Genomic DNA, 103,451 nt, shown 5'->3' on the forward strand with positions numbered 1-103,451 from the left:
GTAAATGCTCGGTTTTTTTTTATCAATAAAATGTTTAACAGCCTTTTTTTTTTTTTTTTTTTTTTTTTAGAAACATCAAAGTAGTTTTCTGTGTGGCGTGTCTGAGTCTTCTGGAGTTAACTATTCCTCAACTTTTAGATGCTTGCCTAAATGAAAATTAAAATGTTTGGAGGTGAATGTATTTTAAAGCATTTTTTTTTTATCTGTTTTGACATCCAGGTGGTGAGCAACAGAGACACTCTGGAGACCTTGCTGTGCATGGCGTGTGTGTTTGAGGTGTCGAACAACGACCACGGAGCACAGCACCACATCTATCGACTTGTCAAGGAATAACACACTCCACCTCGTTAACAAATGCACATCTATGGCCTTTTGCTTGGTGATTATTCATGGTGACACTGAAGGGAGAGATATAGATCCCTTAAAAAAATAATAATAATAAAAAAAAAAACTACCAAAATTTCAGTTCACCAAAAAAAAAAGAAGAAAAATTTAATCAGTCAAGGATAAAAATGGCTACATTTTCACTCCCACTTTATAAACTAGCCATCAACGAAGGCGGTGACCGTGTAGCCATGACACCCTGTGAGAATCAACATGGTTGGTTTTTCCCAAGATCTCCCTGGGATGAGGAGCAGTCGTCATCTCTCCCACTAATTAAGTTTTCTGAGCACATCAGAACTTTACGGCTGTGAACATGGGAATATAAGTGGGATTCGTGTTCAGAGCCTTTGGGAAAAGCTAGAGAAAGAAGAAGGAAAAGAAAAAAAAATTTTTTCGCCCCCTGGTGGAGAAAAATCCCTCCTCAGCCAAGACGTACCGAAGGTCAGACCCTGTGTATCATCAATAACCTGCTGGAGAAAAGGACATTTCTGCATTATGGTATAGTAGACTATAGATCTGGATGTGTACAGATAGACTCTGTGGGTTGTTCCAGTTGAGCTCTTGCACAAATGAAGAGGTTTGTCCCAAAGAGAAAGAATGAAGTTTTTACCTTTTTGTATGTTTTCCTTAAAAAGACACACACACACACACCCACACACACACACACACACACACACACAAAACATTTAAAATTTTGGGATCTTGTTTATTGATTGTAGCATATAGATTATATTTCAATTCCTTGATTGTTATCTAAAATTTATAAAAGCATAATGGAAGGGGGGAAACAAGAAGAAATTCAGGTACCTTTTTGTGCAGCAGGTGACTCTTCATCAAGCCCTTTAGATTTTAATCCAGGTCTAACTGAATCCAGCACAGAAAGACCGAGACGAAGGATTATTAACGTGATCCAACTCACCAAGATCATAGTTTTAAACATATTGTTCGGATTTCTTGGAAAATCACTGTGATTATTTTTTTTTTCTTTCTTTTTACTACATAATTTGTCCAGCTGTTAGATAGGCTTTAGTTTAACTCTCACTTTAACATTTGCTCCTTATTTCAGTATTTGTACCAGCAAAGTAGAGCCTTAATGTCCATACCGCCAAAACCTGAGACACTGCTCCACCCACAACCGACCGCCCTGACTCGAAGCCTTAGAACCTCCTGTGTCAGGATTACAGATCGCACCCTTTCCCTCTTTTATGAATCCGAAACCAAAAAACGCTGATGATGATGATGATGGAGTATACTGTAGCAGGTGTGGTCCGACGGCTCGTCTGCGTCATGCTCAGCAGCGTGAAGTGCCTTTGGCTGGAGACGGCAGTAGACTTTTCTGTTCTGATTCACTGATGGTTCCACGTTTCAGAGGAAGCTCTGTAGACGTAAATAAATAAACTGTAAGTTTGGACCTTTGCTTTTCTGGTGGCTGCGTAGCCAACAGAAAAACGAATATCTGAAGTTCGATATTTAAGGTATTTCTTTTTTTTTTTTTTAATGACAGTCAGCATCAGGATCCTCCTGGATGATCTGTTTAATTTCACAACGATATCAGTGGAATACAGTCTTATTCTTTTGGTATTTAATGGCAGTGTTTGCTTGTATTTGTTTTTGTGCTTCACATGTGACTGCTTCATGGAAGAAGAGGTTGCACACTCAGTGTAGTCTGGTGCCTCATTTGAATGAAATCTTTTTTTTTGGAAGACAAATAGTTAAACAGAGACCAATTTGAACATAAATCTTTACTGCTGGATTGTTTGTTCAGTTATCTACAGCGGTCTATTCAGGCATTGGGCCGGTGTGATAACCTCTAAGAAAAATACCAGTTTCACTATATTAAATTTAATTTTTTGTATTTATTTTTTTTTTAATTCAAAACTAAAGAGCATCAATTATTCCGTCTGCAGCTAGAATACAATAATATGCAGTGGATCTCAAATGTGTACACATCCCTATTAAAAAAAATAAATAAATTATGATACATATTTTTTATAGCAATTTCTTTAGATAATCTAACACCTACCTTTACAACTCAACTGAAAATATAACTGATCTGTTAGACAAAGTATAAAAATGCATTGACCTTGCTGCATACGTTTGCACACCCTAAACTAACATTGTTAGGGTGAATTAAACTTCAGCATTTGGTTTTCCTTGGTAGGATTCCCACATAATGACTTAAGAATATCTGCCCACTCCACTCTGCATAACACTGGTTTATCTTTTAACTCTAGTTAGGCATTTCCAAAACTTAAATTTTCTTAAGGTGAAAAATGACAGTCATTTTCATTTAGCAAATGTTGCGCATAAACTGATGGGTTTGCAAAAACCCAAGTCCAATCTGAAGACGACCAATCCCTTATCATTTTATTGCCAACACCATATTTCATTATAAGTAATGTGCGATTTGGTAATTGTTGTTATTTTTGTGATGCTTAGATTTGTTTGATCATTCTCCTTTTAATTGGACTTGGACTACTTTGGACTGCAGATCTTCTGCCCAGCATCCTGCTTTGCAGTACAAACCTTGATGTCTAATACAGATGAGCATTTATGTCTTGTTATGCTTCTGTTTTCCCATGGTGTTCATTGAATTTTTCCACCCTTCTCCTGACTCATACCTTCATACAATGACAGAATGGTGATCAGTTGTAGCCTTTCTACAAACTATAGCTTTAGCTAAAGAATAGAGATGCCAGAAACTCCCAAAGTGAAGAAAGGCGTAAAGTTAAACACGCTGAATACTGGAACTGAATCAAAAAGGTCATTTAAGTCTGCAAAGCATAATTATATAACCATTTGTTTTTGCGTTTTTCTCACATCTTTTCGGCGATCTCTGTTTTTCAGTTTAACTGTGCAGAGTAAACGTCAGATTAGATCTGAAAAAGGTTTTGAAAGGATTTATCAATTTCTTTAACATGTCAAAATGTCTTGCATTATATCCCGGGTGTGTACACTTTTGAAAACATCAGCATCTGATCACCTTCACTCTCTTTCTGGCATCTCAGTAACAATTTAAAATCTAGCAACAGTATAATGGGACATTTTAGCGTTTTTAAAACTAACAATTTAAAATAGTTGTATATTGTTACACAGGAAAACAACCCATACCCACTCAGTTCAGGGCACTTTTGAAGGTTTAAAGTCTAAAAGACAGCAGAGTTGGGCACAAACACAAAACTACAGTACAGTGCATGTATCATAAAAATGCCAGATTATTGCCAGATTCTTTAAACTGCGCAACAAAATTTTGTTTGGATCGGAAAGAGAACGTAGTTCAAATTAAAACATGAGGATCTCAGAAGTAAAGCTAAAAAGATAATGAAATAAATAATACATCCAGTGGCAACAGAGTAAATTATGTCCCATCAAAATGAAAAACTGCTCAGAGAACCAAAACCTTTTTATACAGCATAAAAGAAACACTTTTTTAAAAAATGCAAAGTATAAAATAAAGATTTGATAAACCAAATTATTTTATAGACTATAGTAAAAAAATGAAATAAATATAATAGAGCATAAACTTTGGGCCCAATCCCTTGGTGAGCCATTGCCAAATTTGTCCATAACAGTAAAAGTTGGAGTTTTTCCATTCATGCTGCTTTGGATAAAAGAAAGTTTGTTCAAAAGCGCAGGAAACCTAGGCTTTAATCTCCCCCGTGCACTTATAACACACTTTAACTATAATGTAGCTAAATTTCCATCCACAAACATCCTGCAAGGAAATAATTATATACATTTAATAAATTATTTGCTTATTATATAGGAACCAACTCCTATCAAAGCTGCATATGATCTAATAGAGACATTCATCTGATACCATGAGTTAGCTCAAGTCATGCAAGCAGTAAACATTTTCCTGAGGTGTCTGAATAGTTTCATTGGAAGCTGCTTCAGACGCTCACGAGTGTTAAAATTCCTCACAGACTTAGCAAATGTGTATTTTTATTTTTTTTTTTACCAATTTGAAAACATTTCCACCAAGCAAATGCTGAACTACCAAAATTTGAAGACGACAATAGATGCAATGTAAAAACAAGGACCAGAAGAGTGTAAATGTTTTTTTAAAAAAAAGAAAACTTTACAGGAGTTACATGGTTGCTTCCAGCTGCGATGGTCAGAAGTGTCCAGGAGATGCAGTGCTATGCAGCACAGGCCTCAAAGCTGAAATAATTATTTGCAATGACATCTGAAAGCCAGCCAGTCTGACCTTTCTTTCTATTTTTTTTTTGTTTTGTTTTGTTTTTAAATTTGTCTCTGTTAACCCTAAGACCTCTGTGGTTTCGACCCTCACTGAGTTTCGTCCCACGCTGCAGTAATTTGTTTGCAGACGGGCTAAAAGAGTCTTTCTGTTCCGGAGTCGACATGCAACACGTGAGCGCTAACCCTAGCAGGCGGCCTCGAAGCCGCTGATGCTGTTTGGACATAGCCTACCGCCTGCTTACCAAAGACGGTCGCGACGTGGGACAAAACACAGCAGACTAGCGGATGTCGCGGGAGGCCGCATGAGGCTAGAAGCTGCTTTATCTCGAAAGAAATGAACCTGGACCCATCCTAACATCTCAGTTGTGGAGGAAGTGCAGGAAGCAGGCCTCTCTAAACTGTGACTTCTTAAAAGAGGCCCGTTAGCAGTCGCTCAGCTGTTCACTGTGGAATACCTACTAATCATAACGGCACTAGAGGCTGACTCGGTGTGTGTATACTCCACGCCAGAAGGTCTCTGTGGAGTTTCTCAGTCATCGTTGTCCGTGTGCTTAATGTCGTCTCGTGTGTGTGTGTATGCGTGTGTGTGTGTGTGTGTGTGTGTGTAAGTGGGGCATTTATCTCCTATCCCGAACCACGTGTGGCACAGAAATCCCTGTCTGTAAATCAGCTCCAAAATGGCCTTGAAACTTTTCGCTCCGGTGCCCGTGCAGCGAGTCTGTCTGTTCACCGAGGGTTTCCAGAAGGTGCTTTGTATGAAAGTGACAATAACCTTTATTACAGATGTTGTGTATATCTTTGATATTCTGATGTTTATCCTATTTTGTGAAGAAGAGAGAACATTTAGAGAAAAAAAAAGGAAAAAAAAAATCCAGAAACTAGTTATATGTGTGTATGTATTGGTATTGCACAGGGTCTGATCTTTGCTTTGTAACTTTTATCCCCTTCATATGGCTAAAAGTATGTTAGATATTTTCTAGCTTTGTAGAGACTTTGTACGCATATGCTATTCAGTTTAAATAAATTGTCAGTTCTAAACTGTGACTTTGCTTTATTTATTCGTTGCTTTTTTAATATTTTCTAAAATTAAGGGAAAATTAGCAACATTGATCTCTAGAAGGGAAATCCACTCTCTTTCAACTCAAACACTGGTGTTCCAAAAGACTTAAATGTGACTCAAAGCATTTCTTTAAGTTGAAGCCCACGTAGATTTCATAGAATAAGAAACAAGTGTTAATTCAACCGACCTTTCTATATTTCCTCTCTCCATCGACGACAGACGGACTTTGACTGAGGCTTTGCTGAAGATTTCCTTTCCAGCTAATCTGTTGTGGAGTAGCTGTTGTGTTAATGACCAGTTTGGACCAGGCAGGCTCCAGCTCTCTCACGTCTGACTCTTTAGTTTACAGAGGAGTTTTACAGTGGACTTAATGACTGCAAGGTGGCCCAGGTCCTGCGGCTGTCAACAAGCCCTTATCATCAGCAAAACTGATGACGTTGTGTTTGACTCTAATGAATTTTCATTTTTATCCCGCTAACCGATGCCTGCAGAGTCTTGGATGGGGCCTGTGGGTATTTGTGTCCTTTCTCTGAGTGTTGCACGGTCTGACATTGGGATGAATCTGAGGAGACATCCACCCCTGGGAAGACTGGCAGCTGTCATAAATGTTTTCCACTTGTACATAATCTCACTGAAACGCAGAATGATGGACCTCAAATAGCTTGAAATAGCCACGACCTTATAACTTTTCCCAGATTAATGAACTTAATCAGACTTGATCAAGTGTGTGTGTGTGTGTTTTTTATTTTGTATGCTTAAGATCAGTTATACACAATTTAAGAACCTGGTAAGGACTAGATACCATTTTTGTAAGTTAATGTATTTTTACGTGCTTTCTTCTTGGAACTACTGTATATTTACAGAATTGTGTTTTAGGTTTAAATTTAGAAGGAATAAAGGAGGTCAATATTTTACTTCACTACATTTATTCACACCCGTTTATTTATTCACGGTGTTTCTTTAGAGATACTCTGCATCTCTAATTGAACTGTCCTGATCTTTAACAAAACGGCAAAAAAAAAAAAAATCAAAGTACAATCATCAAAAAAACTTAAACAGGCATCATTTGCACTAAACTGAAATGCTTCAGGATGTGTTTAAAAAACCTGGGGTTCCTTTTAGAGCAACAAAAATTTAATTATAAAATTTAAAACTAAGATTCTAATATTGAAAAAAGAGAGAGAAAAGCAGTCAACATGCAACGTTTATACACGGAACCAGTGAAAAGTTTGAACACACCTTCTCATTCAATTCAACTGGAAATTGGGACCAAACTTTTCACTGGAAGCACACGTTCATTATTTAGAGAAAAAAACAACAACAACAACAAAAAAAAAAAAACATTTGAATGGTTCTCAACTACTTTAAATTTACTTATCCAAACCCTTGTCCAAACTTGTCTCCAACATCTGGAGCCAGGCATCCTGTAGAAACCAGACTGAGACTCAATAAACAAATTAGAAAAACACCAAAACAAACTCTGGAGTTGGTTAGAGTGGAAGGAAACGGATTCGTGGAAAGAATCTCTTCTGACATGCAATGCCCTGTTCTGACAGCAGAGTGCGCTACAGCGAAAGAATTAGAACTCCATTGTTTTCATGACGTGAGATTTAAAACACCAACTTCTTTGCAGACTTTCACTGTAACAAGTGTAAGCAAATTTCTGACAAATATGTTATGCAACTGAGTGTATGTTTTTATATTAGCTTTGATTGATTGATTTTTTTTTTAAAATCGGAACTTTTTTTAAATTAAGCATTTATAACAAAACAACAAAATAACAACTTTAGAACATTTTTAACCAACTAAGCTTCGACAGCCTGATAGTAGTCTTCATGAAGTCTGCTTCCTTGGTCTTGTTTATTCTATTGACATTTCAGGCTCCAAACCTGACAGCTAATAATAGATGCACAGGTCATACATGGTGTGACCTCACAGGAAATGAGATCAAAGACAGGAAAAACGTTCTGCTCTCTCTCTCACTCTCTCTCTCACACACACGCACGCACACACACACCTACACGCGCACACACACACACACACACACACACACCCACACACACACCCCCCCCCACACACACACACACACACACACACACACACACACACACACACACATCCCAGACGCAGCAACGACAATCCTCTTAATCCAAATCTACTGTTTGTAATGCATGCCTGCTCCACACGCGCCGCTCTGGGTAATACTGTCTGCCCGTGTCTGATATGTGAATGCGTCCTCCCCTCTCTGCATGTGTGTTCACATTCCCAGGTGGTTTTCTAAGCACTTTATTTACCAACAAACCCAGCCTGAGCAGAGGCTCCAGAACACAAACATTAATGCTGCGTGTTGGGGATAGATGCACACAGACACCAGAGCCGGATCACTTAACGCAGAACATATTCTGCTCTTAAACAGCGGATTACCGTTTCAGATATTATGCGAGAGCTCTGCAGGGAGTAAAAGATGGACTTCCTTTGGCTTCTCAGTCGGCTCAGTTGAGCTGATAAACATTCAGAGATAAGATTATAAAGATGAAGCTGCGTAACAATGCACGCTGCAGATTTAAGGTTTTCCCATCAATCCAATGTTACTTTATTTGCTTCTAACCCAGAATCATCAGGTTAGTCATTTAAAATTGAAGTCGGCTAAAGCTCTTACAAAACATGTATATGAAAGAACACTCCAAATCTTGTACTACTGACTAATTTAGCAACTAATTTCAATAAATCTATACCAGTGAGAACATGAAGACATTACTTGAGAAAACAGTTTTGAAAGCATAACTGTACATTTATCCAAAAGAGATTAAACAACCTTCGAACTGTGCAAAAAAAAAAAAAAAAAAGTAGATCATCTCAGGCAAATGTGGCTCCACAAATCATCACTGACTGTGAAAACTTTACACTGGACACTTTGCTTCTTGAATTCTGCATCTCTGCTCTCTTCAGTCAGACTCTGGGGTCTTGATTTCCAAATGAAATGCACAATTTACTTTCAGCTGAAAATAAAAGGACTTTGAAGCACTGAAGAACAGGCCTGTAGCCCTTATACCAAATGACATTACTCTGGCATTGTTTTGTGCTCATGAATGAATGAATACAAGGAATGTGACAATTATAGCCCGTGCCCTGCATACATCTGTGTGTTGAATCTTGAGGCTATGACTAGAGCTGCAGTTCACGCCTTGTGAATCTCACCGAAATCCTTCAATCGACTCACAATTCCTTCAAGACTGTGGTTCTCAACATTGGTTGTGACTCCCCCCCTCCCCCTTATTTTTTTCCAATTAAGTTTTTCTTTCCACTAAACTTTCCACGGACTGACTGATTGGTTAGCAGCTTTTCCAATAACTGTGAAGCTAAAACACATATCTGTATGAAAATATTTTATTAATCTTCTTCGATATTAAAATATATTTTCAGTTGTTATTAGTTGTGAGAAATAATCATCGGTTAAATGAAATACCTCAACCAGATCATTTTGTGAGTAATAAACCTGTATGAGATTAACGTTTCAATTGTATTACTTAAGTATTTTATTTTATTTTATTTTTATTTTTTTTGTGAAGCTACAGTTTATTTACTTAACTTTAACAGTTGTCACACAGGATGTTTTTTTTTTATTTTTTATGTGCACCACTAATGTGCATGGAATCCCGTTATTATTTATTTATTATTTTTAAACCAGAGTGGCGGAGACGGGGTTCCGTAAATACGCATTAAAAGAAACGATAAAAACACCGCAGTAAGATATGATGAACTCTGTGTTGAGCCTGAAACAGGCCAGCTTTTATTTATTCAGTTAAAAACAAACGGAAACAAAAGGCACCTCTGATAATCTGAGGTTTCTGTAGGATGATCAGTGGGCAGAGAGCGAGGAGGAGGGGGGAGGCGTGTCCCGGCAGCTCCAGCAGCCTCCTGCTTCTGTCCCGCACATCAGAGCCGCCTGTCCCGACGCAAGGACGCTGTTCTCCTCCTCTCCTCTCCGGAGCAACAGCAATCTGCCCCTGGGGAGAGGAACGAGGACCCGGCATGCAGACACACCGCTGAAAGGACCGGGACGGGATATGATTTTTATTTATTTATTTTTTTATTTTTTGCTGAGAACTTTTAATGATTCTTTAAGAAGATGCAGGTTTTCCTCAATGATCAGTTAAAATCAGCAGAGGAGGCGCTTCAGCAACCCATCAACTGGAATTACTAATATAAACACAGAAACTTCTGTAGCAGAAATTCACTGGGAAACTTTCTTGTCTGTGTTTTTTGGAGATGGAGCCCGAGGAGGGGAAAGTCTCGGTATGGGTCTGCCGAGAGGAGAAGCTGATCTCCGGGCTGACTAAACGAACCACCTGTGCCGACGTTGTGAGGGTTCTGCTGGAGGACCAGAACCTGCAGCAGGGCGCCGCAGCCGCGATGCTGTCCGGCTCTCCGCAGTCCTACTGCGTGGTGGAGAAGTGGAGGGGCTTCGAGAGGATTTTGCCCAACAAGACCAAGATCCTGCGGCTGTGGAGCGCCTGGGGAGACGAGCAGGAGAATGTCCGGTTCGTCCTTGTGAAGAGCGAAGCTTCGCTGCCCAACAACGGGCCCCGCAGCGCCGAGGCGCGGGTCGTCCCGAGCCGGGAGAGCGGCGGCCCGGGTGGGCTGCTCAAGGGCACCGCTAAGAGCTGCTGGGTCGCCGCGGCGGCTGCTGCCAACATGTCCCAAGAGAAGCAGAGGCGCATCGTCCGGAAGGCCTTCAGGAAGTTGGACAAAATGAACAGAAAGAAGGAACAGACAGTACCTAAGGATAAAAGTTCAGTGGAGAAGATGGAGACCCTGGTCCACTTGGTGATCTCGCAGGATCACACCATCCGGCAGCAGATCCAGAGAATCAAGGAGCTGGACCGGGAGATCGAGCGGTACGAGGCCAAAGTGCACTTCGACCGCATCAAGAGACACGGGGTGAACTACGTGCAGGACACGTACATGGTGGAGTCCTCCGCGGAGAGCCCGGCTCCATCCGCGGACGGGAAGCGCAAAGCGGAGCGCCAGGACGTGCGCTGCACGGCGGAGGCGCTGGCGCAGTTCGAGGAGTACGCGCGCCGCTGCGAGGAGGTGGTGCGGCTGCAGGAGGAAGTGACGGAGCGGGAGGCGCTGGTGGAGAGCATCACCGGGGAGATCCAGGAGGAGCTGAACCGGCGCTGGATGAGGCGGCGGCGGGACGAGGGAGCGTCGGAAGATGCGCAGGACACTGACAGCGCCGCGGAGGAGATGAGCCTCTGCGAGCCCTCGGATCCAGCCGTGGAGCCAGATGTGGAGAGCCTGTCAGAGAACGAGCTCCTGCTGGAGGAGGAGAGGATAAAAACCCAGCTGGACACGAGTCTGTACATCGGCCTGAGGCTCAAGACGGACCTGGACGCCATCAGAGGGGACCTGGACCTGAGTCTGGCACTCTGGGAAACCAAAGAGAGCGAACTGTTGGACCTGCTTGCCAAAGTTGAGACCATGGAGCTGGAGCAGGCGAACAAACAATTGACTGACGATGAAAAGGAAGAACTGCCTGTGAGCCGTGCAGAGGCTGACCCGGGGTCAGTGGAACAGAGCACGGGTTGGGTGGAGCAGGCTAGAGGTCTGTCAAAAGCCTGCAGCATCAATGATGAGGATTCGGACACGGGCCTGAGCTCAATGCACAGCCAGGACTCCGACAACCCTCCCGTGTGTGAATCACTGGTGTAATGCATCTTTGTGTCGCAGCATCTTAGGTTTTTATGCAGTTCAGTGAGACAAACTCAGTGGCATCGAGAGAAATCAGCCTTGGCTTCCTGAAATATATATAAAAAACACATCTCTGTGTGACACTGCAACTCTACAGCAATAATCTCTGTAAGCTTAGACAGGAAAGCATGTGTAGTAGAGGCTTGGTAAGATGTGCTGCTCCATAAGCTGATCTCTGGCCTCCATCTTGGGTCAAAATAGCATAATTTATTAGAAGAAGTAGCCTGGAGGAGTGTTATAACTATTAGCTTAGAATCCATTGTCCTGTAACAAGTGCTGAGATGAACATGATCACAGTTCACAGTGTGCTATAATGGCGATGGACAGCAGCTTTGATGTAAGAGTCAAAATCGGCTGTGATGTTTATTTCAAGATATATTGGCATGTCAGCTGCAAAGGTGATAAAAACAGATCCAAAGAAAACAGTCATTTCAAAATAACAGTAAACAAATCACCACTTGCTGTTTCATATTCTGAATGGTGGAAACTTTGGAAAGACAAACTTGTAAGTTTCACAAATTTGAATAAAAACACCATTGTTTACATATCCTGCTAAGCAAAACTGAAGGTTCACGTAATTATTATTTTTTTTTTGTGTCTATTTTTCTTTGGGTAACAGATTATTATGGGATAGATATGAGGTTCTCTTAGAATGCTCACCTGACTTAAATTATTTTACTTAAAGCAGAAAGTTTACCCTACTGCTGTTCAAACAAGGTATTTAAGTACCTTACTTCTACATATTTTGACTCCAAAGCGTAGATTCAGTAAAAATAGAAAAATAAAACAACCTAATAACCACCTTTTGGACTTAAAGTTAGTTTTTGTGTGCAGAAATACTAACAAACTACCAAATTTTACATTCTTATTAGCATTGAGAAAGCTGAGAGCCTTTCTTTTAGCCAGCTGACTGGTTTTGGGCAGTAACAGGTGTTGGGAGAGAAAACTCCAGTGGTTCTGGCACTTTCTCTGGTCTCTTAATAAAAGGACTTTGAATCAGTTTTAGAGGTTTTGAAACATTTTACAACCTTGACAATGGCCCATGTTTAATCATAAATTTATTTTTCTTTATTTATTAATGTGCCTCTTTTACTGGTCAACTGTCTAAAAATTAAACACTTATTTTTTGACACAGTATGCCAAAGAACCTTTCACTCTTAAAAAAAAAGAAAAGCAAGAATTAAATTCTGCATATTTTATAGCTAAATTTATATCTCAAATCATCTTAATCCAAAAAAGAAGGTGTCTCCTTGCTTTTATTTCCATCATTAAAGTTATGCAGGAAACAAAAGGAATAGAATTTCATCAAAAGGTAAAAGGAAAAAAAAAAGTTATAAACTAGTGATGATCAATATTTTGAACATATATTTTAATGATGTTATATGGGATGATAAAAAAGTGTAAAAAAATACAAATTCAAGTCCAATCACAGTTTGCAATTGGGACATTTTTCTTTAGTGAGCTCTGATCGGTGACTGGCAGGTCAATTAACAAGTCAGATTATATTCCCTGGTCATTAAATGCATCCAAAACTCAATAAAAACTAAACACTTATTAGATGAAGACATGAAACTAGACAGGTAAACAGTGCCTGGGTTTGATCATATTCTGAATCACAGCCTTTATCAGAGACCAACAGAGATTAAAGTAGAAAAACAGACAAAACAGCAAAAGCATGCAACAATCGTAACAATTGCTTTCATTAATTTATTACCATCACAAAATAAATATTTTTTGTAAATTCTTAACTTCCTCCCCACATTTCTCCCATCACTATAGTGAATAATTATCTCATATATAAGTTCACCGTGGTTAAGAGTTGATCTAGTTGGTCATTTTTATATTAATTGTAAAAAGTTAGCATATTCAACCTAGTTCAGTTCAACTATATTGTAAATTGTCTCTAACCATTCGTGACTAGCAAAGGAAAAGGTTTAAAATGAAACAGATTGCTAGTGATTGAAGCAGAGATCTCATATCTACCCCCCATTAAGATCCATAAACTGTGGATCCTACATTTCACGATTTTGAGACCTTCGATCAGAAGACCCTCTGCCTAACTTTTTAAATCCCACGTCACGGTTTGTCGGATCAACTTTAGATCCCTCCGATGACGTCATCGGGCCGATGGAGACGGAACACATCATACACCTATTTTATTTTATTTATTTATTTATTTTTTTCCAGACTGGTTTTAGCTCTCCCGACGTTGAACACTAGTGGGTGAAACTGGCGCAGCGCTCCTTTAAATCCGTTTTTGGATTATTGTTGTAACATCAGTTCGGTTGCTCTAAAGGGCTTTGTTTCCATGTAAAGCTTCTTAGTCCACCATAATCAATGTGGGCCAAGAAGGCAAGGCTTTTTTTTTTTTTATATATATATATATATATCAAGGTTCAGGTCAAAGAATTGTTGCTCCTTTTGTCACAGAAATGTTGTGTAGCGCGCAGTGAGACGGCACGTCTCCGCGCTCGTTATCTAGTGTGTCGTAAGCAGACCCACGTGAACATTTTGGGACGTTAGTTTAGAGCAGACTGACACGACGGAAACTGTTACACTGACTTACAGGAGCAACGCTGCGTCTGAATCCTTACGCCGCTGCACGTGCAAGTCCTTCTGCGAGTTCAAACACCTGTAAGAGAATTGGACTTTCGAGATGCTTTCTAGAACAGACCCATTTAGTAATCCTGCAGTTGCTGCATGTCTGAACGCTGTGACATTAAGGAGAACTATTTTCAGCTATGGTTCACTTTTTTTTTAACCCTGAGAATAGATGCTGCAGAAAAGTGTTCGCTGTGATTTCCAGCCGAGCTGGCTCCTCTGAGACCTGCACAGACAACAAGCATCGCAGCAGAAGTGATTCATCACTTTAAGGTCTTACTTCAGTAAAAAAACAAACAAAAAAAAAAAAACATAATTTACTTTGTATGTCGTCAGGATGTTGTGTTGTCAAACTTATATGTCTGACTGTTCAACTGTAAATGTGAGCAATATTATTTTTGTGACGATTAGATTTAAAAAAAAAAAAAGATGATACTGTTCCTGTGGAGTTACCAAAAATGAGCTAATTTATGTCTCTTGATCAGGGACTCTTTTGGCATCTCACTGACATTCATATTTCTTTTTCTATATATTTGCCACCTAGTTTAGTAACTCTGAAGTAAAAAAAAACAAACACATTCACTGTGGAGGAAGGATATCACCACTCAGCTGTTAGAGTTGAAATAAACGGCAACATCTGAATTTGTGTCTCATTTTATTCATTATGACCTCAGGGATCCGACGCGTTCATATGAAAACACTCCCCCCCTTTGCAAGAACCAACTTTCTGGAATTCCCAGGTTTTTGTGTTCAGCTTAAAATGTAAAATGCTTCAGCTCATTCAAAGTTTATGAAAAATATTTATATGGCATGCAGGGTTTACATATGTAATCTGCAAAAAAACAACAAAAAAAAACAAGTGAAAAGGAGGCAAGGAAGGAAGGAGGATGCTATGAGAAAGGAAGGACATATGAATAAACAAAAGAAGGGCACCAGGGAAGAAGCAAAAAAAAAAGACAAGGAAGGAGCAAAGGTAAGAAAAGAAGGATGGACACAACAAAGTAAGGGGGAAGATACAATGAAGGAAGGTTATGAGAAAGCAAGGAACCAAGGTCATAAGGAAGGGAGGAATGAAAGAAGGAAATGAAGCACAAGGAGGTTAGAAAATTGTATCAAGAAGGACGGAGGGAAGGAAGAACACAAGGAAATCAGCACAAAGGAGGAGGGGCATAGTCTTTAGACAAATTCTGATAATGAAAACATTTTCTCATCCTCTATACGTTTCCAGAGCTAAAAAACAGTGAACTCAAATTCCATGCTCTTGCAGACTGCGTCGGATCTCTGTGACGCAGAGCTTCACGGACAACCCCCTGATTTTTTTTAAATGGTTTGCTTGTGTGTGTTTTTAAATGGAAAAATGATTTGCATACATCATGGCTGCAGGGGCTGACGTTTACAAGGTGTGCATCTCTGGCTTGTTTGTGTGACATACTGTATTGTGCCACTCCTTTCCTGCCGTGTCGTCTCACTCATTATGCCTGCTTGTGTTGAATCGCTGCTCGGTGATTGCTCTTGCATAATCCTCTTGCATTAATTATGAGAAGTTGAAACAGAGACGTAAATGTACAGAACTGAACTGTACGGCTCATGTTACAACTCAGTAACGCATCCCCTTCGTCTGTTCCTCAGGGGTCAGTTGTTCCACTTTAGAAGTATGCTCTCCTGTTGTCCAATTTGTTGCTATGGTGTCAGGTTTTCTTCATACATGTATTGCATCAACAGAGTTGGACGGAGCAAGGTTTTGGCTAGTTGCAGAGCAATAGGTGTTAGTAATTTTGGTCATTCCCCCTTTCGCATTTGTGCAGTCACTCAAAAATAAATAAAATTAATTATTTAATTGAACTTACTTTCCACAAGATGATTCACAGTGACTATTGATCAATTCATATACTTCTCATCTGTGTTTTTGTTAATAAATCCTTTCAAATGGTTGTTTTGGTTAAACTCACCCACATCCTAGAATAGATTTTTCGTAAAAAAATAACAGGAAATCGTCATTATATTAGCAACTCTTTTGCATGTTCTTTTGTATCTAGATTCAAAAAGGGCACAACGTTGGCTACAAATTTCCAATCTTTAAGAAATGTATATTCATTAGTCACATTTTTAAGTCTGTCTTGTCAATACAACGTCGGTACTTGTTTTGACTTCAGACCTTCCTTGATTCATCATGACACAAACTCAACAAGGCCTTGGAAACATTCCTCAGAGGTTTTGGTCAACATTGACATGTTAGCATTACACTATAATTGTGTATCGCAAATCCTTGATGTGAATCTCCAGTTCTACCACATTCCAGAGGAGCTCCAATGGAGTGAGAACTGGTGACCGTAGAGGAGTAGTAGAGTACAGTGAACTCGTCATCACGTTCAGGAAGTTAATTTGAGATTATATGAGCTTTGTGACATGCTGCATCTCCCAATTAGAGGTAGCCAACAGAAGATGGGAGCACTTCCTGAAGGGATGCACAGAGACGGTCAGCAACTAGTGTGGTGAGAAAATATGCTTCACTTGAACTATTATACCACCACTACCACCAGCAGCCTTAACTTTTAACAAATGGTTAGATATATTCATGTCATGTCGTTTCCTCCAAACTCTGATTCTACCATCTAAATGTCACAGTTGAAATCAAGACTCATCTTAAAATTTCTTTTTTTTAATATCTCAACGTCCAGTCTTGGCGAGTCAGTGTAAACTTATACCTCAGTTTTTTATTCCTTGCAGTGTGTTTTTCTGCTCGTGTAGTCCATCTGCTCCAAGTTTCAATGGTTAGTGTCCAGAGAGGTTGAATTTTTGCCTCCTTGGCAATGTTAAGCCACAAGTTTTCATTTAAAACTCCGATCTGGTCTACTCCTGGAAAACTACTCAAATTCTTGAAATTCTTGCCTGAATAAAGCCCCGTGCAGACCTCACAGCTCTAATTTGAGACTGGAGTTGTTTTAGGTGGCTGAAACCTATTTTGGTGTTGGCCCCTGGTTGACTGGCTGTTACTGGGTGGCCAGGTTTTGTTGGCAATTAACCCAAGGCTCATATTAAAAACCCTGAAATATCCCTTTAAGTGCTCATGGGAAGCTCAAAGATGTTAAAATGACAACTAAATTAAAAGCTCTGCAGGAGGATTTGGCTTCCAGCATAAACTCTGAGCTATGTCAGAGTCAGCGCAACTAGATGTTTAGTTACACTGTAATGACTGAAAGGAGCTCGGCTCTTTGAAGTATTTAAAGTGGATGAACTGCAAATACCGTAGGAGTCTTGAAAGGGGCTGAAGTGTCATTCAGAAAGAGTGCTACTTAAGCATCGACTTTTAATGAAAGGAAAACCCGAACAACTGAATGATGAAAGAAGGTCAAACGTCAATTGTCAACTAAAAGACGAAAGCAGGTACATTTGTTTATCTAGCAGAACCTGGGAATTACCTCGATTAGTGGAGATATTTATGGAACTGTGTGGTTGAAGGGGGAACGGCTCAACATTTAACAAAAATGCACAAACTGAACACCTTAAATCTTCTAAATCCAAAAACAAAGAGCTTCATAAACCCGCTGAAACAGAGTTTGACTCTTGTGATGAAGATGCCAAAACAAAACTTACTTTTGTCCCCCAAAGGGACTATACCTCAGAGTTCAGTCTACTGACATCCCACTGATCGCTCTTGTCTGAATAATGTCACTCGGTACACTTGCTGCTGTCCAATACTTATTATAACTCCATTATTAAACCCTTCCAGGTTCTCACTCTTGTACTAATCAGTTCTATAGATAGTTCTATTGTTAATCTACCTGTTTCAGACTGAAAAACATTGAGTGCGATCCAAGCTGGGAACTGATAGCTACTTTCTCCTGCGACATCAGTAACAGCTCCTGGTTCAGTTACATAGTCAGGTTCATTTAATATGAGGTCATTCTTCTTCACTTCCTGATCTCACGACAGAACTCCTCTTCACTTACAGTGACTGGCAAAGTATTCCTCCCCCCCTTAAATCTTTCCAGATTTTGTCGTAATACAATTGCAAACTCAACTGTAAGAGGACGTAAAAGTATCCACGGCGTTCATGTTTTATAAAATCTAAGTCAATACTGAAGAAACCTTTTGGTGAAATTACAGCTGCAAGTCTTTTAGGGTTCGTCTGATCAAGCTTTTATCACCGTCTCTCGGTTTGCTGTGTCATCTACACGAGTTGTGCAACTTGTGGCAAACTGCAAATAGGATTTCTTAAAATGACGATCTTTTCAACTTTCAGATTGGCAGCTTTCGTCCTGCCAATCTTCTCGGGAGGCCAGACAAAGGGAATGCACAACTCAGTCGCTCTGTGGACAGAGACATCTTGGCTGCTTTTCTGATCAAAACTTTTCTTTGAATAGTTTCTCAGTTTAGGTGGTCAAGTCTTGCCAGGTTTTTCACTTTGTGTTTGTTCCCTTATGTTCTCTAACATTAGCAAACTTCTGACAAACCTCCAATGCATTCACAGAACATCTAGATTTATACTGAGATTAAGTTACACACAGAAGCAATTGGCTAAGTTCTCTCTAAAAGCAAATGGTTGCTCTAGATTTTATTTAAGAGTATAAAAGTAAAGAAACTAAGTCCAAATTTGCTCCACAGTTTTCAGATTTTTAACAATTTTAAACTGTTCTGTACCTTGTGCTGGTTATGTAAAAATACCTAACATGCATGAATCATTTGTGAGAGGAACTTTGTTTCTGCTCTACCGCAGAATAAGTCACCCACCCTCGAAAGAGTTCAGTGTTATTTTACACCGTGGCTAAAACACAAACAGTGTCCCTGTCTGCAGCGACTCTTTTTCCAACCCATTCTCCAAACAAGCTATTGTGTTTCTAACCTCTTTGGTGCCATGCTTGGCACTCGCACTGGGAGACCATTCATTTCAGTCAAAACACTGGAAATGATGCAAGTTAACATTTAGACTGGAAGAAATCCGTTCTATGCATGTGTGAGCAAAATTAAAAGGAGCAAAGATAAAGAAAGAGCGATGCAGATAGATTATGCAACCTTGTTTGATGATTTTTATGTGTGTGCGAGAGTGTCAGACCCCCTGGTGTTTTGTTTGGCAGAAACAGTGATGGGTGGTGTGAGGCTAGTTAGCAGCAGCTGCTCACACCAAATAACACCACGGTTTATATAATCAGACTCGTAAACACAAGCTGCTGGGAAGTTAGGGTCATTGTGTGTATCTTGGTCCAGTCTCAGCCAACCGCTTATGGTCACATGGACAGTATACATGCACTGTACGGCCAAAAGGATTCCCTAAGCCAAATCATTGGATCCAGGTGTCCTAATCGTGTTAATGGCCACAGGGCAGCTTGACATGCAGACTGCTTCTACAAACAGTTTTGAAACTATGGGTCGCCCTCAGGAGCTCAGTGAATTCCAGTGTGGTTCCATCATAGCAATAAGTCCAGTAAAAAATTCCCTCACTGGTTATTCCCAGATCAGCACTTAGTGCTACTAGAACCACAAAAGAAGCTATTGGGAATGGCAGCAACTCAGCCACAAAGCAGTAGGCCATGTAAACTCAGAGAAAGCCCAGAGTGCATGTACAGGTCATGAACTTTCTGCCAAGTCAAATGTGACAGATTTACAAACGTCATATGATCTTCAGAACTGGTTCATAAAAGGGTTTCCACGATTGAGCAGCTATACCCAATCCCTACATCCAGTGCAATGCAAAGCGTCAAATTGGACTCTAGAGGAGTGGAGACGTATCCTCTGTAGTGACAAATCTCACCTTCTTCTCTTCTTCTACAACGGGAAACTCTGTACACGAATGATGCATTTGTATCAGTGAAATCAAGCTTAGACTGCTTGGACATCGTTGCCCCATATCCGTTTAATTCATAGGGATTTTTTAAACCGCTCCTGGGAATAGGCCGCACCTCCCAGGAATTATTCCTTGGTGACTTGTTTTGTTGAAGCATGTGATGTTTGGAGGCACTTTGTGAGTTAGATTTCTTAGCCATCATAAAACACATCTTTCCACGATCATAAAACGGATCCCAGGGCAGAAATTACATTTGACATATACATTTGTTCCTTTTATCTCTTCGAGACAAACAATGTCACCTGTTGTGGCACTTAAATCAAATTGGCCTGCATTCAACAACTGGTACCATCAGAAGAATCTACAGAGTTACAACTCAGTCTACGTTGTCTGAAACTCTTCCTGTGTGGCAAGCTCCACTCTTGCTTTTTCAAAAGTAGGGATGTGTACAACAAGGCAAAACATCAGAACCCCCCAATCATATCAGGAGCTTCTGTCAATAGAATTTGTTTGCAAGATCAGAAGTGGTTGGTAAAAACCAGGTTCTAGAGCAGAGCGAGGCACTGATGTTTTCGTCCAACATCAGTGCTCGACCTTACAAATACGGTTGTATAATCTCGAAAATACAAAATCTTAAGTCTCATTGACAGAAAGGTTGGGTCACTGTTACGTTAAAGCCCTTGTATTAAGAATGTGTGCGCAAAAAGAGGGTAATTAATAGTATGAACGACACATTAATTATAATTGACAGATATTTTACATTTTGCATTTCAAAATGGAAGACGTTATCTTTGTGATTTGTGATTGACTTCACTTAGTAAATTATGCATTTCATACGCATATTTTAATCACGTATTTGTCGTCAGGCTTATTGTTTTTTTTTATTATAATATGCAGGAGTGCTTATGAAAGCAAGAGAGCAGAGCTGTGATGCAACATTGTTATGTGGAGTGAACTGAAAATCTCATCAGAAACAAAAACAAAACAAAACTGCAACTCAAAAAACACGACACAACAAAGAAAGGCTTTCAACTACACAGCAAACTAAATAAGTGTTTCCCCCCTGGGCTGATGACATGAATACACAAACAGCTGTCCAGACTGGACAAAAGAGGATAGCGTTCTGAAGCGTGTGTGTGAGTGCACGTGAGATTTAGTTAATCCCCAATGACAGCTTGCAGACAGACAGGACTGTGTGTGTGTGTGTTTTGTGTTTGTGATCTAGCATAGGGCCACACTGAGCTTTGTCTGCCTTCTAAATCAAAGTCATGTCATATTAAAACAGATCCAATGGGAGGTTTGGGAAAGAAGGAAACGTAATCTAAATGCTGGCCGAACTTTCAGCCTGCAATTTGGATTCAAGAGCATAAATCTAGAAAAAGAAAATTGGGGGATTTTGCAACCAATCAGCATTCATTTACCCTCTGCCTTTGTGAGTGTCGGGGACACCATCGGTCACACAGCTGCTGACAGATGCGGCTTAATTTTTGTTGCTGGTTATTTAAAACACCTTGTCAGCAGCTTATCCCTGTTCAAATTAAGTCCTGAATAAATCTCTAACAGAATTATGTTGGCAGTATCAGGCAGATGGGAAACTCTGATAGTCTGATATTATGTGTTTGACCTTACCAAGATTTCGTGTTGCTGTACTGTTGTGCTAGTGTGAGTCAGTTTCCACGATGAGTGATATGTCCACTATTCACTCCTCTGTACAGGCATCAAGCATGCTTTGAGCAGACTTTAAAATGTTCAGTGAGGAAATCCTGCTGTGGATCTGGGAAGATTTCCCAGCGCTTCACTTTTTCCACATTTGATTATTCCAAATTCTATTAAATCCATCGTTCCTCTTTTTTTTTTTTTTTTTTACACAAATACACCTTTAAAGCAATGTGGAAAAAAGAAAAAAAAAAGATGCCTCACAGCATCTTGCTCTGTATGAAGTTTGCATGTTCTCCAAGCAAATACAGGTCCTCTCTCAGCTTCAAACACAACTATCAAGTTTATCGGCTTTTTAAAATAATTTAATAAGGATATAAATCATTTGGCGCAGTATTTAAAAAAAAAAATTAAATCAATTAATAATAAATCCTTTTAAATTGACAATCATTTTATGTTTTATTACATTTTCTTTAGAGAAATCTCAAATCCAATCAGAAATAAACTTCTGATTGTAAACTAAAAACTTTCATTTTAATCATTAACAGGAAACAAGAAATTTGAGAAACATCAAAATATTTTATTGTGGAAAAACAGCAAAATAACTAAATTTAGCGTTCATGGAGGTTCAGTGGTGTTTCATGGACGAGAACAGAGCAGCAACTGCCCTCCCCCCCAATCCCTCCTCCGTCATTAACCTTTCCTTGAAGCTTATGCAGAGCATTGACCCCTGAGTAACAAAACCACTGGGCTTGTGATTTATTGTGCTTGTCAGCAATATTATTTATTTAGACAGGTTCTAACACCCAAACTCAATGCATCTAAATCTACATCTACAATAGAGCCAACCTCTGACAAGTGAGTGTGCGACTATGATCATAAATCATGAGAGAGCAACAGCTTGTAGATCCTGGGCTGTTCAGCTGATGTCAGACTGCATTAACTCACAAGCTGATGAGGCAAACATTAATTTGTTTTGAAGAGCAATATGCACTGGAAATACTGAGCCAGTCAACTCATATCAGTGGAACTGGCAGTTTTTACAATTAAGAGTACGGACAGCAAAGACAAAAACAAACGGATAGCAAAAACAAATACATTTGTTTTTTTAACAAAACAAATGTATTAATGTAGCTTACAGCTACTTGTGTGTTTGCTTTCTGTTGTTTTCAATAACCTCCCTTTGTCCATCATAAGATATTAAATCTTGTACGTTGGCAGCATTATTGCTCAGAAACCTGTTTAACCTTTGCCACAGGGATAAGTGCAACAAGATTCGGATGATTTAATTTTTCTAAAACTTTCCACGGCGCAGTGGATGTTATTGCAGGATGACGGATGCTCCGTCCCGTCTAGTAAAAGTGTTGCGTTTACTTTAGGCGCTTTTCCACTTGCAAGTCTCGTTACATAATGTTTTCTTCCACCCTAGTGGTGAGCATCTCCATTACACTTCGTTCCTTATGAGTGTGCAGCGGCTGTGGTCAACGCGCAGCTTGTTCTCAGTGGCACTTAGCAATGGAGAACCTCGAGATTGTGGTTCTGATTGATTCAAGCGAACCCAGACATTTCATTTCATTTCAAAGAAATCAATTGGTGGCCCTGAAAATAATGATAAAAACTCAAATCAGCTTTAGTTGGATTCTAGTTCTGATCTTGTTAAATGAAAACAGACTTGTTAAATTCAATCCCTGCTGCCAACTTGTTTGAAAGGTATGTTTACAGCACTCTTGCACACTTTGCATTTTTAGCTTCATTTGTCATTACAGCACTTGTAAAAAGAGAAACACCTCAATTAGGAACCAGCTCTTTGAGTCATAAAAAGTGGGCTGGTTCACACAGAATTTTCCTTTCTGCGTGAGAAAGGAGGATTTCATAACTCATCAATATACTGTATGTCGTTTAGCAATGCACATAATATTTTGTTTTGTTTTTCTATTAGTTATTTTGCATCTATCTAAAAAGAAAAAATCCCTTGTCAGGTATTCTATGTCTAAAGCATTTCAAAGAGAAAAAAAGAACAAAAAAGAGAAAAGCCCCAAAACCTAAATTTAATCTGGTTTATTTTAAAGAATGCTGTCCTACTATATAAGCAAGGTCAAAAACTAATGATCAAAATGTCTCCTTCAAACGTTTTGGTTTAGAGCAGAATTTATGAATTCCCATGGTTGTCTTTCCAATGCTTGATATTAACTCTGACTAACTACAGCTAACGTTGGATGAGTGGTTGATGCCCTCTGAGTAATTTTGGCAGGACTGCCACTCCTTGGGGAATTCACAACTGTTTCACATTTTACCCATTTTTACATAAATGCTCTCACGAAAGTTGGCCAGAGTCCCTAAAGCCTTAGGGACTCTGGGTTACAAAAGCCTCTCCAGACTGATCGACGTCAATGACTTGGTTTCTCATCAGCTTTTGAACGTCTTTAGATTGAGCTCTGAAATGTTGCTTTTTGATATGTTTTAGTCTACTATATGTTGTAAGGACAGGCCGAAGTTTGGCTTGTGAATGTACATAATACTTGATGTGCAAAGCAGTGAACCCCAACAAAAGGAAGGTTAGTTGTGGTTTGATGCCCTCAGGAACTCTTGTTTCACAAAAATGTATCAATAATGATGAGAAAATCCCAATTATCAGGATAAAGAGGCATGTAAGAGTTATGGGACAAAAAAGGTGCGAAACAAATTCTGTGTAATAAGCACCTGGTGCTATTAATCCTGTGAGGCATGACAAAGGAATCTGTAATTAATAAGGTGCAGTTGTGGTTTTTGTGTCCATTGAAGGTAGAATATAATAGCAATGAACTTTATTGTTCTGCACAGGGAACATTAAGGAGATGCTAAAATGATGATGATGGAAAGTACACTTATTGATTCATCCGTCCGTTGTTAATCTTTTTTGATGCGGTATAATAACCAGCTGTAGCTCAAGTTAAGAGAGTTAAGATTTTTGATGATAAAAACCTACTCTGCTGTGACACGCCGCTAGCCGAAAAACTAATTTCTGTTGCATCAAAACAAAAACAGAAACACTTCAGAAAATATAAACCATCCGTTTAATGCTCTCCGACCTGAGGGAGCTGCTGTCATTCTGTTGTGCTGCACATAATTTTTATTTTTTATTTTTCTGGGTTTCAGCGTGCCAGGTGCCTGCCAGGACTGCAGACATGTCATCTCGTCCTCCAGCTCTTAACATACAAGACAAAATGTGCATTTTCAAGTCTAACTTTTCTTTTCAAAAATCAAGCAAATATTAATTATTAATGTTTTTAAGGACATTTTACTGTAACAGCAATCCTGCATTTGTAACCCAGTTCTGACCATTGGCCCAAAAAGTGTTCTTAGTCACAGAATGTCTCATTACTTGCAAAGTAAATAAAGTTTAAAAACAACAGAAGGAAAGATAAAAGCACTGAGTCTAGCGTGAGAGCAGATGACAAACACGCAGTATGAGCCACCGTGATTGATATAGGAATGGGGGAGGGAGCCAGGCCCTGACTTTTATGAACCCGACGAGCCGGTTCTGTTCTTTTCCGTTTTATTCTGCGACCTCAGTCATCTCAGTGTCGGGGCCTCTGCACTCGCCTGCCTGTCAATTAACGTAAACGCCAGCAGGGAGGGAGGGAGATGATCAATATTTCATGAGGATTGCTTCGTCACCCAGACAGACAGACAGACTGCAGCTGGTGACGTCGGAAAAACAAACACCAACAGACTTCAACACAGAACGTGCGTTACCAACAGGATTTCATTTAATCTGTTCCAATGAAAACAAGAAGCTTTGAACGGAGTAGTTGTAACTGGATTAGATGACAGTCGTTACTTATTTCACATGATCTGGGGGATTTACTTTGAAAGCTGCCGACTTAGTTATGAGCCAACTGCTGTTACTGTACAGGACTGAATTTGACTAATTATCATTTAAATTAACATTTACCTTTGGAAGTGACCATTAGAACCATGAGCAGTCTAGTGAGAGTTCAGTACAACACACGGTTTGCTCGTACATCAGGTGTGAATGTGAGGTGAGGACTCGACGTTTCTGAACGGTGCGGACTTTGGTGCGGGTCAGGTAGCGAGAACAGGCCAACGCGGCCTCAGTGCATCACCTGCTGGGAAAACAAAAGATAAAAGTACTTTGGAAAACTGGCATAAACTGGTTTTGTCCTCACATCACTCTAGGAGCACAGGAAGGACATCCGCCTATCTATTTTAGTAATTAGTTTTCCAGTTGGGCTGGGCAGGTCAAGCAGAGTGGAACAAAATGCATCACCTTCAAGCTGGTAAAAAAAAAAAAAAAAAAAAAAAAAAAAACCTGTACAGCTGGTGATCAAATATTTTTTTCCAGAATCAGTATTAATTATTGAATAATTATGTTCAGCCTTAATTGTAAGCGATTCGCTTCATGCAAACCTACAACAAAAACCCTGCATCCTGATGCATCCTTTATGTTTCCTGACGTCCATCCATCTTCATAACAGTTGAAAACTGCAGTAATTTTCTGATAACAATCCTCCACTTATGAAGCCGTCACTCACACCTTCAGGTGCCTGATCCCAATATACTACCTCCTTGAAAATGTAATACTTTTCCTGCATGCACACCAAATTAATTCAAAATTCAATTCCAATGTTAAAACTTTTTAGTATGAGTAACCAGAATCTCACATATTTGCCTCTCTACATTGCAAATTCTCCTATCCACAGCCTTCTTCAAGTGAACCCACAAATGTTCTTTGATTTAGTTCTGGACTATAGCAACTTTATTTTTCAGTTATTATTTTGTTAAATTGGACCTTTTTTTTTTCCCTTCATATTTAGCATCCTAACAGACACCTGGACCTCAGGAAGGGTAGTCACGGTCACAACAACGGCTACTGGGGATCTTAAACAAAACTGATATTATGGGATCAAAACATCAGGTGCACCGATCCCTTAAGAGTTGATTTCGTCTACCGCAGGGGCGTCACACTCCAGTCCTCAAGGGCCAACTGTCCTGCAGATTTTGTATGTGCCACAGGTACAAAACACTGGAATGAAATGGCTTAATTGCCTCCTTCTTGTGTAGATAATTTCTACAGAGGTTTGCTAATGACCTAATTATTCTACTCAGGTGTGGTGGAGCAGAGTTGCATCTAAAAGTTGCAGGGCGGTGGCCATCCAGGACCAGAGTTTGACACCTTGAACAGTCTAGTTCCCTTTGAGTAAACCCAAATCCTGAAGATGCAACCACCATGTTTCTGTGTTAAACATATCTTTCACAATTGAGGCCATAAAAACATCAAGTGTGGTTTCATCAAAGCAAAAAGAAAAACAAAACAAAACAAAAAAAGGACATTGACATGGTTTTGGTAAATTTTAACCAGGCCTGGATGTATTCTTTGACAGAAAAGGCTTTTGTCTCACACCACTTATCACATATAGAAATCCTTGCAGATTTCAATTTATTGATTTATTTTTTGTGAATTTTGAAAAAATATAAATTTTTAGTGAAGTCCCTTTATTTTCTACTGACTGTCTTCATTGTTTCAGTGCTGTACAGTTTGCGGTACCTTCTCATGACATAGCTTAACATTTTCCTGCTCCAACTTTTCTGCAGACTTTAACTAAAGAAAGCAGAGTAAAAACCCTCAGGCTAGATTAATTTTATATACGGTTAAGTAGATTTTCAGCGCTGAAACTGAACAAAAAGCTACAGCAGCTTTTTAAATGCATGTTTTAGATCTTTCACAGATTTGTGTTTCTGTTGAATTGTACAGGATTAAAGGCAAGTATAATCAAAAATCTGAGATTTTAACAATCTGAGATTTTAACGCTTGTGAGCTCCACAGTGTTAGTATTAACACATATATTATTTTTGACTTGTAAAGATTGTCCAAGGTTGATCGAGTCAAGAGAATGGAGACCGACTGCGCTCCACCCGAGACAACATGTAAACTCTGAGTTAAACAGCAACCAGGAGTCAGTACACAAACACACACACACACACACACTACCTAGTACTACCTTGACCTCACATTCCTCGTTCCTGTCAAAGGCAAACAAACCTGTGTTTTCTGGAGTGGTACCAGATTAGATTGTTTGATCAATCTCCGTTTCTTTGTATGAATGCCTTTGCCAGTGTGAGAATGATTGGAACGCATTCTGGGAACATTCCGCTGACAATTTGTCACTGGAACATTTAATGTTCCTAGAAGGAAGGAAGAAAATAGAAGAGTTGACAGGCTGCAGCATTGTGCAAATGTGTGTGAACTCTCAAATGTGTTCCCAGAGGTGGGTGCTATTGGATACGTGTGCAGACAAGTTATCAATCATTCTTTACAAGGATTCGAGATGGGTAACAATATTCCAACATTTTCTCACGCGGTGCAGCATTTGTACAGCATTCGATCATTCTTTCTGTCGGATGGTTATTTCGTTGTTTCTCTGCAGTTGCTACAGTCGTACTTATCCATCTAAAAGTAAAGGCTCACTTTAAACAATTGACTTGACCTTAGCTCACTCAACAAGGGTGAGTCTCTCTACTCTCCTATGAGTGGAGAGACTCAAGCTCCACTTGAAGCTTTAGACATACACGATTTATACTTTTTATTTTAAATAAAGTTGTCTAGCGAAGTCTTCTGCATTCTGTTTGATGTGATTGGCTGCTGTCACAATTTTTATTTCAACTTCTGGGATTAATGAAGTACACCAATACACAGTACCGTAAAGGTATTATGTGACTTTTTTTTCTCCTAAAACCAAGTTGAGTTTTTAGAATACTCCAGTAAACTTCTAATACATTAATAATTATGATAAAGAGAGAGAAAGGTATTTAGGGTGATTGAGCAGCTTTAGTAACTGAATGGGTGATGCTAATTAGAGCAACAGAAGGGCAGCACATCTGGCCAGAAATGCTGAGTGTATGAGAAAGAGGCACCGCACATGGCAGGATATCCAAACCTTATCGTTATCCCAACCAACAGATGAATAGAGGGAAACAGATGTAGACTTTCCCCCCATCCTGTCCGCCACTTCCTACTACAATACACCTACAGCGTGTGTGTGCATATGCTGAAAGATAGCCGTTCTCTTTTTGCTTTCACTATCACAGCCGAAAATGGTGCTTTGGCCATCCATAAAACATGAACCAAAATGTCTTTCCCCTTCATAGAGTTCATCTGCTTCTGTTCGGGATGAAAGAACGCGACTGTAGATTCGCTCAACAACAAGGCAGATGATGGGAACGGGTGGAAATCATTAACCTGCAGTTTCTGTCCGACTGTTGATTTCAAACTTTCACTGAATTTCTTTTTCATGTCTGTTGCGGTTCAACAAAACTGCATGTCTAGTTTAAACAAGACATACATGAGCTTTTGTAATATCTACATTCTGTAACGTTTAGCAATTAGCAAGCAGCTCAGGGGCATTTCAGTGAGTCAAATACAAAAATTTAACTCTTACTGAACTATTGTAGTTGTCCATGGGACATTTAAAAGGTGTCAACCTGACCATCCCATTCAGCTGATGAAGTTTTTTTTTTTTTGCTACTGAAGTTTTCTTAATGTGTGTCTTTTATTTGCATCTGAAAATTGTAGTTTCCTGGGTCACCCTTTGGGTTTAAGATTTATTTTCTTTTAATAAACTGATTAATCACAGTCCAAATGTAAAAACTAAAATAAGTATTTCCTGTCGAAAGGTTTTGCTCCCATTTCTGAAAACATTTTCTGAATTATTGAAACCACAAGCAAAACAAATCCAACAGCTTTTCCTCCCCTGTGGACGCAGTAATAACACGTTACCAGCCCTAAATCCTTCATCTCTCTGCTCATCCCAAACAGCAATTTTCAGGCCGCTCTTCATGTGAAACTTCACAGAGGCCTGCCATTTTGCCCTACAACAAAGCTCCCTGCAAAACAATGTAAAACGGTAAGAATGCAGCCATGGTAATTATGTTTTGTTTTTAAAATAAGCGAGTGTGCTGGATGTGTTTGTTTTGATTTTGGCATTTTAGAGGACTACCGGAAAACGTGAGCAAAGCCGAGCATTAATGTTCGCCTGAAGTCTTAACTGCTTTGCTGTGTGCAAAAGTTGACATTAAAAATAGATTCTCTTTCCCGGAAATTCAGGTACAAAATCCCCACTCGTGAATTTGCATGTCTGAGTAGAAGTTTAATGTTTCTCCCAGACTGAACACTGATTACACAACGGCATACTGAAACTTTGCAGCCAAGGTGAGTGCAGGTATGCAGCCTCCGCATCGTCGCCCCCCGCCTTTGATCCCAAACTACAGGGTCAAGCCATTACCAGGTCAGAGAACATTCCACAACTTTTAATAGGTCACTGCCGAGATGTTTTACATTGCAAACGCCAGAATAGTATAACTATTTTGGAGAAAAAAAAAACAAAAAAAAAAAAAAAAGCAACATTATTATTATTATATTGACATTTTCTCAGATAACCAAATCCTTTGACAGTACACAAAGGAATAAAACACAAACAGTGAGGACAGATTTTTTTTTTTTCCCCCCCCAAACAAAAGTCAACACTAATATATCTAGAAAGTATTTGCAGCGGTTCAGTTTTTCCACTTTTTGTTGCATCACATTCTTTTTTCGTTCCTCAAAATTCTACACACAAATACCACATTGTGACACTGAATAAAAAAAGTTGTGGAGTGCTTTTGCAAATTTATCAGAAACAGAAAACCAAGAAATCATAGAAATCATATTTACATAAGTATTCACAAGCTTTTGCAATCAAGTTAAAAATAGAGGCATTCCTAAAAGTTAAATGAAGCCCACCTGTGGTAAATTCTGTTGACTGGACTTGATTTGATTTGAAAAGGCACAGATCTGTCCTGATAAAGTCTCTATTATTCTTGTGTAGGTTAAAACTTCAAACCTTGGATTTCAACTCAACTAGAGAATGATTCCTTGCTTCACTATCTTGTTACTTTTGAGCTTTGCTTGCGACAAGAGTCTGTCAGACGTACAAGACGCTCCAAGACAAGAAAAGCATTTGAAGACATCATAGCTCCCAGATACAATTTTACCAGCATTTTAAAATTAAAACGTGCGTGACAGACTGTGACATCTGTCAACATACCGTAGCAGCGGAGGATTAAATTTCATTTCCATCGTGAGTGAAGATAATTGCACTGTACGAAAAAGCAGCACCATCACACACTTACTTAAGACCAACCTACGGAAAAAAAAAAGGACCAATCAAACAATTAAAAATATGCATTTTTATTAAACCTTTTTGAGGCAATTAAAAAGAAAGTGTGTGAAGTATTGGAAAAGACAAACATGAAACAATAAATTGTTATGAAAGCGACAAATTCCTGGAGAAGACAGTTTTAAACAACCAGCAGATTTGCAGCTCAACAGTTTGATAAATCCTGGTTGGTACTTTCATGTTCTGCTGTTCTTAGCTTTTAAATCAGCTTTGATTCTCTGGCATTCGTGAAGGGCAAACCGGTCTGATGTCTGGATGATAATTCTCTGGAAAAAGAATCAGAACAGAGAATCAGTTTAGCATATTTCCCACACGGTGATTGGTACGTTAAAGAAACTTTGAGAAATGTCGTGCAAAAATTGTATTTACAACATCGGGGCCCACTGCTACCTTCTCTGGACCAATGGTGAGAGATAATTACTTTTGGAAATGAAACTCTTGACGCTCAACACTTTTAGTCTGACATGGAGCTAAGTTGCTTTCTAAGGAAAACTATGTTTCTTTATGGATTCCTGATTCCAGTTGGGACAGAATTATTACAGTAAACCATCACGGGAAAAATACTTACCGAAGCACTATGTTAATGAAAACTGCACCAAGACCCATAATCTCACTCAGCCTTTGGCAATTTGCTCATCACTCAAACCACTCAAGTCCAAACAAACCACAAAGATTAATGTTTACCCCACAGCAGACATATTCCAGATCTGAATATCATTAAAACGTTATTTCAGTAGATCAGTAATTTTTTAAAATTATATACTTGTATGCAACATTCAGCACACAGAGTAATATATTTTACTTCTTCAATTTGATAATTATTTCTTATTGCAAATGTAATTACCATTTTACATTTTCTACCATCTATCGCCATCTTGAATTTTTGAGTTCTCCTTTTAGGTGCCAGTGTAACATCTTCCACACATAGTATGACAACTTTGAGCTTCCTGTACAGAAAACTAATATATATAAATATTTTTTTTATGTACACCTTGATGTTCGATTTTACTTAAAATCAGAAGCAGTGGAATGGGGCCCTCACGCTATGGGCTGAGAAATGCTCAGATTAAACCATCAGTGTGTTTTGAGAATGAAGTTGTGGTGAAAGCATTTACTGTTTAAATGCGGGAAATGTTTTTCAGTCTGCATCTTTGAGCCAGTTCTTTCAGGCTTATTTGTTACAGAGCATAAAGAGTAATTAGTATGAGCAGGTTAGCCATGGTGGCTTTAGTCTACATGTGGTAACAGGCAGAACAAATCTGACACAAAACAGCCATTTAGTATGACCAGCAGTGTGGTTTTAACTAAAGACGGACTCTATAGATTCATTCAGCGTCACAGCAAAGGGGTCCCCGACACTGGCGCCGCATTATAACTCATATAAGCAAGTCTTTGCAGACTTATATGCCCCATTCTAAGCACCAATGAACTGGGCCTATTCATTTTACCTGACATGAGTACAAAATGAAAGAAAGAAAAGAGAGTACTGTCAGTGCATACAAATACAACAGCAGCATAGAACATGGCAGTCTCAAAGCTCCAAGCTTTTCAAGACTCAAAGTTGTGTGACTACATTTGTCCTCACAGTCGTATTTGATCAATAAAAACATTATCGAAAAGTGGACCTCTTGAGTCTGTTGAGATGTTTGTGACCGCTCCAAGTGACCAACTTCAGTCATCCGTTTTAGATGACATCCTCTGCACTCAAGTTAAAACAGTAGGAGTAAATGGACTGAGTTTGTTTAGTCCTTGTCTTTGGACATTACTGACCAATGAAAGCACTCCTCACACTGAGGAACAGTCACGCCACGTACATGTTTAAGAGACAATACAAAAATTTCAGGAAAACACAAATGTTTGACAAAAAGAAGCAGGATTCCTCAAAATGTAAAGCTTTAATTAATATTTCCTGGAACAGCCGGTCCCAAATTTTGAAAATTAATAAAACATTTTGATTTCAAAGTTGATAGAAATCTTTTATCACATCGCACCAACAGCTACACTCATTTAAAACACCCTTACGTTCTCCCTTTTCCTCTATTCTGACGCTCATTTTGAATTTCCACAAATCCTTCAGACCCCTTCTAGAAGCTGAAAACGCATGATTAATTGAGCTAACAAGCAACTGAATAGGTGTAACTAATAAAGTAGCCTACGAGTTCTAAACGCAAATCTGCATCACTAGATTAACGTTATGAATTATAGAGCGAGTTGACAATACCTCCAGTTCAGTACAGAGCATTCGTAAACATCATTGGCCTGTGCCGACACCAGCTACCCGTTTTAGCTGCATTTGATATATTAACTGTGCCTACTGAACAGTGTTATCTAACATAAACGGTAATTTATTTTAAAATATAAAATGACAAAACTATTTTACTGCCAAACAAGTTCCACCAAACAGACCAGACTGTATAGGTCTGAAGACAACAAGCTAAGGTTGGGGCGAAGCTCAAACAAACGTGGTGGGAGGAAGGAAAAGCGAGACAAAGAACACCGCCCACCTCCAACGATGGTTTGACTTAAAAATACCGTTTGGTGATAAAACCAGCCAATAACTTACTGTTGTGTCTTTTGATGTCTGGTCAGTGCTTCCTTTCTTTGAATGGCTGATTATTTTTTACCAACAAATGTCTTTTTGACAACTTGGTGACAGGCTCTATCTTTCTAAAACAGAGACAATAGACTTAGTCATACATCACCAACCTTTACAGCACCATCTCTCCCCTCCATCCTGTCCTCAGCAGGTGTTCGCAGAACAGTATCAGATACAATCTAACATATGGGTACAGGAAGTAGTGGGAAGTTACTAAAGAACTCTAGCATGACTGCTTATTTAAAACACGAGGAGCATAAGATCAGGGTGAGCATTCAGGGCTTCTCAAACACAATGTTTTCCTTTCTCGCCGTTCAGAGGATGTGAAACTAGGACCAACAGGATGCAAGAAACCGCTTTCAGTCCATGAACATGAAGTACGGTCTGCAAATGCAAATTTCTGCTGGAAGGTCACAAACATCCCAGGAGTTTCAGACTTGTTCAAGTTTTCAACATTCAATAAACTCCAACTTGAGAAAATTAATTTATATTTTACGATGGTTATTTTGTACACAATGCATTTGTTATTTGTCATATACAAGAGACAACCTTTCTTTTAAGATTATTGGGTTTTGTGATTTCAAATGAAAGTTGATCTTTGTTTCCATGTACTGTGAAATGTAATTTCTATTTCATCCATAAAAATAATAAAAAAAGACAAAACACTTTTGCAACAATATATTTTTTTTACCTGAAGACAGAAAATGGTCAAACATTCATGAATGATTTCATATTTTAGTAAATTGAATTGATGTACATTTATAAGCATCAAATGTAGTAAAACAAAATCTAAAAGATAACAGATTAATAAAATTGTTTCTAAAAAAAAATACATTCTAGAGAAAAGACTAAATAAACCTAAATTATAATTTGCTGTTTAAGTTAAATTACATTTAAAACTGAGCCAGGTCTCAGCAAGTCACACATCCATGCAGGTGTAGAAAACGGCTTAAAAAGGGTCAAAAGTGTTGAGGGAAGAAAAAAAAAGATGACAAGAAATACGACCATGTAAAAAATAAATACCTCTACACTCCCTGGTCACCAGAGGACTTACAGTGTCTATTGTCCTTTTTTCGCCAGGCTCCATTTCCTTTTATATTTCTAACCTCCAAGGTGTTAGCATTACAGTCATTAACTGTGACCTTTTCCATTCACTGCACAGAGTTTCATTCAAACAAAACCTTTTCAGGATGATTGAGGATGGGCAATGTCTTATGACACGTTTCTAGGCAACGTCTCACAAGCAATGCTTTTTCTATTTTTCAATAAGAAATGACACATAGCTTGTCACCTTGGGAGAAAAAAAGGTAACTGTTGCTCAAAGTAATTTATGGCCAACAAATCCAATCTACCTTCTGTGTACAGCTAGCATGAGGGGGACCCTTTTCTATTTAGCTTCCACAAGACATATTGGCCGTGCTTCATTCAGGGATTTATTACTATTCACCAATTTACTGCAATATTTTATGCTAGCTTTAATAGGCCTTTTTCATAACCGGAAGTAACGTCTCCTGATGTGGGGCACTTCCTGTTTTTGCAAATCTATTAAAGAAAAAGAGGAAAATAAGGAAAAATGTCTCCTTTTTTCAAAATCTTTGCTTAATTTGCCATCCTTTTCATTTGCTGATGCGAAGGAAGTCGCTGTCGTGAATTCGCAAACCAATAAACTTGAAAAAGGACATAAATTCTTGGATTTGAAGGTCTTTTCTTACCTTGAAGAAAAGACGTAGCTTAGCCTGTCAACCGCTAGGTACAAGATGAGTAAATACAACCATCATAATTAAAGTAGTCTAATTTAGTATGTTAAGTTATTTGGAATATTTGAGGGAGACATGGCATAAACTTTTAAGTTATATTAGCATCGTCGTATGTGATTACCATTGCAATTTGTGAAAGAAAACATGCTAGTTATGAGATGCTAGATGATGCTCGATACTTGATGCAAAAGCAACAAAAGTTCAACACATTAGTATTAAGAAAAACAGCTGTGTGCGAATGGATGCCCAAGTGTGGAAATTATATCAGATTTAAGCTTTTTAATATTCTGAATAACATTTAATTTGAGCAAAACCTTTTTGCCAAACAGAATCTTAAGGAAATTTAGTAAAACAAGTTTTGTATTTCTTCTTCACGTAGCTAGCTCTGTTGGTTCTGCCAGGCTCTGACTGTTTGTGAGCCTGAAATGCTGGAGGCAGAGTCTTTGATCAAACAAACGCCGAGGTGTGGGATATCAATGGGACTCTTTCTTTCTCCCCCTTTTCACTCGAGTGTGACCCGCAGAGTCTTGGCATTCACATTGTTAAAAGTTAGTACTGCTGAAGCCAGCTGAAATGCACACCAAACAACAGCCGGGAATTGCTGGGAATCAGGAATGATGTCATAAATAAAAGACTAGAATGGTGCAGGGTTTCAAGGGAATAGCAATCTGCAGACAGTGCGCAGGGTGCCGGGGCATTTGGCTAAAAGGTTAAATCAGCAAAAAGTGGATCCATTATGACATCATAACAATATTAGCAATTAAAGTGATCATATTTCAAACCAGCTTAGTGTGCCATCATGGAGTTTAATTGTGTTTGTCGAAAGACCGACCAGAAAACTAAGATTGATACCTCAAGCTTTTAGATGGAAGAAAGGGAGAGTGATGTCCCTTCCATTAAATCTGCCCTTGAAGAGAAAAACGGGGCAATAATTTTGAGCACATTTAAAAAAGAAAAAGCAGAACTGATGATCTACGACACCACTTTATACTGCACTTCAAACTAGAATACTCTGTCATGTGGATGGATTTTTTTCTCAAGACTACAGTGGCGAAAGCAACAAATAGCTTTTTAAGGGAGGCACTCATGTTTATTAAACATACATGCTGACCGGCGACAGAAATTTGACCATTTTTAATTTCTTGTGGAAAATCCCTGGACAGGCATTCTAATAGAAACCCCCCACTGACAGCAAATACCAAACTCGTCAGCTGTGACTCTGAATCTGTAAACTTAACTAAAACATTGTGCGATTCATTCTGACTCTACCTTCAATAACAGGACACAGTGATTAAAGCGACACTTGACTGGCTTGGATTTGTGCGGATGGGTCCCTTTTGTGTGTCTTTGCACCAAACACTTCCACTGTTTTCACTGCCGCTCTGCTTCTTTGCATAGAATTTGTTCTGTCTGTGTTTGATCACTCATCCACCCTGTAACCTCTCAACACTGTTACATAACACCACAACACACAAACAAGGACATGAATGGGCTGGATATACGTTTCTCAAGAACAACATAGTTAGCAATAGAAAGAAATAGTGGGGTTCTTTTTAAGCTGTTCTCCACTGCTAGAAGGATAAACAACACAAAAGCAAATTACTAAGTGTGCCATAAAACATGTGAACACAACCAGATTCCCCAGGTGGGAGGAGAAGAGAGTACGACAGTGGCTCCCACACTGCTCAGCATACGACCCACAACACTGAAGGATCAGATGACAAGCCTCAGCCGACAAACGCACGACGAGCTCGATGCTCTTTTTTTTTTTTTTTTTCCAGCTAGTCCCCTTCTGGCAGAGAGCAGAGTCACGTGCGCGCTGCCGCTATTTTGTGGGGAACATTCTGCCTAATTAGGTTAAGCTTCTGCATTTTAATTGCTGTCCTCATAAACAGCGGTTATGACTTTAAACCCCCTCGCTGGATACAGATTTAGTTGCAGCTTTTCAACCCTGTATTTAACCTTTGTTGGAATTAATAAAACACCAGCATCTCTTAGTTAAATAATTACTACATCCTAAATAATGATTTGTATTGTGTTTGTAAAATGAAAGAATAAAAAAAAAGAAATCCAACATGTTTTGGAATGTCATCCGAGGTGTACCTTCATTTTAATTTATATACACACACACACAGCTTCCATTAAAAAAAAATGCAAAAAAACCCAGTGCATTTAAAAATTCATTCTGAAACTACAACATAGAAAACATAAACATTATGTATTCAACATAAAACTAACCTGATGCAACGTGAATATGTGTTTAAACATGGAACAGCCTGTTCAAATATGACTGCCAAATAACTGGTTGAGCAAGTCACCAGGCACGTTTGTCAGTTTCGTTAATTTATGAGTTGCTTACGTTGAAAAACATGCCATCCCGCTTGCTGTTCTACTAAATACTTTCCTGAAAGAGGACAGACGGATGAGCATTTAACGTTGTCAAAACTGACAGCGAAACACGAACAATAAAACTAGTGATCGGTTGTGCAGGTTTAGGCACTCATCCCAATCCGTTTCCACTGTATCCAACAGAATACAGACTATTTGGGTAGAAAAGTATGCCAGAAAACGGTGATGTGAGAGGCAGTATTATAGCTGAACCTTCAGGGAAGACCTCTGTGGAAAAGAACCAAGAACAAGGGATGGGTGGAAATTTCTCAGCTTTACTTTTCAGAAAACTCAGAAGAAACTATAAATTATGTTTAACTTTAAAAGTTTTTACAGCTCCCAGCTTGTCTACAGAGAGAAAGGATTTCAATTCTACTGCTAATGTAGCGCTTTAGGAGCTTTAAGAGTTGGTTGAAATTATTTACTGCTGTTATGTTCTAAAGCGCAAATGAAACCAAAAGACATCCATAAAGGAACATAAATTATTTAGAGATTTTAAACAAATTGCTGCTGTGTTTGTATGTTCTGCTGGGACACATCTTTTAGGCTTAATTTCATGAACGTCTGTTATAACGGATCTTTGCTGCATGTTTCTCAGCTTGGTATTGTTGTGGACGGTCAGTCAAAATAATGTTTATTAATTGAAATTGTGGCACCACAATGCATTTGAAGCAACAAGCAGATTTTAAATTATTACTCCAAGTGCATCGACTTCCTGGAAAATTCTTGAACAGGACAAAATGTTCAGAAGGTGTGTAGCTCACCAAGCAGGAAATTACAAGTTTATTTTTGTGCTGCGGCATTCCCGCCCTGCTTAGATGCATGAGTGGAAAACTCAACAGGAGGCGTTTCACTTTCCTGAATTTGTGAGTCCGTCAGTCACACAAATTCATTTCATATTTGAAAACTAGAAACGCAACAATTTGCTTCCAGCACATATCATAAGAAAACCGTGGCTACTAACAGATTTATTGCATTTGCACCATTTATTTATGGCCTTATTCAGTAAATACAATTTTTTTGACGTGCTTTCTGAAAAAAAAAAAAAAAAAAAAGTCAATTAAAATGACACCTTTTCTAGACAAAACAAAATAAGATTTGACTATAGTAATGCAAATTCAGAACTAATCTTATTTTTAAATAGCTTTCATTATATAAACAAAACCCTTCAAGTTGCACCCTTACCTTTTTGTTGTTCTCAATTGATGACTTAATCTAGAGATGATTGATCTGATCGATTGACCAACGATTAATTGATTAGTGGCCATTTTCCTAAAAATTTGAGTTTTCTCTTGTATCAAGAGGGTCGTCCTCTAAGATGGTCGGCTTTTTCTGTTATAATACGCTAAATAAAAAAAACAAAAAAACGATCACATCGATATATTTTGACGGGTTTTTTGCGTCAGCTGACTGAATGTATAAAAACTTGTTTTGCCCACACATTATTCAGACATATTTATGAAATACAACAAAAGAGGAACCCCCTTAGGTTGTTAAATAAAAAAGGGTAAAAATAACAAAATATGTGATACACATAACACTTAACCTAGTTTACAACAAATAATTTATAGTGGTGACAGCCCTCTAATTGCCTCCCCTGAAGTCTAACAGTTTTAAAGGAAGTTGAGAGGAGGAAAACTGATTTTTGATGTGGGGGATTACAGTCTGAAAAACAAGCCCACTTCCTATAACCAAAGCCTTAAACAGGACTGACTGAATATTACGAGCTGCTCATTTGATTGTGTGAAACCTGATAAACTCTGATGTGGCTGCCTCTGCTTACCATACAGACTTTAACTCTGACCACAGCTTTCTATTACATCCGTCATCTCTCAATAAAATAAAATAAAAAGCTTAACTCTGCAAGTTTGAGCTCTTTAATGACCATTTGGGGTTGGTTTGGAAAATCATGACTATTAGAATTAAGCTAAGCAGTGCTGGCATTTTTAACATGTCCTAAAATGTTGCTGTTTTGATACACATATCTTTCTAAAGAAATTGTCGATGAGGGTAAAAGCGAGTTTCCACACTCATTCTTATAGAGGTCAGGCTACAGTCTGTGGTGTATGGTTTCATATAAACCTTTGTTAAAGTCAAGTCAGCATGTTGTAGTATACTGTGCATTCACTAAATTTCTTCACTGGATAAATAACTTACTCCGCAAAGGAGTAAGAGTTGGCTGCAGGGTCATGTCCAGCAGAGAGAAACTTTTTCTTAGAGTTCTTGATGTTCATTGTATAGAATAGAAGAAAACACTGAGCTAAGTTTAGGATTAAGGAGATTTATTTTGTTTGTTGTTGGGAATCTACAACACAAGTGGCTGCAACTTTTCTTCAAACTCTTTGGATTATTTTTATGCTTGAAGTAAAACTGAAAGAATTGAAAAATCCTGTAGCAGAAAGACATCATGCCTCCTTTGTTTTCCATGAGTGTAGAACAGCTTTCGATATTTAAAGCTACTTGGAAAGCAAAAGTAACTTGTTAATCTTACCTGATGAGAGCTGCGTTGAATGTTTCATGGGGTTCTCCACTTTGAGAAGCACTGGTGGGTTGAGGACTCGTGGGAGTGGTGGAGGAGAGAATCGCACTGGAGTTAGGATTCTGGTCCACTGAGCTCCTCTCATTTCGAGGAAGACGATGAGATTTCGCTCTGGCATGATTACGGATGCGGTTGCTACGACGATGAGCCGCTTTGCCAACAGACCCTGCACCAGATCTCTCAAAGGTTTGCTGATATCTTTAAACAGAAGAACAAAGAGTAGGTTTACATGAGCTCCCAAATGTTTGTTCACCAACTGAAATTTAGATTAATACATACGATAATTATTTTTGCTTTAAAAATCCCCATGAAAAAAAAAAGAAAAAAGAAAAGGTTCCTCTAAGAATGACAAATTTCAAGCTCACTGCAAGACACCAGGGAGGAAAACTGGATGGCATATTCTTCAACTCCATGATGACAAAAACATGTGAAATTGTCAGACTTTCCTTTGTGTCACTGAAAAGTTACAGTCAAAGCATCAGAAAGCCCCACAAGTCACATAAATTATTGGAATGCAGCACATGAATGCATAGATCCTGAAATTCAAGGATTTTTGGCTTTAAAAACGTTTGGAAAAAACTATTGTCTTAATCTTTTGGGTGTTACGTTGAGGTAAAATGTCCCAATATTGTTGGGCTTTTTTCTTTTAATTATTGTGAGACTGTATGAGCTGCTGTCAGTTAACTGTTAAAACAACCCGTTTGTGGTTTGCTTGCATTAAATGTAATCGTTCTGTAGATTACTTTTACTTTCTAAATAATTTCTCAACTTGAGACGAGTTATTTTTATGTACTGGAAAGAACTATCAGTCAAGTTAAAATATTACACCACCTCACACAAAGAAAGCTATGGCAAAATGGTGGTGGACAAATTCATTAAATGCCGTTTTACTACAATTATAAGTACGCAGTCAAACATCTGTCATGTTTTCTGAACCCTCATATGTTTTTTTTTAAGTTCCTGGCACACTTTTTAACATTGAAGCAAGCTGACGATTGTCCTGTTGCCTCCTCTTGTCTACAGCTAATTTGCCACACAATAACAATAATCCCTTTTGTGACCCCCGATGACCCACCGCATGCTTCAAATAACCTGATCCACTCGACACAAAGAGCAAAGCTGCGAGGAATTACAAGCATTCTTGAAACATGGGTGCAAATATTCACACAGGGGAGGATGCACAGATAAATACAAACACACAAACCACTCAAAAGGTACCGAATGTTTCTGCTGTCTGCCGTGTGCTGACAGGACAAAAGGAGCAGCATTACAATGAGAAGATTAGAGGACTATTGAGAAATTCTGAATGTGGCTGGAAACTGACCCGCTTTATCAACAAGAAACAAAAACAGGAAGACTTTGTGGAATAGCAGAAATTTTTAACATTACTGAAACAGCTTCCATGGCTCCAGGAAGATCATATAAATGAGCCCTTCAATAAGCGTGCATCTTCACACGTAGCAAGCCTGATTTGCAAGCAAACAGCTGCAAAGTGTGCATTGTGTGGGAATCAGAGAAACATTAAATGAAAATAAATTAACAGGAAAACAAATCATGAAGGATTTGCATGTTTTTATGAGCAAATGTGCGTCTGTGCTGCCATTTTCCAGATAATTGGACAAAATATTAGAAAACAATACAAAAATGTTTACTGAATAATTCAAAGTTAATGTATAGAACTTGGTTTATATAGGCCTTTGTTCCGATGTTCTGATCAGCGGCCAGCTGACCAACAAAACCTGGAAAAGATGAACTCTTAACTCAGATTTAATCTGAGGCTACATCACAGAGAAAAGGGAATTTACAGCCCTTATAGCTGAAGGGGAAAAAAGCATATATTGTGGGAATCAAGATTGAGCTACTTTAGTGAGAAATAAAAAATGTTGACGATGAAAAGTGAGACAGTCATATAAATTACAGCTGGGGCAATAAAAAGGATCATAAAATGCTGAGAAAACGATTTATGGCATCATAAACATTAAATGAGCATGAGTTTCAGAAAGCTTTACTATATGTTTCATGTGCTTGATGATTCTTGTCTAGTCCATATTTTTTTCATATGAAACATCCACATATGACGTAAACAGCAGCTGAAATATGCTGGTACTTAGGAGTACTGCTAAACCCAAAGTCAAATAAGAATAATGCTTTCATAAGTGTATTGAAAATAAGTAGCAGCAAGTTTGTTGTTTCATGCTTGAAAAAATTAAATGTTCTAACCTTTCACTTTTCCCACAGCCAGCAGGTTTTTTCCCAGTAACAGGGGCTACAGCCACCTCTCCACCGCCCCCTTGTCCTTCAGGCTGGTGGATGCTACTTTTCTGCTTGCTCTGCTTTTTCAATCTCACCTAAGAAAAAAGACAAAAAAACTGAAATAAATCCCATATTGTTAAAGACAAAAATATTGGGATGCTCAATATTCATTAATTCTGGCAAAATGAAATGTATCAATTTCCTCCTTGTTGTGTTTATTAACAGTCTCTTTGACTGGTTTGTGTAACTCTAAATACTGACAGAAGCACAGATCCATTAGAAAGAGTTGTATTTGAAAAGCGTACTAAAACCGTATAAATGTCATTGATTATTTTGTCATATTTTAACAACTTATGTAGTTCCACTACATAAGTTATGTAGTGACAAATTAATCTCTTGTTCTTGACTTTTGTTTTTCCAATTCCAGACCATGTAAATTAAATCTAAATCCCCCAATAAAGGAAGAAATCTATGATCAACATCTAGACCACCATGCGACTCCAAAGGGCAATCACAGCCACAGTTTACAAGTTCGTAACAAAATAATTATATAAAGCCTTGGTTTCATACACTCATAATCCTTTGAGTAGCAAGCTGAAGTATGAAAGTGCATTTTCTGGGGGCTGAACTTGGAAAGACCTTGCAAAGCAACCAATTTATGTGGTAATTGGTGGCATCTCATAATGTTGCTGCACATGCAGCATCTTGTCTGAATGGCTGAGGAAAAACGGTGTTATTACTCTGATGCCATTAAACTGCACTGAATTCAGCAATAGCTTTTGAAGAAAATCATTTTAAACCCATAGCAACTAGCTTTAGCAAATCACAATCATTGTATAACTACACAATTTTAAATTACGTGTTTTTCAGGAGCAAGTATTCTCCAACACTTGCAGTTTTATAATCATAAGCCCTTTGTTGTCAAATATTAGGAAAGATCAGCTCAATAATAGGATAAGCCATGTTGTGTCAAAATGTTTTAAGTCACATGCTAACTTTGTGCGATTTTCTCACTCAAGCCTGTTTTGGCTTAAGCTCAAGGCATTAGACCCTAAAGTGAGCAGAGTTTAAAAAAATAATAATAATTTGACTGATTCTTTGAGGTTTGTTGGAGGCATTTAAACTCCTCTGAGGATCAGAATCGATTCAAGAGCTAAAACTAATCTTTACTGATAAAGAAAGAGATTTTAATAATAAAGTCTCGGAAAGCCAGAGGAGAAGGAAACATCCTTCCTGGGAAATTAGGCTAAAAGCCACACCCTATAAAGCAGATGTTGAAGAACAACATTGTTAACCTACACACTTGCAGACCACTTTATTAGGTACAACTGTTCAACAGCTTACCACAAACAGCAGATTGTGGCAGCAAGCAACGCACTTAGGCATCAAGACTGTGCTGAAGTTCAAACAGAACTCCAGCGTGAGGAAGAAAGGAGATTTAAAGTCAGTATAAACTTCACATGGTTATTGACGCCAGACGAGATGGTCTGGGTGTTTCAGAAGCCGCTGGTTTACTGGCACTTTCACACAACACCATCTCTTAGGCTTACAAAAAGAAAAAGGAACATAGATAAGGCAGACTGGTTTGAGATGATAGAAAGGTAACAGTAAATAATACAACCAGTTGTTGTAACCAATCTCACAACACGTGAAACCTTAAAGCAGATTGCCAGAGCTGCTGAGGAGCATAATGGGTACCAGCTCCTTTCAGCCAGGAATGAGAAACTGAAGCTACAAATCACACAAAATCACTTGGAAAAAAAATTGTCTGGCCTTATGAGCCTCGGTTTTTAATGGAAATATTCAAAATATTGAATAGAAAAGGAAAAGCAGCAATCCATCCAGCCTCATTTCAACTGCTCAAGCAAGTGGCCGTGGTCTAACGGTGAGGATTTTGACGACACGCTTTGATTTGAGAAATATTTCAGATTCCTTTTTTTAAGGAGCTAAGGCAGTTCTAAACACAGTTGCATCGGCTTTGTTAAATAAGCTATTGATTAATTGAAACTAAAAAAGAAGCCAAGAAAGTTCAGCAAACTGGTTTGGCACAAACATTAGTAATGGTGTTTCTTGGAGTGTCCAACACCTCCGATATTCCTATGAATACACTACGGTTTATTAATGCAAGGAAAACAATACCAAAAAGTAATATCCAGCTGAAAGGTTTTGTGCTTTAATTGTTACATGTTCGTGGTGATTGTGATGACAAATGAGGCAAACAGCCTGCTTCTTGTTTTTATGCAGAGTTAAGCAAATCGGCTGCTCGCTGCACCGTTGTACTGACCAAGCAGATAAAAACTAAACAATGAGATGCATGGATAACATTTTCACCTGAGCTAGTGTAAATGAAGCCGAGGCTCGTCTCCGGAACACGCGGCCAGGACTCCGGCGTCTCGGCACAGCCAGTGTTTGTGAACACTTCTCCTCAACTCCCTCCCGACCCAAAGGGCTGAGAAGGTACCGGTGCGCCATGCGCAGCACACGGGTCAGCAAACTCACACCCCCTGGAACTGTGTCTGCATGTGGAAACACCGTAGATTGTTATTCATTTAGGTTCTCTACCATTGAAAAGCTTTTGAGTTGCAGGGATCCAAACTGTAGGAAATCTAACTGAGGAATAATATTTGTCTCATTTCCCAAGCAATTATTGTTGAGCACCAATTAGCTACAGTGAACCGACAGCAACAGTCCAATGCAGTTATTTCCACAAGACGACTCATCATTCCACTACAGGATAACCCCCACTGACACCGCTCGGTGAGCGTACAGTACACGTACTTTGGTGTGTGAATGTGTCCTTGTTGTACACAAATGAATGTTATCAGTTCCTCTCCATATTTACACAGGGGGGAAGAATCTGTCTGCTTAGGCAAGCTGTGAACACAAAGACTCACTTGTCCCGTCCCTTATGCACACAGTCACAGTCATGGTCTCTACAGCATATATCTCCTGTTTATGTTGAGGGATATTTATGCCACCACTTTCAGAAAGGAAGCTAAGATCTGGTGCTTCCCCCATTTCAACTGATAACAGCAAACTGATACCGAGATTGGATTGTGATTTTTTGGTTTTCTTTAACACTGTGCTTCAAAACGGACCCAATTTTGGGTCCTGCAATCACTTCTGCTAACAAGATCAATCTAAGCACATGCTATACAATAACCAATATAGGCATATTGCACATCGAGCAACAGCTCATCTAAATGATAACATTTTCTACCTCAACACCCAGCTCAAACACTAAGCATTTAAAAACAAAAACAAAAAAAAGAAAAACATAATTTGGCGCCAATTTGTACAACACGGTCCTGCCCACACAAACTACCAATCAGATTAAAACCCAGACTCTGTCTTGAGATTGCACACTACTGCACTGCAATCCCTGCCATATTCAAGCTCAAGAGGGTATAATAGTAGGTTTATGTTTGTATTGGATATAGACTTTAAAGAAAGCATGAAATAAAGCCAAACTGTTTTTAACCATAAATTCAAAACATGTGCTTTATATTAGTCATTTTGTATCAAATAAAAAAAAAAAATGAAAGCCAGAGTCCTAAGCTTTCATCAAAAAACATCAGTGATCATTCAGATGTGGCTACAGACTGAAAATGTTGAGTTTTCGGTTCTGATATTTACACTGACACTTGCTACCACTGATGCCTTATAATACAACCTCCTTAGGAGATTATATCTAAGGGAGGTGAGTGATGTTCTTTTCTTAAAACCAAGCCCCTTTTTAACACCTACACAAGAAAATATAGTAAGAAAGTTAAAGAGAGGATGAATAACCTTCTTGCTGAAAGGGACCTGATGAAACCTGTGAGTGCCTGTAGCCTCTAACACCAATGTTTACCAGCTGCCTCCGTCTTTATTCTCTCCATAATATGGTGACAAAGACTTTGGATAAAACATTACAAAGAACTGTCTGGTAGAAGAGGTCCGACTGAAAAGCACCAGTGAGCAAGCTTGTACTTGTTAACTTAAAAATAAAACTTCACTCGTTGACAAGCTCAAATGACTTTCTGCCACTAAAATCCTCTCATTTTTCCAGAAAACATTTATTTAATTGGGTAGCTGAAGCATAGAGTAATGCATGAACAGACTCTAAAGCAAAACAGGAGACGGAACTAATGTATACATTAAGTGTAGATGTATATAAAGACATTAGCTCACCTTTTTCAGAAGTTTTCTTGGCTCCAGATTTTGAAATATGTCGTGTCTCGTTTCCTGTTCCGACTTGGTTGGATGCATCCTGGGGGTTTTCCAACTTTTCTGCAAAAAAATAAAACCAATACCAACTTTTTGTACAGATGTCTTGGATCAAAGCAGTATTTTTGCAAAAATGCATTCACATGAACTTGTTCATGAGTTTATATAGTTAACTTTGCACTAAACAGAACAGTTTTTCCATGTTTGTGAACATTTTTCATTACTGCTGTTGGTTTTTAGCTATACAATAACTACAATGAGCAAAAAAAAATGCTTTGAAAAGTATCTCTGTGTTGACTAGATGGCATTAATCCTTAGAGGGATGGGTGACAAGATCCTACACTTTTGTATAAGTGGGTCAAAATCGACCTGTATTAGAATCGATGTGTTTTAGGGATAATTGTCCTTTTGGCTAAGGATAATCATTTGTAATATAAAAGTTGGATGCATTTGTAAATCAATATACAATGGATGTGGAGGAAGAAGAGTCGATTATAATCGATGTTGCTTGAAGTCAGTGGCAGACTGGTATAATCAATATGTTATTACTGTACTTGATTTATCAAAAATACATGGACATACTATCAATCAAGCTTTCAATCTTTATTTAAATTTTCTTAAAACGTCTTGGGATTTGCATTAGCTCTAAGCTAAAATGGTAAAATTGACAGATAAACACTGTTAATACCAGTATGAATCTTTACAATAAACAAGTTTTACTTTTTAAAACGAATCCTTGACATAAATAAACCTTTTGATTATATATAATTTACTGAATCACCTGCACCTAGCATTAAATGTATTAGCTATATTGTATCAGATTAGGACATCTCTAGCAAGATGTTAAACAAACTATCAAATCAGCATTTCATAAATTCTGAGACAATTTTCCACAAGAACAAGGCAAAAATTGAGATTGACAACACGTCGACAATGTTGGTAAAGAAAATCTTGCTCTGGTTAAATATGCAAGTGTCTCAGCACTGACCCTCAAACATATCCCACTGCACATCTAAGACAGATTTACATGATCCCCAGTTTAACATCGACAAGGATTTTCTTCTTTTTTCACAAAACTATTCCATTGTATTAGGAAAAATGCATTCACTTATTTTTAAATCTCTGATGCTATAATGATTTTAGGGCATCACCACAATGATTTCTGTTTTCGAAGTCAAATTCCAGCGTTGTCCTTCCGTCCAGATAAGACATTTGTGTTAGACCTTATCTAAATCTCTATAACATTAAGAACGTCAGAATATGATCTCAGCTAAACATATAGTTTTAGTTGATAGTTGATCAAACATTGACAAATATGTTATGCAGAAGATTGAATTTCTCAAAGTGTAGCTGGCAGTCATAAGTTGGACGCATGTCTGATTGTAGGTGTGCATCACAGCAAAAAGAATGGTAAATGGTCTGTACTTGTATAGCACTTTATCAAGTCCAGAGGACTCCAAAGCACTTCATTCATGTACACATTCACAAGCTTAAGGGATGACGTACTCCTCTAATTTCCATATGCCTGAACAGGGGTTTTGAGGATAAGGGCTTCCTTTGCCAAACAGGAAGAGACGATGATAAAGTGCAGCGTCTACAGGCCTAATGCAAGGTCTTTGCAGAATTTTGACTAGGGTCATCTTTGATGTTAAAGCGACTCAGTTTCCCAGACACACCCTCCCCTTTTCCTATAGCCCATGGCTCTCACCCTCTGCCTCATGTCTCCTTCCCTCCCTCCCTGCGATCCATCTCAATCACCGTCAGACATCAGTTAAGGAGGGGTTCCCTTCCACAGCAGAAATCAAAACACCGACGTGTCACAGCATGTCTCCAGTCAACCACCCAAAAACCAACCAATATGGTCTGAAATAACATGGCAAATAATTTGAAACTGCAGGACTAAAAAAGGCATCCACCACAACTGAATACGCATAAATACGCAGCCTCGCTTTATGAAGCGTCTTCGCAGCTGACGAAGTGCTTTAACAGCATGCAATTTACAGTAAAATCACAGTTGCAAGGGAGCAAGTGGGTTTATTTGGAAGTTCATTTTCAGTACTAGCGTGCAGTTGCCTCTTCTGAGCTCTGGTGTCAGTAGGACTGTCGCAAACAAACAAGAAACAAATACATATGTTTAATATTTGTTTTTGTTGAAGACTTAAATCCAGACAGTGTTAGTATTAACACGGGTGAGCTCACCTGAGCAGTTTCTGTATGACTCAAGTGGGTAATGAGTAGGCCTGCGTGAATGTGCGAGTATGTAGGAGTGATTTATTGTTGAAGCTAAGCCTTCTGCAGGCACTTCTGCCCTCACTAGACTTGCCACCCAGCAGCCAGACACTCAGTCAGTCCTCCTCAAACAACTTTAATTAAAGTAAAACTGAAAACAACTTTTTGTTTCATCACACAAAACAAGCTGCACTCAGCATGCCATAAAATGTCACAGAATAAAATGCAACACTACTCCTGGTCCATACACAGTATTTGCTTACTATTAGAAAGATCCCTGGTTCATGAAACCAAGCACAGCACAATGAGTTGAGTCTCGACGAGGTCTATTTTAATATCAGAGGACTACCAGCTCCAATTTACAACATGTCTGGCCCTGCCATGTAATTAGTCGCACTAAATAAAATATGAAAACATGAAGTCAAAGGTTTTGGTCAGAACTACAGAGGTGGATAATGGAAGGTTGCTACAGGGATATTAATCTGCTGATTGTTCAAATATATTTCCAATTAAGAACAACACAGTCATGACGTAGAAACTAAAATCATGCCACTTATCACTATTATGGTAAAGTTGTTGTTACAACAATCCACAAACCGCAGAAGGAAAAATGAAAATTAGAGAGCAATTAGATTGTTACGCATTTTATTTCTAATTTCTGTGTGACCACAGTGATAAATCTTGGTTATCATACTTTGAGAACCTCATAGCCCATATTACCTGCATATGAAACAGAAACGGTTATAGCACTCAACAGGGGAAATGCAACTTATTTGACATTCGTCATTTTGGCGTAGGATAAAACAGTTTCTCTGCAACTGTTAATGCTGTAACACCCTGATTAATAAAATTCCCCAGAAGTATTTTATGTCAACTGTAAAACCTTTTTGAGACAAGATTTTTGTCTTATTACTTCAAACACTTTTAAGAGACCCACTCATGTCATATAGGAAAACAAAGTTGACAACATAACTTATTGCAAGCCGTTTCTTTCTTCCCGTCTTTCCTTTTCAAAGTGGAAGATTAATGCATTGTTATCCTACGGTTTTTGGGTGCGACGAAGGTCTCTGGATTATCCCCACACATTATTTAAAAAACCATAATTCATTGGGGTATTGGCTAAGGATCAAAGAAAATCCTTCAGATGATTTAATCTTGGATCCCGCTCAGTCGCTGTAACTCAGCCAGTTTGGAATATGATAGGTGTTTCCAAACACAGCGCAGTCCTGTTGATCAGGTTCTTCAGTTCCACTAAATCAAAACATAGATACTGGGCAGCACTGGTTTAGTGCCATTAAGGCTACAGTATGCAACTGAATGAACTGAATAAAAACAAAAAACATTACATACGTGTTGAAACTGTCACTATGCAGTGACAGTATGGTATGAGACAAATAATCTGTGAAAACCTTTAGCACCTTATGCATCACCATCTGTGCCAGGTGTGTGCTTCAGTGACAGTCTGTCCAGCAGGATGGATATCTAATTGCAATGAAAATGATCCAATGAAGACATTTTGTCCAGTCTTAATTTAGTAGAGCATCTACTGTTACAGTAGGATGATGGCTTTTTAGAAGGAGTTGAAACGAGGCCTCACTTTGTAACCAAAAAGACAAATAACTTTACCTTCAAATTAAAAGCTGGTCTTAAAAATAAGGCATCGAACATACATTAATGTTGTGGAATTTTAATGCATTTTTAATTGCTACTATTTGTTAAATATATTTACTTTTAAGTTGCATTTCCTTAGATGTCGGCATGGCAGCTGAGACGGGTTGTCATACTGTGATGCATTTACTTTTATGAGGACCGGAGCATGGTTCCTATCAGACAGCTTAACCTATAATCCCTGGAAAAGCTGCACTGTATCTACGACATGGCACACAAACCACTTATGTCGACTTAAAACTAACAAATAAAAACATATGATAAAGTCCTGAATGACGCACCGTTGTAAATGCCAGAGTCGGTGAGCTCAGTCTGGAGCTTCCTCTGTGACTCAGGGATTTAATGAGAAGGTATGAATGACAACGGGTGTTTTACTGCCCACACTCTCTTTCTCTCTGAAAGATCAGTTTCGGATACCGCAGCACTCTGCTGATTCTTCAATGTCCAGCCATTAATGCTGATGACACGCAGCCGTTTGAAGGTTGTGTTTTAGTGCGTTTGAAGCTCTGACGTCCTCTGGGACAGAACACCTGTAGCTCGGACTGAAAAGCTCTGATGCAAGGCCTGGGATCAGCAGATCCTGTAGCCTGGGAATTCACTGACACTGCTCCATGGCAGCTTTGAGGTACTGATCATTTAGAGAGGGAAAGAGAAAGTAATGAAGATTGGAAATTTCCCCGAGGAATAATAGAAAACATCAAGACAGTTTCTCCTACTCAACCCTGCCTCAGAATACCCAAGAAAACTCTCCTCATAATCAATTGAAAACTTATATTAGAATAGATGCAACACTGAAGAAAGCAAGAATGAGATTTTACCTCAACAAACAACAAATTGAAGGTGAATTTCAGGTCTAAGTGGGGTCAAATTCTGACTTCTCTTGTATTATTTATGTTTGAGAATCCATGGAGCCATTTGTATAGGACTGAAATTACAGGAAAATGTTATACAAGTGGTTAAAAAAAACATGAGATATATCTGACATAGCACAAGTCATCTTCGAAAATTTTATCAAAAAAATTAGACGAGGTCAGTTTTCCCTGATGTCCACGAGGTTAAAAGTTGTCCATGTTTCAGATTCGCGGACATGACTCAGCTTGCGGTCATCACATCCCTGCCTCAGCAGATTGTCTAACCTGTCTGTCACTAGAGGACCCAAATTTGGGTCCTCTAGTGACAGGGGTGTCAAACTCCAGTCCTCAAGGGCCGCTGTCCTGCAACTTTTAGATGTGCCTCTGCTGCACCACACCTGAAAATAATAATTAGGTCACTAGCAAGGCTCAGGAGAACCGATCTACACAGGGAGGAGGTAATTAAGCCATTTCATTCCACTGTTTTTTACCTGTGGCACATCTAAACACTGCAGGACAGCGGCCCTTGAGGACTGGAGTTTGACACCCCTGTCATTGTGAATGACAACCTGAGACCAACAGGTTAAAGAGAAAATACAATCTGTTAAATCTTTTACAATTAGAAAGAAAAAGAAGATGGAGACGTGAAAGGCTAGAGAAAGTGATGAGATGCAGAAAGAAGGGGAAAACTCCCAAAAGAAAAGAAACAAGATGTTAGAAAAACAAAGCAGGATGCTCAGATGCTTTCGCGTTTGTAAAGATTATGCTGATGTAGCCTACTTTCTAAATTAAACATACAGAAACCTCCCTACAAAACAAAAGAAATGAAGCACTTCTCCCTCATTCACAAAATAAAAAAAAAAAAAAAAACATTTCATACAGTACATATAAAGTTGTATCTCTTTTTCCCCATAAGGGTGGTTTCTTAGCCCTGGACAAGTTTTATTTTGTAAAAGTGATGGCAAAAAATGCTCTTTGGGTTGAAAAAACTGCTGATCCTTGAGTTAGATGAGTTAAATTGTCATAAAATCACTTTGATCATTTAAAAGTCCTAATATAAGGACCTTATTTTAGGACTTTTTGCCTTTCAACATGACTGAATGAAACAAATGTAGGTGGAAAATTTTTTTTGAAAAAAATCTATAGTATAAAGGCACACAAAGGTGTCTATAGTACAAAGGCAGTTATTTGTCAGCCAGTCTATCTTGGCCTTTCCTTATAAATACATGAATAAATAAATAAAATTACCAACAGATGTGGGCTGGAGGTGTGAGCATTTAGTCATTTTATCCATCTGGATCATCATGAACATCAAAGTTTGTTAAAGCTTCTGGGCCTAATCAGGTCTCTTTAAATCTCCCTAAGATTGCACAGGTTAAATCAACAATCTATAGAGTAGACTAATCAATCTAAGTATACAAGTGTACCATAGTAAGTCTCAAAAACCTTTGCTTATTCTAAAGGCTTTTTCATTCTACCTGCTAAAAGACAACCTGGTCTGTCTGAAATTATAGAAAACTGAAAAAGACCAAAAGTAAGCAAACAACAGGAAGCACAAAGATGTGTGAATTCAGGGAAAAATGCAGTCATATATTAGAAATGAAAGAATGGGGACTTCCAGAAACAAAACAGAAATGGTGTAGAGAGAGCAAGATGGAGGGTACGACTGCAAAAACTAACAAAAGAAAAAAAAAAAAAACTTGGTACCTTTAAAGTTTTCTCATTTTTCTGGCCTCCAGAATAATGTCATGATAAGAGTAACAGTTCTTCAGCCAGTGAAAGTTAAAGGACCAGTGGATGGAGGAAAAAAGATAAGCAGGTTCAGGAAATAAAGCATTCAGCAGGTACAATGCTGAGGGACGGGGCCTAGATGGCTGTATGTAAAACAAACATAAAATAAGCTTACACAATAAGCTACACAAAATAATATCCTTACCAATTCATTAAACAGAGTTAGGCAATCTAGAGCCACACATTAAACAGAAAACATTTTTAGAAATTAGATTTTAAAGGCTATGTTTATGTTAACCAATGCTTTCCATAATAGTGGACTGCTACGACTGCCCAATCAATCACGTACTGCTTAGATGGGATGCAGGACAAAGCTATTTTAAATACTACTAAATATTTAATGCTCAACCTGTATGATTCTCTCAAAAATAAAATAAACATGTAATAAGATGCCAGGATGAGATCTTGTTGTATTAAAGCACCATAATATTTCCTGTCGATGTCAAGTTTATTTGTGTACTATACATGCTCTGCTGGCATGTGACCTTGCCTGGAAAGGTCAGTGTACGCTATCATAGCACGCCTCAGATACAAGAATCAATGTTTTAAACTTGACACCCTTGATGTACTGAGGTTCTTATTTTGAAATCAGAAAGAGAGAACGTCTTGAGTAGTTATTTTATTGATAGAGATGGCTGATGAAAAAACAGATAACCTACCAATTATTTCAAGAACTAGTAGAAATACACAAATCTACTGACCTAAATTAGGCAATCATCTGCTGAACTGACTATAAATGATGACCTTTCTGTTGAAAATGTAAAAATTTAACCTTTTTTTTTTTTTGTTTTGATCCGTAAAAAGGCAACGGAGACAACATTCATAGAGATGGACGTCATTACTGAGTGAATAATGGATCATGCTCCTTTGGAAGTATCGGTGAAAAATTTTAAAATGAAGTTAAGGGTACACAGAAATGTAAAAACTATTTAAGGGAGATTGAATATACAGCTCTGTATATAAATCAGAAAGTTTTTTGAAAAGTGCCCAATATATTTTGTGAATCAATAATATTTAAATGGGCAGCATAATGAAGGAAGCAAATTAAAGTTGTTTAAAGTTTAATCTCTAGTTATTTTATCTTGTTTTATGTTAGAAATACCCTTACACATTCACGTTGAGGTTGTACATCTAATATAAATAATTCCTGCTGATGTCAGGAATTCCATAAAACATTTTGAAGGCAAATTTTATATTTTGTAATATTTTAGTCTTCAAAGAAAAATTGGAATCATTAGGTTACGAATAAAAGCCTGAGTGGTCCATTTTAATTTTTTTTACTTTTTACAGATCTAATTTATAAAAATAAAAAACATATGGAATCTTAAACTTCCCAAGAAAATTGACTAAATCCCCTTGCGTGACCTCCTTCTTAAGTAAGCTACCTGCATAATGATTTCAAAGGACTGTGATATTTAATCTAGCTTCTTAATGATCAAACTATGTAATAGATACTTCATTTAAGACCACTTTGTTTGAAAAGTTTTCATTAACATGTTCCTTTTTTTTCCTGAGCAAACACATAAGGATTACGGACAAATGCTTCCACCCACACACACTTGTCACAACAGTTTGTAATAATACTTCAGTTCTCAAGGGGATCAACATCTCATCTCAAAGGCCATATGTTCTCATTAATCAGACAGCAGCCAAATCATTCCTGTGCTTCCCGCTTGCGTGAAAATGACAGACAGGTAAAGCTCCCTAAGGAGCGGGGTATTAAATGATGCTTGGGAATACTAAGTATTTAGAAGGTGCATAAGGAGAAGAGGAAACAAAAAACAAACCATTTCCTGCAAAGAGTCAGTCAACAAAGTGCCAAAAGCTCAATTAAAAATGGAAGGAATGGAATGAAAATGCATCAGATCTTGACCCTGTAATTATTTCATTCAACATTTTTAAAAGCTTTTCAAATTGCACATGGATAGGTTTAGAAAACCACCTGAACAAAACGAGGAGGAGTGGAAAAATACAGAAAACTGCAGCAATGTTCAGAATGATGGCTAAAATGTAAAAGCGTCCCTAATTAAAAACCCAACACTCTGACCTTCGGCAGTGCATGATAAGATGAACTGTGGCCAGATGATAAGCAAACACAAACGAAATGCTACGATAAAATATAGCCATATTGTTGAGAGCATAATGACAAAAAAAAAAAAAAAAAAAAAACTTGTGACGCATGTGGCTGACCCAGAAAACAGACACTTGCATTCATTCAGCCAAAGAGAGCTTAAGCCAGCGTAATGTCATCAGCATAAGATAATAAACGGCATTAAAGATTTGTCCAAGGTGGTGATGTGATTCAAAAGTGTGACACAGTGCCTGTTTAGAGCAACAGATTGGTCATGTAAACTTTGTGTTATTAGAAACAAAGAGGTTGGGGGAATATCGAAAGAGCTACAGAAAGGTTTCATCAATCCAAAAGAACACTCAGTTTACGGGACAACCTCAACTCTCAAACTTTGCCCATCTATTCTTTATACTGTTCCGTATAAATACATTTCCCTGCCAGAGGTCAGTTTTGTATGTCAGAGCAGAGTCTTCTTACATTATTTGGCAAGTAAAATATGACCCACATTGATGATTTGCATGCATGCAAATCATCAAAGCCTCTTTGAAATATCACGTCCTAGATTTTAGTAAAAGTTGACACAATTAAGATAATCCAGTAATCTTTAACAAAGCACATCCCCCTCTTTATTCACATGAGTCTTTCCCTTTGTGGAATTTCATCTACTCCGAATGCACGCACAGCCTTTCGTTGCTTCGGTTTTATGGCAAAATTCCAAAACAGCCACAGGGTGCAACTGCAGAAGAGGGAAAATGGCAAAAAGAAATGTATTGTTGCACATCAGGAGAGCTGGCAATGTGAATATTCATTCAAAAATGATATCAGACTGGAAGGGAAACGTTCGGGATCTAACCCAGGAAGATATGAGCCAAGATCAACATATTTTTCCTATTTTCTTTCTTTTTTCTCTCTTTCATATTTCATACCCCGACTGTAGCTTCTAATCCCATTAACAGACACATATCCTCAAAAAGAAGAACTAACCCAACTCTTAACTCACTGACTACATAAAGGCAGAAAGAAAAGGTGTACAAGCTTCCTTTCATCAAAAAAAAAAAAAAAAATCACCATGTATTTTGGAAAAAAAAATATTTACTTTGACATTAATACAATCCCCATTTCATCCACGCACCTTTCAGAATAAAACCTGATAAAAGAAGAACACCCACTGCAGTTTAAATCTCAAAAGCTGAGTGAGTCATCTCTAAAGCCATGATCTGCATATTGACTCAAAGTTTTTTTTTCCAAATAATAACCTCAGTATAATCCTGTATTTTAATGCACAAGAGTTTAGGTGTCTTAAGTCAAGAAAAAAATTCAGGGATGTGTGCCCTGAATGTCATCCTGCTTCAACACATCTAATTCAAACTGACAACAGATTAACAGGATTCTGCAAAAAGTGGCTAAATTCAGGTGAGCAAAGAAAGAGACCCATCTATAACGTGAAGTATCGCAAGCGTCCCAACACATTCCTCTTGATACAAGTCAAACAGAAGACTAATTGAAAAAGGAAAAATAGAAAAAAAAGACATTTTTCCACTTCAACTTTTTATACAGTTAGGGAGCTTCCACGAGTAAAAGCTCTTACCTGCTACTCAGAGATCATATCAATGATATAATCAAAGATAATATCATTGGAAGTAGAATATAAAGAAATATCTGGAATTTTGAGAAAGTTTAAGAGGCAGTCCTTTTTTTTCTACAAAGTAAAAAAAATGTGTGTTTTAATTGACAAAAGCTAGATAAGCTAAATGCAAGCTGCTATATGCCTGTCAAACATTTATGAAATTAAATGGCAAAGGTCCTGCTCACAAGATTTTGCCTAATAATAGGGCTGGATCAGCCCTGGAGGCTGATTGAGCAGGTGGCATTCCACCTTAACTAGCAGAAACAAATACTTTGGGAAGGAGGAGGATTACAGCAGCTTACTAGAAAGCAAGGCTGGTCTGAGGGTCATAAGTAGGCCTAACACCCTTAGAGGTTAAATAGGTCACATTCCTGCAGGACTAATGGATACAATTCAGTTTCAACAATGGTATATTACCAAAATTTTGTCAAGATAGCACTGATATCCATGTACCATGTTCATTTAAAACCTAAACAATAAAATGTTTTCTCCTGAAAACTATTCCCCATGTATGAAAACACACAGAGCAGCAAAGTTATTATTCTGAGCCTGAATCATTTATCATGATACCAGAGAGGAAAGTGACAATAAAAGCAGCTCATTAAGCGATTCTAGATGGATTCTGATACGGTTCAGGGACCCACAAGGACAGTAACACACACACACACACAAATATGCACAAGCATTTTATTATACATAAAGCAGTGCATGTGTCTGAGGGAGGCAGATGGGCAGAGGTCAAAGTACTGTAAACAGCGAGATGGAATGAAATGGAGAGGGATGAAAAAGAAAGAACTGAAAACTTTACCAAAGTACTTTTCAAATCAAAAGTTTGTATAAAAAGCAGTGAGAAATTAATTCTGGTTAATGTAATCTCTGGAATAGTTTAGGCTTGAAAAATAAAATGTGAACAAAAATAATCTTCACCTTTGTCAATAAAGCAGACATAAGTTAGAACACCAGAAAATGTTTCTTTTTGTGTGTGTGTGTGTGTGTGTGTGTTATTATTAAACCTAACCATGGTAGAATGTTGCTATCCTGCTGCCATTTTCTATTTGCAAACTCTTGAAACATTTCCAAGGCAGTCGGCTTTCAAAACATGCAAATGCTTCTATTTCTAAAATAGAATAATTTGACCAAAATTATTCTGACTGCATGAGCGTGAGGGCTGATCCAGTTTCCTTTAAAACCATTAAGTTACTGTATTCTATATGGGAAAATAAATTTCATCATAATTTTAAATTTTGTTGTGACCACCTATGACTTCTTGGATTGGAGCCAAACCACCTTCTCTAATTGCCCAAGTAACTAAGTTCTGAGTTTTAATTAGCTATAAAAACAATGATGCCAGCTGCCTTTTCATGGATTAGGCAGTTTATTCCATAACATTATATAAACAGAAGAAGTACTTAATTTTAATATCAAAATTAAGTAAGAATAGTAGTTTTCTTATCTGTGTGCCGTTTCTTTAGGTTGTTGTGTTGGTGATGTAACTACTCAAGATGTTAGGTAACTTCATGCAAATGCTGAAATTCAAGCACCAAACAGGATTTTGATTTAATGACTTCATAATTAGTTGCAAAACAGATGTCCTTGGCCCACAGCAACCTGAGCATTAATGAGTACCAGCCTTGCATAAGAGTGTGAAGAGTGAAAGAAAGAGTATAATTATGATAGCAAAAAAACTCCTTCACGTACTTTCCTTTCTCAGCAAGACCAGTAGGCTCCCTTGTCAGTGATTCACTTACATTTCAACAATAGTTTGGGAATCTGGTCTGGTCATCAAGTCACTATGATTAACCCATCAATCACACTCTAGATGCATAATAGAAGCATATAAATATTGCACGCTCTGCTAATGGTAAAATGCATCTTAATTATGCAGCAGTGGCTGTGGAAGGTTGTTTTGGGTTACTGGTTGAAATTAAAGCTGAGTCACTGACTGCACTGAGGCCAAAGCAGAAGGCAGACAGGAAGACAACGGAGCAGGTATCCTGGGAGCCTGCTGAGGAGAACGGGTCCCTGGCATCTGCTACAGTACAGGGAGAGAAATATATTTAAAAAAAGAGACAGAAAAATGGAAGACACACTGGGAATTAAAAAGATGCAGTCAAATCAAAGAGGAAAGGGATTTTCTGAAAAATTAAAGGAATGATGAAGGAGAAAGATGGCAAGGGTCGTGAAGTGGAAAGATAAGGAGGTGCAGATTAAAACAGGAGGAGAATAAAAGAGGTAAGCAGCCTCTAGAGGACAGAAGAACAAGCCTTTGTGTTCTCAGCCCCTCTTAGCCTGAGTAAGCATAATTTTAAATCACATCAACTTTCTTTAAATGCTGACTCAGCCTTCTGATATGGACAGGCAACAAATGCCTGCTCTCGCTAGGACAACGCTAAACGCACCGGCAGGCCAGGCTGGTTTGACCTTTAAGAATGTTTTTTTTTTCTAGTTTACAAGAGCAATGAGACGAGTAAGAATGAGTTGGTACAATTAAATATTTTTTTTTCTTTTTATCTATGTTGCAAAAGTAACATTGGTTACAGTCATCTATGAGACATTTGGTATATTTATTTAATTTGAATTAAACACCTGCTAAACTCACACTTAACAGTAATTTGATCATTTTCAAGTGAACGTTCATATTGGCCCCAGTATCATCTACTTTTTTGCCAGTCTGCTCTTTATAGAGTAAAACTCAGAAGTATGTAAGCTGATTTTGGACGGGTAATTAGTCAGGCTATGTGCTCTGGCAGTCAGCTGCTTCACATTTCACCTGTAGCCTGCAGAGTGTATCTAAAATGTGCCAACTTAAAGGACTAATTCAGTCTTTTAGTGGTTGCATCAATTTGCCTCATAAGCTGATTTGCCACATAAGTCGACAATATGTCTGAGTAGCAAATTTTTTAACAACTAGGAAACTTGTAAACTATTGAATTGGACCATCTTGAATGTTGTTACACAATGCAATCTAGTGCAAAATCCAAAGATTTACTGCATTCTTGGTGAAGTTAGAGAGGACTGATGCGTTGCTGTGGTAATCCTATAATTATGATCAATTATGATCGAAAAACAGATAATGACAGTCTTTGGACAGACGGATCATTTTGGATGCTGCAGCTTCCTGTTGGTTTGATGTGGGAAGAAAGTGTTACATTTATGGGAGAAGCTGATATTCTATATTTCTTCTTTTTAGGAAGAGAATAATTAGCTACACTATAAAACATGTTATTCAGAAAAACAACAAATATTTTAGCAAAACGACTGTCCCTGTTAAGTGCAATAAAAAAAATATAAAATTCAAAAACTGTCTGTCAAATCATCGTGATTGTGTTTTTGTTGGATGATTCAGCAGCCTTATAGTTAAAAGAAACAACAAAAATGTCCAAAAGGTTCGGCAGAAGCTACTCCTGTTCAAAAGCAAGGAGAGGAAATTCTTTCCCACCATTTGATGCCGTTTCAGACGCAGTGTAGCATGACAAGATTAAACAATGTGACGTAATGAGAGGACCTCACATACAGGTCCTGACAGAGGACTTTTTTTCCCCCTCTTTCTCAGATCATTTAAGCAACCTTACAGTAATGCTGAAAAAAAAAAAGAACTATAAAATCTTCACATTCATCTCTCATTATGGACAATGTTGCTTTTTGGTGCTAAAAACAGGACTTAACTGAGGTAGTGTTTGCATCTCTGCATTTCAGACATTTCCCAGAGGAAAGTTTCAAAATTTCTGTGCAATCTCATTGAAAATGCTCCAATGTGGAGATTAAAGAAAAAGGACCACCAAGAGCTGATTACCTAAACTAATGAGAGATAGTAAAAAGCACTCAGAATTATTTTAGAAAATGACAAAATATAGAGGGAGTGAGTGAAAATCTGATAGAGAGAAAGCAGTAAAACAGCCTCAGTAGGCACCAAATGAATCAGCTCAATTTTCCCAGCTGTCTTGGGGGCTAGACAGTCTGACAGGCCAGAAAATAAGGATGACTCATCTCGATTCACTGAGACACACACACACACACACGTGTATGTGTGTGTATATATATATGGTGATTGATTATCTCCAGTATATAACGATCACACTCGCACACTCACAGTAGAGGTTCTTTCGTTCTTCTTCAAACACATTTATTGTCTCAAACAGATATCCTCATGCTAACTGTCATCATTTAAATCTGCAGCAATTTATCCTTTTCTTTTTTGCATGATGCTTTTATGTGGCCATGTCTGTTTTTAAATGTGCCGCTGTTGCTCTCAGCATCTTTTTCACTGCCTCATTGGGATGAATAAAGTTTTATTGAATTGAATTTACAACCCAAGAGTGTAAAAAAAATGGTTTTGAGCCATTAAAATGTATCCAGATCTGTAGATTTCAGCATTTTTGGTCTCTTTAGGAAAGTGTCTGGTTTTCCTAAAGAGAAGCCAGACACCAAACCGTTTGTGGGCTCTCAGTTTTAAGGCTCAGCAAATAAAAGAAAGCAACACACAAGCAAGACTAATACCCTGCAGTCACCAACATGTGACTCATCTATTAGCCTTTTCTCAGCCTGTCAGGATGCACCAACACACACACACACACACGCACACACACACACACAGAAGCATCTGTGCACAGTGTGCTCTCACACGCACGTTCATAAGACACTTGCATTCCAACGTGTCTTTAGAGAGGATCAGACTCCGGTGGTGAGGGGTTTCCAGATTGTGTGTGGGTGATATCTGAACAAGCTTCAAAAGACATCAGCTCCTTTGATCTTTCCAGTTACACTCTCAGACTCTCTTGTACACACACATGTGCACATGAGATTCTTCTTTTTTTTCTTTTTTTTTTTTTTACATCTGGTTTTGTGAAGGAGTCACTTCTACAAAAAGTCTGCTTCCTTGAGCAGCTTTTTTTATTTTTATTTTTTTTTAAATAATACATTTATATAATCAAAACCAGAAAAGTTTGTTTCTAGAGTATTAGTTATTCACTTTTATATGCTTGCTAGCCATTTCGTATTCATCAATTCAGTTGTTGGAAATATTACTTTTATAACAAGTAATTGATATTTTTAAAGCTGGAAGGATTTTTTATTTTTTTTAATCAACTTTAACATGTTTTTTGATTAGAAAAAAAGTGAATTAAGGCAATGTTCTCCGGAACATGCAGAGCCATTATTCAACCACTTAGAGAGTGAGAAAACTGGCAGTGAAACAACAAAGCTAAAGTGAATTATCCTCAATAAGATACCAGCGTTCGATAAACAGCACAGGGTTCAAATGGTCCTTTTTGTTCTGGGAACAAAACACACAGTGTTAGCATGTCTTTTTTTCCTCACTTTACCTGTTTCGGGTTCATGGTGGCTCTCATCCAGCACCAAGCTATTCATGCATTTAAGCTCCCAGTCCTGGACCTCAGTTTTCCACAGTGCAGAAACCAGTACAGTATACCGGGCCCTGCAGAAGGAAATGTGTTTGGAGAAGAGAGAAATGGGGGTTAAGAAATATGACTGGAAATTGCTGATATGTGTTTGCATGCATTTAAGAAAATTTATAGTGGATGTTTTTTTGCTACTGGATGGGTTTAGTTGAGCACACAAGACAGACTAAAACAAGTAGGGAAAATAGATACAGTAGGAATGCAGAGCTGATTATAAAAAATGTTACAGTGAGTTTAGTTTTCACAGATTCACCTATTTCTGGATTTTCCTCTGGAAAATAACTCCCAATTATTCACAGAATATTTGTCAACTAGCAAATTTTTTATATCTAACATTGATTGCAGTGTTCTGGCTAATCATTGATACTTAAAAAGCATGATCTGCCAATTCCCATTTCTGGAAAATAACTATTGTTACCACCAGTTATCCCTACATGAAATTGATTCATTTGGCATATAGCTTTTTGTAGAGTGTTTCTGCATCTTGACTCTTCTTTTTATATTTGAAGTTTAATGTAAGAATCATGACCATGACAGACAGATGTAGGAAAAACAAACATACATACAAACAAACAAACCAAAAAATAAAAAATCTCACAAAATAGCTTCACTGTTGTGGTTCCAAGCACAAAAATCATCATTAGGTATGTGCAAAGTGAGCCTCTATATCATTACTTTTGCTAACGTGGATATGTGTAAAATCATCTTTTAATCTATTTGGTGGATTGCAAATGAATTTATTAAATAATGACTAATGATGTATCTGTTTTCCTGACAATTTATGTGGCTTTAAGGCTTTTTCAATAGAACTGTAGCAATGTTTTAGTTATTTTGTTCCATACTTGTATATAGATTAATCTTAAAAACATCCTAGGACTGTTTTCTTCAAAACTGGATCTGTTAAAGCCCCAACATCCAATTTGTAGGTTACTGTTATCAGGTGTTAATGAAGATACGGATCACATTTGCGAAAAGTTTTTTTTTTTTTTCTACCGTTTCTCCCTTTCATGTGGAAAAACTGGGGTAATTATTAATTTGCTTATAAAAAATACACATCAAACCAACAAATAAACTACAGTATCCATAGTTTTAAGATCTAAATAAGTGACAAAAACTTGAGCTTTCAACAAAGCCAGCTTTCCCAGTGAGACGTAAACAAATGATGTGTCAAATCCTTTAAGTGAATGAAGGCATCAGTACCACAAAAAGGACAAATGAATGAATGAGAAGAGGCACAGAAGAAGACATGGGGATCAGAAAAAAAAAGAGACTGTGGGAGGACGGATGGCACAAGAAGGTTATGGGGATTATAAAGAAAGAAGTTTAGAATAGAAAAAACAAAAACAAATAAGCTAATAAAAACAGAGTGTATAGGGGATGAGTGGGAAGGAAACGCAGGGCTTGCGTGGGACAGAGACCAATAGAGATCGGACTGTTTGCAGGAGACAACACAATAAAAAAAAAAGATAAAGATAAATGCGTTTCAGAGAAGTAAAGGTTAAATGCTCTGCATTAATACTCTGCATGTCCACATAACATGTACAATTGATTAAACAAAATCTGAAAGAAAAATCAGCAAATTATACACTACTGGTTCATGTTAGTGTAAACATCTAAGAGATTTGATTCTAATTTCATAATATATTGTGGAATTTTCCAAAATTGTCATAAACACAGAATTCCCTTAAGCATTTCAGGACTTTGTGCAATAATATAGAAGTGACACTTGTTTAAAACTGCAAACATGTTCAAATACAACAAGAAATTACTGGATATCAAGTTCACACCAATGTTTGTTGAGCTTCCTTCATCTTGTGCAAATGCTTATAGTCTGCTGATCCTACATACTGCCTTTGAGGTCACATGTCTGTCTTATTAAATGTTAAAGTCCAACTTTTATCGGTATTGACATTCTGTTTCTCAATAAATTAATGCAATTGTTTAACATATGTTTGCATAAACAGGCACCATGAAAAGGGATATCCCAATGCTGCAAGAACACAAGCCACAGCCTGAGATAGGAAAAAATAAATAAAATAAAGCTGAGACTGATGATAGTCTCCCTCCCAATTTCTTATCTCCTTGCTGCTTTTTGACCTGACAGCACTTAACCTTTTTTTCCCCCCCCCTCATCATTTTGTACTATTCCCAGGATCTTCCCAGTGTAAGGAGATCCCGTCCAGTCATACCACTTAGTGTTGACTTCTGACCAACCTTTCGCAACAATGCCAAGAAGGCAACAATGACTTCTCAATGCGATGTGGTGGCAGTCTGCCCACTGAAAACCAGAGCAAGAACAAAACCGGTTTGTGAATGGTTGCCTTAATTTATGCATGAACAAACTGCAAAAGAGGTTCACACATGGATCAAAATGTGATAAAGCAAATATCTGCATAATTCAGCTATATAAGGTGGAAAAACATGACTAGCATTTTAGGATGAGCAGCTGTAAAGATATTTTCCAAAATAAATGACCTTAGATACGCTCCTCGAAGTTACCAGCACTTATTAAACCAGAGGCTTTAGACTAAATATGATCCAAAATGCTGGAACTATGAAAACCTCGCATGGGTAAAACTGCAGCATCTTAAGGGAGCATATATTGATGCAAAGATGATTAACTAGATCTTAATTATTAACTTGCATCAGTTCTTCCATAGACACATGCTTCATAAATCAGGATAACTACAAGTTGCCATAACTACAGCTCCATGTCAGCAAACATGTCAGTCGCCATGTGACTCTTGCATTCAACATTGCAAGAGATAGAAGACTGAAACAGAAAGCTGCTCTGACTGCCATTGAAGGATCAAATGCAGCAAAAAGGATGTCAACCAAACTTAAAAAAAAAAAAAAAAAAAAAAAAAAAGACTTCCTCGGAATCATTCACCATCTTGTTTTTTCCAAAACGCTCAGCATCTAAACATCTCCAGTTCTGACACCCTGACAGATTCATGAATAGATCTATTTGGAGTTGAGCCTAAAAACTGTGCTGCACATTTCTAAAGACGACACATTCTTTTAGATAATTCATGAGGGATATTTCTGAATGGGTTTCTCAGGCAACATATTTTAGAGAACAAAATAAAATTACGTCTCCATATTTGTGTTTCCACCCAGTAAACGATGTGTGCCTGGATTCTTTATGCTATAAAATAAATGTCACTTGCATCTCCACTGGTACTCTTAATAACAGGGGTAACATTGTTTCTTCATCATTCAGCTCCATCAGTCGAGGCTCCAGAAGTTCGATGATGGTCAGAGCAGTTCGGAACACAGCTTGCAGGCCTATCCAGAGGAAACCCTTTTTAAAAATAATGTCCATCTTGCAAAGTTACAGAATAACATCAGTTCTTCCTTTGGATTACAAGAGAATATAAAATTCAGTGCAGGTGAAATGCATACAAATACTCACTGGCATAGCTGCATTAATGAACTGTCATTTTTAAAGATTTTTTTTTTTTTTTAACATCTGTGTGTGTGCCTGCCTGCCTTGTAAAATGATGAGGTCCCAGACAGCAAGAACAGAATCCCAGCAGGGCAGGGAAGTGAAGAGGGTGAGAAACCATGGCATCACAAAATGGACTAATAAGACTCCAGCCGAGTCCTGCAGGGAGGATGACACAACAGGAAAGCTTGACTTGGCATAACCAACAATGTATTCAAGATGTGTTTTACAGACACATGGATGACAAATCTGTTCTTTAAATTGATCCCAAGTCAAGCATCCAACACTTGTGTATTGTAAAAACACTGGATGACAAACTTCTTTGGCCACTTCCCCTTGGAGGTGTGTTTGCTCAAACATTTTCTGTCATTTGATCTGTGAAAAATGCCAAAGGTAATAGATTGATTAGAAACCTTTGTATAATTTCCATTTTATTGTGTGTGTGTGTAGTTTTCACCTGTGCTTCCTTCAAATAAAACATTGCCTACAAGCTGTCATTTTAGGACAAGAGTGGATGAGTTGGCTTTAGCCAACACCACCTTCCCACACATCTAATTTCTAAAGCAGTGAAAAACTAATTTTAACTGATAACAGTACAGAAAAAAAAACAGTATTTAGACAAGCCACAACATGCAATTCTATTCCTGTTTGCACATGCTTTAAATGGTGCTCCATGAAGAAGAAAAAAAGAAGACTCAAAGAGGATTATGTGATGGCTACGACTGAGAAATGTACACCAGTGGGATCAAGTGGGATTGCTTCATCTCATCTGGGCCTGCTAGTGCGCCTATCTGGTGAAACTGGTGAACAAATGGCCACTAAATAAGTTTTCCACCCCCCAGCCCCCCCAAAAAAACAAAATAAATTTTACACAGATTTTAAAGTTTGTTTTTACAGGGCTGCTGCGAAACAGTTTTCCTTTTTGCAACCTTTTGCTTAACATTACTAGAAAGTAACTTATTTCACCTTTTAACTGATGTGTGTAAAAGTTGCATCAAATCCATTTGGAAAAACATGCAGGGATACAAATTATCTGTGGTGGTATGCTTCCCAACCTGCATCAAACCAGAAGACTAAATGCACCAAATGAAAGGTTTGGTACATTCATTTGGTGCCGTACACGTTTTTGTACGGCAGGAAAGTGACATCCCAGGAATCTGCTCAATGTAGAACTGCATCAACAACAATGATAAGCCTAAAGCCAATAGAGGATGGCAGAGGAGGCCCAGCTGATGATGGATTCATTACACAGGTCCCTAAGCAAAGGACTTACTCATTACTTGACTATGACATGGACTCGACAGTGTGCTGAATATTTCTCTCTTTTCAGAGCCTCCGAAGTCCACAGTAAACAGAACAACCTGAGTTTACTCCCCATTTATTTGCTTTCCCCAAAAGAGTGGCCAGGCATGGGGCAGGACAAGAGTTTCAGCAAAAATACAATGGTCTTGCAATGCTTACACATATATTTTAAGCAAAAAAAAAAAAAAAAAATGTAATTTATTTTTAAACTGAAAAGCAAACACTCATACTGTTTGAGAGAAAATAATATAAGTTATTATAATGGAATCTGTAAAATTTAGTTATTGGTATTTTGAGATGTAGACTTCTGTAAGAATATAGTAAAACCCAAATCACTAAAGTAGGAGCTAATAAGCCAGGGTTTGTTAGTTAAATGTCTCATTTGTTCCAGCGGCAAGCCTGTGGACAAGCATGCTGGCTATAGCTTTGTAATTCTAATGGATGGTTTAAAACTATAACTCCGTATTTTGACTCAGTGCTTCGATTACGGAACGCATGCCATTTTACCTGACAGTATTTTTATTGTGCTACCTCCTCTATTACAATTGCAAAGCAATATTGAGATGATGAAACTCAAAACTTCTGAATGATCGCTCAAGTAATAATCTGTTCATTTTTTTTATTAACAGTACTAGCAGGTTTTTTTTTTGGGGTTTTTTTTTCCCCCCCAAGTTTCCTTAGGGGGGAAAAAAAATCCTTAAGGACAGAGAGTACAAGAGTGAAAAAAAAAAAAACATAAACACATGATAGAGAAGAACACTTTGTAAGAATGTCATGAGTGCAGTAAAGTTTTTTTTATCACTGCTGTTTAGATCAAAACTGAGGATTTTCTTAAGTATGGAAAAAAAAAAAAAAAAAAAAAAAATCTAAGCCTATAAACGCTACGTTGTTGGCAAGTAAAGCCAAAGGCCCTTTGTTTCTCACCAAGTGCTTGGAGAGCCGAGCCTTCCGGTGTTTGAGGAACTGATCAAAGACCTTCACCTGATGTTGGACTCTGATTAGAAGAAGAATAAAAATGTCGGTTTAGTTTGACTGTAGTGGAATAGAGAGAGACAGAGGATTTTGAACGCAGTTTCAGGAAACGAATTTAAACATACACTGAAAAGAGAGTGCATAAATGAAATGCTTTCATCATCTGTCTCTTGTATGTAAATCTACACAAAAAGCATCACTACTCTGATGCTTTTTGCTACATATTGTAAAGTTCATTTTACGATGAACAGATTCAGAACCAGAAAGCGGTGGATAATATCAACATCCTTAAGCTCATTTAGATCAAAGTTTTAAAGAAATCTTAAGACCGATTGGATTCAAAAATCAGAAATAAATGCTAAGTACTTGAAGAGTAAATACTTTTCCAGGCAAATTTCATGGATTTCTCAGAAAACTGCAAAGTAATTTTTCCAAAGACGTGTTGTGCACCTTCGAACTCAGTTCTTACTTTGTGAGACTGAGGTCAAACAGCTCAGCCAGATATTTGGATTTATCCAACAAGGCTGTCAGAGCCCAGAAAGCCTCCTCCTCTCCCAGCTGCATCAGCAGCACAGCAGCTATGTAGGACATCCCTGTGAAACAAGCAAGAAAGCACACACAGTATGTTTTTTTTTTCTGGATGACAAAGTACAAATTAGATTCAATGGAAATATTGTGCTTGAAATACTTTTATAGCGGTTGTGTCTAGCAGAGCAACAACAATAAATAAATGTTTCCTTACTGATCCTACAGAGGTAACAAAAACATTTTTACTTTTCTCATCTAGCCCATTTATTGGGTCAAATTATATTTTATATAACAGTTTTAATGAAATGAAAGACGAGATTTAGCAAGGCTTTTATATTTATTTAGATTTCTTTTACTTCTTTGGTTTGCATGTAATGAAAGGCAAATTCTTCAGAAGAAAAATATTTATTTTATTTCTTATTGTTTATTATCACCAAAATTATAAGTACTTCTATTATTTAGACTAAACTAGAGCAGAAATGTCAGAACAGAACCTCATTCGCAAATTTTAATCTGTATCGGCTTATTTTTTTTATTCATTTATTTTTAAAGTAAAGCATATTTAATACATTGCCCTCCACATTTATTGGAACTCCTTCAGGATGGGGGGGAAATAAAATAAAACTATCAAACTACATAATTATTGTCCCCTACTACCATCTTCTGGTCATAATGTGTATTGCAGTCACCTCTTCTGAAAACTCCCGAGATTTGTAAACACTGTTGGAAAACGTGGGATACTTTGATGGTTTAAACTTGGCTTCACTTTGAAGCTTTCTTTCAGTGCTAAAATACAAGTGTAAGTAATAGAAATAATAGACTTGCTTTATTTCAAATGCAATGCTGCATATTCTTATTACAGGATGTAAATGAACAAAAAATATAGACACAGCTGTGTCACCTCAGGGAAATGCAAAAAACAAGTAAACGTATACAATGAGATACTTGTAAATATATGAACTCTCCTTTAAAGTCAGTGAGGTCTACCTGCAGACAATGACTTTGCATAATGACAAAGTTTGCATAGTAAGGTTTTTAAGCCAAGAGGACAAGTCAGGAACAGAGAGAAAGGCAGAGGTGTGCAGTTATGAGAAAACGGTACCTTGGCTGTAACCAGCTTGTGGATTGTATTTTGCATAAGCAACGAGGACCCTGAAGAGTTTAGCCTGACCCTCGATGGCCTCTGAGCTCTGTCCCATCAGGGACCGGTGGGTTGGAAAGGATCGCTCTGTGGTCAGATGAGATGACGCACAATAAACATGAATTTCTTCTACTCAGCCTAAATCATTAGAAAATGTAATGTCTTACCTTAACACTTTGTAATGCATATAAAACAAATGATTACAGAGAAGTAGTGTGGCATGTATGGTGGAAAAATTATGGATTAAAATCATATGATTGGAAGTAAATGAACCTAAAGACAAAGGTCGCTTATATTTTTTTACCCCTTCACATATATCTTGAAAAAACTGGTAAAATGGAGAAAAATAAAAATCAGTAGTGCTCCGATGAAGTTTTTGCAGCCTTAGTGATATCTACTGCTGCATTTTTTTTGTCATATTTGAATGTTTGAGATGAGACAAATTTCAATATCAAAGATAGCTTAAATAAATACAAAAGCTGTCTGAAACAACCAATCACTATGTACAAATTTTAACAGTCAAATTTTTTAATTAAAAATTAACTGAAAAAGAGAGAGAAAAAAAAAATCTGGAAAGCCGAGTTCAGTTTCACCATCCACACCCAGGACTGATCACTGCCAGACCTGTGGAATCATAAAATCCAAAAGGCCACAAGATATCAAAGCTACACGTCATCCCTTAGAAATCCAACTGGGATTGTCTGAATTAAAACAACTTGGGAAAGAAGAGTGGGCCACACACAATGATGAACAGCTGTTACTGGAAAGTGGAGCACAGAAAGCTGCTTATGTGGCATTTCTATTTTCTCTTTGAGAAAACTTGGTTTGGTCGACTTTTTTTTTTTTTTTTACATCAAAACAAAATCTGCTTTTTTGTTATGTACTCAGGCTATCTTTGTCTCATGTTGGCATTTGTTTAATCATATAAAACAAATGTATCTAACACAAACAGAAGAGGTCTTTAAATGCTTTTTCACAGCACTGCTGTAGCCTGTCAGGAATGGAGTAAGGCTTTAAATGCGTGTTTCCATACGAACTCACGTAGGTCAAGGGCGATCTGTCTGAACAGATTTATGTCATCGATAGAGTAGCAATTTGAGCCTGAGAGCTGTCGCTGGTTCAAACGCAGATCATTCTGAGTGTCACTCAGTGTGGCGATCGCAGACAAAATGCCATATTCACTGACGCCCAAATCCACAAGGGGCCCTCGAACTTCCGACAAACGTGTCTGTTTAGGGGAAAAAACAACAACAAAAAAAAAAGTATAAACTTTTCTTATAAGAAAATGTATAATGTTTCATCTGTTGAAGAATAAAAGAACTGTTTTGAGATTAATAAGTTAATGATGTGTTGTAAAGACAAACTGTAAAAAAGAGACAAAACACACACACACACTAAACATAAATATCATGGAAAAACAGAGAATCTGTAATTTACCTGGTAGTTGAAGTCACTACATTCTCTCACACCGTCAACGTTCAGAAGGCACTTCCACATTCTCCCTCGCAAACTTGGAGGAATGCCCATCCGGATAAAGCGTTCAATCTGAAAACAATAAGTTGAAGAACAAACAGGCTTAGACAGTAAGGAACATGTTTTCACTCTTTGTTTCTTACAAAGGTCTAACCTGACTCTTGCAGATGAAGCTGGCTCCATTCCAGTAGCTGAGCAGTTCACAGAGCTCCTTCACCCTCACCGAGCTCAGCTGGGGGTAGCTGACAGAAAACATTTATGGAATAACCTTCAATGTCGTTCACACACAGCAATATAGCCAGTCGTGTTTTCACCGTTCTCCTGTTATTGGAAATTATAGGTCATGGAGTTAGAAGGTCCACGAGGAAAACCCAAACGTCCCTCCCCAAAGGGAAACTCTTCAGCTTCATCGTACATGAAGGTTTTTCAACAAGTTCAGGTCCCAGTTCTGCTGACTACTTAATATAGTCAGTTGACTTTCAGTGGTCATTTCAGGCTTTCAGTAGTTAGTTCTGCCAGCTGGGGCAATAACTGGATGCTGAATGTTTTGAATTTTTGTGTTAGTATTACGATACAGCAGAACAATGGTACTTTTGTAAAAGGTCATTACATCCTGAGAATCTAATTCTGGACAAAGCCTCCACCACTGAGTGTGGTTGAAAAGGACCTGGAATTATTGTATAGATTGTTCACAGTCTCTCTTTTTTGTGGAATCATGAACCATTTCATTAAATCATGCAAGGCCTGCTTTGCTTTGGATGGTCTTCTGGTTCATGACTTCCTGGATGAGTTAAAATTAACTCTCGGAGTAATTTTGATAGGCCAGTCACCCCACCGCAATCCATATTTATCCATTATTGGATAGTGACTCTCACAGAGCTTTGCTAGTTCCAAAATCTCAGGAAGGGATGTGTAACAATTTCCAGTCCTAAAAATGTCAGTGACTTCTCATCTGCTCTTAAATTACTTTAGCTCAGGTCAAAATGCACTATTTTGTGAGAATTTTTCTGCTTACTTCATGTGGTCACAGGTTCTATTAAGTCTCTTTTTTTTTTTTAAAAAAAAAGGTCTGCTAATAAGTAATATTGAACTTAATCTGGTATTTAATCAGACTGAAACGACTTTTTACACCACCAAATGAAAACCATATCTTTAGCCTTAAATGACAAGTTTAGATTGTATTAATTTCACGGAACTAAACCAGCATTAATTAGGTCAAACATGTGTCGCACCTGTAATCGTGACATCTGTGGTGAAGTTTTTGCTCCCTTCTGTTGGTGAAAGCAAAGCCGAATTCATCAAAACGTTCACTCTCACTGCGCCTTTTATCTGTTGGGTTTCTCCAGCTGGCGCTACTGCTGCTTCTTCTTCTCATTTTTTCACTCTCTTTTTTCAATCTACTAAGTTTTGATAAAATAGCGTGATTAAGGAAATTCCTAAACGACTCGCTTTGTTCAACTACTGTCAAGCTCAACGAAATTCAAATTTGAGAACGCCCCTAATCCTACGTCACGAAGCGTCACTGGATTATTTTCTTACACCATAACATTGGCAAAATAATTCCGATTATGGGCTATAATTTACTTAGAATAGTAAATGTAGTTTAGGAATAGTTTAAAATATTTTAACACATCTGGTTCTTTGTGAAATGAAAATACCCGGGATAAAGACTTTCGTTCTTCTTTTTGTTTAACTCTTTACCTACCGTTCAGCCTGTGAAATGACCGGGCTAAAAAAAAGTGATGACAAGAAGCGAGGGAAGAGTTGCTATCTTGAGCATAAAAAGTACAGTCAAAGCACGTCGATAGTTTAATAAAACGCGCTGTACGAGCATGGCAGACCGTAATACGAGTCTCCTTCTCCGCCGCTATCCAAGCCGGCTGGAAAATGATGCGGACCCGGACCAAGTCACAAGATGCCAAAAAGGTGTCATTGGCGAACTTTATGATAAATTATTTATGCAGTGTTGTTGTTTATTCTTGATGAGGTCGAGGAAAGCCAAATTAAAGAGGTTTTAAAAGTCGAAAATTTAAATTAAATTGGGGGGGGGAGGAGGTAGCCACGGTGTGCTTTAATATTTATTTGCGTCGATATCTGGAAATGCGAATGAATTAAATAGTATTAATTTTCAGAAAGAAGCTTTTATGTATAGATATCACAAACCAAAGCAGACCACATTCAGCTGGACTGATTCCCTACCCACCCACTCCCCTCTCTTTAGAAGATGGAAGCCCACTTTCATTTTTAATACAAGCAGAGCAAGCTTTGTTGGATAGATAGATAGATAGATAGATAGATAGATAGATAGATAGATAGATAGATAGATAGATAGATAGATAGATAGATAGATAGATAGATAGATAGAAAGTATCCTATCTAACATGAATTAAACAGTATCATTCCAAAGTCATCTAAAATTATGTTCACCCAGCCAAAATGCACACAACTTACGTTATCTTTATTGCTCTGACACAAACACTACGCTTTGTATGAAACAATGATAACCATGACTACTAAAGAACACAACCATTGCCAGCAAAGGATGAATGAAGTAACATTTGATGAGATCCATCAAATTCCTTGATGCTTTCACTGTAATTGTTTTAGGGGGGTGGGGGATAGGTCTATTTGGCATGTTAGATGTGTTAATGCAGGTTTTGATGCTGAGTAAAGAGTGAAAAGAAAACATGTTTCACTGGGATGTAACTTGGGCATTGCTGCGTGTTTCCACTTTGTATATTGTCTGGTAGCCATCATCCCAGGCATACAGCTGTTTATCTCCTGGGTGATAGTGGATGCTGCTGTGGCTGGTGTAGCGCTTTGGGAAGAACATCACTGGACTCTCATTGCTGCATGGACACAACATAGAAAACATAAAACATTTAAGCACATCCATTTAAAATGTGTCAAACTGCAGTTTATGATTTTACTGTGCGTCGTTGGTAAACCTGACCTTTATGGCTGCACACTCAGACTGCGTTGTACACTAACCTGTGAATGGTGTCATGGATGTCGTACAGACACTGGACGGTGGAGCGACCTCCATAGCGCGTGTTGTAGACCACGTAAAGCGTCCCACATATCAGGAAAGCCCCCTCAGCATCACTGCTTCTGCACTGTGTGTCCCAGGTGTATTCCACTGCTAAACTTACTGGTGAAAACAACAACATTTGTTAAAATGGTATCCATCGGTTATTGGCAGTTCGTGCCTGAGTGTCAACCTGGACAAACCCGTGCTTTCTCCACCCCCCAACAATTACATTTGTTAAATGGTTGGGACAGATTACAAGGTGGACCTGCACAAAGCATGCAAGCTGTAGTCTTCCTATTTTTGTTAGCAGAAAGTACATGTATAAAAGCAATAGCAAACTTGTTCAGGGTACAACTGAAACAAAGATTTTGTTATGCTCTATACAAAGATTTTATGCACCAAAATAAATTGTGGGGAAAATAATTATTCATTAATTAAGAAGAGACTCTTAATTCTTAAGCCTGATGTTAAGAAACTGGAAGCTTTCTTAAGTCTTTTGAATGCAAGATTTTAATCCATTATTAACAATCTCTCCACATGTAACTGTGGACTGTCCCTCAACTTTGTCATGATTATTCTCTCAGCGTGAGCCAAGCCTTGATAGCAGCTACTGACTGAATGTGAGTGGTGGTCATTTTACGTTTCTTTCTATGATCAATAATAATAACGGAGAATGTTTAATGGTGGAAAACATAACCCCGTTTGTTCCAAATTAACTACTCTTTAGCATTGTCTCCAACGTCAAGTGGTCCTGGTATACTTTTTTCTGGACAGAGCCATTGATTGACATATTGTTTTTATCCACGCTTTAGCTTACTGAATATGAGCTCAACCTTATTGTCTTGTTAGATGAGGTTTTCTTGTCAATCGAATATAATAAACTGAATATTAATTAAAATTTAGAGGTTTATTGATAAAAGGTTTTATTACAGTTTGTTTAAACATTAACTGAAGTTATTTGCTAGTTTTTATTTGAGTGCAACACAGCCCTATCATTAATTAATTAAGTAAAAAAATAATAATTCTACAGTAGAAGGTTGTCACACCTTTGTCTAGCTTGGTGATGACCAGGTTTCCTCCGTACTCAACATCCGCATGGATAACCCAGAGGCCAAGCTCGTCTACAGCCATGTCCAGGTAAGTGTTGGGATTGAGGCTGTAGACGGGAAGACGTCCGGCTCCAGGAAGAAGGGTGCTATCCACCACAGTGCCATTCAGAAGATCCACCTTTAAATGTGATGAGAAATAATTTAAAGAATGCAAACTGTGTTCATCAACGAAGAAAATGGAGCCTGAGTTTTTCTTGTTTGGAACAGATCATCTATCCATTCACTGTCTTATGCAAGGTCACAGAAGTAACGGGTCCGAAAGTAGAATCCAAACGTTCCTATTATGCTTTTCAGCATAATGATTCTTTGGTGTTCCCAAGTCAAAAGGAATGTATAGCTCATCTGGTACCCTTTGCCCTCGTCCTAGTGGATCCTGTCATGAAAACCTCAAAATGGAGTCGATCGAAATTCAGCTTAATTAAAGGCTGTTATTGCCCACAGCAAATTCTAGAAACCCTACAAAGGAAAATCTTTTAGCTGCTTCTCTCTGGAATGTGATTCTTAGTTGTGATCCAGATTTCTTAATTACAGATGAGAATCGGAATGTAAATATAAGTTGGAAGCTATTTTTTTTAAGTTTTAGTTTCTTTATTATAGAACAGTCCTAGCATTAATACAGAGAAGGGCTCAGTTCATCTGTCCATTGCATGTTTCATGCACCATAACCTCACGTTTGAGCAAGAAACAAAGACAATTGAACCCCAAATCTAAAAAAAAAAAAAAAAAAAAGGTATTTATGCATTTTTTGGTGTGAACTGGTTGTACAGATGCCCATAAAAACTCAGAGTTTCCTGGGAAAATTAGCATCATTGGAACAAACTTGTTTCTTTTGGCACTGTGTTCTCTGTGTCCTCAGCTAACACAGCGGGACAAAGAAAAGAGCACAGAACTCTTTTCCTGACGTCGACAATTCCTTAAAATGACCAGACTGAAGGCCAACAGCTGCCATGAGTTCAACAGATTATCTGTGTGAAATCCTGTTCAGGGTGATAAACTATGCAGTCAGAGACTGTTCTTTATAACACCAACAACAGAACATGAACTTGCAGTTCCTCTCTATTCTGTTGTTTTCTTTCTTTGCTTGACGTAGCTCAATAGAGAACTGCACTTTGACAAAAACTTTCAGTGACAAACCTTCAGTATTTCATTGGGTGTATCTGCCTTGTGGCAATACAGGAATCCATTGTAGATCACGTGACCCGTGCCCTGCCAGTGAAATGGCAGCTGCACCTCATTTGCTGGAGGTGTGGAAGTCTTTGTGAAGCTCTTCAGAGATTTGTACTCCAGAATGGTGTTGTTACGAAATCCACTGAATAAGTACACCTGGAAGAGAAAAGGAAAAAAAATAAAATAAAATAAATAACATGTAAGGATAACGATAAATGTTTTTTTTTTTTCAGTGATGCAAAACCGAGCCTGCTTATTGGTGAATAAAGACAATACTATTTCACACCTAATTAGTTGGGGATATTTTTGACTTTAAAGGCAGCCACACCCCCAAAGATTCCCCACCTGGTTCTTAATATGAGCCATAAACAGAGAATCTGATAAGGCTAACTTGTAACATACACATAGAATATATAACATTTAAAAATTACAGATTAGCAGGGAAATTTACACATTTCTTATGACAAATTTCCACATCTTTCTAGTCTGAGAGTTTCAAATCCCCAAATGTATGTAAAGTACAGTGATTAAGGCTTTTGTAAGTATGGGACAAACTATATGGAAGCATGGATGGATGGATGGATGGATGGATGGATGGATGGATGGATGGATGGATGGATGGATGGATGGATGGATGGATGGAAGGAAGATGGAAGGAAGGATGGATGGATAGATGGAAGGAAAGGTGCATGGACTTGCTGACAGATGGATGTACCGATGAATGGATAGACATAGATACAACATTCAACAAAGTGTGGTTATAATAATAACAAAATAATAAAATAATAAGAAATCACTTTCATTGCATTTTTATGCTCACCATGATATTGAAGTAGCTTAATTCAATTCTTGCGTAGAAACCCTTGATCAAAACTTGTAATATTTTGGAATTTTATTTGTCTCTGATGAGATTATGTGAAAATTTGATGTCATTATATCAGGAAAATATAATCTTTTGTGATATTAATATCAACAAAGAAGTCACTGAAAACTTAGATGAGTAGGGATAACATTACTAAGCACAGCATATTTTGATTGTAACTGGATAAGAAAACTGATGCATTAGCAGCCCCATAATTACACACAGTGATAGTCACTGTATTTTTCAGATATTAAATACCTTATTTGATCCTTCAGAAGGGTCCTTGAACCAGCATCCATTTGGATCTCCAGATTTCTTCACAATCTTAAGAGACTTGATTTGACTCAGAGCCATGCTGCAGTCTAGATATATTGCATAAGACCAAGAAAAAAAATTGTCTTACAAAACAAAATCACTGAAAATTTGCATTAATCTCTGTTCCTCTTGCATCATTTTCCAGCATTCCTCTACGCAAATGCTACCTACCATTCTCCACATTTATCTTGGCCTTCTTCTTCAGCTGCTCCAGTTCTACGGCTTTTACCTGCTGCTCTAGCAGTGCTTCCTCCATCTCAATGTTAGACTGAGTGGGAATTTTGTTCTCCAAATATTCCAGCTCCCTCTCCACCCGGTCAACACGCACAGAGACACTGTCCACCTGGCTCTTTACTTCTGATCTAAGAAGGAAAAAAAAACATATTTATGAGTCAGAAGAACCAATTTCGTCATTTGAATCATGTCTTGTTCTCAGATAATTCAGGGAGGATTACCTCAAGCTGCTCAGAGTGGACAGATAGCCTCTGACTTCAGAGGAGAGGTCATAGGTTTTCTGGGTGGCACTCACTGTGTTTTGCTCACACAGACTGAGACGCTCCTGGTTTTATTCATAGCAGGAAGGAATAGAATGAATACAAATAAAGCTGTTGTTAGTATATGTACAGCAACATTTTAAATGAACATAAGAGATAATTACATAAAATACAGTCTCTTTAGTTAGAAGAGAGAACAAATTTTAATCACTAAGAAGTACTTTAGTTGTTTAATTATTTAACCTTGCTGATCCAAACAACCAGTAAAAAAACTGAACATAGTTTTAGAATCACTTCTAAACTTTATTTTATTGTCTTTTAAGAAGCAAGAAGACTGAGCATGTATTTTAGCACATCTAGTAAGGTATACTGGGCTTTTCCATGCATTAAAAACAGATAAATATTCTGTGTTGACTCATCCAGATTCCTACACTAGGAGGTCCTAATAAAAAACAGTCAGATAGATGAAAGGGTGCCAAAACATTGCAGCCAGATGATCTGGCAGTAGCAAAATCCAAAGAAAACACAAACTCTTTGAAAACAAGGTGATAAAGAAGAAAAATGCCCGGTGTGGAATAAGTATTAAAGGTGGCTGGTTGTTGAGGAAAAGTAATGCAGAAATGAACTCACCTCCATCTGAACAAGCCTTCTCTCTAGATACTGGATTATGAAGGCATCTTGGGAGGAACCCTGGCTCTGGACGGATCCCAAAGTCAGGCACAGAGATAAAAGCAACAGCAGAACCATCCTCGTTGGTACTATTTCCCCGTGTCTCGATTCCCAAAACGTTAGTGAAAAAAACCTGAAACTGCTGTGACGTCTTCAGAGGTTTTGCACTGAAATGAGTTGTAATAACAACAAAATCCTCCCTTAAACTTCTATCAGGCTCCAACAAGAATGAGCTGGCAAAATCCTAAAAGAAAAGCAGCTTCAGACACACTTTATAACATTCCTCCTGTACTAAGAGCAGTTCTTGCTTCCTTGCTTGACTGCTTTTCCGTTCTTCTTGCTGCTGTCAGTCTTTCAGCTCATGAACTTTCTGCCTGTGCTCAGTTGCTTGATCAAACTTTTCTTTGCCCACAGTCCCTCCCAATCTCCCACTCTCCCAGTCTTTCTGCATGCCTCTCTTTCATTCTCCTCCTCTCCGGATTTTGTACATTTGTGGTATGAAAGAGGATGCCAGTAGAGGAGGGGGAAAAGACAAAGAGTGAGCTAGAAATAAGCAAAACCTTCGGATCCATTTAGAGTTTTTTGGAGCTGGAATACTGCCCGGTTGGCTTATGGCCTCAGTTCCACGCAGATGTGGAAATACAAAAGGTGTCAGCTAGACAATAAATTACATTTGCATATGTAAATAAAAAAAATAAAAAAAAAGATGCGCCAATATATGTAGACTTTTTTTTTCTCCTATTGATGTTAAAACATGCTAACGTGAATTTTATTTCACTTCCCATCTATTTTTCTGCACATCGATATTCTCTCTGAATTAGATCCAAAAGTTGTCACTGCCTTTGTAGATAATCATTAGCTTGGTGTTGCTTTAAAAGGAAAAAAAAAAAAGAAAAGAAAAGAAAAGAAAACCTTTTATCTCCATCTGGAGCATTTCAGAGTGGGCTGAGACCATTTCCTGCTTTGTCTTGAAGGCAGGCAACATCTGGATACCTTCTCTGATACATAGTAAGGTATACGATATGAAACAGGGAACTCAGTTAGAGTAAATGCATAAAAGAACAAAGCAAAAAAATATATTTTCCTCTTTTCCATCTTCATTTTAAATCTCAAGTTTATATCATTGTGCAACCACAAGGTGGTGCTACGTCCTAGAACATTGTAGAATGGCTAACAAAACCAGCCTGACAGCGTAGCTGCTCTTCCCCCACAAAACCCATAACAACCACCTTCTTGCCCAGCTCTTTACCTGTGGTCTGGCGTAATAAACAACTGACAAAAAACAAACCCCAGGACCCAACGGAAAGTACCGAGTGCATTTTCAAATGAAAACCTAGTGGTTTAATGCCTTCAGTCTTCTCTAAATGTATTGAGATGATTGGAAACAATAAAAAAAAATTTCAATGCAAACTTCAAGTCTGGAGAGTTGGTCTAAATATTTACATATCTGGGTGTCAGATATTTCTATCTTCAGATGTTTCTACAACTAACTCTCAACACTAAACGAGAATGAATAGAGATGACGATGAACATTTTCCCTGATTTAAACTTCCATGATATGTGTTGCTTCATATCGGCAGGGAGGACACGGATGTGGACGTAAACGCATAAATCTATGAAAATCCAGTAAATCTAAGGTGAGTACAGTTTGTCATGGGATTGTCTCATTTAGAATTACTGAAAATAAATCCAATCTGTTTTCTTCACATCTGTTTAAATATCAAAGCCAAAGTTTTTGCGTTTTCTTTTTTAGGTGATCAGGTTACTCTACATATTTACATGTATGTAGACCTACATACGTAAACACAGAATGAGATGTAACCTCGTGAAATATTCAAGATGGTTCACCGAGGAGTGCCATAAAATATCCATGGAGTCACAGCAGGAGATGTGACTGAGCTCACATCCATATATGACAGCAGGAATCCCATGAGCAGCAAATGTGCATGGGGTGGCATAAATCACAGTATGTTTGATACACATTGTTGAATTGTTTTAAATATGTAATATATTGTTGTGTTTACTTTATTATGCATATGTGCAAGAATCTGTGGGATTTTGTGTATTTTATTTCTCCATGTAACTTTTTGACATGCTAGCCTTCACATATGGAGTGCAGATTGAGATTGTCTCATGGTAAGGGTTAACATAGGAGCAATGTTGTGATGACTTTCTGTAAGAGTTTCTTAAAGAGACAGTGGCCCAATTTCATGCCATTGAATTCCAAATTTCTTTAAAGTCATATTTGACATATACAGCATTTTTATTGCATATATTTACTGTGCAATAAAATGGCACTATGTGGCCGGAGAGCACGTATTACTGCCTCTTTAAGAAGCATAGTGACCACAGGATAACATGTGCTTGTAGTACATTTTGTGCCAAAAAGCATCATGGGAACAGTTGTCCTACTGCTACAGTGACAACAGCCAGCAAACTGCTGGGACCACCTTGGTGAAAAAATGTGCATGGACAGAGTTATGAAAGAGTTAAGACAGAGTTAAGATGGCAAACAAAGTTATAGCAGACAATACACACCCCCTAAATGTCATTGTTTATTGTTTGTGTAGGTATATGTATATATTGCTGTCTATTCATGCATGCCCCTGCTGACAATGCTGCAAACCAATTTCCTTACAGAAAAAAATAAAAACCAGGCATCTGTCCTTTTTAATGCATGCATGTGTGTCAGAAGAATGTAAATAATTGTGTGCAGTTTTCCTACCAAGTATATGTAAGAGCATGTGTGCTTGAATCACTGTGTCTTGGTGATTGAGTGAGAGATGCCAGCCTTCCACCACCCTCTGTCTCTTGACCTTTTGCATCAGTCTTTGTGTTTGGTAGATGATGAGTTTTTAATGCAAGCCGAAGCAAACAGCCACTATGTCAATACGACTGAGTCTGGAGAGCATGGACGTCAAACATGGGGAAGAAAACAACGTTTTAAAATTAAAAATCAAAGTAAATATTTTATTTTTTTTTCCCATGAGAGAATAGTAATAATATGGGTGAAATGCAGAGATACAATGGAGAGAGTTGTTTTTAAAGGGCAGAGTCCAGAGTCAACAATAAATGATGAGTATTACATCCGAGATCCACAACAACTCAGTGCTTTATACTTATGAGCATTTTGAGGCATTTTTACCAAATAAGTCTGTGAATTTTCTCCCAGTCACGGAGAACAGAGCGGCACGGCTTCGTTTTATTTTGAGAGAAATGTTTTTCCACTAGTCTCGCAATTAAAAAAAGGTTGGATTTGTGGGAAAAAAAGGGTCTCCATGCTGAATTACTGTGCTTCTTTCACTTCTTCTGCTGCCATTACTAAAACTACAAGCAGACTACAATTCTAAAACACAGTACAAAATCAAAATCATTGTTCAGAAGAAATTGGTCTAGGAGTAGAGGAATCCAAGTAAATGGGAGAAAACCCAGTTGGAGAGCTGAAGTGAGATTTGCATCAAGCTGAATTGTGTAGGAAGGCAAGTCATTGATTGATTAACTTATTGTGGATTGGTTGTCTGGTAAATTAAATACTTACCACACCTTTTTAATTGTTTTTTTTTTGTTAGGAGATTATTTTCTCTGTTTTATTTTTACTACAGTCGTGTCTTTGTGAGTGATTCATCTGGTTAGAACTGACAGCACTTGTATTGTTAGATTGTAATTTAGTCTTCATCATAACCTATGAATTTACTGCAAAACCGTTACATTCTCTGTTTACCACCTCACATTTCCTATTACAAACAGAAACATCTTCCATCCACCAAAGCTCCTTTAGTTTTGAACAATATTTCACAATTACTACTTGACCTTTCCTTTCTGTTCTCCCTCACTTTGTCACTTAGTCTGTTTCTCTCAGACTCAGCGGGTCGCCAGGCTTCCTGTGGCTCCACTCTTAAAAATTTCATTAGCAGGATGCTCCCTGGTGCAACAGGCCATGATGAATGCCATGTCAACCCCAGGTATTTAAATTAATTAGGGTTTAACACAAGTGCAAGCCATTGTTCGTTCCCAGCAGCATTTCTATTGTCAGAAGCACAAGTCTTACTCATCCAATCCTCATAATTCGACAGTCAGCATTTACTGCAGATCTGAGTGTTAAGATGCACTCCAGGCATGAAAATGACAAACCTTGGAAGGATGTAATTAGACTGAACGCATAAAGACACAACAGGGCTACATCTTCAAAAAGGTATCTTTATGCTAAGAAACTGGTGATTTTACTACATTGTGTTTAACAAGCAAGTTATTTATCCTGAAGTTTATTCCTCGTTTAACTTTAATAAAGTTTTTACTTTCAAATGTGATGACTAGAGCTGCATTTTTTCTATTAACTGTAAAATTTTAAACAAACAAAGAAAGCTGGGTGATAGAAAAACTTTTCACAGCAGGATTTCACTGTGAAAAACGGATCAACATTTTTTCACACTCAGCGTACACCTGGATCAGCAAGGATAAAGGTAAACGGTGAACAAAAGATTGTTGATATTCCGCTAAAATAGAAAAAAAAAACACAATTTTGCTATTGCAGTGTTTCCATCAAGCAAGAAAAACAATTAAAATCACATATAAAATGAATTTGTCTACATAATAAGTCATTCAACTGGCAACCGGATGTTGCCAGTAGCAACATCCGGTTGCTGATCATGTGACTCGTGTGATGTGAAAAAAGTGTTTCCATGGCAGTTTCACAAAATACACTTAATACAGATGAAAAACCACCTCATCCTAGCATAAAAATATTTTTGTGAAATGTGGGTGTTCCCATTAAACAAATTTATTTTTGCAATTTTAATTTGTGCAATTATCTGATCAATTATATGATCAACTATTGAAGTTCAAGGTGGTCATCTGGCTTTAAGATATCTTTTGCTGGACAAGTGACTCCACAGATTTTCAAACATCTTTATGTAGGTCTTTCACCCAGAGGTATGGATCTTAATACATTAATCATCAGCCAGAACTGATGAAACACTGAAAGGACAAATCTGCTTATTTTGCCACGTCATGCCCTGTCATAATCCTGGGTTGGTTGTCTTTCCTCTTTGTTTACTTCCTTTTAGCTCTCCCCATCCTCCTTTTGACTGTTGATTCTTGCTGAGTGCTGCTGCTGCCCTGTGCTTCCTACGCACCTAAAGGCCAATCATCTAATCAAGCTCTCAGCTTTAAAGGATCCGAGGGATGGCCACTTGGTGCCTGATTGTCAGCTGTGTAGTGGTAATTAAGGTCACTGTCTCTGCTCTCAGTGCTTTCTCATTGCTTTCCACGTATCTCTATGTATTTAAAAAAAAATACGTGGATCCTACCTTAAGGTGCTTTAGAAACTACATCAGGCCCAAATAACATCTTCCAGGTTTACTTACCTCCAAATGTGATCATCCACTGCACATCTTTCCTTCTGGTCAACATCACAAAGATCACCCGCCTGTCTTTCATCTTTACCCCTAGGCCTTAGGCTCTGAATTACCAATGAACATTTATATGTATGTATTTAACCTTTATTTAACCAGGTATATCTCATTGAGATTAAAAAATAAAAATATTTTTATTTTATTTTATTTTTTTCAGAAAGACCTGACCAATAATGGAATCAGTACACCAACAATTAAGAATTACCTTTTAATCTTTTAATAATCAGATGAAATAAAATATCTGATATAAACTTCAGATATGAAACTGGTATCTGATTCATATAAGCTACAGGAAGCATGATGTGGGGCTTAAGTAACATAACTTGTTTGTGTTTTGGTCTTAGGCTGTTTGGCCCCATCCAGATTTTACATTTTCAATATCCAAACCACCACCATTTCCCTATGCTACCAAAAGTATGAGTAGACACTTTTGAGTATATTCAGATATATAGCAACTTTAGTTGCTATATATCTGAATAATATGAGTAAACTCACAGTGCGTGATGGTGTTACCTGTGAGGGTAGAAGCAGAAGTTTATTCTGTCTGAAGTCTGCAAATTTGCTCAGCTGCTTTCCTTCTTTAGTAACCCTTGGCTTCCTTTTCTCAATTCAAATAAATTTATACAAGCACATTAAACCTGTGTAAATATAAACTGAATGTATACTATAACCATGATCAAGTTATTCACCAATACACACATCAGAAGGCAACTTAGGGATACCATTTCATCGACATGTGACAGAAGGAAGATGCAATAAAACCTACAACCTTCTGACTGCAAAATGACTGCTCTATCACAGAGCTTAGGACACTCAAAGCCATAACAAGTCCATAATTGCCTGCTTGAATGTTTTCTCATATTTGTATTTCACTGGTATGGACTGATTTGGAACTCACTTTCAGCAATTTCTTAAAACAATCCTAAAACTGTTGATAAATGTTAGAATTTCTATCTATGTTGGGTTTTATTGTTGTTCCAGTCCTCCACAATAAGCCTTCAGGTTTGATTAAATCCAACTGTCCTGTTAAGGTTCTGGCTGCAAGGCTTTTATTTACTCTGTATTTATCTGCAACAGGCAGCTGTTTTCAATAATACAAACCTTGTAAATTATCTGTACACCAGTTGCCCAGAGCCACATGGCAACCAAGGTTAGCAACTGGTAAACGCAAAGGTGCAAAAACAGGATATAATTCTGATTTAATTTCACTGGGTTGAAAGATGAATTGTCAGTTACCTTGTGTTGACTGGATGTGCTAATTAGTGAATGTTTGCTGTATCCTTTCAGATAAGGATGCAACAGAGTCCTCTGTATTGTTACAATGTCTGAAAGTGGTCAATAAAATCAATTGGTACATGTTCAAAGCAGAAGTTCACAATAAAGTAAGTCATAGAAGCCACATGCTGATAATTAGTATCAAAAGCATAAAAAGAAATTGACAAAATATGAGACTTAAGAACTGTCTTTGGCAGAAAATTTAACAAGATTCATTTGGTGCATGTTTAAAAGAAGACACTAAAGTGATTTTGAAAAGATCTCATGAAGACAGAAAGCAAGCACAAGGCTGAGCATGTTGACTAAGGCCACATGTGGAGACTAAAGAGTCTCCAGGTAGAATGTGGATTCATGCACAGCAGGTCCAGCAGGTCCAGCAGTGGGAAGAGAGGTTTGTTAGAAATTCCTCTATGTTATCAGTTCCTCAATGGGTTCCTCAATTTATTATGACTTTTATATGGTTTATGCAAAGTTATTGCATAAACCAAGGTGTGGCTAGTTGGAATAAATCTACAACAGTGTCTTCTTATAGTCACCTCCACTCAAATTGACATATTAAAACAAAAACACACAGTATTTGCGATAGGAGTCATAACATGTTTTAGAACAAATGCTGGAAGACCTAACAGACTGGCATCCTATTAATTTGTCCATGCCTTTGTTTTATGTACTGACTTATCCTTCCAAGGTTGTGAGGGGCTGGTATCTATGTTAGATGGGTGGGATACACCATGGTTAGGATGCCAGTCCATTGCAAGGGGAAACAGAGACACGCAGGAGAAACAAGAATCTATATTTACACCAAATGGCGATTTAGACAGACTAATTAACCTAACTAGCATACATGTCTGTAATTTGTGAGAGGAAACCTTGGTATCTGCAGAGGGAGAACATGCAAATGCCATTCAGAAAAAGTCCAGGCCAGGATTTGAAGCTAAGATATTGAATTTGGAGGGCAGAAAGCTGGATGGAGGACGGAAAGATGGATGTTAGATTTGCTCTAAAATGCCTCTTTGTGCAAATCCTGAAGATGTTGTGGATGGAAGAATCTAATGTATATCTTATATACAATCAGGTAGCAGTTGTAGTGAAATGTGCTCTCCTTTATTTGGGTCAGAGACTGAAGCTGAGTAGATGCTAGTAACTGAGGGGAAACAGACTGGATGAACATTTGATGAGAGCGATAATTGTTGTTGCCATCAGTCATATATCTGTCAAGCATATTTCATACAATACCTTTTGTTAAAAGCAAAAAAAACAAAGAAAAAAAAAAACAACAACCGTCTTTTGTAGACCCAGGCTGTATGTCAGTGGCTCTTTACTTTGACACAGTTAGAAAAGAGCAAATTTGCCTGTTTTTTTTTCTAAAATGGTCAGAAGGACAAATGTCAATCATTTATGTATTATATTGTGTATGTGTTGTTGTAGGTTTTGTGGGACTGTGATTAAGCATGTTCTTTAATAATACTCATAAAAAGTGTTCTGAGAGGCTGCCATTATCAGACTGTAGTAGTCACAGAAAAGAAAAATCCTGTTTCATAGCCCTGTAATTCTCTGAGTCAGTGTTGAGAGAAAATGACCTATACCGAACATTTAAAAGTCATTCATCATGTCACTATTGCCCTAAGCTGTTATTTGCATAACACATATCCTGCCCAACATGAACTTTTGCATTTTCTACCTTACTGACAGCCCCAAAAACCGAACATTGTCTGGGAGAGTGTTCTGCTCACTGCATTGTTCTCATAAATTTGTGACACTGCGGTGCTAAAATTTGCAGATCATTTTCTGACAGAACACCTGGCAGAAGTGCTCACAACATCTTAATGAGTATTTTAATTCTAAAGAGTAATAACTTACAAATCTGTCTTAGGAAATATTAAGAATTTGAAGTAAGCAACAAAACAGTTCTGTTCCTCCCTGTTATTGTCCCACCCATTTTATTCTTTATTCACTCTAAGTTCTAATGCACCTTCCAAGGTTTCCTTTTCCTCACATTTCTTAAAATATGAGAAAGTTGGGAACAACACCTTCAGTAATCACATCTCTGCAGCAGAGGTTATGAAAGCACAGATATTACAGACGTGTGTGAAGTGAAAAGGATCGTGTCATGCAGCTGTTAAAGCTGGAAACTTTCCTATTGTCATACAGAGGGGAAGCCTCTTTAGAAAGTGAAACACCGTGATTCTAATCAGGTGATAAATAAGGAGAATACGATAGCAACAATGCACAAAGGTGCAGTGTTTTGCAAAATGAGTGGCATTTGAATGAAAGGTTTGAAAAAGAAAAAGGATGCATCTCATCACCCAGTAGAATCTTGTAGGTTTCCATAGAGACTGTGAAAGAGATTTAACACCCTATACCTGCAGTAAGGTAGGAATGGTAAGGTCACAACTCAACTTTACAAATGCACAAGAACCTCATGTACCATATGAACATCAACACACAACCGTGAGCTTTAACGAGTGACCTTTCTGGCTTTTTGCTGAGTTGCAAATCACAGTGTGAAGAATGGATTGCTTTCTATCACAAAAAGGTTATTTTCCCAGTCGAATTTAAGTGGGAAATGGAGTCATGTCTTTTTCATGTTACTATGCGAGGTAAAGCTACATCTTACACCTTAGTCTGATGGGAAACGCATGGACTTCACAGTGGTAGCTCTGTTGCCTTGCAGCAGGATGGTCCTAGGTTCAAATCTTTTGGATAGAGTTTGCATGTTCTCCCCGTGCACGCATGGGCTCTCTCTGGGTACTCCGGCCTTTTCCCACAGTCCAGAAACATGACTGTTCATTGGTCTCCGTAACCTCAGGTGTGAGTGTGTAAACGCATGGTTGTTTGTCCTGTGGATCCACAGTAGTTGTCAAGTATTGTTAAATATTAACCATGTATGTCTATTGGATTTTAAAGCTGAACTTACAGAGGATAATTTAGATGTTGATACTTATTGTTTTGGTGTATATAGTGTTATTGCCTAACTTATTTTACCAGAAAACTCGCACTGAAATTCATCTCATTAACAAATACAGAAGGTGTGTATAAAGTTGAAGACATGCTTAGTCCTCCTTATTTTCCTTACGTCTCTGTTCCCCTTACTGCATTTTATACTTTCAGACATGCAGCACACTCTGAAACAGTTACTTCAACTTGATTCAAGAGAAATACATTATAAAATATAATAATGAAATCATGTAACAACTTTTAGTGGTATGTAATGTTCAGTCCTTTGTTGTAAAGATGCTTATCTGTTGATTTATGTTCATCATCCGATGGATGTATAAATGACAATAGAAAGCAAACAGAAGCTTATAGTTGAACACAAAGAGCAGCACAAGAATCATATGATGATACTGTATCTTGGTCATCATAGCACTCTCGGTGATGAGCAGCAAGTACAAGTTCATTCCACTGTGAATATACAGGAAACCACACCCTGGTAATGAGCAAATGCTCCGATTCCTTCAGTGAACACAGCCAGCAGGCAATGCAACTTAAGTAAGTGTCCAATTCTCAAATCTTTGAGGGGGTATGCCCAAGTAAATTCTCTGCTGAGTAAAAAACTTTTTTTTTTTCCATCTACAGCACTTTTAACTTTGCATCACTGCAGTGTGATATTTAATCTGCTAGAAATGTAAATAGGAAATTATGCTCTAAGAAAAATAACAGATTAAAACTTGAATTTCTGAATGATATAAATTAAATATCTTTGCTCATATTGTCCACTCTTTCATTATAATTTGTTTGAAGGGTTTACTTCTCAGCCTGAGCTGGAGATGTTGTAATGATATTGGCAAACCCTTTTCCAAATAAAACTTTTGTCCTTAATTCTAGATGAAAATGTTCAAAGTGACCACAGCGTGAAAGGACATCCTTTCAAAGTAAAACATGCACAGCAGCTGCAGTGAGTACCTCAAACACCGGCTTCTGTTCTCTCTTCACTATGAGATAAAAAATGTTAAGACCCAAGTCTCACATAAAGAGTTCAAATCAAGTAGGTCTCCACTGTTTGTCCAGTCAGATGTCTTTTATTTTTGGAACTTGAATCAGAGTCTCAAATTCAAGTCACCGTCTTCTCAGTAGGGTGCAGTAAGGGTTCCACTGTGATTAAAACAGAGCCCATTTCCTCTGACTGCATGCCTTTTTCATTTGTATTTAACTCGACTCTGCAGCCTTAGTGCTTCCTCCAATCTGGTGTACTGCTACTTCCCTTTTCCTACTTCAGTTTAATTGGCAAAACATTCAGAAACTTTTCTTTAAACAATTAGTTTCACCAGTGCAGAAAGAGAAAATTAGAGCTTGTGTTTCTAAGGAAAGGCATCATTAACTTCTTCTCAAAACCCCCAGATTACAGGTGTGTTTGCAAATTCCAGACGTTAATGCTGGAACATCCTGCTGCATTGGTTCGCGCAGAAGCGGTCTGTGCAAAACATCCAATTTAGTAGAGTGTGGCTGTAGAAGCTAGCTCTGTCTGGCAGCAACATTTTGGGAAAAAAGAAAGAAATCTATTCACCACACACAGTTGAAATTCAGTTAACATTCAGAATGTGCTTTCCAGATGAGGGAGCATTTTGTTTCTGCTTAATGTGTTTCTGCAAAACAGTTTCCTCACACTCTAAAACATTAAAGTAGCCAAATAATTTTACTCTGACTTGTTGACTTTAAAGGAAATGCAATCCAGTGAGCGTACTGTCATTCAAGGGAGGAAAATAAACCAATTGTTTACAATTTTCTGCCAAATTAAGCAAAAGACAGTCCACACTTTTTGATCATTTATAGATAAAGAGGCCTTAGATGATTGTTAATACTGTCTCTTTAAATTATTAGCAGACAGGCAGAGAATCGTATTTTATGTGACACAAAAGAAAATTCTTTGCTCTTAAGGAAGAGAGAGGTGCTCAATTTGTGATCAATCACTAGAAAAACCAGTAAATAGTAATATGGTAATATTTTAAAACATGCGCCTAACATCAACACAGTGAAGGACTAAGACCTGAAATTGAGAAATACATCCAGGAGAAAAAGAGTATCCCAAAGGAGAGCAGCACTAAAAGGGAGATGGAAAAGGAAGACAACCGACTGAAAAGATTCAGAGATAATTTTATTGTATTAAGGGCGATTCAAAGCAGATGTCTTGGTCGAGTCAGGGAATGGCTAATAGAAAAATCTAATTCAATTCCTGTCTGGATTACATTAGAAAATTTCTCTCAGGCATAAAAAAGAACCTTTCAATTCTCCGTGTGCGCCAGACACTGGAGAAAATGTCCAGACGAGCTCGAGCTTTTCTGGGAATTTCAGAAGTTGTTTTTTTGTATTTTTAACACAAGTCTTCAAGGACATGCGATTAAATGCAAGTTTTGTTGTCTTGTTGGAAACATCAGAGAATTACATTTTGCAAAATATAAGGAATGTAAAAAAAAAAAAAAAAAAAAAAATTAAGGTTTTGATGGACAAAACTGTAGAACAGACAGATGCAGGGAAAAGCTCTAGTACATGTGGAGTGGATACGGCTACTGTTCAGATTAGCAGAGGGCAAAATTGAAATGAAGAGGCTTTAATGGTTTCTATGGTTCTAATGGTTATGCAGGAAAACTAAAAGGTAAAGGGATAACATTAGACTCCACAGAACTGAGCCCTGAACAGTGCACCGGTACAGTAAACTGTATCTTACCAGGCAGCACATCTCTACCTGTTCCACTGACTTCTATTTGTATATTTTAGCAATGCAACCTCTTGGTGTATCTGTTAGCATGCTTGTGTTTCAGAGATCCAGGTAAATTGTGCAATCCAAATCAGGGACTCATACGGTGCTCTCTGTTTCCCCTTACAATATATTCAACATATCAAAAGAAAGGTTAATGTGATCATGGAGGACAATGCTAGATGTCTTTTTATTTTTATTTTGTCCTTGAGCCAGACCATATCAAGAATCATAAGCTGCATTTTTTTTTCTTCTGAATGGCAGCTCTTTCGATCAGGAGCTCAATGAAGTAGCCAAAAAGCACACCTGTGCAATAATCATGCTGTCTAGTCAGCATTTGATATGACGCACCTGTGAGATGGGTTGGATTATCTCAGCAAAGGAGGAAAAAAAAACATTTGGTAGACCTAATTCTCTATTCCTTCTGGATGAGTTCAGCTGATGACAAAATGGGAACAGGAACAAAAGTGTTGGATTTGCACTCTGGTTCAATGGCAACGTGGGAAAAGCTATTTCAAAATGTTGAGCCTCCAGTGAAGTGCACCTGATGTGACTAAATTATTTGTAATTTCACCATATAAATTAGAATAAATGTGGAGGATCTCCTCACAAAAATGTTTTCTTTTAATACACTTAAAAGTTTGTTTTATAGTTTCCATTATTTACTTAAAGTTCCTGCATTTTTTTTTTTGTTATTGTCCAGATAAGATTATTTTTACATGACATGACAAACAAAACCAAAAATAATGCATTTAATTTTCTTTTGACCATCCTAAATTTCATAATTCAATTTAAACTCTAGTTTTAATACATTTCACCGCTGACTCAGACCACACACAATCATTCTCATCTCTAACAGACAACTTGTCTCAAAGGGTAAAAGCAACACGATTTGACGGTCTTTACTGAGTTCAACAGTCTTTGCTTGTTTTTATTTGGTGTTGTTTTACTCATCAATAATTTAATGCTGCATGGCAGACCAACAGCATTAATGTGGTACACAGCACTCTACTCTATTACACGCCGAAGACTTGGAGGGGGAAGATGGCACATAACAGCAGTGAGTATGTACCACACAGTCAGCGCTCCGATTGTGTTTCTCCGCGAGGGATCATGTTCCTAATGATTTCTGATCTGGGAAGTGTGTTTGGCAGCCACAACGAGGATCAATCTGCTTTTTTATCATGTGCAGGAAATCCTCTCAAGTGTCAAAATGAGGCCGTTACTATACTTGAAGCAGACACGATGTTGATTTCTCAAATGTGTTTGTGATTAAAATGGCTTCAGAAACTGTGATTTCTTAGTTCTGAGAAGACTTATTAAGCTAACTTTTTATATTTAAAGTTTTAGGACATAACCCGCTCAAAACATATCCACAACTCCACACATGTGGTTAACAGCTGAATCGCTGAAATTTGCAAATCCTTCAGATTCCTCTAAAAATGCTTATAACTGCCTATTTTAATAGTTCAAACACCAAACATACTTTAATGTCCTTTAATATGGACAGTGGAAAATGTCTTAGCACTAATACAGAAGCTAACAAACAGTGTTTCTCTTTTCTGCTCCTGGTGTGTACAGGTAATCAGTGGCAAGGAAAATAAATGGCACTTCTGATTGGCTGTTTTGCAAACACCAGTATTATGTAGTATGTCAAGTAGCATTACACCTATGTATTTTTAATTTTTTTAATATTTATATTTTAGATCCGGTCAACAAAAGCAACAATGTGAAGTTTATGCATACCACAGAGTGATTCCATGCAAAAAAAAAAAAAAAAATGGATGTCATATATGACATATTGATGTTTTATATCAATATTTTTCCAAACTGTTGTGTAATTTTGAGACAACATGCTGTTATTTCCTTTGCATTTGCAAAAAGAAATAGAGATAATAAAGTTTTAAGGTTTTATTTCATGACCGTCTCACTGTGCTTCCCCTCCTGCCCTGTCTGCTTTTTGAGATCTGGATGCACTCTGTGGCTGTAGGTGCCCAACCTTTTCACTTTGATTTGATAATTCAATCCATGCATCCATCAGGTTATTTTTGAGAACCCATGTGCTAAAACGTTCAGAAAGATGACCAGGAGAAATGTTTGCTCTCTTCCTCCACAGTTGAAAGCAAAAATCTATGCCTTTTATTTATTTAAATCAATATTTCCATTAAGGTTAGCTGATTTTATTAATGCAGTTGAATGTAGGTATTGAATATGTCATTTTGTTTGACTGTTTGCTTGCCAACAAAAGTGTGAGTCATTCCTGACTAATCAATTTTAACTCAACTAAAAAAAATAAAAAATAAAAAAACATAAGCTGTTCAGAAGTCCGAACTAATCTGATTTGATGTTGGTTCTCACAGTGGAAATGAAACGCCTGCGTGTTTAACAAACAAGACATACAACCATAGCGTATCTTTAAAAAATATATTTGCAACTCTTTTGTGCCTGAAGTCCACAAGCTTTGTTCAAAATGCTTTACGGTGTCCAGAAGCTGTTCCACTTGGTTTTCATTTTTTATTTTTTATTTTTATTTTTTATTAGATATTATTCAGTATTTACTTAGATGTGGCCAAATTGAGCCACTAATGGGACGTTAGAAGACTGTTGATCACTGACTGACCAGGAGGAGGCGTCACTGGTTGAGTCACATGAGTGACATCAACTGAGTAAATGCTTACTTTATAGAAAACAGTAAGACAACTGTCATGAACCAAAATCAATTTGGTTTAAGTGAAAGTATGTTTTTGAAACCCATCCACCTATTAAGATCTACCTTCTGCTGAATGCTTAGGAACATCTCCTTTTATGTACATTTTAGGGCATTTGCCAAAAATAATTATGTGATGCATAGACAGCAGATGGAGTGATTTGCATTTGTTGTACTTATTTATATTTTAAAGTCATTAGCTTCTTCCCTTAAAGGGGTAGTGTGATGTAAAGTTGACCTTTTGAGCTTTAAATTATGTTATAATTTCATTCCCTGATCAAAAGCATACATGGGGTGTTGCTTTGATTCTTTCATGCATGCTTAAGCAATCCTTTAATCTCCTGTGGCAATAAGTCAGATATTCAAAAAGCCTGGGTGTACGGAGCGCCGCCTTCGAGGCACAACTCCTCCTCAGAGCTGCAGTTTCCAAGCTTCTGCCTCACAGAGCAGTCCTCCTTCCTCCGCAAATTCTGAACTCAGCTTTTTCAGATTCAAAAGCAGCAATTAACAAAGATCTGACGGATTTGTGTATCTGCTGAGCTCATTATACGAGCTACTTTTTAATGCTACACTGCCAAAAAAAACATTGTTAAAGGTCTAATGGAGGAGCGACGTTGTAGTGGCTTCCTGAAGGTGGAGTTTCAGTTTCAGAAAGAGTAAAAGTTTTTAAAGAGACAGAGGCCCAATTTCAAGGCGTTAAACCTCTAAGTCAAATTTCTTTTGTCATATTATATACACATAGCATTATAAGCATGTGCTCTCTGAAAGTAAAACCAAATGCTATAAAATGACACCAGGTGCCTGGAATGCACATATTGTTGCTGCTTTAATGCATAAAAATTGCTCAACAACATGGTCAGGGTTAAGACATCACTTCATGCTTATTCAGCAGCATACATACAGCTGAAGTCAGATTCTTCACATTCAGTCACAGGTTTGTTAAAACAAAATCGTTGAATTATTGGCTAACCATGAATAAGGGAGGAAAAGGGAATGTAGGAGGGAACAGAAGGACAGGAATGGAGTTTACTGAGTAAACAAGTGTTTTTGAAGGCCTTTGCATTTGACTGCAGAATGTGAGATGTGAGGAAGCAAAATGCAATAAAAGAGGTAATTTTCTTTTTACTCTGAAGGTAGAGTAGTGTGAGAAGACCCTTAAACGTTTTCTAACAGTCCATCAGTCAAACCCTTTTCAACTTCAAAACCAAAAATTTATTTATTTATTTATTTATTTATTAGATTCTTTTGACATGCAGTCATGGCACAATGTTCAGGTTTAAAGTTGTGTGAATAGGACACAAAAAGTGGAATTAACCAAGTTAGATGATATACATGATGAACACTGGAAAAGATAAAAATAAAATAAAAATAAAAGAATAAAAATATAATTTATTTTCATACAAGTTCCAAAAATCCCTTTATATCAATTTAAATTTCTCAGTATAACACATTCTTTTCACACAATGTGCCTAGATTCTAAAATGTTTCATATAAATTCACTTTTATACAGTTATCCCAAACTGAATAAAGGTAGATAAACTAAAAAGGAGTAGTTTTGCTCAAGTTATTTTTAGAAAGTAAAATGTTCTCACACACACATTTTAGGAGAATGTAGTGAAAGTCCTGGATAAAATGGCCATCATATGCAAGGAATGTATGAGGTATTACACTATTTCATCAGCTGGCTTACATGGAGTTTAAGATGCTGCACTCTCCTCCATTTATAGTTATTTATAGTTGCTCATTTTATCCTCAGAAGTTCAGACATCTGTGGCTGCAACCTTAATTGGGTTTGTGAAAATTACTATAAAGTCATTTTGTGATGCCTTGTATGATTGCACAGTTAGCATTGTTGTCTTGCAGTTTGTAGCCCCTGGATGCAAATCCTACTCGTCTTTCTTACATGGAGTTTGCATTTTCTCCTTTCTCCTTTTCTCAGAGTATGCTGGCCTCCAACCTCGGTTCAGGCCTGTTTGGTAGCTAATTACTCTACATTGCCCTTGATATAACTGTAATGTGAATAATGTAGGTACCGAACCCAAGCCTGCCTCGAGGCAATACTGCTAACAACCTCCTCCCTGTGTAGCCCAGTTTCATGAAAACAAGACAGACAAAATCAAAGCACAAGCTGAGACATGTTGTAAATTCTTACCTTTCCATTACTTTAAAAAGCTCTTCGGTGAATATTTCAACTCTTTGATTAAATAAATTTTTCACTTGGTCCTTGATGTTAGTTTAATAAAAAATGTGCTATTTTACAGTTTTGTTTACAATCCCTGTTTGAATTTCAGTTTCTGTGGCTTGTGAGTCTTTGCTCACTATACCTTCTACTTTCATTCTGGCTTGTGTCTCGTCAGCCTTTGAGTGTATATATAGGGTGTATTTGTCTTTTTTGGGAGTCAGTCTGTTCTCCGTGTTTATTGCCTGATCCATTCTTGTTTGCCACACACTTATGTTGCTTCAATCTTCCGTGGTGCAACTTGTTTCTGTTTTTTTCCTTCCTAGAACATTTGCATCTCGACTTCTGAACATACAAGCTAATATTTGCTCTGTAACTCTGTGATGTATTTACCAACATGCACAAAGCACGTGAACCAGCTAGAAACTGGGTAATTTACCAGTGGACAGATTTGGTGTTTCCAGTTTTGAGACTACTAATCATTTGATTACAGGTGTTTAGCCAAATTAACAAAAGTGATGTCTTGAAGTTCTTCATCTGTCAATCAGACTGTTCATTAATGTATTATTTGTTAGTTAAGTGGAACAAGCATATTACTGGGTATTGTGGTACTGTTGTTTTCACCACACTGAACACACAAAATCAGAGGAAGGAAAAAAGAGGAGTGATTGAGAAGAAAGAAAGAATATCCATGCCATAACTAAAGATGAAACGACCATCTCCAAGCAGCATCAGGCTCCTTTGACCAAAGCTGTCATTATTATCAAAGAATGAGCTTCATGGAAGTGCATCCAACCTCAACAGGTTATGGACAGAGAAAAAACACAACCTCAGACTGAGGCGTCCTGTGGGCTCTCTGTGTTCTTTCTGTTCTGCCAACTCTAGCTACTGACTTACCAAACTGACTACAGTGGGGCAGGAAGCTTCACATCGCTTAGCATTTATTATTAATGTAAATATCATAAACAGTTATCGTAACAGTTACCATGATTATTGATATCATTCGATTCTGCACTTATAACGCTACACTAAAAAGAAGTTACAGTATAAGGACAGCAGACCAAAAGCAGAACAGATTTGTTTTGCTTTCGTTCGAACATTCCTTCATAACAGGTGAAAAAGGATGATTAGCAACTGGTTCCCCATCATTGTTTTATTCTAATAGTCTAAGAAAGCCACGTGCCACAAGATGTCATTGTTTTGTTCCTCCAAATAAAACATCAACGTTCCAAACACAATTATGTCAAAAACGATAAAAAGATAGAAAAGTAAGTCAAGGATACCATCCAAAACCATTAGAGCTGATCTACAACCTCTCTTTCTGACTGCGACATTCATCACATTTTGAACAGTAACGAGCTCAATGCCCGACGACTCAGGAAGGGGTTCGCTACTGGCAGAAAACCCATGCAAGCAAGACAAAATGCAGACTCACAACCCAGTAGTTTCACACCATTTTTATGCTTATGGACAAGTCTTTCAAAGAGAAGAGCCCCATTGCTAATGTCAAACATGAAGGCTGCTCAGTTTTGTTTTGAAGGAACAGCAGCGTTCAGTGAAGTCCAAAGCATCTTGCAGTGAAACATCCCACCCAGTATCAGTAATCACTGCATCGTAGTTCAACAGCATGTTTTGTTTGTCCCTCCCACATTCGGGAAATTTCCTCGTGTCAGCAGCAAAGGGACATGCAAATTAAAACACAGAGACAAGCGCAATAAAATAAGCAATAATAATAAAGAATGGGAAAAGAAAAATTATATATTTGTGACAAAAGCAGGTTCTTATACAAATGTATTCAATTAAACTGATGATGATTATACACATATATTCTGAAATCAGCACATGTACAAGAGTATGAAAATCTGTGTAAAAAAATGGCAGGAATAAAAAAAAAAAACTTCCTTGATTTGTTGGGATCTGTGCTCGTTATCTAACAGCTGCCAGGAGGAATGATCTGGGATTTCGCTCCTTTCTGCATTTAGGATGCAACAGACTGTCACTCAATGAGTTCTCCACTGATGCAATGATATCAAAAGAAACATTGTCCCAGAGTGATGATATTTTTATCAGAGTTTTCCTGCCTCCCACCACCTGCCCAGAATCAAAGGAATATCCTACGGAAGAGCTGGCATTCCTAATGAGTTTGTCCAGTCATTTCCTCAGATAATTAAAAACACTCAAGAATGGTAAAATATATATGTGCTGATTTAAATATGTATATGTACTGATTTATTTATATCTCCCCCATGGGACCTAATCTTACTCCTGTTAGATTTCAAAGGAAAGACTAGGAAACTGCAGTGAGGAGAAGAGACACCTCAATCCCAAGGCAGCTTGAGCAATTTGCTGAGGAAGTGAGGGTCAAAATGCTGGAAAATGCACATTTCCACCCACTGTGAAGTGCAGAGATCACTTGTTGGCAGAAATTGCTGTAAAAATGTCCAGAAGAGCACCATATTTTATGTCAGTGCCATTTTCATTTCTTTAGTCATATTGCATAAGCTCAGGTTAAATTATTTCAGTTTCAGATTCTTTCAGGGAAAGTTATCCTTTTTTTTTTTTTTTTGTTAGTTTTTTTTTTTTTTTGTTTTTTTTTTTTTGAAGGGCACCAGCACACTTGTCTATCTTTGTATGTTCAGCAAGAACAGGTTTGAGCTCGGGGATATCTAAACCCCCTTTAACCTCAGCTAGAAGTTGATGTGCAGCTTCTGCTCTGTGAAGAGCGCGCTGAAGAACAGAGCGACTGGTGTGGAGGCTGAACAGAAGCCTTCAGTTCCCCTGAGCCAGCTGGGCTGCTGGCTACGAGCCCTGGCAGTATCCTCCCAAATGACGCTAAGTCAAACATATTCACAGGAAGCGCACAAACTCACACAGCTGGAGAGAACTGGTCCATGCAGGTGCACTGATTTGTACATCTGCATGCTGTGAGAAAACACAATCAGAAAGAGTTTTGGAAATGACCACGTAATGTGCACCAAGATTCAAACAAACGGAGTACGAGAGGCACCCACACACACTCCCACACAATCTAAAGATTTGAACAAAGCGTCAGCAGGCTCAACTTTTTAAACATGGTGTGGTTAAATTATTTGTCATAGTATGGTCAGTTAAACACCATCGTAAAGCTTCTCAAAGGCCATTAGTTGCATCAGTAGGTGGGGGTACATGCAGCAATGGCGCACAAATATGAATTGTAAAAATAAAGAAAGAAAGAAAGAAAGAAATACTTCAATGTGGACTTGCATGCTATAAAAGGAACAAAAAATACCAGTGTTAATTGTGGCATTATCATTTACAAATTAAAAAATAACTCATCCTTGCACGCAACATGGAGTCTATCAATGGAGCTTGGAAAATAATTATTTTCAGTCACTGTTTGAAAAGGAGGGCTACTAATTTATCAGCTTTGCGCCTTTGTAGTTTTGATGGCTTTATACCTGCTGTCTGCCGTGAGATGGACCGGCTAATTCAAACACTGTTGGGGACATATTGCACCCGCTTTGGCCTCCGACGATTTAAAGTAATTTCTCTACATTTTGCTCGTGCATTTACAATAAGGGAATATGATTTTATTATTCAAGTAAATAATGTCTACCAGCAGGAGGGGTCATAATACACTAGATTTCTTAAATCTCAATTTACATCCAAACCAAAAGAAATAGGAAAGTGTTGAGACACACAATTTTATGCACTTAAGCTACTCTTTAGACTATTGTGTTTTGATAGCAATTATCCCAATAATTCTTGACAATAATAAACTATAAGACACTAAACTGACACTGCCTGGTTTGATTGCATCAGTATGAAATGGTTTGTTTGAAGGTATGAAGCAGCAGTATACAGAATCTTTAAGTGAAGGCCTGTGTCCTAAATGTTCTTTTATCTATCAAATCAAATAAGTTTTTGAAAATATGTGAACAGTTCAAAACCTTGACCCCAAACCTTCAACATCACAGTAAGTCCAACTATATGTCTCCGAATCAACAAATAAATGACTGCATGAGAGGAAAATTTTTATTATTATTATTATTTTTTTTTTAATGACTTTGTCTGAAAGAGAATCTGTGAGATCACTGGAAAAAGTGCACAAAAAATATCCTTACAATCAAGGATATTTGGAGAACTTTTTCAAGATGGCGGGAAAATATTAACTTTAGACTTATGCAATCTACTATAAGTTTTTATTCTTTTTTGATCTGCTTGTTTTCGCAGCTGAGTTATACAGGAAAAGCCACATGATGTTTGGACTTTTTTTAGCCACCCACTATATGTATTTCCCTTAAGCCTCTAATTTGTGAATCTTTCATTTATTTCTATGTGGAAAATTAATTAGTTTAAATGCAGCTGCAATGTTGTTTGGTCCAATATGGAATTAAAAACCTTGTGTTGTGCGGTTTCACTTTATCACTCTCTGTCACTCAATATTTTTTCTAATTGCAGACAACAAACAAGAAATGAGTTAAATTGACCTAATTATTTGTGAATGCTTTATGTATTAAAGAGAATGTTTCTTTAGAATTACCAACACCAACAAAAAAATCAGTTTTTTTTCCTAAAATGTAGAAGAGCATTTTTAAAAACTTCAGTTTTTTTTTTACTATCTTTTTCAAGATATTTTTAAAGTAAGTTCATGTTATTTTATATGCCAGTGATGCAAAACCAAGCTGTTATTTTGCTCCCTTTAGTAGAAGGAACATTTATTTTTAAAAGCAAGGCTTTTTAATGTACAGTGCAGAAAGAAAGAAGTACACAGCCACGGTCAATAAAGCATGGCTCTAGAGCTTCAAGACATAAATTATTTTGTCTTTAGAAAGTAATTTCAATCTGGCCTTAAATTTACAAAACTGCAAATCTAACAGTACAAAACCCAAAAGAAGAAATCAAAATGAAAAATGTTTGCGAAAAACTAAGTGTACAAACAATACCTATGTTCAAAATGTTTATCTATCTGATGTATCTCACTGCAAGACAAAAGACAGGTGAATTTGGTGAATTTGTGTTTTTGTTGTGCACAAAAAAAAAAAAAAAAAAAAACCTTTTCAGTTACCAGTTATCTGCATGCATTTGACCTGTGAGAGGAAACAGCCCTGACGCAAATGGTGAACAACCAATCTTGAAGGACAATGGCCTCCACTGAGATCTGAACCCAAGACCTTGTTGCTGTACAGGCTAAAACATATGAAATACAATAACTCTGAGTTTCCACCAGAAGGAATTGTCAGGAATTTATTTTACTTTTTTCCACAATATGAGGCGAGTTTAAATGAATTTAAATCATTTCGCAATTATCTTTCATCACTTTTAAAGAGCTACTTTAAAACCCCTTATCATGCAGCGGTTCTGTTTTTCCATTGTATCTTCTGGGAGTGAGGGTTAAGGGGTTAAGTAGATCTACTTACTCTAACTTGGTTCTTCAACATTATAAAACAACAGCCTACGTGACTGTAAAAGTATTCACACCCCCATAAACTGTTTATCATGATACAAACAAACTTACATTTATTTTTACTTGGGCTCTGAGTGATCAACATAACTGGGAAGAGGACCTAAAATTATGTTGTTTTAAACAATAACAAATCCCTGTCCACTTATTAGGCTACTTAGCTTAATTGTGTGAACTGAAATTTATTTAGCTGCATCAGAGGAACGGGGCTGAACACAAAACAGTGACAATCATGTAGCATTTCTGTGTAACTTTACGATTATTTGTAAAGGTTTATCACACAAATCCTGCTAAAATAAAGAGATATTTGTGGAGTTATGTTTGTTTTTGAAGCTTTAAGAAGAAGCTCTGAACTCTAATTCACAATGTAATGCCAGCTGCAAACTTGTTGACTTTTTCTCATCTGACACGATGAAACAAAAGCTCACTTTCTTAATATGTAATGTTGCTAAATGTGAAAAAGTTCAAACAGTGTGAAAACTTTTGCAAGACACAGATAAACACCACAGTAACAACTCATTGTGGTTATTTGTCAATTTTGTCGAGAGCCAAAAATCCACAGCAAGAAACAGAGCTGGAGGAGGAAGACCTTTCTTAGCTTCCTTTACTGCGGCTTTAATGTGACATTTATCTGTCGTTCTTGCCCTTCATTACTTGGCTCAGTAAAGGTCAGGCTCATGCATGCAGCCCTTCTCAGGTGTTTAGGCCCCCTACTACATTTTAACATGTGCTGCCCAGGAGTGCATACCGAAATAACTTCATTACACGTGCTTACGTGCTGACTAGAGATTTTTGACTTAAAACAGGTGCTTGGATTCCCGTGACTCTTTGCTCTTCCTCGCGACTCTGCGACCTCAGCTTCCAGATGAAACACAAAACTTGCTCAGCATCACCAAGCAACGGTCCAGACCTTTTTCTTTTTACTTAGCCCTGTTTAGATTTTGTCTCTGGTTTTGAACTGGCTTGATACATGTGAAATGTGACCGTTTTAAACAATGTCCTGGATTCATCGGAGTGGGATAGCGCTTTTGAAGCACTGAATCTAACTGCAGTAAATGCATTGTAAATCTCAATCTCTTGAATAGGCTTTGCTTTGGTTTCTCCCGAAGGTTCCAGTTTTTCCCAATCGTCTGTGTACCTTTTTAACCATACTTTGTCAGTCTACTCAACTTGAACACAGCACTTTGCGAACTCCACCTTCTTCAGCCTAGAACTTTAGATGATCCATCTTGTGGAGGGAGTATGACTGTCTGCTGGACACTATGTACAGAAAATAACGCCATCATTATTAACTCTAATATTTATTATTATATTTTATGAGAAACAAATTTTGGGCTTTTGTTATCAGAGGACTCACCTACAACAAGGTCCTAATGACGAATAATAGCCTAAAATTATATTTTATAATACCTGTAAATCCTGTAATTTACAATATAAAATACAATTTGATCATATTAATTACTAATCCAGGTTTTTATCAATTTGAGCAACATAAAGTACTTGTAATATTCTTTTAGCTCTATGTTGGCATTAGGTTACAATCTGTTATATTTTTAAACCTACAAATAGAAAATAGTGGTTCAACAAATGACTACAGGTTTCCTACGATCATTTTTTTCTTATCTCCTAAAAGCTGCAGATCCCTGACCTTAATCGACAGAAATAATCTGACTGAATAAATATTATCGTGTTTTGTTTTTTGTTTTTTGTTTTTTCAACTTTTTGAACTGAATTAGTGAAAAATAATTAACCTAAGACGTTATGATTCACTGAGATGCACCTTTGAAAAATGAAGGACAGGGGCTTTTCAACACTAGTTTTCAGGATGGCTTTGTGATGGTGGTGAAGGAGGTGGAGGGAGTGTTGATGGAGGCTGAACTTCCTGTCTGTCTTTTTTGTATCAGTGCATTGAGAAATAAGTGAGCGCGGTGAAAGGAGCGTATTCATTCAGGAGGGACCTTGACTGGCGCAGGCAAAGCCTGGAGAAGGAGTGATTCAGAAGCATCGCTGAGCGACGAGCACAGAAAAGCAATCAGAGGAAAACGAGGGTGCATAACAGCAATACCTAGTGAACGTAAAAAACACGGATTTTTTTTTTTTTTTTTTTTTTTTTTTTTTAAAAGAAAAAAATTTTTAAAATCCCCCCCAAACCCTGGGGCGTCCCCCCCCCCCTTCAACC

General features: G+C 37.7%; 4 protein-coding genes and 1 long non-coding RNA gene across 7 annotated transcripts in view; 2 read left to right on the forward strand and 3 right to left on the reverse strand.

The window, feature by feature from the left end:
- LOC106955193 (transcriptional enhancer factor TEF-1-like) overlaps nt 1–3,140 on the forward strand; it is a 53,393-nt gene extending 50,253 nt beyond the window's left edge. Inside the window, exon 13 of the mRNA XM_015045218.1 lies at nt 220–3,140. Coding sequence (XP_014900704.1) covers nt 220–333 — 114 coding nt within the window. The 3' untranslated portion in view covers nt 334–3,140. The remainder of the gene's footprint in view (nt 1–219) is intronic.
- Nucleotides 3,141–5,246: 2,106 nt separating this feature from the next.
- Nucleotides 5,247–26,556, reverse strand: LOC106955195 (uncharacterized). The gene is made up of 3 exons (XR_001426520.1): nt 26,409–26,556; nt 22,777–22,781; nt 5,247–5,257 (listed from the first exon to the last, which is right to left on the reverse strand). It is a non-coding gene; the product is annotated as an uncharacterized LOC106955195 (long non-coding RNA).
- LOC106955192 (ras association domain-containing protein 10) lies at nt 9,538–14,578 on the forward strand. Its single transcript, XM_015045217.1, has one exon. It carries the CDS (start codon nt 9,917–9,919, stop codon nt 11,360–11,362), a length of 1,446 nt encoding a protein of 481 aa, XP_014900703.1. The 5' UTR covers nt 9,538–9,916; the 3' UTR covers nt 11,363–14,578.
- Nucleotides 26,557–30,668: 4,112 nt separating the features above from the next.
- On the reverse strand, nt 30,669–72,428 carry LOC106955196 (uncharacterized). 3 transcript variants are annotated; one of them, XM_015045219.1, is made up of 16 exons: nt 72,148–72,428; nt 71,070–71,157; nt 70,880–70,987; nt 70,484–70,670; nt 69,404–69,529; nt 68,243–68,366; nt 67,726–67,795; nt 65,544–65,658; nt 65,222–65,339; nt 61,956–62,068; nt 46,362–46,460; nt 44,520–44,704; nt 42,156–42,283; nt 39,888–40,133; nt 33,219–33,322; nt 30,669–30,921 (listed from the first exon to the last, which is right to left on the reverse strand). In XM_015045219.1, exons 1-15 carry the CDS (start codon nt 72,288–72,290, stop codon nt 33,241–33,243), a joined length of 1,932 nt encoding a protein of 643 aa, XP_014900705.1. In that variant the 5' UTR covers nt 72,291–72,428; the 3' UTR covers nt 30,669–30,921; nt 33,219–33,240. The 3 variants fall into 3 exon arrangements, with proteins under 3 accessions (XP_014900705.1, XP_014900706.1, XP_014900707.1); XM_015045220.1 differs by lacking the exon at nt 33,219–33,322 and having other exon boundaries at nt 72,148–72,427; XM_015045221.1 differs by lacking the exon at nt 30,669–30,921 and having other exon boundaries at nt 33,231–33,318.
- A 924-nt stretch (nt 72,429–73,352) lies between these two features.
- olfml1 (olfactomedin-like 1) lies at nt 73,353–78,970 on the reverse strand. The gene is made up of 8 exons (XM_015045223.1): nt 78,524–78,970; nt 77,855–77,958; nt 77,571–77,761; nt 77,343–77,446; nt 76,190–76,378; nt 74,993–75,173; nt 73,907–74,066; nt 73,353–73,764 (listed from the first exon to the last, which is right to left on the reverse strand). Exons 1-8 carry the CDS (start codon nt 78,638–78,640, stop codon nt 73,608–73,610), a joined length of 1,203 nt encoding a protein of 400 aa, XP_014900709.1. The 5' UTR covers nt 78,641–78,970; the 3' UTR covers nt 73,353–73,607.
- Between the last annotated feature and the right edge of the window lie 24,481 nt (nt 78,971–103,451).

The sequence above is a fragment of the Poecilia latipinna genome, unplaced genomic scaffold, assembly GCF_001443285.1.
Source record: "Poecilia latipinna isolate Pla-1442-1.1 unplaced genomic scaffold, P_latipinna-1.0 Scaffold714, whole genome shotgun sequence".
NCBI lineage: Eukaryota > Metazoa > Chordata > Actinopteri > Cyprinodontiformes > Poeciliidae > Poecilia > Poecilia latipinna.

Coding starts and splice junctions, on each gene's coding strand:
- LOC106955192 (XM_015045217.1), top strand. CDS start 9,917: ATGGAGCCCGAGGAGGGGAAAGTCTCGGTATGGGTCTGCCGAGAGGAG.
- LOC106955196 (XM_015045219.1), bottom strand. CDS start 72,290: ATGAGAAGAAGAAGCAGCAGTAGCGCCAGCTGGAGAAACCCAACAGAT. Junction 69,530..70,483: donor ACAGATCGCCCTTGACCTAC/GTGAGTTCGTAT, acceptor ATCTGACCACAG/AGCGATCCTTTCCAACCCAC. Junction 68,367..69,403: donor ACAAGCTGGTTACAGCCAAG/GTACCGTTTTCT, acceptor CTTGTTTCACAG/GGATGTCCTACATAGCTGCT.
- olfml1 (XM_015045223.1), bottom strand. CDS start 78,640: ATGGTTCTGCTGTTGCTTTTATCTCTGTGCCTGACTTTGGGATCCGTC. Junction 76,379..77,342: donor CTTCTGAAGGATCAAATAAG/GTATTTAATATC, acceptor TTTCTCTTCCAG/GTGTACTTATTCAGTGGATT. Junction 73,765..73,906: donor ATCCATGACACCATTCACAG/GTTAGTGTACAA, acceptor GTGTCCATGCAG/CAATGAGAGTCCAGTGATGT.